This window comes from Plectrocnemia conspersa, unplaced genomic scaffold, assembly GCF_051122295.1.
Source record: "Plectrocnemia conspersa isolate PC_06_02 unplaced genomic scaffold, ASM5112229v1 ptg000007l, whole genome shotgun sequence".
In the NCBI taxonomy this organism is placed as follows: domain Eukaryota; kingdom Metazoa; phylum Arthropoda; class Insecta; order Trichoptera; family Polycentropodidae; genus Plectrocnemia; species Plectrocnemia conspersa.
The window spans coordinates 3713028-3857206 of record NW_028277171.1 but is presented as its reverse complement, the minus strand read 5'-3'; the positions used below and the strand labels follow the sequence as shown (position 1 = coordinate 3857206).

The 144179-nt window shown below is 28.6% G+C and overlaps 10 protein-coding genes across 12 annotated transcripts; 2 read left to right on the top strand and 8 right to left on the bottom strand.

The window, feature by feature from the left end:
• The first annotated feature begins 35922 nt into the window (after positions 1–35922).
• Positions 35923–128818, top strand: Fur2 (furin-like protease 2). Of its 2 annotated transcripts, none has more exons than XM_088188854.1 (16): positions 35923–36023; positions 60651–60842; positions 70276–70410; positions 119575–119734; positions 120014–120317; positions 120782–121948; positions 122216–122403; positions 122484–122640; positions 122700–122855; positions 123309–123424; positions 123481–123814; positions 123876–124018; positions 124089–124284; positions 125040–125179; positions 127402–127664; positions 128582–128818. In XM_088188854.1, the coding sequence occupies exons 3-16, from the start codon at positions 70303–70305 to the stop codon at positions 128771–128773; spliced, it is 3624 nt and encodes a 1207-aa protein (XP_088044980.1). In that variant the 5' UTR covers positions 35923–36023; positions 60651–60842; positions 70276–70302; the 3' UTR covers positions 128774–128818. The 2 variants fall into 2 exon arrangements, with proteins under 2 accessions (XP_088044980.1, XP_088044981.1); XM_088188855.1 differs by lacking the exon at positions 128582–128818 and adding an exon at positions 127752–127902.
• Positions 77411–83991, bottom strand: LOC148233695 (transmembrane protease serine 9-like). The gene is made up of 11 exons (XM_088188935.1): positions 83837–83991; positions 83622–83778; positions 83318–83561; positions 83109–83258; positions 82892–83040; positions 82056–82071; positions 80274–80364; positions 79685–79856; positions 79178–79418; positions 77975–78115; positions 77411–77782 (listed from the first exon to the last, which is right to left on the bottom strand). Exons 1-11 carry the CDS (start codon positions 83880–83882, stop codon positions 77618–77620), a joined length of 1572 nt encoding a protein of 523 aa, XP_088045061.1. The 5' UTR covers positions 83883–83991; the 3' UTR covers positions 77411–77617.
• LOC148233696 (chymotrypsin-2-like) lies at positions 80411–82313 on the bottom strand. Of its 2 annotated transcripts, XM_088188914.1 has the most exons (5): positions 81942–82283; positions 81701–81881; positions 81392–81635; positions 81178–81327; positions 80411–80603 (listed from the first exon to the last, which is right to left on the bottom strand). In XM_088188914.1, the coding sequence occupies exons 1-5, from the start codon at positions 81982–81984 to the stop codon at positions 80451–80453; spliced, it is 771 nt and encodes a 256-aa protein (XP_088045040.1). In that variant the 5' UTR covers positions 81985–82283; the 3' UTR covers positions 80411–80450. The 2 variants fall into 2 exon arrangements, 1 of the variants encoding a protein (XP_088045040.1); XR_015810277.1 differs by lacking the exon at positions 81392–81635 and having other exon boundaries at positions 81942–82313.
• Positions 86194–87453, bottom strand: LOC148233694 (chymotrypsin-2-like). Its single transcript, XM_088188863.1, has 5 exons — positions 87305–87453; positions 87068–87236; positions 86739–86997; positions 86471–86617; positions 86194–86396 (listed from the first exon to the last, which is right to left on the bottom strand). The coding sequence occupies exons 1-5, from the start codon at positions 87351–87353 to the stop codon at positions 86250–86252; spliced, it is 771 nt and encodes a 256-aa protein (XP_088044989.1). The 5' UTR covers positions 87354–87453; the 3' UTR covers positions 86194–86249.
• Positions 88291–89488, bottom strand: LOC148233693 (chymotrypsin-2-like). The gene is made up of 5 exons (XM_088188861.1): positions 89410–89488; positions 89173–89341; positions 88845–89103; positions 88568–88723; positions 88291–88493 (listed from the first exon to the last, which is right to left on the bottom strand). Exons 1-5 carry the CDS (start codon positions 89456–89458, stop codon positions 88347–88349), a joined length of 780 nt encoding a protein of 259 aa, XP_088044987.1. The 5' UTR covers positions 89459–89488; the 3' UTR covers positions 88291–88346.
• Positions 92964–111891, bottom strand: LOC148233690 (transmembrane protease serine 9-like). Its single transcript, XM_088188934.1, has 9 exons — positions 111813–111891; positions 110727–110889; positions 110407–110647; positions 110195–110341; positions 109985–110129; positions 94206–94380; positions 93776–94016; positions 93271–93414; positions 92964–93211 (listed from the first exon to the last, which is right to left on the bottom strand). The coding sequence occupies exons 1-9, from the start codon at positions 111862–111864 to the stop codon at positions 93062–93064; spliced, it is 1458 nt and encodes a 485-aa protein (XP_088045060.1). The 5' UTR covers positions 111865–111891; the 3' UTR covers positions 92964–93061.
• On the bottom strand, positions 102273–104365 carry LOC148233692 (chymotrypsin-2-like). The gene is made up of 5 exons (XM_088188862.1): positions 104221–104365; positions 103985–104153; positions 103665–103923; positions 102730–102882; positions 102273–102668 (listed from the first exon to the last, which is right to left on the bottom strand). Exons 1-5 carry the CDS (start codon positions 104267–104269, stop codon positions 102519–102521), a joined length of 780 nt encoding a protein of 259 aa, XP_088044988.1. The 5' UTR covers positions 104270–104365; the 3' UTR covers positions 102273–102518.
• Positions 106549–108309, bottom strand: LOC148233691 (chymotrypsin-2-like). Its single transcript, XM_088188864.1, has 5 exons — positions 108178–108309; positions 107943–108117; positions 107492–107732; positions 106940–107083; positions 106549–106880 (listed from the first exon to the last, which is right to left on the bottom strand). Exons 1-5 carry the CDS (start codon positions 108224–108226, stop codon positions 106731–106733), a joined length of 759 nt encoding a protein of 252 aa, XP_088044990.1. The 5' UTR covers positions 108227–108309; the 3' UTR covers positions 106549–106730.
• Positions 113330–116489, bottom strand: LOC148233689 (chymotrypsin-2-like). Its single transcript, XM_088188865.1, has 5 exons — positions 116404–116489; positions 114270–114432; positions 113954–114194; positions 113747–113893; positions 113330–113681 (listed from the first exon to the last, which is right to left on the bottom strand). The coding sequence occupies exons 1-5, from the start codon at positions 116453–116455 to the stop codon at positions 113535–113537; spliced, it is 750 nt and encodes a 249-aa protein (XP_088044991.1). The 5' UTR covers positions 116456–116489; the 3' UTR covers positions 113330–113534.
• A 10650-nt stretch (positions 128819–139468) lies between the features above and the next one.
• On the top strand, positions 139469–140645 carry LOC148233687 (chymotrypsin-2-like). The gene is made up of 4 exons (XM_088188950.1): positions 139469–139517; positions 139576–139735; positions 139974–140361; positions 140437–140645. Exons 1-4 carry the CDS (start codon positions 139469–139471, stop codon positions 140590–140592), a joined length of 753 nt encoding a protein of 250 aa, XP_088045076.1. The 3' UTR covers positions 140593–140645.
• The last annotated feature ends 3534 nt before the right edge of the window (positions 140646–144179 follow it).

The window sequence follows — 144179 nt, the reverse complement described above, 5'->3', positions numbered from 1 at the left end:
TGAGCGCAAAGCCGCGACGTTATGGAAACGGGCATTAAAATCAGTTTTGCAGCCTGGAGACGAACCAATTACCGGGAGTGCCGATGGTCTAAAAAGGAACAAGGATTATGCCAATTGCTGCAGCAGCCAGTGGCGGCGCTTCGCTTGGGCAACCCTCTATGAAATTGGCTTGTTTGCATTTTCAGACGAAATTTCTTTGTTTGCCCGTCGTAACGCGAGATGTGTTTTGTGCTTTGCTCTGAACGGGAGTTTCGCCCTCGTCCCTTTATCTCTGGAGTTTTGAATAGCGAAGTTATATTCGGAATCATTTATTTTTTTGGTTCCAAAAGCTCAAGAGAGTCTGGACTGTCACTAGAAAGTAATTCTGTTTTTGACTGTAAATTTCCGCTTTTTAAATTACAATTTTAGGTTAATTTTTTTTGTACAAAAGTGCTATATTATAATTAGCGAAACAACATAGTTTTGATTCTTTAGGTAAGACCGTAACATGTGGATAATATATTAGGGAATTCCGTATTTTAAAAGTTTATATTATAAATTAATCCGTCATGCCATACTGTATCAAAAGCCTTTTCTATATCTAGTAATAAAAAACCAGAACATTTTTTTATAATAAAATCGGCAGATATATGCTCTTTTAGTCTATTAAGTTGATGGTTGCGGAAAAAGGTCGGAATGGCGTAGTCCTTATGACCTAGATTGGTAATCCAGAGGCCATGGGTTCGGCCCTCCGCAGCAGATATTTATTGAGACCATTCGCTATTAATAAAAACCGTTATCAGCTGCACAAGTGACATGTATTGATTGTAAATTAAAATACAGATAATAAATTATATATATCTCACCGATTCTCAGAATTTGAGTCTGGTGGTTAATACTTACTTTTAGATATTTATTCATATTTTTTTATATGACCGTATATATTTTTTTAATATGATCTTATTGCGCTTGTATAAGAAAATACTATGTCATTTTTGATAGACATAAAATAAGCGATTATATGCATTATTTTATATTTCAATGTTTTTTTTAAGTATTTTGGTTTAAAATTTGGCAGTGATCTTTTTAAAAAATAATAAAAATAAATATTACACTAAATCGATTCACCGTTACATTTTATAATTAGACTAAAATTGTGGTTAATGATCATACATATTAAATTAGCAATCAATTTTTTTTTCATATACTCAACGAATCAACACACGTTCATGTATGAAAGTGAATAAGTATGTAAATAACTGTATGTTTAAATATATATTTGTTATATATTATTATATATAGAATTAGTAGAAATTGAGTGAATCTTTTTATGTTATTTTTTGTATTTTTATAATTTTAAATGTAAACGTAACCAAAGGTTAACTGTGCGGTTATAGATCTTTAGCTAATTTGCACCTAATATATTATTTATTTTTTTCCACTGAGTGATTTTTTTTTTGTTTAAATTGTGAACATTAATGAATTTTGTGTATGTAAAATTTACAAGTATTGTTTATAATATATTTTTATTATATATATAGTAAAACTAAACGTTTTATGAATATGTGTCATCTGCACATGCCTATTAAAAAGCAAAGCAAAATTCTTAAACTTAGTAAACATTTCTCGTATATACTTAATTTAAATTTATTGTTTTAATGTTAAGGACGCCTTGCCGTTCTGTTGTTAGACCATGCACATATATTTCTAAACTAAACAAATATAATTAACTAACTATATTAAAGTCGTGACAATGCCCGTCACATTTGCTGTAAAATAAAGGACTCATTTCTTTTGTTAAACAAAAAATAAAATTTACGTCTGTTAGTATTTCTTGGAACAGCCATATATACATACATAGTATATCTATGTAAATATACGTGTATATCATATATGATATATCATATATAATTAACGAGCGCCCCTTGTGCTTACACCGTTTTTCGTTACACCCAGCGAGCGGAGGCCGCATTGTACGTACGCCAAAAAACCAACTGAGTAATTTCTCGTGCAATTGTGAATTCCCTTGCCAGTGACGGCGCGAATTAAAATTATAGTGTCAACGTCTGGTTTGGAGTGTCACATAAATAAATGTCTTCCTCGTTCCTTTTGTTGCAAGCGTTATTTTGCCTGCCTCCCTGGGACCGGGACAAAGATGGGACTGGGACCGGGATGGTGGCGTCCTCGTGTAATATGTATGCCGTGTTCAATTTTCCTCATCAACGCTTCCGACATTAATATCGTCGTGTTTCGCTTTAATTGAATTTTCAAAAAAATACCAACCCCACCCTTTACATGTTTTTCTTTTGGTGGCTGTGTAAAAAAATCGCATACGGGATAAGCATTGCCGCTAAGTTTAAAAAGAAACACCGTGATGCTTGTATAAGCTTTCAGACTGTAACGGTACCTCCTTTTTAATAAAGTTTTAAATTAACTTTATGCTTAGTTTTTTTATTAATATGTAGGATATCAGTAACGCAATTACATCTATTTCTATTTGCATTTTGATTATTGAATTATTAAATAAATATATTCATATATAAAATTGGATCAATTAATAACTATAGTTTAGTTACCAAAAGATGATTTAAATAACTGAATGTTATTTTTTTTTTTTAGAAGTTTAGGATATATATTGAATTATTAGTATGTTTTATATAGAATAGCTTATTTATAATGTAAATTTTTTAACTTGTAATGTTTTGTTAATGCTTTTTATTTTGGTAAATATAGATATAAATAGGAGTTATTAATTTTTAAAAATTAATAATGTGTATAAACTTTAAAAATATTATTCTATAAAAGGACGCAAATTATTAAAATTGGAATAAAAATATGCAATACAACCAAATGTAAATATGTCATTATTAGTAGCTACATCATAAAATATCTCATCTCATCTCACGGTAGAAATGTTTGCCACTCCATTACAAAGTACTATGGTGCAGTTTCTGCGAGAAAAATGTTGAGCGAAATTGAGCTTTGAAAAATTTTCACCCCCACTCGGAAAACACTTTTCCGAGATATTTGCGCAGTCATCGTCGATATCGGGTTAAACCGGTTTTATTTATTGGCCACCTCTGAAATGAATTTTCCGATGCATTTTCTCGCGAGGCTTTAAAACCCACCCCGGCAATATTTCATTTCGTCGATGGGCATTAAAACATTTTCGCCATGGCAAGCGTTTATTCCACCGATTGAAAAATTTTCACACCGATTTTCTCTATTGTTTTTTAAGTATCGACATAATTTAGTACATCTTATTTATAATAATAATATGCGGCGGATAAATGATTTTTTACTTAAATAATAACTTTAATCTATTATGTAGTTATTGATGATATTTATTTATAAAATAAAAAGTACAGTACAATTGACTTATATAATTAAATAATTTATTATTTTTTTAGTTAAATCCTTTATATAATACAATATTTAACTTTAATTTCATTGTGTTATTAATTAAAATTAAAAATATTGATAAGGGATCTCCTTACTTCAGTCTTTTAAAATCATTTAGATATGCGCCATGAAATCTAACTTATATAATAATATTTCAACACAAAACATACTTTGCAACGCATAAATATACTAAAGAGGTTAACCTAAGTTAACACAGCATAACGGTATGAGCTCGAAAAATATTAAAAGACAAACGCAAAATACCTTTTTTTGCCTCGGGGCCGGGAAAAAAGGACTGCAGAAAAGACGGGTCCCTTGCGTACCAGTTTCTTTTATCTTCTATCTACATTTTGCCCTCTTGGCTATCTGTTCGTGCTCTTGGCTCTTGTTTCTTGATCTCTTTCGTTTTGTCATTATTTTTTTTAAATTGACGCCATCCGATCCTTTTTAGACGCTCGAGATGTACATATAATATAACCGGTTATTTGTAGGGTGACATTTTTAATTTATCTAATTATCACTTTTTCCGAAAGTCTAAAATATACTTTTAATTTAAATCATAATGAAAAACGTAATTAAACATGTAAACAGTGTTACAATATTGTTGAAAGCTTAAATATATAAATTTTCGATCAAGAAAATCGGAAAATATGTCAAAACTTTTAGAAGATGTGAAGTATCAGACTAATACGTAAATTGCAGTTAATGTCTCATTTTTCAATCGCTATTTTGATGTATATCTAACAGTCTCAGATATTATATTTTCGGATTTTAAAAAAAGTGTAATTTTGCGGCCAAAAATAAAAAAGTCTGTTTATAAACATATATGAATTACCGCATATACAAAGAAAATTCGGATTCGGCGTTATGTGTTCTCGTGATATTATCTAAATGATTCGCTGATGTTTCTTATGTCAATGCAGTTTCTAAGCTTGTCTCTGTGGTTGTGTTTGTCTCTGAAGTCACTCACCCCATCTTGTTTCATGTGATCAAGTGTTACATCTTTTATAATTCTGATTCAAGACAGCTCTAGCGAATCGCAGATGAGGATGTTTGCGAGCTTATTTCATCGCTTCTTGGAAAGCTCCACAAAATGTGTTACGCATTTATATGGTCACACAGGCGATCGGTAACCTATTTGACAAAAAAACAATAGTAATTTGCGCTATTTAGCACCAAGTTTTTTGAACGTATTTATGTGCTATACTGGTTCATTAATTTAAGGTAAATACCAAGCGTTTTTCTTAGTTTAATTTTGTTTTCAATTTAATTTAAAAGCGTTGCGAAGCCAGTCTAGTTTTTCCTCTAAGACATATTTTTACTTTGATTTTCATGGCGTAATCTTTTTCTAATCTTTGAAAATGCAAAAAGTCATTGAGAGGGTAACAAATTGTTCATAAAGACCGGTCGTTTTTAGCTCCTACTAAATTTCTCAAAATTATTATTAAATACGACTTTTATCACTTCCGGTAAGTTATTTTAGATTAAAAGCATGGGTTTGTCTCGGGCGTTTCACTGTTACAAACTTTTTGCCTTTCTACAAAACGGTGACAAAATCATTTGATTCGGATATTTAAGTCGTATATACAAAGACCTTCAACAAGGTTTTTCATGGGTTATATAAATATGATCAAACCTTGGTTTCTCGGATGATTTAACTCGGTTAATCTTAAGCTTTTTGGGCGATCGAAGACCGTTTGTAACCTATGGCGGGCGATCGTCAAAAAAATATTTTACCACTTTGATGATAAATATACTTGATTTTCTATAGTTTTTTAAGCGGTTTATGTTATGTGTGTATAAATGATATGTGTAAAAAGATAACCAGTGCCAGAAAATATGATAGGAATCATAATAATATTTTTTTTATATGACATTATAAACAAACGCAAAAAATTAGTGAAAATATATTTTTGTGTAAATGTATAGAATAATTAAAAAATAAAAACCGGTGTCTTATTATAAATATTTGTTTAACAAAAAAAAATACCTCAATGGAAATTTAAAATAACACCTAATTTGTATTTATATTTAGTCACAACAGAAAGTATAGCAATCATACTTATAAAATACTAGAAGCTGTTAAAATTAAAATTTGTTATCATATAAATATAATAATATATTTTGTGTCACACAAAATATGTAATATTTTAATGATTTTTCGAATAATCTCATTAAAAAAATTGTTAACTTGACGTCAAAAAATTAAAATAAACCTTGACCTAAACTTGACCTGAAACGATATTGAAGAAATTAATAATTTAAATATAAAGTTACTTTTAATAATCAGAAAAATTCTGACAATACAATTTTCAATACAAGTAAAAAAGGTTTAGACAAATTAATAATTAATGGTATAGATTGTAATAATGGATGATAAATCTTTGAAAAAACCAAAAAAATGATTAAAAAATCACCAACAAAATTGAAAAATTTGCTTAAAACTGACAACAAAAAACTCACCAGAGGAATAAGCTTTATTACACTTGAACATTCAAAATACTGAGATTTTTTTTATTGATAGCAAAAAAAATACTTATTAAAATAATGATTTATATTTTATTACTTAAACCTATTTTTTTAAATTTTAATATCATTTGTATCAATTTAAAATATTTATTATCGCATATTTTTTTGTCAAAGTAAAGTTTTAGACTGGTATTCTCATTTTTTATGGCAAAAATATCACTTTATATTGTAATAATATACAGTAGCGTTTCACATAATAATATACAGTAGTTTTTATAAATTAAAACTAGTGGTTCTGTGAAAACATATTCAAGAAGTTATGTTATGCAAAATACAAAAGGGAACTCTTTGATCAAATAAAATTTAAAACGCTGGTCCTTACGAACGTATTGTGTACGATTTTATATTTATTATGTATGCTAATGTATCCAGTTCTACTTAAACATTAATTTAATCAATTATATTATTGTTATTTTTGTTTAATTTTAATATAAATAACTTTGCCACAAGTTTTACGACATTTACGGCGATATACATAATACTAAATATGTGTTTACGATTACCTCACTTAATGATGCGTATAAACGTTTTGCAAAGCATAACATAGTAATAACATTTTGGGGTCTCTTTATCTGAAATCTACTTTTTGAGCGTTTAATTTATAAAAGGGTTGCCGCTTTGCTCGGGTCTTGTCTTTTTGCGTGAGGGTCGTATTACTACTACGCCGGAGGTTCTCCTCCTGTCCTTACATTTTAATGCATTGTTAGTCTTTGAGGTCCATTCGACCAGCTTAGTTTCCTGACCGTTGCCGTTTAATTGTCCGTGAATAAAGCGGGATTTTCCAGATTAGGGTTTCGCGAATTGACCCACTGATGTTTTTATACGCAAAAGGAAATTCGTCTTGTCTAGCTCTTATGCGGTATTCTATTTTAATGGCTTAAGTAATATATATATACTTATCTATTGTAATGTATAAGTTTATAAAAGCATCTTATTTAAACATTAGTATTATTATTAGTATCGTATCTACTGAAAATTGTGCGAACATAAATAAAAGTAATTGTTTTAATCCTGAGTATATATTTATATATAATTTTTTTAATAATAGCTTGACGTAATAATGAGGCATAAAAATAGTATTATAATTTCTCTTATATTTAGACAGTATATAAAAATTAGTATTTTTACATTTTAAAACATTTTGCCGATTTTAAAACCAATTAGTAAAATATTTTTATAAATACTGGCGACTTACTGCACTTTAATTTTTTTTATAAATTATATAAATTATAGATATGACGTTAATTTTAAGTCTACAATTTTTTTCGGTGTAATAAATCAATAGTTTTTTAATTTGATTTATTTCAAATTTAGCTATCATGTCCTTAAATCAATTTTATTAAGAACTTGTTGTATACTTAAACATAAATATTTAATCTTCTATTATTAAATAAAATTATTTTTAAGAAGCCTAACTGAGAAGCTTTCGACTGAATTTCTTCATATACAATAAAATATTTATTTCCATAAAAAAACTCTTATTCAATGTCAGTAAAGATAAAATGCTAATCTTAGATCAATCTTAATTTTTTTATAAAAAAAGCCTGGTTACCAGAATATTTAATTATAATCTAGTTTCCATCCCAGAAAGCAACTCATTCTTGCGCATAATCATAATTGAAAAATCTCATGTAATTCCACTTATAAACATTTTTATGTATACTGGTTAACATTCCATTTTTCATGATGCAAATAAAAATTCAATTAAACCCACTTCCTCGACAGCATCAATCGTGATATCGTTTTTCTTTTGCCTAGATACCCATTGTGCGTGCAATAATACAAGGACGTATACAACCCTCGTCTCATTCAATTCTCTCCCCTAATCTTTTTTAATAAGGGTTCGTCCTCCTAGTTAATCTGAGACGTTTCTAAGGAGACTCTTTATCCGTCATTTTATTTGATACTTCCGGCGGCTGATTAGTTCCATTCTAATGACTAATAACATTTCACGCGCATTGTAGCATCAGTTCTTATTGCTTGTCTTCGGCGCACTTCAGATGGTATATCGGGTTTTTTTTCAACATTACGGTACTCCGGGTGGTTCTCAAACATCACGTATTGCGTCTGGAGGAGAGTTTTGAAACGTGCATGGATTATCAAATGTTCTGCCGTATTGACGATGCTCAAGAAACTAATTTTGTAGTAAGAGTTTCGGTGGTGCTTGATGTTCTAGTAACTTACACTAAGGTTAAATAATATGTTTTGATTTTCTTTAGAGAGTGTGTGAGAGAAAGAGAGAGAGAGAGAAAAGAATATATATATATAGTTATTTATATTTGATTTATATAGCTTTTAAGTGGAAATTTTGACTTCTTGAATTATTTTTTTTTAAGATAAGAAATAAATATTTGTAATTACTGTAACAGTAAAACTAAATATATACAGAAATCATAAAGATATTAACCTTGTTTGTTAAAAAACATGCTTAGTTATTCTTAAAATTTATTGAGAATGACCAAATCAGGTTTATTATTCAGAAATATTTTTAAATATTTTAAATCTTAATATATAATTTCTTATCTTTATATAGATTTTAAACAATTTTAATAGTATTGTAATAATAATTTTTGCAATCAACAAAGATGGATCTTTGCTAATAGTTTTTCAGCAGTTTCATCGATTTTGGCATTTAACCATTTGATACTTGTATTGATATTCAAACTAATACTTTTTAATAAACTAATGTCTCCAATCAGCAAAAGGAATGACTGATCAAACTTTTAGTTGTTTAGGAATTAAAATAGTATAATATGAATTGTACTTTGATAGACAATGAAACTGGGCCGAGAATTTTATTATTCAGTTTTAAATCCATTACGAATGTGGATATTCAAATTCCATTATCATTCACGCACAAAGCTCGTTTATATGAAATCACTAAAAACCGGAAGCACGTCAATTTTAACAAAATGTCAGTTGTTGAACTATTTTTAATATATATTATATCTTACACATTATACTTAAACTGTTTATAAATATAATTTTATATATTTAAAAGCATGCTCTCTACTTGATTGCGGTATTTATTCGTTTAATTAGATGAATAATAAAATTAAAATTGATAAATGGAAATTTTATAATAAAAGATAATAACTTTAATGCAGTTATTGAACCAAGAAAAAATTATAACTCTCATAGGTTCATCAGTTATTAAGTCTCTTTGATTCAAACATATTTTTAATTTATGATATTTAACAAAAATGTTAATTTTATATTTAAAATAAATATTTACGGTTTACTGTATTTAAAATCAATCTTAATTTTTTTATTAAAAAAGCCTGGTTATCAGCATATTTATTTATAATCTAGTTTCCATCTCAGAAAGCAACTCATTCTTGCGCATAATCATAATTGAATGAACACTATATTTTTTTAATGTTTAATTGTATACGTAATATTTGTATGACGATGGTCATCGCATTAGTGAGACTTGATGCTAGTCATGATGCTAAAATTTTAAATTATAAAAATTACACTAAATATATTTTTGGTAAAATAGCACGCTATTCTTAAATCGTCCACTTTCTATTAAAACCTAAACTTAACCTAAACAAATTAATTAAATCCAACCTAAACTAATGAAAGTTATTGATTTTGAATTTTTTATTTAGAATTATTTTGACTTATTTTAAAATTCAAAAACTATAGTTTTTGAATTTTATTTGGGTATTTTTTAAGTTTTCTTTATATTCGAACGATGTGACGTTACAATTCTGTAAAATTTTGATCACATGTAAAAACACGTACTTTATCATTCATTTGGAAATAAATATAGACTGAGCAGTGAAATTTTAAATCAATCGATGGGTGAGCTAAAAAAATTATATTTATACTAGTGAAAATATAACTTCACTGAAACATTTTTTTAAATATTTTCAAAACCACATTTTTTTTGTTTCACCTATATTGGTTTGTGACATAAAATAGTGCAGTTTATATATATGTATATATATATTTTATTTCACATTTTTATTGCCTAAATATTATTTTTTAAATAAATCTTAGTCTTTATAATACAATTGCTTTTGGCAGGGGTTAAAAATTGACGAATTTACACTATTAGGAATTTTTTAATGTAATTGTTTACAGGTTTAAAGTACAATCTATATAGTAGAACACAATGACCTTTTTAGTGCAGTATTAATTGAAATTAATAGTCAGGTTAAATAGTATACATTACCCTTGTATTGATTTAAAATATTAATTCACAATTTTATTAATAAGTAAGTTTAATTAATTGTCTGATAAAATCGTAATATTTACTGTATATGTTTATATTTGATTATTCATACTCTTGTCTAAAATACCCTATAATACTAAAACGAAGCCATTACTACATATGAAATTATTTATTGCTACCAATCTTAAGCAATACACCACATGTGGTGCCACTACCATGTTGTACATACACGTATAACAGCCTTTATATAACACATACATCCCCGATAGACGGAAATTTGCATCCATGTCACGGATCTCCTACAAAGCCTTCCAAACTGAGCCAACTTTGGAAGCTATGTGTATTAAATTGACGTTTTGCGCCGCGAACCAGTCATTCTTCGGATATAGACAGACTCTCGGAACAAGAACAATACACAACAACTTCATTATTACGTTGGAGTACAAAAAAATAAATAACATCGTGATGTTCAGTATCGTATCGCACGTATTTTCTATATATTATATGAAACATGATATAAAGGATTCGATTTCCTTGTTTGCCGAACTTGAAAGCGTAAATAAAACGAAAGATGCGCGCCAAAAAGGGCCGCTTTAATATCCGGCGGGGTCCAAAGGACAACGATGTGGATTTTCGCATAAAACCTCTGGCATAAATAACATTCTTGGAGTGGAGATGAAAAAAAATTGTACTTCTGCGACACCCTAATCACTGTCTGAAGATGACGTAGTATTGCGTGTTTGATATTGTATTAATTTGTTAATTTCTATTAACTTTAATAGTTTTAATAATTATTATTTTTATTGGACTGGCATTTTCATTTTCTGTGAGGTGTGCATGACTTATACTTTAGGATACCTCAATTGTAGCAAGTTTTCATGATTCCTTTCTTAATTCGATTAAAGAAACTGCTGCTAAAATTTTTCAGCTTTTTTATGTGTATGGTAATAAAAAGTTATTTAGTTAAAGCAGAGGGTCTAAAATTTTTTTTCGTTTTGTACTGATCAATATTATTTTTTATTTTATTTTTAAATCATCTAATAAATCATTCATTATACAACTATTTTATGAATTTAGTGACCAGTGATAAAAATGTAACGTATCTTATTTAATATATTAATGTAAAAATAACATTGGATTTAAGAAACATATCTGTTGCAATAAATAAATAAATATTTATTTTTATAGCTATTATACGGGCCTGATCTAAGACATAAAGGACTCATATATGACCTAGATTAGGCATGGTCCACAAATCAATCATGATCGACCAGTCGATCGTGAAACAACGTATTATAATATTCACAGTTGGTGGTCGTGTTTGTTATCAATCTAAATTATTATCAAAGCATGATATAATAGCTATTTTGTCGTTGTTGAATTTGCATGACGCATATACACGTTATATGTCTAAAAATTATTAACGATTGTTTCTTAAATATTATAATTTATAATATGTTGTAAATCATAAGTAATTAAAAAAATACTATTATAGGCCCTGTTAATAGATGTCAGAACGTGTCATACGTCAAAACGACAAAAAATTCCTGATATTTTAAACTATTACTGCATTATTTATAAATTAATTGTATCTAGCAAAAGACTTGGTACAAAAAGTGTAATAAATTTATGATTTTAAATTCTTTTTAAAATCCCAAATCTAATCCTAATTTTTTTTAATGGAGTCGTCTTCAGGTTTTATTAAAAGAAAAACATATAGAATTGATTTTAAACATAGGTGTGAAGTAGTTTAGGTTAAAAAAAATGCATAGGCTTCAAAACGATTGTTTGTTTACTTGTAGCAAGAGAAGATTATCAGTGCTTGTTGGATCAAAATTCGCTGTGTGTCATTGTGTTCTTAACACCTATTATAGTAAAACTAAATGTCCCAAATTTAGTTTTACTATAATAGGTGTTAAGAAAATAAATATAAAACAATGAGTGATTTGATTAAAAGTATTGTTGCATTAAAAACAAGGGTTAGTAGTAATCCAAGACCTCAAAAATAAACTTTTGGTTGTCATGAGAATCAAATTTGCGACCACCCACAGATGGCCACATTCGTTTCTCAACTTGCGGTAATTTACTGTTAGAAAAATGATCATTCATCAACAAGAAAACTAGACAATAGCGTTAAGGATTTCAAGCACACAGCCCACGTTACTACCAGAAAAAATGCATAAATAACACGATTTTGTTCTTACAGTAAATATTCTCCGGCATTGCGAAAATATTTCTTTGTTGCGAAATGGTCATAAATATAATAAATCATCGGATACACAAAATTTTTCTTGCAGTGCAATACGACCTTGGACAATGCCCATCAAGCATATGTCGCTTTCTAAAGGCGTATATGTATTTCGCCGTTCTAAAAAGCAACTGCAGCGATTGGCTGGATAATCGCTGCATAATTGTGATTGGTCAACAAACTTTGCAGGCCTGAATACTTAGGCCTGAACTTCGATGAGGAGAAGGCAGTCACATGCAGCCACTCGAAGAGACCCCGCCTAGCAGAGGCCTCACAACTGACAGATGCAAAGATACAACCTGATACTCCCAAACACGATTATCGCAGCAAGGGGAACAGCCTCCAGACATTCCCGCTGCAAGCATCTTTGAGGAACTTCCACGGATATCATCCTTGCGCCAGCTTCTCCACCATCGTTCGTTAAAAACATCATGCCATTTATCGTCTGATGCAATTGAAATATGATCTAATGAAAACTCTAACTAGATTTTTACCAAGCGTCATCACCCCCTAGAGTTATCAAACCTTTATTACCGAAAAATACAAGTTAAAAATTTAAAATGTGTCACAAGATTTTTAATTTCAGATAATTGCAGTTTTGGTAGAATTTTTAAATATTGTACTTAGAATATATTAAATATTTAATCAGTCGCATACAAATTTGCAGAGCTTTTTCATTGAGACAATTCAGCTTTTGAAATCAAATTAATACTTTGCTATGTGATATTTCTTTTAATGCCAGATCTATCAACAATGATTTTTTTAAGTATGTTAGCAATGATAAATAATAAAATTTTAGTAGACGCTTTAAATATTTGGGTTCAGGTATTGGCGTGAGTCAACATTCTCTTATATAAATACAATAAAAAATAAAATTTGAGTTTGACAAATAATCACCTTTGCCATAACTATAAATAGTGTTATACGCTAATTCTAAAATAACTTGCTTTGGAAATATTCTCTAGATTATCTGAATATCTTTCGTATAAACCCATTTTTTTCTATGGCTTTTTTATAGCATAATACAGAAAATATCGATTTATTTTCCTAATTTGGTAGGTTTATATTTTAGGGGACCACCCTCTCTTTCGTAGCTTTCCCCTAAAAGACAGCATCTTCTAAAGCGTTTACGAAACTGATTTGGACATTTCTCAAGTCATCTGAATTACATACATCGCTTGTAACCGCCGACACACTCCGCATCATTGCATAACTCTATCTCTCGGGATGGTTTTGAAGATTAATAGTCTGAGAACAGACACACACACACATAACTTAGCGGTCGTATTATAAATTATTTTTCATGCGAATCGATCGGTTTATAAATTAGTGTGCGTTTTCCGAGTGGCAGACGGTAATTTGTTACTCTGTCCAAATAGACTCACTAGATTGTGTCTACTCGATTTCAATCGAGTCCGCCTTTGCTTGTTTTTCCCACGGGAATCGGATCGCATCAATCGCGCTGACGTACGCCCCTTTGTCTTCGACATTAAATTGAACGAATTCAAATGTCTACGGACGGACGCTTGGGTGGAAAAGTAGTCATAACTAAATGCGGTGGTGGAGCGAACCACTCATGCGTATTGGCAAATAATCCAAAGAGAGTTATGGAGCACGTATGAATTGGAACTGTGGAGCTTAATATTTGTTTGAAGAGGCACTCATAATTTTTATTTTATTTTGTGGTATCCCACCAGCTAAAAAATAGCGAAGAGTACATTGAAGTAATATTTTTTATGTATATATTAACTATTCATTAAAAATATTTTGTCCATAGTTGTTTCTAAGCCATCGCCCCGGGCGCGCATATTTCAAAATGATACATTCTTTGTTTAATTTTCTATTATTTAAATCGTATCGCTTTGTATGAACGGTGTATATAATAATACACATAAACAAAGGAAATATATTTAATTATATTAAAATATTAAAAATTAAAATAAAATATGCTCTACTGATTTTCGATCGCCGGTAATACATTCTGTTGTTTCACTAATGAAAAATTAGCATTTAAATATAAAACAAGATGGCTGACAGTAACGTGGCAACAGTTGTAAATAATTATTAGTTATAAATAAAATTTTGCTACGCGACAATAATTTTCATTAATTCGTCATGAGCATTGTTCGATTTCACTGAAAATAAATAATCGGATTGAAAATTAACTAGGTATGTTATAACTATGAAAATAAAATATATACAAAATGTGTGTAAAGATAATAAATATACATTGATAAACAATCTTCGTTATGAAATCTTCATATTTTGAATTCCCATCGATGGGCTCGGAGGCCGAAAAGTGAGTTTTTCCTTTTACAATACATAAAAATCATCATTGCTTCTGATTTAATGCACATATTCGGTAGATTTGGCTAAATATAAAAACTCAAATTGCAAATAAACCAGGAACGTCTTAAACGTTAATGTATGAGAATTGAAAGTTAATGTCGATCAAATCGTCGCTGTCGCAGTAGGAACGCTATATATATTAGCCAACGGACAGCTTATAAATGTGTAGTTTCTTGAATGTTATTTGATTGACAACATTTTACAATGATTATAAATACGTTATTGCATACCTAGAATAATTGATAGCCAAATATCTGAGAGCGAGTTATTTTTAATTCAGATGGCGAAATATGTACGTCATGGTTTTTATTATTTTTTTTCTGAGCAATTATTTCTCTTTCGAAACAATCAAATTTAGCATATTTAGTTACATCAAACTTATGTAGTATGTTCTTTATAATAAGATAATATTTACTAACAGTGACTGAACGATAACACGTGCAATCTCATTTTAAAACTCAAGTGAAAAATAAAAAACGATAAAGTTTTTTTACGGCAAAAACTACCTGCTCAAATATTTTGGTCAGACTAACAACTTGTAAAGAGTTTAACCTTAATGTAAGAAATGCTCTATTATAAAATCAAAGAACCCAGGCTCCATATTATAAAAGGGGTGGCAATTTTTATTAAAAAAAACTAACATATTTACCAAGCAAAAATTTATAATTTTTTTAAAAAAAATTCAAGATAATAGAAGCTGCGACAATGATCGTGTTTAAAATAAAATAATGACGAAAAGTAAAAAAATAAATATTTTTCAATGTTATTTTGCTTTTATTTTTATTATAATAAATTTTTACTGTCTTTAGTATTTTCTCTAAAATGTTTTAACAAAAATTTTTTTTTTTTTTGAATAGCCACTATTTTGAAACCAAACAATGAATATAACTGGCTAACAAATTTATATAAGATGTTGACAAGGTCTAATTTTTGGCAAAAAAATTGCGATGATATAATAAAAACCGCAAAAGGTAACGTGTCCTTAACGTGAATTTTCATATATAAACTTATTATTTTTAGGCAAAATATGTTTTTATAAGGAATAAAGTTAGGCTGAGTTAGGGTATGCTACGATTTATCGTAGCCTAACCTCACTATCGTAGCCTAACCTAACAAAGCCTAACTCAAAAGATTATTGATTAAGGGAAAATATAAATTTATGTACACGTGTTCTCAATTTATTACTTTCAGGTACACAAAGAGACGATCACAGTGCAGTGTAACGGGTGCAAGGTCTCCAGGCTGCATATTATAAAAAGGTCGAATAAAAAAAAAATTTTCACCGTTTTTAAACAATAATTAAATATTTTTTTTTCTTAAATTGAAAATTTTTATAAATTTATCTACATATAGGAGGCAGTCACAAGGGCAGTACAACAAGGTGCAAGGTATCAAGGTCCCACAGTATAGGAAGTTGCAATTTAAAAAAAAAATGTATTGATTTTTTAAAAAAAGTGTAAAAAAAATATTTCATATAATAAAATTAAGTTTTTTTTTTTAAATTTATAATTTTATTATTGATTTTTTTTACAAAATTTTAAAAAAATTTAAATTTTTTCTCTAATTTCAAATTTTTTTTATAAAAAAAAATTTTTGTTTTTTTTATATTTAATTTTTTTTATTGCAACTTTATATACCATGGATCTTGGGTACCTTGCACTTATTGCAACGCCCTTGCAACTGCCCCTATATGTAGATAAATTCTTAAAAAAGAGTTGCAATTAAAAAAACAATTAAAATTTCTTAACTTTTATAAAATGTTAAAAAAAAATATTTAAAAAAAAATTATATATCATTATAATATGCATCCTATGTACCCTGCACCCGTTGCACCCCCTTGGTAATCGTCTCTTTGTGTAGGTATAAAATTGGGAACACGCGAAAATCAATTTTTATTTTCCTTTAGCAAAAATCTTATAACTTAGGCTTTGTTAGGTTATGCTACGATAGTTAGGTTATGCTACGATAAATCGTAGCATACCCCAACTCAACCTAACTTAATTTCTTATAAAAATATATTTTGCCTATAAGTAATAAGTTTATGTATGGAAATTACTCAAAATTAAGGACACGATAACTTCTGCTGCTTTTATGTTATCAGCATAATCTTTTTGCTAAAAAATAGAGCTTGTCAACATCTTTAATATATTTGTTAGCCTTCTGTATCAACTATTTTGTTTCAAAATGGGGGCTACTCAAAAATTTAAAAAATCGTTTTTTTTTAAAAAAACATTTTACAGAAAAAACTATGGAAAGTAAAAATGTATTATAATTAACTTAAAGTTAAATAAAATAATAAAAAAATCTTTTTTTACATTTTTGTTAATTATTTGTTTTAAGGACACGATCGCTGCAGTAGTTTCAAACGTTTAAATTTTTTTCTAAAAAAATATAAAAAAAATATAATTTTTTTCTAAAAAAAAATAATACTTATATACTAGACAGCTAGTATATAAGTATTATTTTTATTTTTATTTTGATCAACTAATATTCAAAATAGTGTTTTTTTTAAAACATAAAAGGGTGTAAATTCACTTAATAGATTAATGTATGGGACATATGAAACTCAGTGTCAAATAAATATTCACCATTACGTGCTGCTAGAATATTAAATTAAATAGTTCGCTTCTTTTTTTTATGAAAACAAATAATACAAATTCATTCATTATTTATAATATTAAACCATTTATACGTTTTATCTATAATGAGAATTTAAAAAGATTGAAGAAATCTTTTAGATTTGCAAAGTACCGCCCAGTTTGTTGCTAAATAAATCGGCCCCTCATAAGTAGCAGACTTGTTGAACAACTGGATGGCGTTAGATAGGAGTCAGACACTAGTACGACTCTCTATGATACATGATAGCTCATTTTGTCTAATATAGCTGAATATTGAGATGTATTATATGATACCTAATACATTTTCATCCATATAACCAAATCCAATGATTACGTACACACTTTGTCTATTTATATGGCAATGTTACAATTTGAAGGCGAGACGTAATAATTTTACCATTTTTTATGCCAAACGATTCATCTATCAAGTACCCACATTACACACGTTGCCGGTAACACGAACTACATACATATTACCCCCTACTTCAAGCGCAACATCGCTTTCGCGCTTTGCGAATTCGTTTCATCCGCGCGATATATTATCGACGCCGTGTAAGAGAGTGCTTTTCGACTACTTTCGCAAAACCACTAATCCAACATCCGACCCACCCCATTCCGACGCCCCTATTTACAGTTGCTCTTTGCTCTCTTTTTGCCCACTGTTTTAATCCGTAACCGATCCCACCTTCGCCTTCACCTCTTATGCGCTCGACCTCCGTGAAACCGCACATCCTGTATGAGTCCTTTCAAGTCCTTTTGCCCCTTCAACGCACGCGTCCCTAATTGCATCCCTGTGTATATGAAGCGTTTATTTATTTAGTTATGGTAAAGCACCATATTCGTGTGACGCCTTATCCTATTCTGTAATATTCCTAGGTTATATATAAACATACATTGTATAAAGATTTTATTATTATTTGTTATTCAATATGCTAAATAATACCTTTGGCTTGTATAAAAATTCATATTTTTTCGACTTTATCAAGGCTTATTCTTTTCGCCGAAATTTATATGCTAGGTAATACATAAATGCGCAAAATACTCTTTACTTATTTTTTCTTACCTTATAGAGTCTTATTCTTTTGCACATGAAAATTGACTGCTCTTGAGTATTTTATAAGTAGCAAATAATTCCCTTTTCTAAATCAAGCTCTATTTATATATGTATATTTATTAGGAGCATAAATTTCGGTAATATTTGTAGAATTTTTATTGCTCGTGAGCTACTCTTTGAAATTTAATTTTATCATTAAATAATTTTAATATATTTATACAATATTTCAAAAAACATATGTAAATATTAAATTTTAAATTAACTGTACTTCTGCAGATCTTGTTTTATATTATGTTACTGGTTGACAAAAAAATTAATAATAAGAAAAAATAATACAGTTGGTACATTTTTATAATTAATGATATATTTTGGCAGACAAATTAATCCGTTGCAGTAGGATTTATTATATTATATACAGTTTAATTACATGTTAAAACGATGTGAAAAAAATGTGCTGCCTTACGCCGCCATTAATTCTGTGTTACTAGATTGCGCACTAGTTATGGCTATTATAATAAATAAATAAATAAAAAGGCCCCCACAATTTAATATTATTAGTGGTAAGAAGATTATAAGACTATGGTTAAACTATTTTGTATAACTTTGGGCTGTTGTAATTAAAATTTAAATTTAAAACAGTCTGATATTTAATTAAGTAATTTGTTTTATTATTTGTTTAGATGTTGGAAAATTTGAAGCTAAAAAAGCTGGTAATTGTTTATTTTATTAGGGATATATAGAATTCGCTGTTAATTAATAAAATAGTAAGATAAATATTATGAGGTTGTAGAGTCTAATTAGCTGGTCTTGAAAGTCGAAGAGTCTTAGTTGGAGTGTCGGCGAAATGTTCTTGTTATGATACTGAACTCTCTATTGTTGTGTTTATACTTAGACTCCACGGGTGTCTCTTCTTTCTTCTGTCAAATGTGTCTTAGTACAGCTTTAACTTTGCTGATTTAAAACAGCTTTGGCAAATTGCAAATAATCGTTTCTTGAGCAAACGCACGAAATATGTTTACGCCTTTCAAGTAAAACTGTCATATAGATAAGTTTCAGTGATCGTTAACAAAGGGTAAAAATAACAATAGTACATTTGCGCTGGGTGGAACGAATTATAATAAAACCTAGAAAAATTAAAAATATATTTTTTGCGATATTGTCAAATAAAGCATATAAATACAATAAGATATATTTTTAGGCATATATAGATTCTTAGTTTTGAAAAAAAGTTAATTTTTTGAACAAGTTTTTTTAATGCACAATGATAGTTATTATATTATTAATTTTACAATTTATCAATAAAAATTAAAAACATTATGGTGCACATCAAAAATAAATGAGCATTATCTTACATAATTTATCACCGAAAAATTCATTGTGTTTGGCAAGTTGATTGAGAAGCTTGATGGCTCGTACAAGAGAAGCATTCTCAAACGCTGACGTCCTGGCCATGACGTTTATGAACAGGGGACGCAATCGCGATTCAATAAGGCATTCTAAAGTTCACAGTCTAAATTAACAACCATACTTTATCTTAAAAAAAATATTGTCTCACAGATTAATTTTATTATTATATATTAAATATTAAAAATACTAGATTGTATCTGTCTACAAAATGTAAAAGAGGCTTAGGGTTTGGTAGTTTATAATAGCATTTGAATGTTTTCAAAGTATTTAATATAATATACAAGCTATGTAGCTGAATATGCTTTCGATCCTTCTTCATCTGACCATATTAGCTAAATACACATGTTTGTACATCGAAGGCACATGTCGCGCTGTAGCAAAGTTGCGTTCGTAGTAAAAGTCGTAGCATGCGGGTCGTAGACGTGATTCCCAACAGGATATCATAAACTACACAAACCGCCCAACACCCATATTGACTACCTACCATTCTGAAGTATTTGCCGGGGACGTGCTTCGAATTTGCAGACTTTAACTCGCCCACTCTCTCATCTCCTATGTGAGATTTTCGTACACAGCAAACAAGATCGAAAATTGATCGAAGTTTGTGTAACGTATGCGAATCGTTTACTTTTATGGATCGGATGAGTCAAATGTGACTTATACGCAGAATTTTATATTACAAAAGTTTGTATGAGTACATGTTGAAGCGTGTTTTTTAGGTTATTTAATATAGCTATTTACAATATAGCTATAACATTGAACTTTTTGCTATAAATATACAATAAACTGTTTAATATGAAAAATACTGAAGTATCTATAAGTCGATTTTATTTTTTTAAATAAATAAAATATATTTAAATACATAATTTTTAACATAATCGTTTTAATAATTGTATATAATAAACTTGCAATATTTTTTCTGGTATATGCAATAAAAAATGGGTATTTATCACTTACGCCCTATTAACAACGACATAATAACTTTGTAAAGCTTGTTTATTTGTTTTGCTTAGCTGTATTAAAATTATACAGTATTCCAAGAACGGAGGTTATAAAACAAATATGCAATTTCAACCTAATTTTATGGATTTAATAAGCATAATATTGTTAATATTTATATTCAAAGGATAGTGATCCTCATTTATGTATATATGTAAAGTGTATAATAATATAAATAAGGTTTTTGTACCCCTCTGTTTTTTCAAAAAACAGTTTTGGCAAGCTGTAATCTAAGATTTGAATCAATCAAAATATTGAATGTCAAATGACTACAAGCAACAAAAACACAGCCATAAAGTACGAATTGTATTTTGAGATTAAAACATGCCTAATAATTTTAAATGCATTAAAACGATCGTAAAAGAGTTTACTAATATTTATTATTTTTAACTATGCGAATTTCGAAAGTAAAATTAGTATATTAGCCATTAATTAGTAATTTATTGTATTTATTTAGTTATAACACAATAGGCTAAAATCTGCCATATTGAAATATTTTACAATAAATAAATTTAAGCCTTGGAGCTCTTGCAAATATTAAAAAAGAATTGATCATAATTTATTATAGTCAATACTTATAATTTCTCCTGATATTTTGTATTTTTATTAACCTCCCACTTTTTGCCACTTTATTCTAAATTATGCAAGACTTTCTCTATTTAATTATACTTTAAATAAGTTATTATATCTAATAATATTTTTTCCTGAGCAAATTTATAAAAAAAAACAATTCAATATTTTTTTGCGCGAATTAGGATAGATTTGTATGTAAAATCAAATAAAAAATATTATATTTAGTAGGAAAAATTTTGGTGCTTTCCATATAAATTAATCTGAAGTTTGTTATTAAGAATAAAAGGTTAATAGCTATATCTTAAATAAAAGTATTCATAATATATATTACACATAACATTTATTTTTCTACACAAACGTTCGAAAAATTATATTTTTGCCATAACGAAAGAGGAGTTCATTACTTAATTATACAATTATATTTAAAACCAATAAACTGGGAATTAATCTAAATTTTGTAGGAAGCACATACTTATTTTATAAAATTAACAATATGGTAATATTATAGCATATGTATATATCTTAATTTTAGAAGCATTATTCGCTTTTTTTACAACATATAAAATCATTTACACATATTCTTGATTAACATAACCACAATAAAAAAATAGCAATAACAAATTTGAACGCCTTTGCTTCTTTAGTTAGAGCTTAAAGCTCACATAAAGCGACGGCGTCCCATGACACCGTTCGTGATCCTGCATGAGGATGTCGGAAATTGCAGGATTCGTACTGCGGTTTGGACAATTCTCATTTACCACTACTTTCTCTAGAAATTTTCAAGTAAATTAGTGAACGGAGATGCTGTGTCATACCGAGCGAGCGACTTGAAACCACTGTAGATGGTAAAATTATACTTTTACTACGTATACAATTTACATTGTTATTTATGATTGTTTTCGGTAAAAATAAATCTATGGAATATTCTCAAGCACACACTTATTTTAAGTAGATTATGATAATAAATATGTTCTAATACAGAATATATTTTCTATCAATTTTTGATAGAGAATATATTCTGGATTCATAGATTTTTTTTAAATAATTTAATATTTTTTCTGTGATGGCAAATTACAAACTTTTATTTGTATGATAGTTTAGCCTTTGCAACTTTGCATCTCTAACTTATTTTATTTACTCATATAAAATAACTAATTACCCAAAATTCCAACACAGTACATTCAAGACTTAATAAAAATTAATAATTTAAATTATACACAAACCAGCTAAAATATATTTATATGGTTATATAATAACAAGCATAACTAATTTTGGTAACAATATAAAATAATATATATGTTAATATTGCCTTTAAATTATTTTTAAAGTTCTCGAATCTAGGCTTTAAATAGGATTTTTGTAATAGTTATAGTTGCAATTTTTGACTCGCACACTATTGGTGTTTATTAGTTTGTTATCGTCAAAAAAATATGTGTTTTAATTTTCAGTTAATAATATTTTGTTAAAATAAATATTGAATTATTAAATCTAAATAGGCAATGAGACGTATTGTCCACCATATTTTATTTAGTGTTTGAGGAGAGACTTAGTAATAGTAATATTCAATGATAGATCTAGCATTTATATGTGTATTTTAAAGCTATAAATTATCATACAAGACTGATTTATTGCTATTGAAATCTCTTCTTTGTATAATTTTATTTACACATAGATTAAAAAAAATAGATAGGTTCATAGTGAGCGTGCAGTTGTTATGTGCGCGTAGCTTCAAAAAGTTTTCGCATTTTTCTCATTCCCTGTTAAACTCAATTCAGGGAATACCGATAGACAGGGTCCCAATGCAATCTATACACATCGAAAATATTCAAAAAAGTTTAGCAGTTCATCCCGAAATCGTCGGTGTCCATTGAAAACGATAGCGTGCATTCGAACGAACGGAAAGCAAATTCCCTTCGGGGTTCTACGAAACTTTTCCCGTATTGTAATGCCTCGGAGCGTACAATTGCTTTCAATTAAGATAGAGAATTTTCTCAGCGAACAGACTTTAAAATTAAAAGACCACTTTGCTCTGGATCTAGATCATTACAATAGAAAAAATGTCTATCTTTCTCAGTGTATTTTTTTACTATTTAATGATTACTTTTATGTCAAAGTATGTTTTTATTTTGTATACCTCCCCTCGTTGACCTACTTGCGAATGCCTCGGATATAACTCAATCTCAAGAGAAATCTCACCTGTAGTGTGTTGCAACTGTTTTTGTATTTAGCTATGAATTATGAAAGAGAGCGTGGGTGAAAATATACCGAAACGAAAAAAAAAATAAGTATGAAAAAAATTGTACGCGATACACCGAAGCAATTGCTGCAAAAATCATGTACAGTATTTTTTCATTATCAATTTTCTTAAAATAGCTATCGTAAAATAATACACAAAAAAAATCTCAGTGAAATATTTATGATCCAATTATATTTTTAATTTAAAAACTATTATTTAGATTGCGTCACGTCACGTTCTAAACATGTATAAATGTTTCGTATATGATCTTTTGCGTGAATAAATAAAAAAATAAGTACATAACCACAATAAATAAACATGAAGCAATAGCTGAAAATTCATGTATATACCGGGTCTACCCTAAAACGTAAAAGCCTATAAAGTCAACATGAACAAATTGCGGACATTACCATAAGGGCAAATAACAAAAAACTGTAATGGTTTCAATCACTTGCTCAATTTGTTATAATTTGAAGGTCATGCTTACGAATATTTTAAACAAATAAAAAAAGAGATCAAAGGCTTCGAAATGTGGGCCCACATACAAAATTTTCACAACAATGGAAAATATATCGTGACCAAACAATTGCGTTATTAGTTAAAAATATTTGGTATGACCACCCAATCCGTACTGACACGATAATCACTTAAAAGTACTGCTAAATAAATATTCTTTGTTCGAAAAATATGCTAGCTAGATAATACATTATACTCTGCGCATACTATTGTTCTTCTAGCTTTAGGTTACCAATCGCCGGATTTTGCAACTCAGCTTTTTAAACGAATAATTAAAATATTGTTTCATTTTTTAAACGTATATGCCATCTTGCACATGCTTAAATTTATAATGGGTATTGCAAAAACATATTTATTATAGTTATAACAGGAACTGTAGAGAGACTATCATATTAAAATAGTAGCTTTTAAGATGAAAAAAGTAATTCTAATGGATATTACATTGAAAGCATGGAAAGAAAAATATTCTGTAAATAAAATAAATTCAAGAAAACAGTGTTCGTGTGTAAGGCATTAATAAATTTTATGATATTTTATTTTACACACGGCCTTCCATTATTCACAATTTAATAGCTTTATTTTATCAAATAGATTATTAAATGTACATTTTAGTCATAAAAAAACAAATTGCAATGATGTGATGATTTATTAAAAATACAATACTTTATAATTACAGGATTTTAAAGTTTGCTTGCTTGCTTACTTACTTTAACATGATATAAAAAAAATATTCGCATCGATAATACAATTTTTTTTCAATGCAGTGATTTTAGTTAAAAATCCCTTGATTTTTTTTCTGTTGAAAGAAAAAAATCCACAACTGACCTTAATCTATTTAAACGCGAAATAGATAGACCATAACTCACGTTCTTTGTTTTGCTCTGCTCTACGCTAACCAAACCGATTATTTTCAACAATAAATATCTGGATATTCATCGTCATACTTACGCCGAGATAAGTCCGACTTTCGGACAGTGACAGTCTTTACGTATGGAGATATTACAGTATGTATATATACGTATCTCGAATTTGCGCTATTTGCTTAACGTAATCCGCTGCGGCTTGGTTTGTTTGCCCCGGGCGAAACTTTACGCCGGTGCCGTAAGTTTGTTAACAAATGTGTCCAAAGTCAAGTTTTTCACTTGACTGAAGCGAGTTTGGACTTGTTTTATGGGCCTTGTTTGAACCGAGTATTTGTAACAGTCATAACGCGGCCACTGATTCTGTATAAGCTTTAAAAAATGTTTTAGAAAATACCCTTCGCTTTAAAAACGCACGGTTAAGTACTGACTGTTTTCTTATATCGTACATATATAATTTTTATTTTTTGTGATATTCGCTTATAATTTGCAGCAGAAAAATGTATTAATTCACAAGTTTTAAATGAGGCAGATAAACGTAGTGCAATATTTGATATTTATATAAGTTTAATGCCCGTTAAAAAATATACTATAGTTTTGACAAAAAAATGTAATTTATGAAAGAAATCTTTTAGGGATAAATTTATTTAGATCCTTTTGCTGTAACTAGTGAAAATATATTTTTCTATATATTTTGTATTTAGCGTAAAGCTTTGCTAATTGCCAATCGAACGAGACTAATGGTGTCTACGTTGGAAAGATAATTATGTTTAAAACTAGTCGCGTCCGTTCGACAAAAATCCTTTGTCAGAGGTCAAATTGCATTTAAGTTAATTAATTCATGTAAATGTATGTGCCTACTTTGGTTCGTTTTATTAACGAGCTTCCCTTGCAAGAACAACACTGTGAGTACACTCATATAATGAATTAATTATTTTAAAACCAACTAGTTGTAAATTAATTAAATATATATAACATATCTATAAAGTTCGGCTTAAAGATCTGAAATAGCTACGGACAGATTGTTTTGCTTTATATATTGTTTAAATCTGCAAAATTGATTAGTTATGCATATTTTTTATTATATCAAAGTATTTTTTGAAAAGATAAAAAACTGTTTTTTGCTTGATATTTATTTTTTTATAAACACTAGGTGTAGTAATTTCAAAAAGGCATTAATTCCATTTTAGGGTCACTAAAAACTGCCTATTAGATTTATTTTAACTCATTAAAAAATGTAATGGATACATTTAATACTATTCATTAAATCTACCTTTGTCACACAAGCAAGTATCTATCGAATTTATTTTCGGAGCTTTGTCCATTTTCATTATCGTGCTGGATTAAAAAATACCATTAAAAGCTCAGAGACGATCAATGCGCGTGAGCCTTTACGCCGTAGATTTGCGAAATTAACGTATTTTATTTCAAATATGTATACCTATACATATAAGAGCTCTTTTCTGATAATGGTTATTGAAAATATAATGAAAAATAATATCACGCGAGCAATTGTATTATGCAGATTCAAGCATTATTCAATATGAGATAACTTTTTATTATCAATATTAAACGAAAGACATTTTAATAACTTTTTTCGCACACTATGCGCTAGTTTATTACGCCCCGTACCAAATAAAGTTTCATCAAAAGCTTACTGTCACAATGTGTTCGTTTGCTTATTAATTGGTCGCAGCAAAAGCTTTCGGTGAAATTCGGCGCTACAACGTGATTTTTGCGTACTGTAGTTTTTACATTGTTAATTGAACACCGGTATGTTGAAACTCGATGCATTGATGTACATACTATTTGTTTTAAAAATAAAACTTACAAGCGTCAGCTATTTAATTTTACCGAATTATTTTCTAATAAACTGAGTAACGAAAAACCGTGAAAATATTTCTATTCAGAGCTTCTTAAATTAACTAGGAAATATTTATTTTAATATTTGTAGTATATCATTGAATCCACTATAAGTAACAAATGTGTACAAGAGCTTCCAAAAATGTGTTATACTGTAATTTTATTGCACTAAGGAAGAATAAATGTTAAATAATCAGGTTATAAAATATATGTTTAGCGGATTTCAAAGATATTAATTATACTTGGAATAATATTTATAATGCAATAATATATTAGTATTAAAATAAATATAGTACTATCGTTAAACAAAAAGCTAAAAAATGCAATATTTGAAATAGGTAAACATAAAGAAATATTTAAATTTTAAAATATATATAAATATGGTTAATATATAGAATGAACTTAAGATTTAAGAAATATAAAAAAGAGTAACGTAGAATGAAAATATAATTGACAAAATCAATAATAAAGTAAAAAAATTGTGGAAAACTATAAAGGAATTATTATTAATTCTAAAATAAATAGCTAATAAATAAATTTGTTTAATTATAAAATCCTTAAAATAAATGGTTAAGAAAGTAATATAAATAATTTATGATACGAATTATGAATTTTATTATGATACAGAAATCAAAAAATAATATTTAACATTCTTAAAAATAACTAATACTGATTAGGTACATAAAAATATTTTGAATAAAATTTTAAATTAAATAAGAGAAAAAAATTAAATATTTTTTAATCGCATTATAGCAGTTCTAATTACCAACATTTAAGAACCATTTTGATAAAATTAAAAGAAATATTAACTTGTCTTTAAAAATACTAAAAGTTTGCAGTACAAGAGTTTATAGCTAAAAACGTTCAACACAAAAATAAAGTACTAATAATTGTTTGTTATTATTTTGGCTCGTATATTTTGGGGTCTCAATAGACCCCTAATCGTGTTATTGAGCTTGTAATGGTAAATTAAATGAGCTTAATTTAATTCCTTTTGAAGCATTGCATAAATATATCTTAGGTTTCTTTTGACATGTTATTCATATTGAACCTTCTAAATGACGGTCTTAATTATTCATTAATTTTGTGTTTTTAATTTTAACATTAGTTCAGGAAGGATTTTTAGAGTAGTACTTTACGAAAACAATATCAGAAAATAGTTAATGAAAGTTAAATAATTGTTTTTCTAGAGTTACAAAAGCATGTTTTTTTATTTTTTTTATTTATTAAAGTATGCAATTTTTTTTAGAAAACGTTTAAGTATTACTATTTTCGGTTTATTAAATTTATAAGTAGGAAATAATATATGAAATATAGATCAAATTTATTTAAATAGAATTTATTTTTGCAGTACAATTTTTTCGATAGCTATGCAAATTATTAATTTAGATTTTGCTACAGGCGGAAATTAAACCAAGTAAATTTTGTTGAAATACAGCATGTACTGTTTATCAATTGCGCTATCGCCGGTCCTTTATATTTGTAACTTAAATTAATCTTCAATTTATTTCTAGCAATTTGTCAAATGAAAAAAAATACGACTGTCATAAAACTTCACCGTCTTTCATCTGCATAATGGTATTAAAGTTTAACGACGGGCTCGCGTCTAATTCGCTTATTGCTTCCGCTCGTAAATTTTTACTCGATTAACACCTAATCCCTACACTTCTCCGGCGAAAAGCCGCAGGTTTTTAGCGTTGAATTAATTGGTCGAAAAAAAACTTTACTGTGAAGGACACGAGGATAATCCCAGAAATTATGGCGACTCCCCTCAGGATCGTCACAGTTTTATTACGGCATTATACGCATATTTATCATGTCCTGTGCCAAAACCGCCGAGCGATAATCCGACGTGTGCTACGAATAAATTTCCACGCAGTGTTTGCGCAGCTGTAAACGCGAAAAATCGGATTAAAAGTAACAACAAAAAATCGACCAAACGTGTATGTACACCGTGGCTAAAAAAGGCCATGCGAAATTGATGCGGACAACACTTTCGTTACGGTGGAAGCGGTCAGGTACAAAGCACAATGGGATTTCTATTTATGTCAAAAAATACATGCAATCAAACGCGGCCGCGGCGAAAAACAAAGGGAACTGGTCAAAGGGCACGGAAAGGGTTAGAGAAGCGAAGCTTTTGTGACCGCAGACACAAGAGCAAAAACCTTTGACAAACGGTAAACTGCTAACACTCTGATGTCCGCTGATAAACGATGCGCTAAAAACGAGAATGCATTCAGACATATTGCAGCCACTGAAAAGTGTTAACAAATTACATTGATGTGCATCAAAGAGCAACGATTCTTTATATGAAACATGTTTTGGTTTAGGCTGTCATTTAATATTATCTTTAGCTTATTGTATAAAGATTGAAATCGCATATAAATAATATTCTTATGTAAATATTATAGTTAAATACTGTAGCGATGCGATTGTACATGCAATTTCTTTAACAATTTAAAGCATCATTTTTTAATTAGTAAAATTAATAATAAAGACCGTCTTTTAATTAAGGTTCAACTTATTAAGGTTGCATATTTATTCTTTATATTAAATTAATTATATAAGTTGTATAGTCTTGTCAGTTTATTTCGATAAATATGACTAATAATAATAATCTGATAAGGTATGCATGTTAAATGTCATATCATATTATATTTTCTTAACGCACTAAAATTAAATCAATATATATGTTAGTTTGAACTTTTTTCTTGTTTCAGATTTTAATTATATTTCATTATTGCAGTCATCCCATCTGCAGGATATATATAAAATTATTTCACCTACATCTAATAAATTGGTAGAATTGATGTTTATATATTTTTAATATATTTTTGGGCTTGTTGTGTAAAACTAGGGTAGCAGTTTTTTTGTTTGTAGGTAGAGAAAACTTTTTTTTTATTTTTATAATTTCTATATTTTAACTGAAATTATTATCTAAATTGTCGGTCTCTCACTGTCGTGAGGTACCGCAGCTAGCGAGGTGTAAGTACCGAATGCTCAACTTTTTTGTTTTAAATTTTATTTTTCTGATTTTTTTTAATATGCTAATAATAAAATATCTTGTTTATTAAATAATATATTTAAATAATTGTATAGATATTCCTTAATTTGTGATAAAAAAATGAGATCAAAAGCGTTTTAACATTTATTATGGATGTTTATCAGATTGATTAGGTAAACTAAAAATTTACTGGCATTGCAACATTAAAATTTTCACGATCAAAACCATAATTGTATAACGCGAATGACCATTCCCGCACTTCTGTTTTTTAATATGTGTCAAAATACCGGCGTTTTCTAAGAAACTACATAGTATTTTTGTGTCCTAACATTTAAAAGTAGTTTTACAACCAAGCTAAATAATAATTATTATTTTAAAAAATATAATGTAATTTTTTACGTGACTAAAATCTTTTTACTTTTTTACTTTTTGAGTGCCTATTTTCTTAGTTATGTACTTAAGTAATAAATTATATCAATTATATTTTAACTAAAATAGTATTTCTTTATTGGCAATACTCTGATGATTTATTTATTCGGTAGTACACTTGGCATTGCAATATTCTAATTTTGTGTGAAGGCACCAAATAACTGTTGTATATATCGGTAGTTTGGGGATTCAATCATTCGGAATTTTCAATCGCAATGTTTGTCAGTAAGTCTTTAAACTATTTATCACAATAAATTAAATTCAATATTAAAAATTTAATTCGAAACTAATTTTGCGTAATTTTTAGATCAGAAGTGTAGAAACAGATGGATTTGTCTGACTGTTTATAAACACAATACATATGATGTCTAAAAGTAAAGATTAAAACAGCTTGTATTTTATACACATTAAGTTATTTTATCTTATAGGCAAATATTATGTTTTGATGTGTATTTCTTTAGCTCTTGTTATTGTAGAATTATGAATTAAAAAGAAAAGTTCAAGGAAAAACAAAATTTAAGATTAGAATACTTTCGGCCAACGCCTTGTTCGTCCGCTAATTCAAGATAATGTAAGCAATCATTATTTCTGTCGTGAAAATTTTCTGAATCTTTTCCTCTTGTCGTAAGCAAAAAAACATGTTTTTTATCGCGCCGTCTTCTTAGCTGGATGAAATTTGTGAACGGCGGCGCCTGGCAAATATGCAAATTGGCGGCACTGCTCGCGGCCCTTTCGCAACTTTCAACACAGAGAGGGACTGGTACTTTGTCGACGAATTGGCAACAGGATGCAGACGCCCTCTGTAAGAAAACCCAAGGCAGATGGGCGGCTGCCACGGGGCTAAATGGTCGTAATTAAGTTAACATCGCCGAGCTCGACCGCGGCTCTGTTTTTGGAACGAAACGAAATTAGTTTAAATTATGATTCATCACAACGACTCGACTCGACTCGACGGATAAAACGGATTAAGAGTTTCGTTATTCCCCGAGATCCGGCGTAGTAGTAATAATAATAATAGGAGAAGGACGCTGGAGAGCGTTGTGAGAGACTCTGTTAAAACGTATAGTAATAACTGCAAAACAACGCAGGGAAAATATCTTAATTCTGCTAAAGCCACCTGAATCCCTTAAAAACAAATTTCTTTAAAAGAAATATTAGAGTTCAATTTGATTTGAACCCATTTAATACGTGCCACGACAATATGACGGGAAAATATTTTGTTAAGTCGTATAATAAGGATGCGTATGGGTAAAGTTATGTGAGGGTAATATAATTATTAATTTTCACTTTTTTCTTCTTTTTGTGTCATGTCCGATTCCAGATGTCATTCTTGTTTATACGTGTATTTTTTGCAATTAATACATCTTTTTTCGTATGATCCATTTTTTTTAAAACTGTTGAGATATAAATAAGCTCATATTTCGGACCTTTGATTATGTGTCTGGTGTAAGCCTCTGTTTTCAATCAAGTTTCATCAATAAAATGCAGTTTCAAGTTAACTACAAAATAGAAACTCTTTTTTGATAGCATCTGAATAAATCTATTTCACTAATACAAGCAACATTAAACACGAGCCTCTGTTGGTTCATTAAATTGTAAAGAAAAGAAAGGCAGCTTTAATTTCATTAAAAATCTGATGTATGGACATGTATTATATACGCCGTTGAATATTATTATAGGACAGATATCATTTGCATCTTTACTTTGCTGTAATCCTTAGGAACTAACTTCGCCATCTTCAACATGCAGGGTTGCAATATTGTGTTAGTATATATTTTTTAGTTTACTATTTTGAGTGGCGACCCCATTTGGGGTCGTGACCCTTAGGTTGGGAGCCCATGCTCTATAAAACGATCGTGTTTTATGCAATAGAATGCTTTTTCAGTAACTATAAAGCAGATTTAAACACTTTCTATCTAAATTAATATAAATATTGAAAATTATTTTTCTTAAGAAAATCATTAATCTTAAACAATAAGTATGAATCTAGCTAAATTATGTATTTATTTTTATAATATTTCACTTCATTAATAATGTTTCACATAGCACAAAATAATTATTTACGTAGTCTGAAGTGCCATAATGATCAAAACAATTAATCAATTGTATATATTGTTGATGACTAATTTATTTATATTTATTTATTTCTGTTTGAGGGATAGTAATTAGTAATTAATTTAAAATTATATATTCAATTGAAATTATTCATTACAGATCAGGTTTTCATATATTTTCATTATCTCACTGATTAATACTGTAAAGAATAATTAAAATAAAATCGTGCACTTTTTATTTTATTAGTCTATAATGATTTTATAATACTTTTGCAGCCGGTTAGATGCAGAAAAAATATGACAGTACAAAGTATATAGATACTAAATATGTATAAAAAAACGTAGATTTTAGTATTGGGCAGCGGAGCCAAATTGGCACATCTTGAGAGTCTTCATTGTAGTCGTCAATGATACGATTGGTGACAAGCGACTGCTTTCTACATGTTTTTAATTATAAATTAAGCCTTTTACAAATTTACTTATAGATTTTTTATATTAAATTTAATCTTCTGCATTTAAAATTTAATATAATGCCCCAGAAAATTGACAATAAATAACTTTCATTGACGAATCTGGATTTAATTTTAATTTTAATTTCAGATCATCTTCTTTAGTGAAAGCGATTTTTAAGGCCCTAGTTTTTTCTCTTCTGTGAATAAAAAAAATAATTAAAACAATGTTTATAAGTGATTATTAGCCAATTTTTGATAAATGTAGAGAAAAGCGTTTTAAAATTTATTGTGGTACAATTAATTGATGAACTGCGAAAGTTTGTGTGGCTATTGAGAATTTATGTGTTTTCTGTTTAACTAAGCTATTTTTTATTGCTAATATTAAAACCTTTAGAAAATAAAAAATATATAAATTATTATTAATCACGGAACTACATGAATAATATTTAAAAATTCACCTTGAATTGTCTGAAGTTGTAAATGTAAAACAAGTTTAAATTTACTTTATTTTAATTTTGTCGGAATGCATTTTCAAGAACAAGGAATGCAATATCCATTTGCAAATTGAACTGAAATATAATATATTACAATACCCTTTAGGAATTGTATTAACGATAAACTTTTTTATCAGATATAAAATTAAAATACCATCTTGATGTCATATTTGAGTTTATTGACTATTGAGTTCTTATCTACTATATTGACTTCTAAAAGTATTTGTATAGAATGATTGCTAGCGCATCGCCAAAACGATAATAATTAGTAGTTTGATACTTCTTGTTTGGAACAAAAAAAATTAAGCGCGCAAAAATAAAAAAAAATTGAACTTAATTACACATAAAATAAACATTATCAATAAAAAATAAAATCTTTACATAATATTTTTTTAAACATACCAACGACAAATGGTATGATTTACTTAATTATTCATGTGTATGATTTCAGTTTATATGTATGCTGTGGTCAACTAGATAAACTTGTGTTATATTCTCTAGTTTTGAGCTGCATCCTGAGGGATATCTTCATAAATAATAATTATTTATTGTTACCCTAATGGGACATACTTGACAAACATGGTCCGAAAATCCGTTCAAAGACCTATTTCTTGAGCCTGTGCAGACACTGCTTAGTACCCATGCTCACATCCATATATAGATTTATTGTAGAGATATGCACATCTAATTAAAATTTTGCATAATCTTCTTTTATTTTTTTCTAGTACTTCTTTAAGTAACTCATTTAGGTAGACTGCTAAGTTAGAGGTACATGGTGTGATATGACAGCTATTTATTTCATACTAGTTTTAATGTATGATAAAGTATTATTTTATAAGTAGTATTTCATAATAAAAAATTAAAAAGTACTGTACATTTAAAGCAAATACGACACATATGTATATGAATATGTCGGGCTCGAGTTACAATTGTACTTTTCCACGGTGCACGCGCATATCGTTGATTTCGCGCATCGCAGCATCCAATCGTTACCACTTCCAATTACTGAATTTTTAACATAACATAATGGGGTAAAAAATTTTCGCTGCTTCACTGCACTGCAACCGTTGGCTTATTAACCGATGAGCTCGAACGCAACAGTGATACGCTTGCATATAAAAACGCAAGTTCTGATTGAAAAAATCATCCATCCGTGATACAGTCTGGTAGAACATACATATCTGCTAGGTATCTATTTTATGAATGCTTTCGTGTTCATACGTTCAGTCTTTTAACGCTCAATGGTTCATACATGTAACAGTAATTAAAGTTTACGGGGTAATCGAACGTTTCTTCAGTGATGTTTTTTATATACTCAAATATTAAAATAATATTTCTTAAAAACAAACTTTTTGAAAGAAAAGTTATTTTTATATAATATAAGTATTTTCAATTGTTTGGTTACAAGATCTCTCTACCGTTGAAAATTAATGTGTGTAAACTTACAAGGCGCGTTTTTGTTTGTTTGAAACGGTCGTTAGAATGACCTCTAAATTTGAACAAATTATGCAGGTTGTTGAAAACTTCACACTACAAACATATTTAATAAATATGTCATAACCTTTAATGTTTTTACCTTATTTGCTTATTTTTGCAATAAATTTATAAAAACATATATTACTACATGACCTCTGTTACTGTTGTATCAGTCTCAGATTTAGTTACAAATTACAATTTAAAACCTAATATTTGATCATCGCCATTTAAAAATAAAATATATAGTTCTATATTTTACTTTTAATTACCTATTATTTTATAATAATAAATACACTATCTTTTATATAATTGTTTCAAGTCGTCACTTCCGCTTCCGGATGCGCACGTTTTAAAATGAAACATTAGGTATATGCTCAAATTCTACTCTGTAAATCGTATTGCTTTGTATGAACGGTGTATTATAATACACATAAACAAAAGAAATATATTTAATTATAATAAATAAAAATAGTGTTGCCACGTTGATTTTCAAACCTCCGCTAATGTATTCTTTTGTTGTCGACCAATAAAAAATAAGCATATAAAACAAAATGGCCGACAGTAACGTGACAACAGTTCTAAATAATTATAAAATTTTGCTACGCGACAATACTTTTCATTGATTCGTCATCTGCGTGGTTTGATTTGACAGATCATAAATAATTGGATTGCAAATTAACTAGTGTGTTATAACTATGAAAATTAAATATAAACACAATGTGTTGAGGATCAGAAGAATACATTGATTAAATCTTCAAATTTTGAATTCGCTTCGACGGGCTCCATGGCCGAAAAGTAAGTTGATACATAAACATTATCATTCCGATGTAATGCACATATACGTTAGATTTACGCCTTAACTAGTGAGTGTGTGAATCTTTGACGTGAATTAGTTACATCGTCAACGAATAAGATTTGACAGACTAGCGTGTTTGACAACCAACCTAATCGCGAACGACTTATCGTAGAGACAATAATAAAAATATCATATAAATTAAACCATTTTCTTGCATAAATGGTTTAGGATATCTAATTATTTAATAAATACAGTGAAATCAAAACACTGTTCATAAATTATTTTTTGTATACTGTAACTAGAGTGATTTGATAGTGCATACATTGCCTAGGTAATGTATGTATTTTCTTAATTTACATTTTACCTGTAACTTATGTATTTTTTTATTTTTTCACAGATTGGTTCTTTGAAAGAATACTACTTGTTCGACCATCACCACATACACAAAAGATCATTGAATGCCAGCGTAGACCACCATAAGAAATTACACGCTGAACCGGAAGTAAGTACAATTGCATTATAATAACACGTTCGCCGTCATCCGTTAATAAATTACTATATAGCATCGTAAAATTTCGTTTAATGACATATGATAAAGCCAAAAACACCACTTAAATTTGATAATAAAATGAATAACAATATGCTTTATTGTTCAGGAATAATAACCAATTTGGGTGTTCTATTTCAAAATGATTCCATCAGCATATAGAAAACATTTGCAATTTAACCTCAAATATTTTTTATTAGAAATGGTTAAAAAAAAAGATACCTGTACATTAAGAATTATAAATATTTTATGCCCCAAACATGTGTTTAAATAAATATATATTATATTATAAGAATCAGTAGCAAAAATGTTAATTTTTTTTAATAAAAAATTGTCTATTTTTTTATTTTCATAATTCTTAGACTTGAGTACAGCATTCAAAGCAAAATAGTGGAATATTTTGATTTGACTTAGTCGTTTTATATTTGGGTCAGCTTATTTTCCCTTTAGGTCAATCAAAACTCACTTATCTAGAGATTTTTAATAATATAATATATACAATAATGGGGCACCTTAATAAATGTGTTATATCTTAAAAAAAAATCGTGAAAATATTATTAGAATCTGACTATGGACAATTTAATTTTTTTTTTTTATATTTAGTAGACCAACCCTTGGCTATATTTACAGCCGCAACCCTTTTTGGCATATTTTCAACTAATGACTGCCGGTGGACGGAGACAATTTTTTTCATTCCATCTGCAATTTTTCTCGCAGCTTTATTTTGGGCAACACTTTGAGCAATATTTTTTTTAATTTCAACGGTAGAAAAAGGGCAAATTAGATTTTTTTTCATATCAGTCAAGATAGAACTTCAGTCACTTAGGTTTTGACATTGAGTTTGCTATTAGCTGTCATTACAATGACAATTTATTCTTTAAAATTTGTTCAGCTGAGATAATAATTTGTAATCATTTAATAATTAGTTAATAAAAACATATTTAATTTGTAAATTAAATAAACGTGTATCGTGTAAAACATAAGCTTAATTTTTCGTGAGTCATGGTTTATATATTCAACCCAAACCAATAGTCAGATTTAGTCTTAAAAATGATATTTATTTTTAAGCTAAATACTAGTAATAAATATTTTTAAGATAAATACTAATTTTACTTACTAGATATATGTGAGTCGTGTGTTAAATAATTTTCATTTAATCGCAAATCCTCCTTTCTAGCTATTTGGTGATTTCCTCACTATATATAGGTGATACTAATTGGGTCTTAATCATATGCGGGGAATCTAAGAGGGTTTCACATTCTCAAGGGGCCACAAATTTACATTAGACGTTAATTTGCTTACAGTAACAAACACAGAAATATCGTAGAATGGCAGTTTTGGTAGAATATTTTTTATTTATACTTATATAAACAGGTCACGCCACTTGTAGTTCCCTTTTATTAAATTTGCTTTAAAAAGCTCGAGCTAATATACACTAAAAATTTACTTAAAATCTGTCAGTTAAAAATATATAAATGAGGAATCTGTATCTTTTTCCCAGTATCACGCAACCTCTTTTTATTTTGAAGCTTCATAATTTTTCTGTTGTATGTAACAATAAAATCTATCATAAAACCAGTTAGCTATTTAATCTTACACTGAGAATATAATAAATATAATTTCCATATATGTACGTCTCATTATTAATTCAATTAATATTTATGAACCAAGTCACACTAAATCTTTGTGAAAAAAAACTGGTCATACGATGGGCATAGAATTTATATCTTCATATTCATTTTTCCGGAAGGAATGTCAAAATGTAGGATTTATAAATATTTTAAAACAAACGACACCACAGTTTCAGCGTCTCTAAAGCATTATACGTTTTCACCTCCCATATCTTGACTTTATTGCGTATTATATAAACATGGCGAGCGCATGCTCATGACAGGCTGGACGTGTCTTCTTATTCAAAACTTTCACGTTCGCGTTCAAACTCTTCACGTCACCTGATGTGATCCCGCGGGATCATGGCTTTTATTCCGAGTCTCGTGTAATTCTGTTTTCCCTTGCGTATGCACATTTTGTGCACACCTTTCCGAACCAACCTCCTGGGCAGCTTAGAATTGTGATCAAATTTTTCGAAATAGTACCTAAAAATATATATTTGGTAAGACCAAACAAAACCCAAATTGACTAGCAATTTGTAAACATTGGTGCGCATACTTTATTTTAATATATGTGCATACGTATAATATTTTTAATAATTTAAGCTGCAAGGTTTTTTGTAATTTCAAACAATTGTTTTTGAAAAAAATACTTTACATGCATCGTAGACAAGCCTTCGGTGCTAAATGTGGGCTTCAGAAGGTGGTTATAGTTCTCGGTCGCGTCCACTGTTCTTGCCTGTAAAGTTTACAACTGGAGCACTTGCCAACTCTTCTCTGGCGTAGAGATATTGACATTTTCTTGTGCACATGTAAGGTTTTGGTTCAATTCGTATGGGACAATGCACACGTGTTGAGATGATTTGTGTCTGTTATTTTATCTTGTTTTCGTGTTTTTACATAAATGTGTATGTGTGTGTGTGTTTATGAATTTATATGTATGCATAGGAATATATGTATATATTTGTGTGTATTTTAAAATTGTAATATAATTTATAATGTTATTAATCGTGGCGCATTAGGTTAACCTGTCACTATAGTCATAATTTTATTAAATCAATAAATGTGATAGATTATATGAATTAAATATTTTATTACTTTCAAAAAATGTAAGAAAATTTATTCTTATAAAAGTCTTTACTGGAGTATTGGCGAAATACTGTCAGTTTGATTTGCTGTGATGTGATCTTGTGAATCATACATTTTTTCAATTGCTTAATCGATACAGCTCTAGAGATTCGAAGATGAGAATGTTGGTGGGCCAATTTCATCGCTTTTTTAAAAACACTTTTTTAAAAGTCAAACTTCTAGATTGCTACTTTCGGCGATTGTTTACATAGGGTTGAAAATAGCAATAGTCATCTTGCGCAGAATAAAATGCATTGTCGATTGCGCATCCTTTTCACACAAAAGGGTAGTTTTTCTAGTATTTACGATTAACGTTTTTAAACGGATAAGTGGTCCGTAAAATATTAAGAGTTATTATCGTAAAAGTCTCCAGCTCTCTCTTGCATTATTAGGCCTTACATTCAAAACGAGTTGGTATTTCTTTACATTTGTATGAAACAATTGTTAGAATAAACTGTAAATTAATTGTGCAGGTAGTTTGAACACCCACAGTTAATTCTTCTAATAATTAATAGTTCTATATATTCAATACATCAGCTCCAGTTTCATAGTTTGTTTTATTTTGATTAAGTTGTAGCAAAATAACTTCAAACTTGTCATTTTTCGTTTATATATTATAATTTCGTTTATATATAGCCTCTAAAATTTATATTTAATTTAATTTTGAGATCCTCTTGTTTTCCAGAATTGTGGAAATGTTCAAAAGTGACTCCGATTCATAAAAAGGGTCCCAAATCTCAGATTGACAATTACAGGCCAATAGCTTTGATCTCATCACCTGCAAAATTATTTGAAATTGTTTTGCATAAATACATTTTTAATCATTGCAGGTGTATGATTCTCGACCAACAACATGGTTTCCGTAAATCTCGATCCACTGTCACTAATCTAATGGTTTTGTCTAACTATGTTTCAAAATCATTGGACTCTGGTGTACAAGTGGACGTCGTATACACAGATTTTGAAAAAGCATTTGATAAAGTTAACCATGCTTTACTTGTAAAAAAGTTATCTAATTTCGGGTTTTCTGAAGATCTCATAAATCTATTCTCAAATTACTTGACCAATAGATATCAATTCGTCAAGTATAATAACTCTTTTTCAGAACGATATAAGACCCCTACTGGAGTACCTCAAGGATCTAATTTGGGTCCATTGTTGTTTTTATTGTTCATTAATGACATAGAAACAGCATTAGAGCATTCAGATTTTTTTATATATATGCAGATGACTTGAAAATTTACAAGAAAATGCATTCGATTTCTGATTCACTCGACCTACAGGAGGATCTCAACTCTATATGGAAATGGGCTTGATATAACCAATTGCCTTTCAGTGTAAAGAAATGTCACACAATTTCATTTTCAAGGTCCTTAACGCCGGCAAAATATTCATACCATTTAGGCGGATATTTTCTGGAAAGGTGTTCTTCAACTAAGGATTTAGGAGTGACTTTCAAATAACATTGGAAATTTAGCCAGCACATTGCAGAGACTCATAGTAAATCCTTAAAAATGCTCGGTTTTATCTTTAGAAATGCGCGTTACTTCAGGAATACTTTAGTATTGCGCACTCTTTATGATACTCTAGTCCGCAGCATACTAGAAACTAGCTCCATCATTTGGATCCCAGGCGTAATGAATCAATGTAATGAATTGAAGCTGGAAAAAGTACAACGTAAATTTCTTCGATATTTATACTTGAAGGAATACAGGTATTATCCGTTCTTGTTTCCCAGTGCTTTTATTTTGAAAGCCCTGGGATACGTTTCTTTGTCGACTCGCAGAAGTGTTTATGTAATTAAACACTTCTGGAAATTGCTCAAGGGCATCGTAGACAATCCTTCAGTGCTCGAGCAGCTTCAAATGTGGGCTCCTGAAGGTGGATATAGTTCTCGGTCGCGTCCACTATTCTTGTCTGTTAAGTGTAGAACTGGAGCACTTGCCAACTTTTCTCTGGCCAAGGCTATTTATCTGCTCAATTCTGTCCATAGTAATATTGACATTTTCTCTTGCACTTAGGGAGTTTTGGTTCAGTTCGTATGGGACAATGCACACCTGTTGAGGTGATTTGTGTCTGTTGTTTTGTCTTGTTTATATTTGTATGTATTATGATGTATTAGTACTTTTGACTATCGTGACGCATTAGGTTTGCCTGTCAGGTCACGATGGCTATAATTTTAATAAATAAATAAATAATAATAAATAATATGAAACACAATAAAAATTGAAAAGAAAACATTTCCACTTCAAAATAAACGCAAACATAGCTTAGAATAACTTGAGAAATAAACGGTCCTTTAATGGTAAATTGTATATCGAAATTTCACAAGCAAAGCAATAAAATATTGTATATATGCTATCAGATGAAAAAAGTTCACCCAACAAAATCATCTATGATCGTTGTCATACGTTCAAGTTTTATACACTTTACCCTCATAATTCTTCTCTTTATATTACGTTCTTCGTTAGAAAGTTACAAAATTTGGGAAATAATTCATATATCTAATAATACGGCCGATTAATACAATATAAACATGGAGCTGTTTTAACACGAATACTTCAAAATTGCAAATAGCGGTTGTGGCTCGTTAAACGAATCCCTTATAACATTTTAAAAACCAGTTGCATGCGCAAATACAAATTGTGGTTTAATACCACGGAATACCTGACAATTCCACTACTTTGGTGTGCAATGAAAGCGTTCAAATATTGATACAGTTTTACGCTTTGATAATGGATTACGCGAAAATATTATTTTGGCACGTGTTTAAAATATATATATTTATTTAAATGATTGAATTTAATATATAAGCAAATTTCTTCTTCTACTCATTTATTAATATAATCATAGTGGTAATGAAAACTAAATAGTTAACCAATTAATAATTTTTATACATAAATTTTCAATGTCATATTTGGAAATTATATATAGAAAACTGCAATAACTCAGACATTAAATCTCTGACATCAATAAATGTCAAGCAATATGGCTGCAATACAGAATCTATTGGAGCCAATTATAGGTAAAGGGTTTATCTGAGATCGCCTTCGTGGGTTTTGTGGTCTGACACTTTCGGTACGTGACGTTGTTGGTTTCATGATTAACCAGAAATATCCATTCCGGATACATGTCCAGACAATTTACCGGATGACCGATTCGCTAATACCGGATTCGAATCGGAAATGAATCACTTATGAGGACTCCTCTAAAAGCAATTAATCATTTATGTTTTAGGCATATCGTAAAACTACGTCACACATTTTGTCGGATGTACTCATTATATGTATTTAATACTTTAAGTTTAATGACAGTCTAAAGGGTTTTTAAAAAGTTATAGATTTTGTTTTATTATATAAATATATGATTTTTAAATAGAAGTAGCTTGAGAATCATTGTCTTTTCACTTATTTGAAGAAGGATCTTGTACAAATATTGATATACTAAATTAGGAGGAAGGCGGTTTATATTATATAATGCTCAGGGTGGTTCTTAAATTAATGTTTCCTTCCGGTTATTATCAACATCTGGACTCTTTGCGAGTTAACGTAGGACCTTCTTCGTCACTCTGGTATATAAATAATTTTAGTCAAGATAAGAAATTACAAAATATATTATAAAACACAAAAAGGGTCTGCTTTTCTTGGCATCGTCATATTTCATTAAGTTTTTAAATTATTGTGGCAATGTAAAGGACTTCTCACAATGTTTTGCATAAATAGAACTCTTATATATATATTTTCTTATGTAGTTTGTGTCATTGTTAAATTCTGTTTATTGAACAAATATTATACAAAAAACATATAAAAATATTTTTAGACCAGACTTGATTAATTAAATATAATATTTTTGGGGTATAATTCAGAAAAAGCAAACAAAAATTTATAAAAAGATGGTTAAATCGTTGATTGAAATTATACTTTTCCGGCTTTTGGCAGTATTTGTGTCCAAAGGGGGTGCACTAAAATACTATGATTGTATATTTTAATTTTGGTATTTATTGCAAGTTTTTTATTATTTTTTTAATCATACTTTTATAAGTTAATAGAATAAAATATGATGATTGCAAAAATGCGTTTCTTTAAGATACTGTATGTACATATTATAAATTATTAGTATTGCAATAATCACCTTGACTTACAAATACTATTAATAAATCCATTTACTATATTTTAATATACTGTCTTACAAATTCATTAAATATAAAATATAAAAAGTAAGATATAGCATATATGTATATTTGGAGACGTTTAGGAAAAACAATAATGCACTGCAGCATTTTTAGACGTTTCTCAGGCATTAGTTAAATAAGGGCATGAGTAATTAATAATTGAAATAAAAAAACACATTCCCCATATCTTTTTTATAATATTAATTATAAATAATTTGTCACCAACCACCATTTTTTAGTTTAGTTTGGAAGGATGAAATTTTTTTTCTCCATTAATTCTGGTGTTACTCAGATATACTACAGATCTCACAAAGATGGGACATACCATGGTGGCTAAGTTTGCTAATGACCTCTGTAGAATTTACTTGGCTAAAGAAATGTAAGGCAAAAAGCAAATGAAACAAAGTATATGCATCTCTACTAGAACAAAATTGTCTTATTATTATTTTCAATTTTAAAGACATACAATTTTTTTCCACAAAAATACCATATATATTTTTATTTATTTATTAAATGAAGTATTTGATGTATTTGCAATAGATTAGTTCTAGAGGAATTAATTTAATTTCTGGTTTAACTTGTATCTAAATAAAACTTTATTAGCTAGGAAAAATCTATGTGAAACGGATCAAAAGAAAAACAATTACTTGCCCAAATTTAAAATTGTTTAAAATAGTTTCCAATATAAAGTTTCAGTTTTATTTTATTTAAAAAAAATTATCAGAAAAACATGTAAATTTTTCACAATAATACAATAAGGAAATAGTCATGCGATAATTTATTAGTGGACTTATTTCACATTTTGTATAAATATTTATAAGTTACATTTCTATTTTATTTTACAAACAACAAATATTTTAATCGCCTTATAACAAATATTTTAATCGCCTACTAAAGAAATATGTTCACTCACTACGAATCGTCCAATTTCCAACATAAATAATATGGCTTAAAATGATCTTAGTATAACAACACCATGTGGTAACCGCATCATTAATTGTATTACTAATACAATTTTCTTCTATTCGCCCCAGCTAACTTCATTAAAACGAGTCGAGCTTATTGTGTGTACTTGAGCTTTCATATTTACGTGACTTAAACTTGTCCCGTGAGTTGTTTGGTTTCGTGACCTTAGGGGCTTCAAACGTAATAAGACGAAATCCGGCACAAAGGGCCGAGACACAAACTTGCACCCGAGGAGGTCTCTTGCATTCGTGACCCGAGACATTTATATTCGCTTGCGAATATAAGTCACCGCGGGGGGCGGGAAGAGGGGAAATCAACCCCCGTGAATTTAGGGGTATATGTGTGTACCGAACCGTGAATTGAACGCAGATATTGTGTTATTGACGTTAATTGACGTTATGAAAATAATTATTAATATGGTTGCATGTTGTTTGTATTCTGACATTTAATGAAATGGTAAATGATTCGTTTGTAATTTTAATTTACATTTTTGCACAATAGATTCGTTCAAGCGTATGTTTGTTATTTTAATTTGTAGCAATAATAAATATGAATATAATTTGTGTACATGATTAGTATAGTTTATATATGTAAATAATTATTTTTTCAACTTTAGGAAAATATTAAATTTAAATATTTTCTCATGAAATGTTTAAATTCTATATTATTTAAGTAATGTATTAAAACTTAAGGTATTCTCTTTTCCACCCCACGTTTTTCATGTCAGCGACATACAAACGTTTCAATATTATAAAGAAGTCTGCAAGAGACGTTTTTAAGTTATTACATTATATCATATGCCATTTTTACACATGACGTCGTAACTTAAATAACCTATTTAATATTTCGCATTTTTATAATATTTTTCGATCAATATTTTTTCATATAAATTATAATGTTATTGTGCTTTTTTGTTTGATAATATTGATACTAAATATAAGCTAATACTTCGAACAATAAGACATAGTGTTAATCACTAATAATAGTCAAATTAAAAATAATATAAAAAACTAAATTTATTTCATAGGTATTCTTGGTTTAGAATCAGTACTTAACATTTGATCTTAATAATCAATAATTTTGGAGACAAATTTTTATTCTCTTTCTTTATTTTATTTTAAATATTTTTTGGGAATAGTGCGTACTTTATAGCTCAAGCTGTAAAAATGTATTTTAAGGTGGTGTCTCATTTTAGCAAAGAAACTTATTAAACTACGATTAAAATACTTAATCATAATTCAAACCAACCTTTTTATAATTTAATAAGGCAAGTAAATTCTTTAAATTTGGAATATAAGATTGGTTTAATAAGTGAACTCGACAGTTTATTAATATAAAATTTAATAAACTATAATTAATTTTCAATCAAACTCAGTTGATCAGTTAAAAATTGATTGTGGGTCACGCAGTTATAATTTTCTTACAAAGGATCAAAATAATTTGAATGCAAAACAAGCTCTATTATTTTTCGAGTTAACAAACAAACTTGACCTTTTTACATCCATAAATTATATTTTAAGAAGTAATATAATTTAATAATCAAATTTTCTTATTCCGCCTCTCCTACGTAAAAAGCCGCCCTTCTGTTACACAACCATCGACGAACCAAACATCCCTTTTTCGCAACCTCCTCATATTTTATTAAACGTTCGTTTTTCGGGCCTCGGGTAATTCGTTTTGAAACTTTTCGCCTTATTCATAAATATATACATACACATAACATCACAACTTCCTATAATTAGTTCATTAGTTTGGCCTTTTCGTTACATTTGTAAAGTGCTTGTTAACATATTAGTATGGCAGTTGCTTTTTCAGTAACATGAGTACTAAATTATTATATCTTTATATTTATTATTGGTAAAAGGTGTTAATTAAACGCGAGACCGCTGTTTTGATAAGGGTTAGACGAATTATTGGGAAAGATAGGCAATATAAAAGATTTGTTGTGTGTCAATCGAATATGTGCATTAGGGTTTCGTTAGTTAATATTACTTATTGTGTCAGATGATTCATGAACCAAAAACGAGTCATTATTGTTGTTGGCATCCAATAGCAGACTTGTTTGATAAATATTCTGTACATGAGTATTCCTAAACATTTCTTTAAAGCTTTGTTTTATACATTTTTAGTTTTTAGTATAGATTATGCTACTACTTAGGACTATGTTACGCACATAGTTTATATTACGTAAAATGTCATAATTCGTCAAATAATGATCGTCATCAATTAGCAAGGATTGCCGTTAAATCTGGGGTGTTGAGTTAATAAAAAAAATATTTTTAATCATATATCTTTAACCAACACTTAATAAAAATAAATGACCATAGATCGGCGTGAACAAAGACCATGTTGTTGGTATACTTAAGCCTGCAAACAGTGAATAAGGATAAACATTTATTTAGCTTAACAGTAGTATAAAATACGGCAACTTGTCTAAAGTTAATGATTTATTTAACGCACTATTTAGGGATGCACCATTTACAGTCTACTAAAAATACTTGTTATTTATTTTTCTTTTTCTTTATCATGCAAATAAAATGCATGAACTTCAAAATTGTAAAGTATTAATTAGTGCGTTTGAAATGAGAACACACAACAAAATCTTCCGCTGTTCTTTTTGGTTATATCTAACGATTTCACTTGAAGCAAATGGTCTTCTGTCAAAATGCTTACTTATAAACTCTCTAAGGGATGAAGTGCCGTAGCAGCTCTGCATCCCATAACAGTATCCATTGGATTTTAGCGTTTCGCAGCGGCAAGAAGAAGCTGCGGCGGTCGACTGAGTAATGTTGTCTAAAGGTCTTGCAGAGATTACTTTGGGCACTTTGTAGCCGAAGGACTGTTGCGGTTAACGAGCACACGAATGTGCCAGGTGAATAATGAGGTAGTAACTGTTTAAAACCTCGGCATTGGATGACTTTAACTTTGCACTAAAACCGACCAAATTGCGGCTACGTGTTGTTACTATGCAAATAAAAAAATATATTTTAAAGCGAAAGTTTTAGAAACTTCTGTTAACTTTGATTATACACGTGTATATTTTATTATATATAAGGGCTTTAAATTTCGAAGGATATTGTTAATATCAATATTGCTGTAAAATTTAATGATAATGCATAGGGAGTAATATGATTTAAAATTATGCAATTTTAAAATTAAATTTATAATTTAAATAATTATATTAAACAATAAATAAGAGTACATATAAAAAAATATACTTATAAAATACGCAAAAAAATAATATTATCAAAATCATTTTAGCTAAAAATTTCTTGTTAACTAATTGGTACGTTTTTGATCGTTTTTTAACCCAATTTTTTAACCCATTCATTTCTGATTCATTTAAAATGTGTAATTAACAGTGTCAAATTTGCACTACAAAATCTCAAGATCTTTTTTAGAATCTCCCTTTTAATGTCTAGCTTTCTAGAATAGTTTACGCCTTGGCGTAAATAATTTACCATAGCTCATATTTATATCTTAATCTTCTTATAAATATTAAAAATTGTTTTATTGTCTTTTTTTAATTTTTAAAATCGTCTCTATATACAATATTTATTTATATATTATTCATTATTTATACAAAAATGAAATTGCAAGATATATATATTTATTTATTTTAAATATTAATTTAGCTTATTAGCTACTTTTTACATTTAACAAATTTTAACTATTTTTTTGCGGATTGTCAAAGGAATATTATTAAAGAAATTAATTTGCCGTACATATTTCCCCTAACTGTACCCGTTTTCTTATACTTAACTATCTTTAATTTTTTTCTATTTCTAGTAATAAATTTTTATTTATCTTGATTTCTTAATAAATACTAATTAAAATACATAATAAAAATAAATACTAATTAAAACACATAAAACATATTATTTTCTAATTTATATATAAATACTTAAACATTCATCTTAAATTTTTTTGTTATTTAAGCATTCCAATCTATCAATCATACTTCTAGAATTAGTAAATCTATTTTTATTTAAGACTACTCTCATTGCCTTATTTTGTAATTTTTGCAACATTTGTACATCTTATTTATTAGGCATTGTCGTTTAAATAAGTTTATATTTAACATATTTTTCATTCTGGATAATATTTTTCTAGTATTTTTTTAAATTATGTAATTACAAAGTTCCCTAAAATTTAATTTTGCCTCTACAATCACCCCTAAATATTTCTTAGTTTCAACTTTTTCTATAATAAAGTTATCTATAACTATTTTGATATTTTCAATTACCATATTTTTATAAAAAATAAACATACATTTAGTTTTATTCTCATTTAGTTTGGGTACAATATTTTTTAACAATTTTTTATTATACCTAATTCATTATTTAAATTATGTACAGCTTCCTTATTATTATCATCTATGTTTCGTCCGCAAACAGATGTATAACACACTTTATTACATTATTAACTATATCATTGATAATATAAATATCAATGGTCCGAATTTAGACCCCTGTGGTACACCATAATATAATAATGACTCTTTTGAATATGCATAATCTATTTAACCTTTTTTTTTTCTTTTATTTTAATAATTATTAAACCATCTTAAAACTATTTCACTTATACCGATATTCTCTAATTTCTTCAACATTATATTTCTGTCTATTGTTTCGAAAGCACTCTCGAAATCCAAGAAAACTGCTCCAATGTTATTATTAATATTAATAATAAAGGAAACTTTTTTGAGTATAAGAAATTTTATACTTTCGCTCTTTTTTCGGATAAATACCACAAAACCTCGTTAGATCAACTTGTTAAATAAAATTAAATTGTTTGCTTAATATAAACACTTACTTGATGTTTTTAATACACGCAATGTTAACAGAAAAATCTACCTAAAAGTCGGTGAGAGGTAAAAATTTTAGAGCTCTATGTTTCACATACACACATAAGAATGTCTATATTTTAACCACCCCTTGTTTTTCTTGTTTGTTTCGCACATCGCGGTTTTTGTCGATTCACGTTTTAAAATTGAACAATTGCCGAATTCGTTCGGATCACTTTGCTAAAACACATTAATCAACGTAAAAACGTTTTGTGCCATAATACCATACACAGTACGTATAATTCATACCTACACACCCACACAAATACCTTCCCTTCGCATATGAAGGATGATGTGCCAACATAACGTGGAAACTTGCATGCTCTATAAATCAAGTGTCTATTCTGCGGTTTTCCAATGTTTCATATACACCATTTCGAACATCCTCATCTTCCAACATCCTATCTCGCTCTTTCGCTCCGGGAAAACGTATTGTTTGGCGCATAAATTCACCGATATTGCTATGTATAGAATATGAAGCGGTGGGACTCCGACATGAATTTTTACCGACGATTTTTTAGCACAGATATCTCTAATATATTGTATAAATCGTGTACGGAAGTTCCGGATACGTAATTCGTTACGTAACACATTTTTATCGGGTGCTCTCTGTGTTTGAGTGTGGCCTAGTTCAATATGTAAAATAAATCAAAGCGGTTTGTTGTGCTGTCAATGCGAATACGGATGTATTTTATTTTTGGGTATAACTTGCAGGCCTCCAAATTTTCAATAATGTTAGTACTGCTGCATTTAATATCACTCATTTTAGAATTGTACCTAAAGAGAAACACATATGCTTGGTTAAATCTAAAATATATAATCTACATACATACATATGTACTTCACTTGATATTTCTTATTTCATCAAATTATATTTTTCATACAACTACATCAATATATGGCTACCATATAAAAAAAATCTGATTTTGTGAATATTTTATTGAGAGCTTAAAAAATGTTTTCGAAAAAAAACTATTACTTTCTTAAAACAAAGTACCACCCTAAAAAGAACATTTTACATATAATTTTACTTATTCTAAAGTCTAAAACTAATTTCCATTCAGACAAAAAGACAATTGTGCAAAATCCTTAAGGATCAAAAAGTACATCAAGTTAGTTATTTCTTGGATTTTTTATGTATAAAAAATAAATATTCTTAAAATATGTTTTAAATTACAAAAACACTATCTATGACAATATATATTATAATAAAAAATAGGTAGTAACACCGATATTTTTTTTATAAGAAACAGACTTTTAATCAGCGCGTAATTATCAAAAATCATTTTGCTTTATTTCTTTGAAGCAATGACTTTTGGCGACCACTTTCTACCCCATGAAGGATAACGATGTTTCTTGTAATTTAATTTTAAAGAACTTTTAAAAGCTTCTCCAAACCACTTTAAAACTACCTTTTAAGAACGATGTGAAAACATGATTTTAATTTCATAAAACAACATAGAAATTGTAAGCTGTCATACGTTAGCTCTCTCATCACCAAGCGTTAGGGATAGCAAAAGTCTTGAGCCATGCCAGACAGTGGTTCTCAAGTCATTGATTAGAGCAGATAAGGCGCATTTAGACAAGAGTTTCCCAATTAAGGATACGTAATTAGTCAATATTTTCAATGCTATTCTTCTTGGCCGGCATTTTATTTTTATTGCTTTCACTAACAAGTGGTCCGAATCTGAGAATAAGACTAAAAAAAATTCTGACTAAGCAAAGGCAAACTATAGAGAAAGGTCCTCATTTGCGTATTCCGGGACTGAAATCCACGGAATAAGGCGAGGGTCAGCATCTCTTCGTTCTCTTGAAGACGATCATAACAAAATGCGCCAAACCAACAACACATTTAGATGGTGTATTTCCGTAGGTCTGCGCTCTTAGATAATGTGCTCCGTAAATTGTTTGTTTTTTGCGTTTTGAGGCCAAAGAGGCGCGACATTTTTGCTTAGCAGACGTAGGAAAATATGATAGTTGATTTAATATATACAATTTACCAATAATTATTATAGTATTGCATTAAAATGCGGCTCTTGAATGTCAATGTCTTCGCTGGTATGTCGAGTTGTAATTGTCGACTGGGCGCTGATGAAGTAACTTATCATAATGTTCTCTGGATGATCTTCTAAAGTATCCAAATCTCTATCCCAATGTCTCTCGAGAATCTGCCTCAATTTGCCCAAGTTTTATATTTATCTTCGAAACAACCAGGCAAAATTGAAATGACAAAATGAAAATCTTTGACAGAGTGTCGAGTTGTATTATTGTCGTGCTGTGATTTTAGTAGAACGGCTGATATTGTCATGATGTTTTTACGCATCTTTGAATGATCCGCTCTTATCTCTCGTGTCGATACGGTCTTTTGGCTCTTCTCTGCTTATTTGTGACTCCGTGGCGTCTCTTTCTAATTTCACACATATGCTGGTTCGAGACAGCATTGGAAAATCGCAGATAGAGATGTTTTAGAAGCAAATGCATCACTCCCTAAACACACCTGAAAACATGGTACAAATGGCTTCTTCGGCGATTGGTTACTAGTGAGTTAAAAGAACAGTAGTAATGTACGCAAGGTGTGCGTGTTTTCTTATAAAAAGAGTTTTTTATGTTTGTGCAATATATTTTTATTATTGGCGCTTGTGTTTTATGGTGCTGAGGTATATTTTCTGTTATTTGAAGTGTAATGTCTTAGTTTGTATCGGTATGATTATTTTTGAAGTGTGAGAGATTTCTCTTTTTATTGTTCAAGTAGTCGCTATGGTGATTACTAAATTGTGACCTATAGCATAAATGGTTGAAATTTCATTATTTGTTTATTAAGTGCTTTATATAATTACATAAATAACTTTTATTATTAGATTATTTTTTTTTAAATGATTTTAGCATAGTATCCACAGCAATCCATACCCATTACAAGTAAATTTAATTATTATTTCTTACGATAAATAAAATAGAAAAATACAGAACATGTGGACGTTATAATATTTAAAATAACTTCCATAGAAATCTCGAACACATATTTGATTAATTAATATAAAATGACACATTAAATAATATAATACTTAATCAGAAAGAAATTAACTAAAGCATACATTTAAATAAAATAAAAATTAAAAAAGAGGTAGTTGTTCTTTATCGTATAGCTAAAGTTAAAAATAAAGTTTTAATCAACACCTAGACACTACTATTTTTTTGCTATAATATATTAACAAAAAAAAAATTGTTTTAAGACGTAGAATATATGAGTCGATAAGATCGGTTTGGGTTTGGTTCCTTATTATTTTTAATTATTGCACAAAATTCTCAGTTTATAGTGTTAAAAATTGCCTGTTAAATTGTTTCCTGATATTTATAAAAAAAAACTCGATCGTCAAAAAAAAGCGATTTTTTTTATAAATAACTTATCAATTTATTAAAAAAAAATTTGACGTCATAGAGGTTTTTTATTATATATTATATAGAGAAATTATTATCTTTAAAAAACAAACCGCGCCGATTCCAACATATCAACCCCACAATTCATATATGCTAATGCGGTTGCAGAGCATAGCACTAAATTATATTCTTAGCTTTAACTCTCACAGTTCACCATAGATCTCCCACTAACGGTTATTAATCTCCATTCAGCCTTCACTGACCTATTATTTATTGTTAAATTACAATATCCGCAAATATTATCCTCATTATTTGAAACGTATGTTTACCGTACGCTATTTGGTTCAAACATTTTACAAGCCCATAAAAGCTTCCTGCAATTATATCCGACATTGTTTTATCTCACGGCCTCGCAATTAAAAAAAACACATAAAACGGACTAATCTACTTCCTGGACGTAACAGGTATCAAGATTAATACCGCTGGTGTGAGTTGGTACAAATTTATGGGGGTTACTATATATAGCATCTTATTTGCTTGTAAGCCGGTAGAGCTATCTCAAAATATGTGATTCCATAACCGCTATTTTTACGTGTACGTCGCGTAAAAATGTCTCGAAGACCGACGAAATGTTTTACGTGACAGATGAAACGTGTTGCTTCGCGCCATTGTCTTATGGTACGGGAGGGTGGCTTTCAGGTGCTGATGTAAGACAACTCTTGGACCGAGGCGAAGATACCTTGAACGTGAAAGACGAAACAATATGTTATATACGTGACGGATTATCCCATTAAAGTCATGCGATACGACGGAAGAAGAAACGAGACACCTTTTCTTGGATTTGAAGGGCTTATAAGGAGCATATTTTCGTAGTATGATTGCTTACTCTTTTTTTTACAAATTTGTGGCTGGATGCAAAAAAATCACTGTTAATTATTGTTAAATTAAGATAGTATAATAAACACGCATATCACATATGACGATTGTAACTAAGGGAGTTATTTTGATGTGATTTCATTTAAATCTTAGTGAAAATATATTTTTACTGGTAATAAATATAAACTATAACGTGTATTGTACATTGAAAGCATGTTTTTTTAATTAGGTTTAACTCACTTGTATACATGTTGAAGATATAAGCTATTTTAAAAAAATAATACCTATTTTATACAGGTATTTGTACAAATAAAGCAGAAAAGTAGGGCACATAAAAATATCTGTATGTTTATCTCTCAAAAGTTGGTTCTAATAGGTTTTAAAAAAATATTACTTATTGTAATATTTTGTCCTCTTTATAGTTAATTTATTAAATTTATCGAATTTTTGCTCCAAGTTAGCTCAGGTATCAAATCCCGAAGGGTTTCGCCCCTTGAATTATGTATCTTAATGAGTTATGCGGTCTATATGGCTTCGCCCTTTACAACCATATATCTTCACCCTATCTCCATCCCTATGACTTAATAAAGATGAAGAATCTGTTGTAACACATTTGGATCGAAAAATTTGGGTTGGAAATGATGTTTTTTTACAGCCAGGATGGCGTATTCTTAGTTTATGCCTTGGTATTGTATTATACTTTATTCTTGCTTATATATTTACGATGTGAGCAAATTGCTTTAACTGGACCATAAAGCAGTGTGTTAAATGTAATCTCGCCCCATCAAAAATTCTTGGGTCCAAATTTGATCACGTCTGGGATGCACTCGGCACGTTGATCTTCCTGGCGACGTCTCGCTTGTTTTATGTCCTCGATGCTGTCGTAAATAATATGAAAGTGCAGTGTGCACATAAAATACATATTTGCATATATTCGGAACGGTGCTCGTGCCAAGTTAAATGATATATTTCGGTCCGCGACCCGGAATTTTGGGACACCCCCGGTTAAAGATTTTACTTAGCGCATTGTTTTCTTTTGCTCTCGTTTGCATTTTCTGTCATTGATATTTATACTAACCGTAAGTTTTGTAATAAGTAACATAAAAAATAATAAAAACTACTGGAGATGTGCAACATGGCATTATATGCTATATTCTATAGTGGGAGTGGGAGTCGACAAACTTTTATGTAAGGAGCCAGATCATAAATATTGTTCTTATAGTTTTAAATTTAATTTGTAAAGAAATCATATGATATATGCAACAAAAAAATATTATTGAAAACATTTTTTATTTGATAATATTAGTCAAATGCGGGTATATATTGTTAAAAAATATTTTAATCGCTTCTCTGAGTTAAGAAATATCAATAAAACTCATTGACTTAGCCATCAAAAAAAAGTCAGTTTCGTGACTTTTTAGGAGCTGACGACGGTTAAGTTCACCGTTAAAAGAACTGGTTCAATTACACATAATAGATTGAGATGTTTCCTAAAAAGTACCTACTGGTAATTAATACAATAAATATTAAAAGGCTAGCATTTTCCCGGTCCTCTTTTTTTCCAACTAATTTTTTACCTGTTCCGCGTTTATTTATAGGATTAGATGTGACACATTTTAGTCGAGTAATGATTGCTAATTTTTGATTTATTCAAACATAGCATTGACTGCTCAAATAGATAAAACTATTAACTCACTTATTAGATATTTTTTTGCGGACCTAACCCTTTAATTAAACATATTATTTAAAATTTGGTTAAAATGCTTAAAAAAAATTATCAAAAAAAAAATAACCACTGGGAGAGGCTGAAAAAAAACACTCAAAAGCATTTGCTATGATATTTAATTGGCTATTGATGTTACTCGCAATGTGCTCAACCCATCTAGCAACTGTGCTCTCGGAAATACTCCTGAGCATATTTCTTCAGCTGAAAAAATCAAACATGACTTAAATTAATCACCATCGGTAAATAGCTTTTTTTAATTAATGAATAATTAAGTCAAAATTACTTCAATTGTAACCTTATTTTCCTTTTTTGTAAAATATCTGTTTTAAATCTTCCAAATTTTCTTATTGATGCTTTTTTGCGAGTGTACATATTGTGCTTAGTCTATTAATGAAGACAAATATTGCTTATTTATTTCAATTAAATTAAGACTATGTATTAAAAATGTTTAATGTATTTTTTCTTAAATTTTTCTATACTTACAAATATTTTTTATTGTATAACTTTACAAATTGTAAAAAATGGAAGTGAGTATGAATATTGTGCATTAAATGTGTCTGTATGCTATTGTACTTATGTTTATTTTTGAAGTAAATTTTATAAAAAAGATACCCTTATTTGTATCCTTGTGCTATTTTGCTGGGAGTATTTGAATACGATTAATTGTATTTTTGACGTAGCATCTACTCAATGAAACACTTTTTGAAGTTGTTAATGTAGATAATTCATAAACTGTGTGTCCTAAAGCATTGTAATCGCGTCCCTTATTCTTGACCATCACGGCCAAAACATCAGCACATAAGATCGAGATATCTTGCTTCTCATGAACTTTTTAAAGTGGCGGTGTCAACAATATGGCAATAATAAATGTATATAATTTTCACATATTATGAATTATATACAATTTACACGCATTTCTTAGAACTAATGGGTATGTTTGGTATGTAACTTTTTTATTATGGGCATGGCTTCAAATTAATATAGGCTATTTGGCTTCTCAAAATGCTCTTTAAATGGTTTATATTTAAAAATAAATGTTCACATAAGTATGGTTGACCTCTAGATATAGTAAGAATAGCAACGATAATTTTTTAACTGATCATATGAATTTGAAAGGTATTAAAAATCATTAAATCTACTTTCTATAGATTCTGTAGAGCGCTTCATTTGTGTTGTGAAATTAAATTTTATTTTTTCTTTTTCAGAAGCAAGAAAAGCAGTCCTTTAACTCTTTACTTAAACTCAGCAATTGTATTTTAAAAATGCTTGTGTCAATATCAAATGGTCTTTGATAATGAGCGGATTTAATACAAATGCTAGGGTTGGTTTACTGTTTTTTAATTATTGGTATATTTGCATTAAAATATATTTTATATTTAATATTATTGTTTTAAAATAATCAGTTTTAATGAGGGCATTGCTTTTTTAGCGATATTTATACAATTTTTCGAATTGAATTAATGACCGTTCTCTAGTAATTTATTTTCGAATGAAATTAATTTTTCGTGCATCTTAAATGTAGTGTCTCCTTTTCCTTGTGTTTTATGATTAAACAATTTATTAATAGTATGATATCTACCATGAAATGTAATTTTTGTAAGAACTAATCTTCTGTTAATTTTGAATATTATTTTTTTAATTATTATTTTTTTTTTTTCAAGAAACGCTTTAAATCATTACCTCTTGAAAGCCAACTCACTTAGTCGTGGAGGAGAAAGTCTCGATATCTATTTTACTTTAATAATTTTTTACGATGGTGGAACGCTTTTGCCACAATGCTGTTGGTAATCTTAATAACCAAATTCATACCTTTTACAACTTATTCTGGAAATATATTTGAACATACCGCTTCTTAGTGAATCGTACAATAGAACGTTAGTACTTTGTGATCTTTTCTTTTTTTTTAAATGGGACAAAACTTTTTTACACCTGTCATACTTTTGTCCCCATCGGTTGCAATTGACACAATTTTACTAAATGATCATTTTTTTTTTCATGCATTCAGACATAAACAAACAATCATACTATTTAGAATTATTTTATTTAATGTTTGAATAATAGATTTTAATAATATTAAAAAAAGTATTTAACAACCTTAGTGACCCTATAAATACTCAAATGCAACTTTGCAACTTAATGTGTTACCTACACCACCCTATACATTCAGAGTTAATAAAACACGCGCAATTTTCGCCGTATGAATATTTCATAGAGTGAACTTTTTTCGCGACGCCGTTTATGTTTTTGAGCGCGACGCGTATACATTTTCAATTAGGAACTAGAGCTTTAGGATTGCGTCATTTCCGCTCGACGAACGTATGTATATATGTATATAAAAGCAACGCGTTTACTCCATACCATATAATTACAAAAACAACAAAAAACCTATCATCCGAACGAAGCAATGTAAAAAATGTGTGAATATACACTGGCGAACTCGTACATACAAAAATCCTTTTAATCCAACATATTTTTACTGTTTGAGTGTTTTATACGTATCACTAGTCGAAACTCTAAAAGATCTAAAGGTTATTTTATGAAAAAAATAACATTTGCTATGTATAATATGTAATGATAGCTTGGCGTGAAAGTTACATATTAATATCTTACCTCTACCTTAAAAAAAATGGTTGAACAATGTAGTTTAATTAATAAGCTCCATATCATAACGACATATTGTTTACACTAAATATAAAAGTTTTTGAACAACTAATGTTTGTACGTCCAACATTTGTTGCGAGAAAAACAACTTTTTAATTACATATCTAGCCTTTTATAATATACATTTTCGTTTATTGCGTCGCTGCGAAAGAGCTTTAATATTTCGATGAAAAAAAAACAATTTTCTATTGAAGTCAACCGAAATACCGCGATATCGGTTCGATCCTTTTATTTCTCACTCAAACGCGAACAATGGACCGCGAATTCGACCTTTTTTATTATACGACATCGACTCGAGCGTGGTTTACGACCACTTGGCGGTTCATTGGAGCTTTTGACCGGCTCTCTTCTCAGCTATACATTTTTATTATAATATTTATTTATTGTTATTTACGAACATACAAAAAATATATATTCACGGAATGACGTGAAATGAATGAATGCATTCTTATCTATGTACGATATAAAAACGTATAATAATACGTATCCATTGGCCTTTACAACGGCGAAGTTTCGATTGTCGGGAAAACGACGCTGGCCTTTTGTAGTTGGGAAAAGCGTTTGATTCTCTGTCAAAAGTTTCGCGTCGGCTTCATCCTTTTGTTAACGCGATCTGACTGGCGTTTACGACTTTATCTGAACCAAGTTGGCGTCAAAGATTTTGGCAAAAACAATGCACCACGTAATACGTTATTTTATATTTTTCTTATATATTTTAATAAAGTACCGGATAAGATAATTTCATTAAATAAATAGCAAAAGCACCGCCTTTTATATCAAGTGTCATGCGGTCACATTTTCCAGAGCCACTTTCTTGGCGAAATTCCTTTATAGTTTAGGTAGAAATATTTTTAATAAAAATGCTTCTGCTAAGGACTTGAGAGTGACGTTTGAGAAAACTCACGCCAAGGTTTTACAGGAACCTGCTACTTAAAATAAAACACCTTCTATAGTAAATAAAGCTATAACTACATTTGCATATTTTTATTTTTTTTATTACAATTTAAAGGGGTTCCAAATTAGTTATAATAGGCAATATAAAATAACAAAATATGGTACACACTTTAAGATCCCACATATTTATTTTTAGATCATCAAAGCTGTCTCTAAAATTATGTTTATGTTTGGAAAGCTTGCTGACAAGCTAAATATTTTATTTAAAAAAATGCAGAAGAAAATCCAATGTAAATTAATTAAAATAATAAATTTAAAATGTTTTATTTATATTATTATTAAGTGTTTCAAATACTTGAAAAACAACTTTCGATTAATAGTATACGTACAAACGTATATTCCATTTTTTGGTTTCTCCAACAAGCAGTGTAAACGCGTTAAAAGCGCCCAATAAAAGAGTTCGCCCGCGTATTGAAATAATAGATAAATCAAGCCGGCCCTGCGCCGTTTTCGGACACGTCCGAACTGGGCGATGCTTTCGATTTTATTTTTTTCACTCTTCTCTTCTCTTCTCTCCACGCCCAAGCGAGGGGACATAACTAACGGTTGACAAACGGCCCACCGTTCCGGTGCCGAATAGTCAGTCGTTAGCGAGCGAGACAAATAGTCCAGATGAGGACTGTTCGAAGCGAGAAAGTCCCACGAATATATACGTGATTTATGGACACGGGATCGGTCGGTTGTTCCGCATAGATTTTCCTAATGGTCACACCCCGGGCGCTAAATCAGACGCGCTCGCACTTAATCACAATTACGATGTCGAAGTGCGCGATTGACGCCGGGTAAAAGGTGATAAAGATACTTGGGCAATTCATTGCTGATCGGATTTGATTATTTTATTAGGATCTTATATAGTTAAGTGTATAGACAGACTATTAAGAAACTAGAGTTAAATTTAGGAGTAGCTGTATTAAACATTTTTTTAATTTAATAAATATTAGAAACAGCTGATATCGTCTTATAATTTTAATACAAATATTGTCTTTACGGTAAATTAACATAAAATAGAATGATCGTCAGTGTGTGGTTTTAAGCATTTAAAAACCCATTTTTTAATTTATACAGTGTGATTAGCTATATGTCACATGGTCGCAATAACGGCAGGTCTTTTAGACCACGGACTAGAGTCTCCAATTCGAGTAATCGAGTACTCGATACTCGAGTATTTTTGTCTATTTTTCAAGTACTTGATAATCGAGTATTTTGAAAATTACTCGATTAATACTCGAAATTAAAAAAATTTGAAATATTTCAGAAACAAAAATAACTTTAACTCGCTCATGTAAAGGTTAACGTCTTGCTTTTATTTGGCGTTTATGCCCGAAGTCCCGAGTTAGAGCGGTTACTATCAGGTATAATTTTTTCATTGTTCCATAGTTGCATAGTTCCGGTCGTCGGCTATGTTAGTGGGTACGACGGAGAAATTTCTTTTGTGTTTTCTGTTCGACAGTCCCGACTTATCTAATTTATGGCAATGAATAATATGAAATATCAACAAAAAAAATTTAGGTTTTATCACTATGCAGTTGTAGCGTAAAGTGTTGTCAATTGTTTATACTGATCCCTCAGCTTAAAATATAAATCAAAACAATTGTGTGTTTTAAAGGCATTTAAAGTAAAGTCAGTTCTTTGCGAACCGTTTAGCTCTAGAGTGAAAGAGATTCACCCAAATACATCTTCGAAGGATATAGATTTAAATTCTTTGCATTAATCAGAAGAAGTAAAATATTGTATATTGTTAAGAAAAAAAATCTATTCAAGAAGAATTACAAAATGCTTTTTTGTCAATAGTCGAAGGAAATAAGAGAAAAGCAGAGAAGGGAATGAAAGAAGAGAACATAAAAAGAGAGTTCAAAAAATTTTATAACTATAAAAAGCGAACAGATATAAATTAGAAGTTTTATCCAACGCGTAAATGACAATAAGACTAACATCAACAGCAACGGAAAGGGTTTTTTCCATAACGGGAATAATAAAACCAAAGTTTAGCAGTAATATTAAATTCGAGACACTTTTTGCATTATTGTTTTTAAAAAGTATGTTCGTGAAGTTAAAATAATTGTAAAAATTAACATACTAAGTATTTTATTTTTTAATTTTATGTGCACGAATTTGAATAATAGATATTTTGGTACATTTGGTAAATACTCGAAAGTACTCGAGTACTCGAGTATTTTAAAATTTTAATATTCGATACTCGAGTAGTTGATGGTTCGAGTAATTGGAGACTCTACCACGGACATATAATAACTATTTTATTTTTTTTCAGGTGCAATGGGTACAACAACAGCACGAAAAGAAAAGGATAAAAAGGGATTATCAAGACCAATACAGGGGTTATCCATGGCATGCGGCTCCAGGGCCAGCAATTGTTACCGCGCCGCTGCACAGAACCCGGTACAGAGCCCTGGCGGCTCAAAACATTTTTCCGGACCCGTTATTCAAGGAGCAATGGTACCTGGTGAGTATTCTAAACTTTTTTTTTAAGAGTATCTAGAGTTTTTGATTTTTAATAATTTTTAATTTCGATAGTAATTTATTATTTTTTACTTTAAATTATTGAAATAATAGAACCAAAGTAAAACACAAATATTTAGCATCACACCATTAAAAGTCAATATATAAATATAAAATACCTAGTTTATTTGAAAACTGTTTTACAGGACAGGAGTGGCGAATTTATTGTTAGTATCGTCTTTTTAACACAAAAAATAGCCATAAACTACCTATTACATTTCCGAAATATTCAGCAGTTTTGACTTATTGTCGACAAGTGGGTAAAAAGGAGCTCTTAGTAAAATTAAAAGCGAAATTTTATTTTGCTAATTTTGATCCTTTTATCGATTCTGTAGTTGGTTTAACTAATAGTTCATAATTTAATTGATTTTGCAAAATAAAAAAGATCAGAAAAATAATTTGATCTTCCGTGTGATTATTTGTCATACTCATTCGATTGTCGTTTTTTTTTTTTTTAACACACAAATATATGGCTTACACACTGAATTTTAAAATTTATAGAATTTCCTTAAATTTGCATATTTATAAATAAATAATAAATAAATATAAAAGTAATAGAAAAATACTTTAAAACAGTCAATTCTGCATTAGAAAATAATTTGCATTATTTTATCGATTTAATAACTTATTCGAGAAAAAGCAATTGATACAGCCATAGATTGCTCGATCGACTTTAAAACATCTTTTATTGACTTAATTATTCTTTAATTTAGTTTTTGCAACTGTTTCTATCTTACTTTACATCAAATAGCAACATTAGATTACAATTAAACATGTAACTTGTATAAATGTCGCTCTAAATTTCGATGAAGAGTTACTAATCCAACAGCAACATTTCTCTTTAATATGGTAATTTCAATTTCTTATGGAAATTATATGTTTACTTTTTTGATAACTCATGATTTACAAAAAATAATATTGATACAAAGATCCATTTGAGAAAAAAACACTAAATACCTGAAATAATGTTTATACGCCTTGTGCGAATTTAACCGCAGCAGTCTGACACGCTCACACCACTAAGCCGCAGCGGGCAAAGCGAACTGGCAAAATACCTATAACGTGCTTTGATAATAATTAAGATTCATAACAAACACGATTACCGGTTGTGAGTATTTTGATACGTGGTTTCGCGATATTCTGCGGTTGACTGGTTGATCAAAATAGACTTGTTGGCCGGGGCTGCTAACAAATACTTTTTAAATTGAGTTTAAAATTCGAGCTCGTGTTTTAATCTTTAACAACCGAAAATTTTAAAAAGTTAAATCGTAGACAATGCTTTTCTCAGTTATTAAATTGCCAGACGTTTTTAATTCATAAATTTATTTTGTAAGAGTTAATTTATTAATTTCATTACATTTTAAAAATTGTTTTGTGCCATCTTTTATCAACTTTAAATATTCAATGAAATATTATGCCTTTTCGCGATATTTTCAAAGATGTTTTCTTAGCATAAACATACATATCTATATACTATTATTTAATATTACGTGACAAGATTTTTGTCATACAGAATGATAATAAAAACAAATACTAGTCTAAACATATGCTTTAAAAGAAATTATGCAAAAAATATTTTGTCTGTGTTTTGGATAGAATACTCTAGTTTTGCACCGGGTTTCCGAGTAGGAGGCAAATCCGAGAGTTTGGCATTTCATTAACGATGTCTAGATTGGATTGCATCGCGACATGGAAAACAATGACGCAACGTTGCACTATTGCTACGGAATCCGTTTTCGCGACATTCCGTGACACACAATACGGTCTGCTCCGCTGCTTATTGTCGACGTCAAGGAGATGCAGTACTTTTGCCGATAGACTATACCCACTTCGAAGATACTCTGGAACAGACTTAGGTGCACGTAATTGTAACTTTGAATATTCGCATGACTATATACCGTTGCCCTCTTCGTGGAATCAAACAATGAAACTAGAATTGAAATCAGGCGTGATTCTCTTTGATCGGGTCTAGGGTAGGTTGAGTTTAATTACGATAATTAAAACGATGTAGTACGTACATATGTATATTTTAATCACACCGATGTACAACACTATGGTAATTGCCAAAATAATAAAGAAAACAAAATTAACGTCCATCAAACTGTTAGAATCGGCACCATATTTTTCCAACTGCCTGATACATCTTGAATCTGCCTTTAAAAGCCGATCAATTAAATACTTTATACATAGTACATTATTGTTATTAAAAATGATACAAAAATACAACTCTTTAATATACATAGTTTTATACATTTAAGTAGAAACCGTATTTTACGTCGTGATATAATATATAATATTTTTTTTAAATAATATTAAAGTTAAAATAATTCAGAAATATAATAATTATTTTGGCAGTACATTTAGATGTTTTTAGAAACGATGGAATAAAATATCTCGTATGGATTTTGATATGTGTCATATTGGTTGCTAAAAAGGTTGCCACTGGTTGTTTTTATATTAGTAAAAATATTCCATTAATATTGACCGGCCGTGCGATGCGTCGCACTGCATTCTGAAAACTTTTCAAACTTATTTTCGCGTCACTCGCTCACGTAATATATTATTATACGAACGAGTCCTGGCAAAAGACGCCGACTCCTGCCAACTCTTTCCGCTCCTAATCTCGACCAACGTCGGAGTGTGACGTCACGGGACGCCACTGTGTTTGCCCTTTTGCAGCAGCACGTTCCTTTGTTACTCTTCGCGTAATAACATCACTATCTAGCACACAGGTGCAACGTGTGTGCTATGCCTGAAAATTTAATATTCAAATAACTGTATTTATTATTTTATTTTCAATGTCGCACAGTGGTCGATTTATAAACATAGTTAATAAACAATTTTATATTTAATAAAAAAATAAGTTACCCATTAATTAATTAATTTATTCAGTGAAACGAGTCTTTTTGACAAATTAGTGGTGTAATTGTAACTAACACAAATTAAATCCATAAAAATATTTTAATTTATACCATGAGGTTATAATCTATATTTAAAAATTTAGAAATTAAAACCACATTGTGTACTATTTGTGTTCTATTTTAAACTGTACAGATAATTTATTGACCTATATACTTCTGTTTATTTTAATTTTGAAGACCGCGCACAGAACCAACGCGTTTGTTTTTGAAGTTAGGTTCTATAATAAAAACATAAACATTCATTTTTATAAAATATTAAATATATATCTGTTTTCTTTTGACTATAAAATAATTTTAAATTTGTTTATTATTTCCTATTTTCAACATACATTTTTAATACACATACATTTAATTTTATACTAAGTTAGTTTGTAAGAACTAGTTGTAAATATGATAGTTAAGGCCAAGAAAAAAGGTTAACGGCCACAAACGTGAGGTTAGAATTGCTACTTACCTTTACCAATCCCCTGATAAATGTATAACCGACGTTTTTTTTTCTTTTCTTCGTCTTGGTGGTAATGCGGAGATGAAAATATTTTATAAATTTTTAAATCATCGCTAATACACGCTCATAATCTAATGCAAAACACACAAAATTTCGCTTTTCGCAAACTTTTCAAATACCTTAGAAGTGTATTAAAGTTAAAATATTCGCCGATATAGTTCATTGGGTTATTGCTATCGCAACGAGCTCTACAATGCCGTGTTGCGCAACGTACTCGAAAAAAACCCGTTAAGAATTGATTTATTCATTGCTTTGCAGCTATAAAGCTTGCGTATGTATATATTATATATTTTTCTTACACCCTTTTCAAATGTTGAATTGGTTTGTATTATTGACTCACTATGATACGCGTCAAACGCACGCTGTATTTGTAAACTGAAAATAAAAAATATGTATATCAATAAAACGCACATCACACAGTACATGTCAATAAAACATTTCAACCTGTGATAGTTCGAAATTGAAATTTGATACGGTTTATTTACACGAGTTTCATGTTACAGAATAAAATTAAACATTGAATGTTACAGTATTTTTTAATCAAAAATATATTCATTCGCCTGCTGCTATTTATGTATTATATATAATTGAGAAACAAATAGTTATTTTACACCATGTTTTGTGTAAGTTAAACTCTCGTTAATGAGGAAAAGTTTTCAGTTTGTTTGCAAAGTTTGACTTATGAAAGCACACAAGTCACAGTTTCTATATATAATATACAAAAAAAATTATATCTTAGTTAAAAATAAAAAATAAATATTAACAAGCAAAAGTAAAATGTATCTTAATAAATTACATATATAGGCCATTTAAAAAGTTTCCAAATTTTATTTAATACTATTTTTTAAGCGGTCATGATGCGGTGAGTTTATTGATTGATTTTCTCTTCAGTCTTTATTGACGCAACATGTACAAATTATTTTACATAAAGGGTCACTTTAGTGGATGAAATGAAAATCGTAACGAATTCTCAATAACCATCGAAGTGCCTCATGCATAAAACATTTTATGTTATTAATTCGATAATATCCTCTGCGCAAAATAGTCGGCAATAACAAGCTTTATACGGGGCGCGTATTATTATTATACGGTGGGAGCTTTTAAAATATTTCAAAAGCTCTCGGAGAGCGAACGAACGAGGGAGAAATTTAATACGGAAATGGAAATATTTGAGAAACGCGATTCGGTCGCGTATTTACCAATGATGAAAAATAAACTCCGGGCCGAGAATGGAGGCAATACATTCTTAGCCCGGTTTGTTATTCAAAACGCATAGGTTCTCTTGAAAAAATCACCAGTCCGGATAAGCATTCAGAGTGAACATAAAGACAAAGCTTTTGGGGGTGAATTAATTAAAAACGAATAGGGGTAGCGAGTTAATAAATGACACGGTGCCTTAAGGGTAAAATAGGTACACTGGGGAAAGAAACAGACGGTCATCTTGTTAGGATTTTATTTATTTAATAAAGAGACATCCTACCACGTCTTATGTTTAATATCAGTTTAGATTAAGTTACGTTAACTTACTTTTTTAAATATTTCTTATCTAGAATATAAAATTATTAAATACCCTAATAATGGATTTATGTTTAAAAAAATTATACTCTCGCTTATATGCATTTATGTTACAAAAGCTGCAGTGCCATTTTTCTGGTGATATATTGGTAATAGGCATACGATATGTTACTATTATGTAATAAATTATTATTATCATATAGTTTAATATAAACTTATTATAAACAAAAAGTTAAGCTCATGTACATTTTTTTTTAATTCTAATTTTCATTTCCGATTATTAACTTATTTATATTCGTATATAAAAAAATTAAATTTTTCTTATGAATTTTTAAATAAAGAGATATGGGTATTTTTTTTATAAAACATATATAGTAATAAAACGTTCGTTACAATTTGTAGAAACAAAACTTTTGGTTACAATTTAAATGGAAAAAAAACGATAAGCGATAAAGACAATGAATTTAGTGTTATTTTAGAAGATTTAAATAAATACCTAAAACCAGTTATATGTGGTCTTAAACCTTTAAATCAATATGTGTTTTGGCATCTTGTGCTTATATTTAAGATAAATAATCTTTAGTTTTAGTAAAATTAATACTGTAACTACTGTTATTATATAATGCCCGATTTTTTCCTATTGAATTAAAATTTTTACAAAATTATTTCTGATGCAGACTTCTAACCTACTAATCTTTAGAACCGATGACTACGACTAGATCAAACTTAAATTTCGATATGTACATGAAAAGCTTTAACATTTCTTACTTCAGAGGTGATAATTTAATTGTCAGTAGCTCCGAATCCCCAGTAAAGTAAATATATATAAATTCTGTTAAAGTAAATAATTATAATTGTTAAAAAGTGTATTCATATTAGAGTTTGTTATAGGTTTTTGTATTTTTTATAAATTATTCAATGTTTCTCAGTAACATTAGTTTTATTTATATTTTTATTTTTTAATCTTAAGCTGGAAAATATTTATAAGGTAGCAACCTGTACTGAATTTTAATGAATTTATTTTCTTGTTTTTGATATCTTTTTATAAACGTTTAGATAAAAATAAATAAAGAAAATTGTACATAAAACGAATTTGGCGGCGCAGCAAGAAATTTTACCATAATATGCCATTTTACCTACAATTAAAATTCTACAATTTAATTGCTTACTTTACTTTAAAGTTTCTCTTCAGACTTTTACGGTTTTTCATATGTTCTTGCACTATTTATCAAGGGCGCTAAAGTCTATTTGAATCTTCTTGAATTGTTATTAATAGATTTTCTTTGACTTACTGCATACCGCACTTATGGTAAAAATAATAAACCTTTCTAATATTATTAATATATAACTGATAATTGTTTCTTTATCAAACATTGATATTTCTTTATCAAACATACGTGATCAGCATGCTGTTTTGGCAAATTTTTGATGTGCATTACCAGCAAGTCCCTTTCCAACACCCAGAAATTACTAACTAGAAAAATAAAAATATTGCGTGGCTAGTATTTTTAAAGCGATAAGCAGCCATTTACCATTTTCTTGTTACGAAAAGTAGTCGTTAATAGAATTACAGTTTTTTTACAGATAAGCTCCTAGAACATTGTTTAAAGGTATATATTATTATTTTATCATATTAAACTAAAAATAATTGTATATTCATTAAACGTAATGGTTTAGTATTACAATCAATAGCTGTTTAGATATTCTGATGGCATTTGGAGCTCTTTGTATACCCATGCTTAAGCATATTCTCGTATATTTTAATAATGCACAATTTCAGCTATACCAACACAATGCAATATGTGCATTTCTACAAATTTATGATATAGCAAAGTAGCAAAGCAATTTACAATAACAACAAAAACAAAGAGCGGCGCGTACTGAATTCATAAAATGTAGGTGTTTCGGACTCAGCATTAAAATCGGTGGTACAAAGTTGAATAAATCTGAGCGGTAGCCACTGGTAGGTAACTGTAATGGCGCACACAGCCAGGAAAGGAGATGCATTTAGATGCAAATGAAGCATCCGCAGTGGCCGACGACCATAATTCACATGGGTGGACGTGGCGACCACCTGAACTCTCACCCCGTTCACCCACCGCCACTGGCGCCGTTCGACGTCGGGACGCTTGTTTGGCACTCATTGTTCAATCAGACGCACTTTGCATACATCAGGCCGCCATGCAAATTTTGCACTCAGGCACCGACGCGCTTTCGACGCTCGCTTTGGTCAAAGTTAATGGGCAGGCCTTTTAGAGACTCACTCTGGACTTAAAAAGTACACAGGTACAAATAAAATATAATTCTGCTCTCGCCTTTAAAACTACTTTAATGAATAAAAAAAACATTAAAACCTAGTCCATTATTTTAACTAAATAAAAACCAAGATTATCATCATGCATAAATTAAAGATATTGTAAAATCCAAATACGTATATTGGATCTTGGACCTTGAAATCAATTGAACAAAACATATACTCATATAGGTGTCGGAAAAGCTAGTAACAGTTTATATTTATACATATATAAAATACCGCATATATGTATATATATATAAATGTAATACCACTATATGGCGAGATCGGAGACTCTTTTCTGGCGTGTCGAGTTGTATTATTGTCGGCTGTGTTTACGCTAGAACCAATTAGATGGTCATTATGTGTTCTCGCGATGCTCTCATTACGATCCATAAATGTCTCAAATAGTCCAAATAGTAACTTTAGTGATCGGTAACTAAAGGGTATAAAAACAATAGTTTTATGCGCTGGGTCAAATGTATTGTCCAACTAGCATTCTTTAGAAACTAAAATTAGTTTTTTCGGCACTGCTTATGGGTGATTAACGTCTAGAAACGGAATGTGCTGCTATGTCCGTGAAATATTTTCAATTATTACCGAATTTTTTGGTCACGAGATCTCTCTTTCATAGTTGTATCCAATTTCGGGATTTTTGACCTCTATTTCGTTAATTCGAAATGGTTTTAAAAATAGGTTGAAGTGGTTGAAATATACATAATATTTAAGGGAAGAAGAAATATTTTTTTAAATTCCATAGAAAGCTTGTTTACGATTTAATAGAAAGAACGCGCTTACACAATTTTTTTCATAACTATTTAAACATATGCTTGTCCGGTGTTTCCCGACTTTCCTTTACTAAATTGTAAAAAGATTTAATTATTTTTTCTTAATAAAGCACTACCATTTGATTTTATATTTTTATTAAATTGTAGCTAATAACAACATGGTAAACATAAAACATGTTTAAAAATAATAATTGAATTAAAATAAATATATAAATCTATTGACAGCTTTAATTTTATAAAGTATATAAATCTAATTAAATACATATAATAATAGATTATAATTGTATTTAATGATCAAGGAATTCTCGAAATGCTGCCACGTAATCTTCATAATTTATACGCTATCTCATATAGGTGTACAATAGAGGCAACTAAATAGTAACAAATGGTACTTAGCTGGACCCTATTGGTACACGAGTAAGATTTATGAGGCACTCCTCCAGATTGGATTGGAATAGATCTATCATTTACGTCACAGATATTGTTGAAACAGCTTTAATGTACAAGATCAAGTGTGAAATATAGGTATTGCTCGGGACACGTGCTTATGGTAGTCAATTTTGTAGAATTTTATTCAACAAGGAAAATATGTTCAACGTGGGTCAAAGTTACATTATCAACAGGTAGAAGCAAAGGTTGCCGTAAAGCTCCCAGCTTAGGGGATTTTTCTAAAACTTCCTTGTACGTATCCGCTGTAAATTTCACTAGGATGTTTTATTTCATGGCGCGCTATGGAATATTGAATTTAACATTTACATGTTTATTTTATAAATGTATAATCTTCAAAAAATGACATGTATTTTAAATTTAATACAGTTAAGAGACTAAAAAGTTTTTTTTAGACTAAGCATTTATGATGTTTATTGAATATTTTTTTATTTCGCCTTTATTTAATATATTAATGACAATTTTAAAATTTATAGTTGAATCTGTTTGTAATAAATTTTAAAATATGGAGAAAATACTTGAATTCCGATTTGTCGTATTAATTTGTCGGTAGTTTCTTGCGTGCAAAATTGCTGGATTAAAACAAGGGCTTAATTGAAACGAAGGCCATCTACATATCTCTCTCTCACTCTCAATCCTAACGAGGGTCAACTTCAGATTAATTCGGTTTTAGTTGTGCGGATGCCCTTATAAATTTATCAGTCCCTGGATTATTTTAACATAACATGTCATGTTACCGAAAGGTTAAGTGCGGCTTAAAGGTTTTGCTCCCCAGTCAGATTTTGAGGCTCTTCGATTAACTGAAGGCTTAAGCCTTCTGAAGTAAAAGACGACCCTTCCAGCAATGCAAACTAGCGTCGAGCTCGCTCGAATTTAACTGGTGTTTTATATTTGATTTGTCTTTACAGAACGGAGGCGCAAAGGATGGACTGGACATGAACATTGGACCTGCTTGGCAGAAAGGATATACTGGAAAAAACGTCGTCGTTTCTATCCTCGATGATGGAATCCAGACCAACCATCCTGATTTAGCACAGAACTATGTGAGTTTAATTTATTTAATACCTATTTTATTGCCGTTATGTTTACTTTACTGCGGATCAGAAACGAGGTGTGGCACGGCGCGTTGTCGTGTTGAAGGAGAAACCCAATTACACATTTTCTGGTCTTTTTAAATAGCACATCGTTTTGTAAACGTTGTAGTACGCCCTTGTAATATTCAGAGTTTACAGTGGGTTTTCTTGAATTGAACTCTGCCCATACTATCAAAAAAACAATTATCATGATGTTGCGATTCAACTTTGACTAACGTACCTTCTTAGAGCGAGGAGAGCCACTTATTTTCCATAGAGAACCCTGCATCTTTGTCTCAAGGACATCTCAATTATAATTTAACCATGAAGTCCAGATCTGTATCAAGACGATCCTTCAATTCCGTGCAAACTGACAAACGATTTTCCTTCTGTTCGCCTGAGAGCAAATTCCGCACTCACTTGTCTCATTTGCAAATTATCGGTCAAAATGCTTTGCACCTCTTTGGACCTGTAGAAGATGCTTAGTTATTTGATAAGCTCTGTTGTTTGAAACAACTTTTTTGAACGTTTTCGTTTAGTTTTTAAGGCTCCCGACCCTTGCTTGTCTTCAACCGACTAATTTCCGCTTTTAAATCTTTCATATAGCTTGTAAACAGTCTTCAGAGTCATCGCAATATTGCCATACAATGATTTTATTATTTCAAATTTAAAACAAAACTTAGTGTTAACGCGTTGTTCGAAATTCATTGACACCGTAAACACGACCTCACTCTTCCGGCTCTGGAAGCCGGGTAACTATTCACAACATATTCGTACTTGACACTGACTATCTCAACGGATCAGGCTATCGGATTTTTTACTTTAAATGGATGTAGCGTTAGCAGTTGCTGTAATAAAAATTCATTCACCGTATTCTTGATCACATCTCATAAACATAAAAAAATATAATTTTCAACATATTTTATTAAAAATCAAAGTACTTCTTAAATATGTTTTTGACATTAGTTATTCTTGTAAATCAACGTTATAGCGATGAATTGTGTTTTCTCGGCAAGACCCAAATTTTGTTTACCGGCCCTTAATTATTTGAGCGATTTATTTTAAAACTCAAAATGCTAATTTTGAACGGCACAGTTTCAGGTTTATTGAATTTTACAATGGGAACGTTTTAATGAAATATTTACATAATAAATGTAATTAAAGCAAATAAATAAAATCATTGCTAGCAATTGAATGTCCTGGCTGTTTTTAAAATAAATTCTATTGTACATAAATACAATTATAAAGCACGAAAACGAAGCAAATAGTAGCAGGTGGTTTGTGGAAACGAACGAGCTTATATAAACATCGGCGGTTGCTTTCAGCGAAAGGGTCCACGAACTGATTTAAGGAGGAGAGTGCTCAATTCCAAAACAAGCAAATAATAATGGTTTTTGACTTTAGATGAAGTGCTAATAAAGTGGGTGCCTGATTTAATTGTTTGCTGTTAAACTACTGAAATATGTACATAACTATTTAAAACAAGTACGAGAGAATGTATGCATATTTATCGTACGGAAAGTTATCTTTACATTTAAACGAATAATTTTTTTATTGAATTTAAAACATATAATATAGTTCCTGTACTTTATTGTTAAATAAAGTAGCTTATAGCTAAAACTGGGGTTTTTAAGATTTTATTTAACTAGCCATATTTAAAAATCGTTGAGCAAATTATTTACAAACATGCAACTTGTAAATAAAACGAGTCTTTTTAAGACACACTAATATACTTTTTTTTACTACTGAGAAAACCATTGTGACGCTTAACTAGCCGTGTTTTGTATTCGATCCAATACAATCGCTCGCAGTAAAATATTTAAAGGGAACATCCCACAAAACAATTAACAAAATTCTCGGTCATAACTCAAAATAATCACTAGCGATCCTTGGAAGGTGTCGCCTTTGTCTCGGCTCAAAAATGTGTCGCTCTCGCCTAATTGCCGGCGCAATTGTGTTCAACACAAAAGATAACGTGTTCGAAGCGAAGACGACGATAATAATAGGAGGAGGACTTGTAATACATATTCCTCGGCTCAACTGTTGTTTTTTTTCGCGTCTGCAAAAGCGCCATTGTTGGGTCCCTCCGACGCCCCTCTTGGTCCCATCTTGGCGCTTTGGCCTCCGTTTTGTTGGCTGCATACAAAAGAAAATGAATTATATCCATCCCCGCTGTCAGTTTCAGCTGCCGGCGCCCGTTCGTTATTAGCGGTCGTCGGCTGGGCGTTGTTTGTCGCCGTTGTTCTCTGAGGAACTCCATTACGTGCCGAGGAGAGGAGCTATAAGACCGAGAACTATAAGTGGGCCACTTGAGCGATCAAGAAACAATTTTCAAAGTGAACGGATAGAGTTGCGTCAGACGCTGTAGTCTTGCGATGAATATTCACGTTCTGCTATATGCACCTATTTTGCTAAAAATATAAAGTTTGTTTAATAATGAATAATTCTAAATGAACATATTCTTAACTCTTCCTAAGTGTGATGGAAGCGTAAGTCCATCAATGGAAGTAGTAGTCCGAGGTACGGCGTACTTTCCAAAGGCTGATAGGTCCGCGGGCACTACTTCTATGACTTCAGACGCGCGTGTGCCGTGTCTCTTAACTAGTGATATATATAAATCGCTACAGTTTTACGATACTTTTGCAAGCTCAAGTAACATTATTTTATACCCTAGAAAATAAAAAGTATTCTGTATTTCATACATCATTATAACAAACAATAAGATGGTTTATTACTGAACCTTCATGCATATAAAATATAACGTAAACCTAAGCAAAATATAAAAATATATTTAAAATTAAAATTTATTTCTTAATACACAAAGGTGTTTTTTTATATTTAATTAAAGTAACTTACTACATTTTTATTTTTTCGGATGGTCCTCGGAATATTAATATTTAAATTCACTTCTTTGTATACTTTTCCTCTGGCCGTACTCATTTTCTTTTATCAATCTTTCCTTCAATTATCTCTTTTTATTTATGTACATCTTTATTTCTTATCAAATATTTAAGTATATTATTATTCTCAAACTTAAATATCAATATAGCTTGAATATCCAATTATTACAATTTTTCCATCATACTTCAACAACTAGTAAGCCTATTTTATTTAAAAATCTCTCATTTCCCTATTTTATATTTTTTGCAACATCGTTTTATCTAATTTGTTTGATATATATGTTGTATAATACAATCATTGAAATTCGGCAATATATTACTATTGTAGATTTTTTTTTGTATTTATAAAGCCTGTTTTTTACTACGTCAGCGACAGTCAATTTTTAAGTTGATATCTGATTTGTGCTCAGTTTGGTTTACCATTTCACCATAAATAGACTTAGGCCAAAACAATGCTTGCAAATTGTGCAAATTTATTTCAAAAATCGTTCGCGAAACTTACTGTGCGCTATAAACGTCCATCAGAGCAAGTTATTCGCATAACCATGGATCGTTTTCGCACCACACGCATCCGCAGAGACATCGTACAGTGCGCACCGAAGAAATTGTTTCTGCTGTGGAGCGTAGTATTAAGGAGGACCCGAATGAGTCCTTAACTAGCTTAAAAGATCTAGCTTATGTAATAAATAAAGCCGATTGACCATCGTGTGCGTCGTTCGCCGGTGAATGAGCTGAAAACGAGATCCTTATATACACAAAAAAAAATATTCAGCGATGAGGCTCATTTTTGCTTGAATGACTACGTTAATAACCAAAATCGCCACATTTGGAGTGAAAAAAATCCACATGCCTTTCTTAAGATGCCGTTACTTTCACAAAAAGTCACTTTTTGTGAAAGTAACGGCATTTCACACAGCGCGCACCACAATCAATTTATTGAAGGAAATATTTGATGAGCACAAAATTTCGCGTAATGGAATTGTGAATTGCCTTCCAAGATCATATGATTTAACACCTTTGGATTATTTTCTGGGGGGTTATGTAAAGTCGCTATTTTACACCGATAAACCAGAGACGATGAACGGCTTGAAAGCCAACATTCACCGCGTTATTGTCGATATACGGCCCCAGATTTGACTTTAATTAAATTTCTATACCTCTAAGAAAATTCCCTTTTCTCATTCTTAATAATATTTATATGTTTTACTCATTGCCGCACTATATAATATATAATAATATTCCACAACAAATTATCAAAAAATTAACTAAAATTGACACGTATATTTTATTTTATGTTGTACATTTACTCCCGAAATTGTAGCGAAACGAATATCTAATTTATTTTGTTTCAGCACGATGCTCAAAGACGGTCACGACACATCGCATGTCTTTGGTATAATTGGTTATTTTTGCAAGTAAAAACATTATATTATATGTTACACGTTATGAAATACAATTCCATTTATTTTGGATACATCCTTTGTTAAAAATATACTGGTATAATAAAGTAAAGCTGTTTAACTCGATTCCATTCGACGACGCCCTCTTCAATGAGGTGTAATGTGAAGGATATGTCGACAACACGTCGATTGTTATCCGTTTGTTGGTCACGTCCTTCTTCACAAATCTGGTGGACGTGAGGCGAATGGTTTTTGTGTAAAAAGACGACCGTCATCTTGGGACCAAATCCCTGCAGTCGACTTTTCGGATCAATTTGACGACGGATATCACGCCGACTATAAGTCATATACTCTATATAATGCGAATCATGCATATATCAGTATATTGCTTTTTTCTAGCAAAACGATTTATTTATATCTAGTTAATTATAGGACTAATCTTAAATATGCATTTTTATTTTATGTATCCAAAAACTCAATAGTACATAAAGAAAGCACTTCAAGTTTCTTTTCAATGAATACATAATTAAATATAATTTAATCTTGTTTTGGTCGATTGCAAAGTCTGACCCTGAATTTCCTTTCAAGCAGCAACGAAGCGTTAAAAGTGTTTCATTATTATTGTTATGTAAAAAACGCCAGTGATAGAAAATTTTGCGCTCAAATTTTTCTTATGCTCTTTCGGCTCTACAAAGAAATTTTCCACCCGCGGGTTAAAAGTGGATAATTCCGGAAAATTATCAGCCAAAAAGTCGATAAATATTTAATACATGCACAAAAAAAGATAATCAGATATCACTTAAATGGAACAAGGTTTATTTATAATAACCATTGAGTTTCTTTAAAGTAAAGCTTTCTATCTATCCTATGTCAGTGTTAGATACTTGAAATTGATTAATATAGTTTAATTTTTTCAAGTCACTTGAAAATATTGTGAATTACAAAAGTTTTTCGTCTAAAGATTTTATGATTCAAACACAAGTATAATTATTTAACTTTAGTTACTAAAACATTTAATTTAATTATTCTAAACATTCTTCTATCAAAGTGCTGGAAGATAAGTTTTACAACTTGAAGTAGTTGGTTAATATATTTTTCAGTTTCTCTTATTATTTCGCAGTTAATTCTTATGAAAAGAATAAAAAAATATCGTAAATAAATCTCTGGAGGATATTTACAGGCGCTAGATTTAAATAAAAAATGGTTATGGTTTAAGACAATCTCTTAAAACGTTAACGGGACAACTATAAGTTATTAAAAGGAATTCCTTTTATCGTATATTGCATTACTGAACGGTTGCGGTGTAGCGTTACTAGCGGAAAAATTGTTTTCTTTTTTTGTTGCTGTTGCCTTGTAACTCGGCTTGTCCGAGCGCACAAAGAACATCTGCGCTTTTGCGATTCTCAACATTTTCCTCGTGGCATCCTTGTTCTCCCCTTGGGGATGGAATTATTCCAGACATTTATTAGAGAAAGCGGGTCCGACATTTGTCAAGAAAAAATGTGACAAACAAGATGACAAATTGAATATTACATAGAAAACGTGACTTTTTTAGTTGATCAAGCAAATTTTTATTTATTATAGTAAGTTACTACTCACTATAATAACGATAATAAAATAAAATAATAGGTATTTAATATTAATATATAAAAAATCGTTTGATTTAATTTGATAGTTTTCAATGAATTAATGCTATCTTTATTTACGTTTATCTTTTTGTAAATCATTATTAAGGAACATGACTTATACATACTTTTTGCATAGCTTTTTACATTTCCAGTATATGAATTTAATATCTACTTTAGCCGCTTCATTGCAAAGCTAATAATTTTTTTACATATATTTAATATATGTAAAAGCATTATTGAAATGTATTTATATTTAGCATTATTTTTTAATTTCACAAAAATTTAATATTTAAATTAACAAAATCACTTTTGATAACACATGTAATACCTAAGAGAATCTCTAAACTTTTAACAAATTATTTCGAGACCTTTTCTACCTACAAATTTATTTAAGAACTGAATTAAATTGGCATTAAAAGACTCGACTAAGTTGAAATAATAAATAAAACGAATAATTCGCTCGCGGATTTTGCGAATAAGCTTTTGAAAAGTTTCTCCTGGCGCCCACACAAACCTCCGGGACCTTCGAGGGGGTTGATGGTTAAGGGTTTAGGTTTATAATTATCATTTAAATCGTTTCTTGCGAGAAGCAATTAAATTGTGCCAGCGAAAGAAATACCCGACGCAAGGAGCTTTTTGTTTTATGGAAATATCTACAGGCATTTTATAAGGATGGCTTTTAGACAGTATGGATACGTGGAATATGAATTTAATTAAAATTCTCTTTTAAAATTTCGACAAGAATTACAACTTATGGTTTTTAATATATTTTTATATATAAATATATTTTTTTAACAGCTCGCAAGTATTTATAATATAAAAATTCCGGGATTCATCCCGATGAAAGTCATAGTCACAAGTTACTGAAAATTCGTGAGTTTTCAACATGATAAATACCGGAATTTAAATAAACTATACATATTATACATCCATATAATTATTAAAAAAATGGCATTTAAGATATTAATTAATATCATAAATAAGTATTATATTTCATAAACTACTTCCACATAATTATAAGGAATTAAAAACATTAAAACTAAATTTCAAAGTAATATTTTTTTATCAGGAAACATGCAGATGCAAATTATTATATTTTAATACTGTCAATGGGTTCACTTACTGTGACTATTTGTACTATTTTTATTAAACTATGAATTATAAATATTGCTGTTTACATTTTTTATTTTAAACAATTGTTTAATTATAAATGCTTTTACAAAAATTTAACGGACTATTGTACTCTTCATTAGTTTATCCATCTATAAATTAATTTAATCGACAATATCCACATTCTATAGTAATACATTCGCGTGCTGACGTCAGGATAGGCTTTGTTGCACATTTCGTCTCCCCACGACACAATAGCTTGTAATTGCTTGTTATCGTCCACCAACGGTCCTCCAGAATCACCCTAAATCATCCAAAAATAAAATACAGTATATTTTAATAGATTAAAATAAAAAAAAGTTGAATATTAGCTCATAAATGATAATATAATATTTGACAAAAAAACTAAAAAAAGTTTTCATCATAAATAAAATTCGATACTAAGGCTAGAGATATTTTAATGGGTGCATGATATGTTTTTAAAATATTTACATACATAGCAAAGTCCTCGTCCTTTAATAAAAGTGCAAACGTTTGTATAGAAAATTTTTTCTGGCGCTGATGCTTTGGTGCACTCTGAATTTGTCATGGTATTCATTCTGAGCGTTTGTAGTACTTCAGTGGCGTTTCCTGGAAACTATTGAAAATGGATTTAATTATATCGGTTCATGCTAGACTCTAATATCCCACGCGCTAACGTCGGTGCGCAAAATTCCCGCGCGCTAAAGTTGGGGTGCTCATTAAATATATGTTGCAAATCTAACTTTGAACATTTTAAATGTTATCTTTTGGAAATATTTAGCTGAGCTATTTTCCAATGAATTAAAAATATTGAGTTGTTTTTTTAGGATTGAATTATTTTGATAACAATCGAAAATCCTAAATATTTGTCAAAGTAGTGCTCAAATTTACGCAGTAACGCGGTAACAGTCAAAAATGCACTAGGATTACATGTATATCTCTCAGACACGCACGTGCGATCTCTTGCAATTTATATTGGTAATTACACAGTTACAGCTACTGTCTTATTTTAATCACTGAATTAAAAAATAGATTTAATAAAAATCAGAATAAAGCAAAAATAATATTTAAAACACAAAAAGTTAAGGGTCCGGTATTCACACACTCGCTAGCTTCGGTACCTCACGACAGTGAGGTACTGACAGCTGTTGTTACATAAATTAAAATAAACAATTATTTATAATATGGCGTATTTGCGAAGGCAGACATAAAAGACTAGTTAGTTTAGAATAAATAATCAGCAAAATTGCATACTTGAATGAAAAGTTATAGTAAAGTTGTAGTAAATTCCACCGGCCGATATGACCACTAACTGAAATTTTGACGTGGAACAACAACGCATTTTTATCTGATGTTTTAACATTTTCGTTGAACGACGGATACGATATTGCTCAACTGTAAAGCATTATATAGCATACAATATTTATATTAGGGCCTCATAAGGATAACTTACAAGTAAAGCACTACAATAACACATTTTATATAATTATCAAGGAAATCTAATTTGATCGACAAACTATTTTAATTTTTTGTTACTTCTTAGCAATTTAATACTTTCTGGATTATCATATATCTGGAGTAATAAAACTACATAATAATTATAAATATCACAAGAAACTTTTGACAAAATATTATATTTTATCAACTGTATTTACCTTACAGACTGTATGTTACGTACCACTCTCAAGCCCCATCCTGTGGCAGTTAATACGGAAAACTCTGGAATATTCCTAGTCGGCAATGCGATCGGTTGTATCAATTCATTGTATACGATTTGATTTTTCGTTTTTATCAGGCAGACGTCGTTACGATTGTTCTTCGAGTCGTACCAAGGATGGATAACAGCCCTTGAAACGTTGTAACGTATACCGCCAGATGAAATAAAATCCGTTCCCGCAATTGCACAGACGATTCTCCCACTGAATTGAATTTATGGTTATTTGTATTGCATCAATAGAAATAATAATATAAATATAGAATTGCCTTTGTAGAACATTAAAATATAAAAATTAATTTCCCTTCATAAAACTATTAATTTTATAACCACAATTACGTAATTTTCACATATTCAAAGAGACGGTAAATTAGGATTTTTGTACTGGAATTTCGCTGAACAAATTTTTTAAAGTATGTAAAATATTTTATAGTTAGATCAAACATTTTTTTATGACCAATTAGTAGTAACCTTGTCATGCAATGAGCAGCTGTTACAATCCATCTAGTGTCTATGATAGCACCGCCACATAAGTGATGCAATTTTTTATTCCTCAGAGAAACTTGATAAGGAGCGTTTCTTATCGTCGTGTCTTGTCCACCAATTATCAATTTAGATTGCCTGATTTTCAATATTTCGCCATCTAAACACCGTAATATTATATAAATTTTGCACGTTTCTTGCCACATGGTTTAATAATTTATTACAAGTTTTTCTTCGTAAAATATTTTTTTTTATGTATTGTCAATTTTATTTTTCTTATAATCGCTTGTGATAAAATATGATATAATTTACACCCAAATATGGGTTCTAAGTTAAGTAGAAAAAGTAAAAATTTCGCAAAACTTAGCCTTAAATGATATTAAAATATAAAACACATCATGATTTAATGAAATAAATTATAAAAACGCAATTAAATTTTATATAAGCTATAATGAAATAGTTTTTAACAGTATATAAAAACATATTAGAAACAACAATATTTGATTGAGATTAGGCGTTTAGTGCAAGTGTTAAGTTATCTTATCTTAATGGCATTTTTTATATTTATTAACAATACCTGAGCTAACCAAAGTGGTTATGTATAATAAAATGAAGAGCAAAATATTCTTCATGGCGAATTCGAGATGACTGACGTCAAACGTGTTTTGCTGAAAGATTCAGATAACGATCAGTTTGTTTAAGATAAAACCAAAATTCAATGCTAGATAACATTTATTTTTTGAGTTACATACATTTAAGAATTCAATATTTGAGTCATGGAGATCCAAAATTTATAATAGGTAACTCTCGTGTTGATGTCTGGATAACCTTTTGCGCAAGCAATGGAAAACGACACGAATGCTTGTAAGTTTCCGTATATATCAACTATTGGTCCACCTGAATCGCCCTATAATAAAAAAGAAGTGGGATTATATTGCTTTATAAATATGTTTGTGTAATAAACTACCGCGATTATATAGATAGCTTCATTCAGGATAAAGAAACCTCGTATTTTATAAATAGTTAATTTACTCAAATGATCTAATTATCTGATTAAGTAATATGTATTGTGTGCTTAATTTAAATACAACGTTTATTTAAATCTGTTATTTACCAACACTACTATTAATGTATATAAATACTATTGTTAAGTTAACTCAAGGTATTTTATTTATTTGCTTGCAATTCAATTAAAAAATAGCCATTTATTGTGACATTTATTTTTGATCATTATAATTGTCTAGCTTTTAAGTTTACTGCATAACTATCACGCTTTTTTAAAATGTAGATAGAGTCATCAATATTGACTGAATAGTTGACTATATTATTTGAAACTGAAACCACGTCATTGTATTGATGCTATTAAAAAGCAGATAAACTTAAAACTGTTTTAAAATATTTAATATACTAATTAATACGTTAGATAAAATTCTAAGTTTTACATTTTATAATAGCTTAAAATATTAAAAATGAACACTCACAATACATGCCCCCTCTCCAGGTTTTGTATATGTACAAACCAACATACTGTGCGCTATTTCTGTTTTATTTTTCCAGTATGAAGAACAGAGAGACTCTTCTAATATTATTGTGGTAGCCATTTGCAGATTATTAGGTAGTTGAGTATTGCTCTAAAAAAAATATGATTTAAACTTAATTTTGAATATATATATATATATAACCAGAAAAAAATACCGTTGCTGTTCGTCCCCATCCTGACATAACCAATAAAGAATTTTTTGGTGCTGAAGAATATGGTACATATATTGGTTGGACAAACTTATTAAAAGCAATTTCTTTGCTAGTTTTAATTAGAGCTATGTCATTTTCGAACTTTTCTTTGTTGAATAACCGATGAAAATGTATTGATTCATGAATATACAATATACCTCCAGCGTCTAAATATATCGTACCTACTACGATATGTGATAAAGAAACTCTGTGAGATAAAATGATTGTAAATATTTGAAAAAAATATGTTTGATATTAACGTATAATATTTACCCAACAACACAATGAGCTGCTGTTAAAATCCATCGTTTTCCAATTATCGAACCACAACAATAATGTTGTCCATTTGAATACCTCAGCGATGCTTGATAAGGTATTTGTCCTGGAAAAGCATCTCTTCCACCAACTATGAGAGGACTTATAGATCCGATTGGTGAAAAATCTTCAGCTTTAACTAAAAATATATGTAGTAATAAAAAATCATATATTTGATTATTTTTATTTAAAAAAATACCTGAAGCATAGAATAAAAAGAAGGTGAAGAATAATATTTTCATTTTAACTAGTTCTTAGGGCTGTATGTGATACAGTATATAAATAAGAACAAGTTTATTAATGTATATGTTACATGTAGATGGTTATTGCTATTTGACAATGAATTAGTCGTTTTGTTTAAATGAATTTTATGATTTTTTAAGACCTGTTTGTGATAAAAATTCCATGTATAAAAGTAGGTGTTCAAATTTTATCTAGAGATTTATTTCTATTTTAAGTCTTATTTTTTTCGTAACTTTGATAAGCTATTTTTATTAGCAACGTATTTAAATGATTAAATATTCTTTAAAATATATATACATAGTAATTTTAATATTATAGGAAAATTTATATAAATTTAAATTAATAAGAACATACACATATTTAAATGAAACAAATAAGATTGTGATAAAATAATAAGTATAAAATCAGGTAGAGCATTAAAAATTAATATTTATAGGATAATTGTGTGAATGGCCAACATATTTACACATAACTATATATGTGTATAACTATATTGCAGATCTTTCTCCACAAATGTTAACTTTTGCCTATTTTTATTATAAAAAATATTTTTTGAATAACATTGAGGTTAAAATAATTTTTTTAATTACAGGTAATTTTAATCATTTGTAAGGTTTATATCTATAATAAATAGTGTCATATTCAATACTTATTTTAAATTATAAATACCTCCCCCTTACGTCACTCACAATATATTATTGTATGTATAATTTAAACTATTTTTATGTATAACTACAACTACTATGTATCAGTGAGAAAACACGAATAACAAATTATTCTTCACAACGACTTTCAGATGACTGTTTTCATAATGTGATAGTATTCAGATAACGCAGTTTGCTAATGGAAAAACGCAGATTTGTGTTGAGATAGCGTTTATTTACACTTTATAATACATGCATTTACGTATTCAAGATTTGAGTCATTATTATCCAGAATTTATAATTTGACACTCTTGTGTTAATATCTGGGTAACCAGCAGCACAGGGTATGGCAAAGGATACAAGTGCCTGTAAATTTCCATTTACGTCAACCAAAGGTCCGCCAGAATCTCCCTGAAATGTTTATTTTTTAAAAACTGTTCTATAATATTACTTAAAAAATAATAATATTAAGCACTTACATTACATAACCCTTCCCCAAGCTTTGTGAAAGTGCAAACCATCATATTATGTGATATTTCTTTAAAATTACTCCATTTCGAAGAACATAGAGACTTTTCCATTATCATAGTATTGATCACTTGTAGAGTATTAGGTAGCATTGTATCATTCTATAAAATAACATATAAAATTAAAAAATAGTATATGCAAATAATATATCTGCGCTTACTTTTGATAATTTACCCCATCCAGAAGCAAGTAGTACAGAGTTTTCTGGAGCTGATGTGAATGGCACATAAATTGGTTTTACCATATCATTGAACGTAATATCTGAGATGGTTTTAATTAAAGCAATGTCGTTCTCAAAACTTTTTTTGTTAAATAAACTATGAGGATGTATTGATTGAAAAGCATATCGATCACCTCCAAAGTTTAAATTTATAGTTCCCACAACGATAAACGATAAAGGAGCACTGTAAATTAAACATATATTGGTCAATATTTTTTTTTTATTACTGTAATATTATAATTACCTGACAACACAATGAGCTGCGGTTAAGACCCATCTCTTTCCTATTATCGCACCACCACAAAAATGCTGTCCATTTGCAACTCTAAGAGATGCTTGATAGGGTACTTGACCAGGTAAAGCATTACTACCACTAACTATTCGTGGACTTATGAAATTTGCTAAAAAGTAAACTTGTTAATATATGTAAAAGTAATTAAATTTTATAGAAAAGTTTACCTGAAACATATGCCAATTGAAAGAATATATAAAATATTTTCATCATGACCTTACCCTTAGAACTTTCTAATATTAATGATTGTTTAATTACTGCATGTTATGTTTATATGTATGTGAATATATACTCTAAATATACTTAGAACAACTTGATACTGATAATTATCAATGTTTGATTATGAGTTATATCGCGTTTTATTTGCGAAATTATATGATTTTTTAAGACTTGTTTGTCGTTAGAATTCTGTTTAAAACATAAAACGACCATATAAATGTTTAAGTTTGTTACTGAGTATTTTAAGCAAAACGTTTGTGTATTTTGTGACGTCATCTATATACATATATATGTATGTATATACAGGCTTGGTCATAATAATTGTGCACCGCAATAAATATAAATAGAAAACCGACTAAGGTTATTTAAAATGTTTATATTTAGTAGGCTCACCCTTAGCTTTAATTAAAATTGCAACTCTTCTTGACATACTGTCAAATAATAAAATGCGGGTGGACGGAGACAATTTTCTCCATTCCATCAGCATTTTTTCTCGCAGCTTAATTTTGAGTTTGCAATTATGCTGGGTAACCTTTTATTTTAATTTTGCCTATACATGCTCTATATGACTTTTGTCTGGTAACTGTGTAGGCCATCCTAAAAGCATCAAACCTTTTAATGCAAAATAACTCTTGCTTTTTAGCGAAGTATGGCATGTAGCGTTTTCTTGCCGGAATCTGATAGTAGTGTGGTCTGTGCTTGGAAATATTTTCCAGTTTGATTCCATTAGAGGGGACTCCAAAATATAAATATAAATGTCAGTATTCATAATACCATCACAAATGTATAGATTTCGTACTCCTGCTGCTGCCATGCGATCCCAAACCATACCGCTTCCGCCATTATATTTGACTTTTGGTACTACGAAATCAGGTAGATTTTCTTCTTCAACTTATGAACGCACGTGTACTACGCTAGGGATTCCAAAAGCTTAAAAACAATAATAAAAAAGTATAATTATTTTATAAATATTAGTTTTAAATTATCTTCAAGAAGGTTTCATCAAACCAAATGACTTTTGCCTAATCTTCACAGGTCCCATCTCGGTGTTTTCGGGCCCATTCTCTAACATTAGAGTTTTATTTCTTTCTGAAAGCCACGGTTTGCGTCGGGCTTTACAACCTCTGAGTTTCACATTTTTGAGCTTTTTTATCAACGTCCAGAACAAAATGGTTCACCTTCCGCTTGCAGAGACTTCAGCAGCCAACTTTAAATGTGTTTTTCGACGATTTTTAAGGGACTCGCAAATATTCCATCTTCCTGAGCAGTTGTCTCTCGTTTTATTACAGTTCTTGGCTTTGATTTGTAAGAACCACATTCGGTGAACCATTTCAAAGCATTTAGGACAGCATGTCGTAAACAATTAATGTGTTTACTAATTTTCGATATATTCAGTCAATAATATACAATATAATAATGCAATTAAATTTTATTTTCACTTTTAGCTTTACATCTTATTTTATTTATTTATCGTTCGTAAAAATAGTTATCTAAATTCAGTCAACAGAAAAAATTTATTATACAAACAGAGTGAGATTTTGGAAATAAAAAGATCGTATCAAAGATTTATATTGTAAATCAAAGCAGTATGTTATACTCCTAAAAAATAAATAAGATATCATTCTTTAGATTTTTATTATAAATAACCTACTCAATTTATTTTTAAATAAATATTTGCTGAAAATTTAAACTTTAGTTTATTACAAAAATTTTATTAAATTTCATTACAATGAAAATAACAGCAAACATCTTGAAGAATCTATACTAGGCATTTTATTGTAATTTCGATAAACTATTATATGATATATTTGTATTATTATGTATTATAATATATAACGTAAAATAGTTTTAATATTACGATTATTTTGCTTCTTAAGAAAAATATTAGATCGAGAATTCTTATTTCTCGAGAAATTTTCTGATTTACCATTTATTCATAAATTAAGAAGATCAACGCTGGTGTACCTCAGAGAAGCGTAATGAGCCCACTCCTTTACCTTTTCTATATCAATGATCAGTGTTTCTTATCGAGAAAAAATTTAAAAAGTATTTTTAATTTTATAATAAGAATCATGTAACAAATATTGATTTAGTAAATCAAAGTGTAATAGTATTTTTTAAATATTAGAAATATTATTTATTAAATGTATTTCTGAGAATCCATTCCCGGGTCGACCCGGGTTATAAACCCTAATTGTAAGTGTACATTTTAAAATAGCAATAATATACCCCAACCGTTTTTTAAATATTTTCACCCATTGGTAAAAATATAATATTATAAATTAGATATGTAAATAAAACATGGTTTACTAATACAATATAATGATTTATTATATGTTTTATATAATCTACATTTTAAAATTATTCGATTGCTTGAATAAATTTGATCCAAGGGATAAAACTGCTAACTCGAGTCGACACAATTGGATAGTTATCACCGCAGCCTCTTGAAAATGACATTATTCCATACAAATACCCAGAATCTACTAATGGACCTCCTAAATCGCCCTAAATATGTAACAAATTTAATATTTTATGACGTCTATTAAAATATTTAATTCATTAGAATATAATATACTAACCTCGCAAATTCCTTGCCCATTTTTCGTTTTAGTGCACAACATCGAATATTCTATTCTTCCATTAAAGTATATATTATAGCACGAGTTCTGGCTATATATTCTCATAGGTAGAGTTTGCAATTTATTTACTAGTGTAGCTTGATTATCCTATAACAACGCAAGTTTTATACATTATTAATAAGTTAAATAAAATTTAAAATAATTATCAGTGTACTTTTTGTACAAAAAATGTTTAGTTAACAAAATGTAATTTTTCATTAAAACTTACATATGTTTTGTATCCCCATCCAGTTGCCAGCAAAAAAGATTCATCAGGGAGATTTACAGTAGCAAGTTTAATGGCCTGTATGTTGCTTTTAAATACTATAGCCAATTCGGTTTGAATCATTCCAATATCATTAGCTTTAGTGTAAGGGTTATATCTATCATGTTTTACTACTAATTTAGTTTCGAATGATTCCCCAAAAAGAAATTCACTATTTATGCCTAATAAATTGGTTCCAACTTGTACAGTATATGGATGATCACTAAAAAATAATAACCGATTTAAAAAACTACTATACATATTTTTAATACATTTTTTAAAATAAAACTTACATAGTCAAGCAGTAGGCTGATGTCAAAATCCACCTGTTGCTAATTATTGCGCCTGCACAAAAATGAGTAACATATATGTTTCTTAAAGAAACTTGATATGGAACAGATCCTGCTGCTGCACCACCGGCTACGCGGTCATTTACTTCGGTTGTAACATCTTGGTTTTGTGCTATAAAATAATATATTTATTGATTATTAATAAATAAAAAGGTTGAAGCAGACGTTGGTTATAGTTACCTAGAGAACAGCTCAAAAAAAGCGTTATAAACAGCACTTCGAAATTCATTTTGAATCGTCAGCTACTACTTTGTTAACTGAATATACTTACTTTTTCTCTTGCGCTTTTATATGCTCCAAGTTGTTATAAATATAACATGATTATTTACCCTTTTGGTTCGTAAAAATAGTTATCTAAATTCAGTCAACAGAAAAAATGTATTATACAAACAGAGTGAGATTTTGGAAATAAAAATATTGTATCAAAGATTTATATTGTAAATCAAAGCGGTATTTTATACTTCTAAAAATAAATAAGATATCATTTCTCAGATTTTCATTATAAATAACTTACTTAAATTATTTTTAAATAAATATTTGCTATAAATTCAAACATTATTATAATATTAACTTTTTATTCAAATGTATTACAATGATATTAGCAGCAAACATCTAGAATAATGTTACTAGATATTTGATTGTATATTGTATAAATTAATATATCATATATTTATAGCAAATATATTTTAAATTATAACGTCAAATAATTTTCATTATTACGATACTTTCGCTTCATATATTAATTATTAAATCGAGCATCATATTTCTAGAAAAAATTTCTGATTTGACATTTATTCATAAATAAATAAGATAAACGATGGTGTACCTTAGGAAAGCGTAATGGGCCCACTCCTTTACCTTTTATATATCAATGATCAGTGTTTTGTATTGAGAAAAAATTTAAAAAGTATTTTTATAAAATAATAAGAATCATGTATCAAATATTGATTTAGTAAATCTAAGTGTAATAGTATAAAAAAATATTTTAAATAGTATTTATTAAATGTATTCCCGAGAATCCATTCCCGGGTCGACCCGGGTTAGAAGCCCTAATTGTAAGTGAAGATTTTAAAATAGCATTATTATATACCCCAACCGTTTTTTAAATCTTTTCACTCAATGGTAAAAATATAATATTATAATTAAGGGATGTCAATAAAACATGCTTTACTAATACAATATAATGATTTATTATATGTTTTAAATAATCTACATTTTAAAACTATTCGATTGCTTGAATAAATTTGATCCAAGGGATAAAACTGCTAACTCGAGTCGAGACACTTGGATAGTTATCACCGCAGCCTCTTGAAAATGACATTATTCCATACAAATACCCAGAATCTACTAATGGACCTCCAAAATCGCCCTAAATATGTAACAAATTAAATATATTATTACGTCTATTAAAAAATTTAAATCATTAGAATATAATATACCAACCTCGCAAATTCCTTGCCCAGGTTTAGTTTTAGTGCACAACATCGAATATTCTATTCTTACATTAAAGTTTATATTATAACAACTATAGCACGAGTTCTGGTTATATATTCTCATGGGTATAGTTTGCAATTTATTCACTAGTGTAGCTTGATTATCCTATAACAACGCAAGTTATATACATTATTAATAAGTAAAATACAATTTAAATTAATCATCAGTGTACTTTTTGTACAAAAAGTGTTTGGTTAACAAAATGTAATTTGTCATTTAAACTTACATATGTTTTGTATCCCCATCCAGTTGCCAGCAAAAAAGATTCATCAGGCAGATTTACAGTAGCAAGTTTAATGGCCTGTATGTTGCTTTTAAATACTATAGCCAATTCGGTTTGAATCATTCCAATATCATTAGCTTTAGTGTAAGGGTTATATTTATCATGTTTTACTACTAATTTAGTTTCGAATGATTCCCCAAAAAGAAATTCACTATTTATGCCTAATAAATTGGTTCCAACTTGTACAGTATATGGATGATCACTAAAAAATAATTAGTTATTTAAAAACTACTATACATATTTTTAATACATTTTTAAAAATAAAACTTACATAGTTAAGCAGTAGGCTGATGTCAAAATCCACCTGTCGCTAATTATTGCGCCAGCACAAAAATGAGTAACATATATGTTTCTTAAAGAAACTTGATATGGAACAGATCCTGCCGCTGCACCACCGGCTACGCGGTCATTTGCTTCGGTTGTTACATCTTGGTTTTGGGCTAGAAAATAATAAATTTATTAATTATTAATAAATAAAAAGGTTTAAGCAGACGTTGGTTATAGTTACCTAGAGAACAGCTCAAAAATAGCGTTATAAACAGCACTCGAAAATTCATTTTGAATCGTCAGCTACTACTTTGTTAACTGAATAATCTTACTTTTTCTCTTGCGCTTTTATATGCTTTAAGTTGTTATAATTATAACAAGATTATTTACTCTTGTGGTTCGTAGAAATAGTTATCTAAATTAAGTCAACAAAAAAAAATGTATTATACAAACAGAGTGAGATTTTGGGAATAAAAGTATTGTATCAAAGATTTATATTGTAAATCAAAGCGGTATTTTGTACTTCTAAGAATAAATAAAATATCATTTCTCAGATTTCTATTATAAATAACTTACTTAAATTATTTTTAAATAAATACTGGCTAAAAATTCAAACTTTATTTTAATATAAAGTTTTTATACAAATTTATTACATATAAAATAACACCAAACATCTATAATAATGTATACTAGACATTTTATTGTATATTGTATAAACTAATATATAATATATTTCTACCTAATATATTTTAAATTATAACTTAAAATAATTTTAATTACTACGATTATTTCGTTTCTTAAGAAAAATATTAAATCGAGCATTATTATTTTTCGAAAAATTTTCCGATTTGACATTTATTCATAAATAAAGAAGATAAACGCTGGTGTACCTCCGGGAAGTGTAATGTGCCCACTTCTCTTCCTTTTTTATACCAATGCTCAATGTTTCTTATGGAGAAAATCTCAAATCGAAAATTTATATTTCTCGAGAGATTTTATAAAGTATTTTTTCTTTTTTTAAATATTTTTAAAAGGGTTACAACCACTGTCATTTTCATAACGCTGTATAATTAAAGGTGGTTTCGTGCCTAATATTAGAATGACAAAAATAGCTTTCAAATTTTTACCACTCGAATTTGCCTTATTTGTTCTTCAGTAATAATGAAAGACACTTAGATTAAAAAACCTTTCCGAAGGTGTTTGTGCCAGATGTTTGAAAATAAGATCGAAAGTATTTTTATCACCAACTTTTATGCATTGCATTTTTTTGCAATTTTTTATTAATCTAACCGGCCGGCTGCTTTATCTTTGCTTTGGTGATTTAAGAACCCGCTTTGATAAGAATAAATTACACATGGAAATCGGCAAATACAAAATGACTTAAGTCTATTGTTCTTTTTCGATAATCCAAAAAGTTTATTTTTATTGTTTTAGAATTTTTTGTTATAAAAAAGTTCTAGATTTGAACTGCCAATTAAAAAGAAATTGTATAAAATAAATAACCAGTCTTTTTTCGAAATCCATAATCTTTTACTAGTCAAAAAAAATACTTCTTCAGCTATTTTTTAAAAGCAGAAATAAGTCCAATGGGAAAGAAATAATTCGCAGATTATTTAATTGCTCCACGAATTCTATGGGCCTTTGCTGCTCTATTAAATTATTAGAAAATTTATCATTTGCGCAACAGATAGAGAATAAATCTTTTAGCCATACATAAAGTAGTGTAAGAAATCTAGCAATATGCGGAATAATGAAGAAAGAATTAAAAATATTTTAATCAAATAATTTACAGCACCAATATTATCGTGTGCCCCAAGGCAGCGTTTTTAGACTGATACTTTTTTTGATATTCACGATATATCTTTATAATGATGTCTAAAACTTAGATTTATAAAAAGATAATTTTCCTTGTAACGCAAGGGTTTTGTGGACAATTTGTATTATTTTTTTCTCTTTGACAGCTTTCAACTCATTTTATGGTACAAAAAATACGCCTGTTTTAATAAAATTGTATGTTAGTTCAATTCTGCAAACAGTTTTATGTTTTCTATAAACAGTATTTTTGACAAAATTGTTTTATTAAATAAGATATATTTGTATGTAAAAAATATCTAGAATAATTAGATTTTATTAAAAGAGTTATTTAATGATAAAAAAATATTAGCTAATAAATATTTGTTATTAATTTATTCTTTATTATGATATAATAAAGATGTTACCTAAATTTATTTTAATAAAAATAATAGTCATTTTACATTTTATATGGTTAAAAATTACCACTATATAACTACGATCGTGGTAACAAACTATAATAAAACAGCTGCTGAAGTCTACTAAATTATTAATGTAAGATAGTGGGACTATCTGGTAAATTTTAATTTTTCGTGAAAATATAAACATATTTTTCTACTCTTCGAGATCCGCGCTCGCGACCACTGAAGCGTGCTATTGCTCGCGTTTTCGCACGTGATATAAAAAATGTATTAGGGAGAAAACACTTTTGACTGTACGATCTAATTAATTAGTATATTCAATATATGCTTATACTATTATTAAAATTATTATAAAAAGAAAATATTAAAATAAGTGATGCATTTACAGCCACCATACTCCTAATGGTAGTGTTTCTCAAGCTTGTTGTATAAAATATATTACTTTAATAGGTATTATATTGGCTAAGCTAGTTATTCGATAATTAATTAAATCATAAAACTTAGTATAATTGTGTAGAGGGCGAAGTATTAAATTTAATTTTATGAATATTGTAAATTAATTATATTTCTTAACATGGATTTCCGATCCTAATGTACGTTCACTATAGTTATACAATTTATATTCAAATCTTAACAAATTTATAGTGGTGTTAAAAATATTATTATACAAATATTTGGGATCTGACTATATTTCTGCATTGCTTATTTTTACAATAAAATAATAATTGACAAAAGTTATTTCCTTCTATTTTATTTGATTACATTAAATAAAACTAATATTTTTTTAATAATTTATTATATTATTTTATTATCACACTTTAGTATTATTATATGTACTAAATCTGTTGTCTTACTAATGATTTAGTGATCAGAATAGTGATAATAAAACTTGGTTTTTATATGCACCTCTTTAAACGGGAAAACTTTTTTTTTAATAAAATAGGTGAAATATATAAAAGTAAAAGATATGTATGCCAAGATAAACTAGCTCAACAATTGTATTTAACTACTTTCAAACTTAATGAAAGGTTTCTTAAATTATATTTTTACAAAACCAGTAGGATAACTAGACGATAGTGCCTCCTACAGACTAATAAGTATATTACCATTTATGTCAAAAATTAAAAAAAATTGCATTTATACAAAAATCAAACCGGTGATAAAAAAAAATGTATTAGCTAATATTTCAAGGTCTTTAAAAATAAAAAAAATATATTGATTTTTTTCAATATCCAGTATTAAACTTTAATAAAATTTCATAAAAAAGTTTTAATTTTAAAAATTTGCATGGTACTTGAGCGAATAGTATAAATAAAGTAGTTTATTTTAACAAGTCTATATATTTCTAAATTGACAGTTAAACCTATATGTTAGATTATTATTTAAAATTAAAGATAGTTTATTTTGGCTGCAGAGCTTTATTTTAAAGTACATTTTTGACCTTGTTCTTTAAACACTTATTAAATATATAAGTATTTCAGTAAAGCATTAGTTAACTTTTGTGTTTGTTTTTATTGTTACTTTTACTAAAATAACTGTGTTTAAAACGTTTAAAATATTAATTAAAAATTAATAAATACACTTTGTTCGTCAAATACATTCATATATTATTTATTTACTATTGCTATTTTTGATAATTTTAACTTTACATAAATATTGTAGGAATCATTTAACAACAACTTAGGGATAAGCTGCTTGTACTGCTAATATCCAAGTTCTATAACTAGAAACTCTGGTTACGACATCAGGAAAACCAACGGCACAAGGTTTTCCAAAAGAGACAATTCCATGTAATACTCCAGAGTATACTAATGGACCTCCAGAATCACCCTAAAAACACACATTAAAATAAACAGCTTATAAATAATTTAATACAATATAATACTAACTTGACAAAGCCCTTGTCCAACTCTTGTGAACACGCACATCATCGTAGTTGTTATACCTCTTCCCCACTTTTGGATACACAAGTTTTGGTTATATACTTTCGGGTAGAACACTTGAAGGGTGTTGGGTAGGGATGATCCACCAGCCTGTAATATTTATTAATTTATAAGTCATTGGCATTCGATAAATATAAAGTAATACGTTTTAGTTTTTGTGGTTGTGGTTATATTAATTATTTATTTATTATATTTTAAATCAATATTTTTCTTTAGTTCTAATATATTATATCTATTCAATTCATATAATTAAATATATAATTATTTTAAATAAAATATCAAATTAGATTTTTTATTAAATTCATTAAAAAATTTAACCAAAATGATTTACGGTTTATTTTTTCTGTAATATTATCTTTCATACCTGTATGTATTAATATGAACGTAATATTAATACAATCAAATTTTAAAATATTTTAGTGTATATTTAAAAAATTCTAGATATACTTACAACTGTCAATCCCCATCCAGTAGCAGTTAGGACTGTGTTATCTGGAGGAGAAGTGGTTGGAATACCGACAACTCGTATGTAGCTATTGAAAACGATACTATCTTTTGTTTGAATCATTCCAATATCGTTAATGATTGTTGTTGGGTTATAAGCACCATGAATGAATGCTCTGAGCGTAATGTATTTTGTACCACCGCTATTCAAGAAGATGGATCCAGCCACCGAATAAGCTGGAACGGCACTGAAAAAAATATTGATATAATTATGCAATTGGTTTGATTGTATATTATAGTACAGTAATGCAGACTTATACATATTTTTAAATGGACATTTATCTGGAGCATTTTTATAATAAAGTACATGTCAATTTAATTACACAGACACAAATTATACAAGCAATGTCTGTAAATATATATAAAAAAAATCTTACGCCTTTAGACAATGAGCAGCAGTCACTATCCATCTATTGCTGATAATTGAACCACCGCAGAAATGATTATTATTTACGGTTCTCAACGAAACTTGGTACGGTGCTAATCCAAGATAAGCATTGGAGCCACCAACAATTCTATCAGTTATTTCTATGATTCCATCTTCGTCTTGGGCTATATCAATGTTAAATTTTTTAATGTTATGCTAATAATTTAGCAAGTAAAATAGTCTTACCTAAAACGCAGCCCAAAAACAGAGTTATTGTCAGCACTAATATCTTCATATTTATTCACAAGTTTTTGCTTACTGATTGTCACGTTTATTTTTTTACTCCTTTATATACTCTTGTAATATATTTTTATTTAAAAATATTTTTCCCGTGTTATGCCAAAACAATGTTCGCAATACAAACAGCTTATCATTGTTCTGAAGCAATTCTTAGAATTATTTCATGAGCAAATATGTTACTTAACAATTGTATTTTAAACCTTAAACTAATAAGATGCGGTGAAAAAATGATAAAAAGTGTAAATAAATTTCACATACTACTTTTTTTATTGTAGGTAAATTTCAAATAATTAGTGACTTGTTATTTTAATATGAAAGAGGCCAATTTTTTCAGCAAATAAATAATCGCTATCTAGCTGATAAATTTAATTTTACTATTCATTACATGCTTCTGTACAGAAATGGTATTTTTGCTAACAATTTAACAATGAATAAATAGTTCATAAAAATATTGATTTTTAGAGTTTATAAAGTCGTTAAAAACTTTTATAACATTACTCTTATTATCAAAATCTGTATTTTGATTCAATAGGTTTAAATATTTAAAATGTGAAAATCTTGGGTAAAAATGATAAGATTTATTTTCTGAATTAATAATAAAGTCTGTGCACCAATATCAGATGTTTGCTAATTAATTTTCTTTGCAGATTTTAATTCCCTCTTAATGTTATTTCGTTTTATCGGTCACCTGATTTAAGAAACGATCAATAAATAGTTTTTTCTGAATACCATATTTTTTTGGTTGTTTTGGAGCATGTTTTATTGCTTCTTTGCTGTCTATTAATTTTCTTGATTTCTTCTGGTTTACATAAAGAATCTATTTTTTTATTTCAGGTAATGATCTTGGTGGCCAATTCTGATCCGCATTTCTTGAAATTACACAACCAATAAATTTGTATTCACTTGCTGATATTCAATCAACCAATTAACAAATCTCTTAGCATAAAATGGTGTACTGGTTTGAGTTTTTGTGTCAATTGCATCGTGTAGGTTTAGGTCTTTCACGAGAATTCCCTGTAAGGTGCTTCTTGAAATGTTTAAATTTTAAGAAAGACGGCGAATTGATGTCCTTGGGTTTTCAGTAGAGTCTCCAATTACTCGAACCATCTACTACTCGAGTATCGAATATTAAAATTTTAAAATACTCGAGTACTCGAGTACTTTCGAGTATTTACCAAATGTACCAAAATAGCTATTATTCAAATTCGTGCACATATAAATAAATAAATAAAATACTTAGTATGTTTATTTTTACAATTATTTTAACTTCACGAACATACTTTTTAAAAACAATAATGCAAAAAGTGTCTCGAATTTAATATTACTGCTAACCTTTGGTTTTATTATTTCCGTTAGGGAAAAAACCCTTTCCGTTGCTGTTGATGTTGGTCTTATTGTCATTAACGCGTTGGATAAGGCTTCTAATTTATATCTGTTCGCTTTTTATAGATATAAAATTTTTTGAACTCTCTTTTTATGTTCTCTTCTTTCATTCCTTTCTCTGCTTTTCTCTTATTTCCTTCGACTATTGACAAAATAGTATTTTGTAATTCTTCTTGAATAGATTTTTTTTCTTAACAATATACAATATTCTACTCCTTCTGATTATTGCGAAGAATTTAAATCTATATCCTTCGAAGATGTATTTGGATGAATCCCTTTCACTCTAAAGCTAAACGGTTCGCAAAGAACTGACTTCTTTAAATGCCTTTAAAACTCACAATTGTTTTGATTTATATTTTAAGCTGAGGGATCAGTATAAACAATTGACAACACTTTACGCTACAACTGCATAGTCATAAAACCTAAAAAAAATTTTTGTTGATATTTCATATTGTTCATTGCCATAAATTAGATAAGTCGGGACTGTCGAACAGAAAACACAAAAGAAATTTCTCCGTCGTACCCACTAACATAGCCGACGACCGGAACTATGCAACTATGGAACTATGAAAAAATATACCTGATAGTAACCGCTCTAACTCGGGACTTCGGGCATAAACGCCAAATAAAAGCAAGACGTTAACCTTTATCGGACCGAGTTAAAGTTATTTTTGTTTCTGAAATATTTAAAAAAAAATTAATTTCGAGTATTAATCGAGTAATTTTCAAAATACTCGATTATCAAGTACTTGAAAAATAGTCAAAAATACTCGAGTATCGAGTACTCGATTACTCGAATTGGTGACTCTAGTTTTCAGTAACACTTGTTATGTTTCTATGTAAATGTTTACGAGAGAAAGAATGGGTGACTAATTGTCCATAATCAAATCAGTGCCCTCAAAGTTTTCAAATAATCTCATAAATGAAAATATCATAAAGCTAACGGAATGTTTTAATAAAACTTTCTCCATATTCGTAATAAGTTTTAGCAATAATATCGCATTTTTTTTGTGTATCGATATGATATTTGAATGCTCTACTTTGTAAAAAAAATTTGGAAAAGGCAAAGGTGATTCTATTGGGACATCTTAATAATATGATAAGTAAATAATTTAGTATTTTACTTAAAACACCATATCTAATAAAAAATATGAACAATATTATTAGTATTGTGTTCTAATTTACTATAGTTGAATATTTATATATACTTGTTTTTAAAAGGTGTCTAAATTTATTTTATTCTACAGAAATGTTCAAACATTTACTATTTTTATGATAATTTAACATTTTATTACTTGATAGAAATGGACGAGAAATAAATATCTTTGTTATTATTATGTGGTCTAAAATTTGAAATCATTTATTTATATGAGAAACGAAAGTAATATTTTATATAAATATGTTCATTCAATTTTGTAAGTAATATAAGTATTTATGATTTGTTCTACAATAGAAATAATATCCAAAATATTATAATTTTTAACTTTTACGAATTTACGGATATTTAACGTGAAAATTATATTATACATATTTGACAGTATTTAGGATTGTCAGTTTGTTCTTGTGTGCAATGTGCATTAAAAATTAAAATATAATGATTTAATGAAGCAGCATCAATTACTGCTAAATATAAAATACATATTATATTATTGTATATATTTATTACGAATATATTATTTTTACATTATACTATTATAAAATCAATTGTTTTTTTGATTATACCAAATCCAGTATTTAAATGTTTGCACTCTTACGTGTCCGTCGGGATAACCGATTGCACAAGGAAAAGCCCAAGAAACGACGCCATGGATTACTCCGCCGCTTACCAAAGGTCCTCCAGAATCACCCTGATAATGAAATATAAAATATAGTTTTACTTTGTATAAAAATAATACGGTACAAATGTTATTATACATACAAAACATGTTCCACGTCCGGTTGCAACGAATGTGCAGATATTTCCTGAAGAAACTATTTCGTTCGAACCCTTTACAATCGCAGCACAATCCGTGTTGCTAATAGATTTTACTGTCAAAACTTGCAAATTGTCAGGCACCCTTCCTGATACCTACATCACAAATCGCTATTTAGAATTATACCATATTTTTAAAATGTAAATGGTTATCCAACTTGAGTTTCCGATCTTTTTAAAAAAAAAACAATAATTAAACAATTTTAACGCGTTGAGTTGTAGTTGCAAACTAATATTTGACACTTGAAACACGCGTGATTATTGACAGTATTCTGATTTATAGTGCTGCTAACGTAGGAAACTCAATTGGATCAACCTGTATTTAGTGACTTACAGAAGTTAATCCCCATCCAGATACTAGCAAAAAGCTATTGTCCTCAAGTGGAAATGATGGTGTTGGTATTGGCTGCACAAAATCACTGTATACTATATCAATTTTTGTTTTAATTAATGCTATGTCATTTTCAAGACTTGTCTTGTTGAAGCTCTCGTGAACTATAATATTTGCTACTGAGTAAACTGCTCCACCCGAACTCAAAAGTATAGAACCAACGACAATGGTTGATAAGCGAATTCTAAAAAAAATATTTTTATATTACTATTTATTTTAATATTTATTATTTATATTTTTTATTTACATCAAATTGCAATGAGCTGCTGTCATGACCCATTTAGTTGCTATTATACTTCCTCCACAAAAGTGTTGATTTCTGTAATTTCTCAATGAAACTTGATATGGAACTTGACCACTGTAGGCATTTGTACCGCCAACAATAAAATCATTGACCTGTCCGTTACTGCCTTAATTTGGACATCAAAACATTAAGTTTATGGATAATAAATACAATTTCTCAAGTAAATCATCTGAGTGCATCTAGATAAAAAATCCATTGATCTGTCTTTGTTAATGTATGGCGTAAAAAATATTAAGGACCATTTTAAAAAATTCATAATCAACTTAAAGTTTTAAAAAAAAGTATTTTTAAACAAAATAAGTATTAGAAAATTGATTCTTTTTTATATTAAAATTTAAAATAATTTTATTCTGCTTAAATATTAAAAGATCAATATAAATGTGCATTCTATCCTACTTATTAGTAAAACTAACATTTTTAAACATTGTGTTTTGTATTCTTTAAGAAAATATTTAGTGACATTAATTTTCTTATTTAACAACAATTGTTCTTAAAAAAAGCCACCTCTGTTTAAGTATATTAATATGAATAAACCTTTCACTCCTTATTTTGTTGCTCTTAATATGAGTATGTTCATATCTAATTTTAATTAAATATTTTTTTAAATATATATTGGTAAGAAATTACCATTGTGTATCGCTATTTTTGCTTTTTTCTATAAAAGACTAGTTTTCTACTTTAAAATTAAAAAATTGTCATAATAGGCTATACAAATCCTGTAATAATTTTTTAGAATATGTATATAGCTCTATATGCGTTAACAGCTATCCATTTCATCATTATTTATAATTGAGAAAGATATGGAAAGTTTGAGTTTACGCCTCTACTATTAGCTCACATGATACGAATATACGTTCGATATATATTATTTATTTTTAATTAAAATTTAAAGGACAATTTTTTTCTATAAATATGTTATGAATATAATGAACGTATATCCATATCGTGTGCTTTAGAGCTACTAGTAGGGGCGTAAGCCCAGGCTTGCCATCTCCTTCTCTCTGATGAAATAGATAGCTCTCGAACTGCCTGTGCTAACGCAAATGGGGTTCAAGAGAACCAAATAAAAATTATATTTCTTTCTTTACATATTTGAAATATCGTTTAATAAACGACCTTAAACAGAGAATAAGAACCCAACATTCTCTAGTGGAAGACTGCTTTTATGAAACAGTCGAAAAACGGCTAATTAAAGATACTGAATAGATAACACAAAGAAAACGGAAAGCATCAACTCCACCAGAAACACTAACTCAAATCACAAGTGACACTCAAAAAACCCACTACAATGTGCAATCAACAAAAATTACCATAAATATTTTTGGAAAAGTCACAATGGAATTCAGAAATATATTACCGAGCACAGCGATTGTGCTTCGAATTTGTTTATTTTTGACTTAAAGTATAGCAAAGGGTTTAAGATCAAATGGTGTTCTAAAAATAATTAAAAACTGTCTACGATCGACAAGGAGCGACTGAATGAACTGGCAACATTAAACATTAGCTACATTATTCAGACTATTCTAAAATAAAACCCGAATTTGCTAATTAAAAATTACACTTCTGTGAAACAATTAAATGTTACAATTAAATAAATAGCATTGCTTATCTAAAATACATTTTATTTTATTTTTAATGTCCACTAAAATATAAGTTTCTGTAGACTTCTACATTATAAAACTAATGTATAAATAATAAATTACAATGTATCTATTGCTGTTTATTTTGTGTTATATAATATATATTCAATTATATACATTATTTTTTTTCTTAAATCTGAAAGTATTTATATTAAATGAAAGGATTGCTTATAAATAAACTAACCTGCTATCACTGTTATAAAATAAACAATAATACAATATTTTAAAATAGCCATTTTGAGTGACGTTGTTATTGGTACTGCATTGTCTTCGGTTAATAAAAATCAATTTACGGATTAATATATAGATAAAAAAAATAATGAATTTTTCCTCAAATTTTAATAATATTTTTTAGTTATTGGTGCTTATATTAAAAAACGTTTATTTTAAAATTATTTCCTGCAGATGATATTTTTTTATATTGTTTAAAACTGTCGTGGACGATATATAAAGGTTATCTATATGTAATATATTTGGGTTTTAGTATATATATTAAGCATTTAAATAAACAAAATATACCGTTGTATACGTCAATGTTTTAATCGATTAGAAAACTCATTTGCAAAATTTACTTTTTAAGAGCCAAAATTTATGCACACTTGTTTATCTAAAATAATTCATTTTTTACCTTTTTATAAAAATGGATGCTGTCTTTAATTTTGCTCAATTGCACTCTTGAATTCTTAATAATGTATGTACCTTATTTGATTATATACACAAAGGCATCGGTATCTATCGTGTAATAATTACCAAAATATCTTTGGTTATATGTTGTAGTATGTTTTAAAAAACAAACCAATTGTATAAGTTAAAATAAATTAAGATATACTTTTTTATGTTTTGATAAATAACAAAGTCAATGGCATATATTATATAATTTTTCTACAATATGTAATAATTTTTCACATAATATACATATTTTGCATATTAAAATAAATACTTTAATCTTATAATGCTTTATTAGATCACATTTGATTTAAGTTTAGAGAAATATAGACTTTTAAATAATAATTAATAAATTTATGTACATATTTGTATCGATATTTGTTTATCATAACAGTGTTTTTTTATTTTTTTATTTCAAATTTTTTTTTAGTTTCCTGTTGATATAAAGATATTTTTTGTCATTATGAAGTTTATGCAATGTATTAGTCTTTTCAATTATTTACTTGCCAATTTAATGTATGTATATACTTTTTATACTATGTTCATGGTGCAAAGGAAAAATAATGACACGACAATTTATCAATTATTAATTTTATTATTTAGACTCGATCTTTATTTTATTTGAATGTATTGTTATTTACAGTATTTAACTATTTAATTATTGACAGTATGTTTGGGTGTTAAAGTATTCATCATAATAAATATAAATATTTTGTTGAATTTATTTTATTGTAGAAACATTGATTTTGATTACATGCTATATTCGCAAACTAAATCACAAATCTTTGGTCATCTACATGGTAACTTACAGAAGTAAATTCTTATTTAGATAAGAGCAAAGCAGTACAATCCAATTTACAGAATCTGTATTTATATAGTCTGCACAGAAGTACTCAATATTGTTTTTATTAAAGCTATGTTGTGTGGGTCCTTGTGGGGTATTTATTTTTTTACTAACACCAACAGTAAAATATTTTACAATTAAAATCGACATGATATTTATCTTGCTTAATAGATTTATCTCAATGTCATATGATTACAGATAACACATGATAATATTACAGTTATATTAGTTAATATGGGTTTTATATAAAATCATAATAACCTTCTTATTTTATAATATATATTTGATTAATTTTATTTAAATTACACCACGATATTTAACTAAAACATTAACTTTTTTATTTACCTTTTGGTTTCCATTGCTTTTATCGACATCTTTGACGTTGGAATCATTATCAATGATGATGTCTAAATTTTATTTATACTGTCGCAGATTTTCTAACAGCATAGTTTTTGATTCATGGGTTTTGAAACTTTTTTGTAAATAACAAATGTATAATCTTCAATATAATTAATAGGTGTTCGTTTGAGTATTTTAAAATATGCTTAAATTATATTTAATAAGGATTGCAAATGACTTTTTAATTGATATATCTACCTTTTATTTTCTCCGTAGTAACTTAAAATATTTATTAAATTTTAACACAGAATTTATATAAAATAAATTATGTGCGTCTTGTTAAGATTTTTTTACTTGACAAAATATAATGTGTGATATTGCTTAAAATAATATGTTTTATTATATTTATTGTGCCAGTAATGGTTTACCAATATTAACATGCTAGTATTATAATACAATCATTACTATAATATTAACATTTAGATCAAATATTCCTTGCTTGAATATCTAATATCCACGGTTTGACACTAAAAACTCTAGTAACAACATCAGGATAGCCTGGGCCACATGCATCTGTATATCCAATTATTCCATGTACAAAACCATCATCAACCAATGGACCACCAAGAAAGCCCTGTTTTAAAAAAAAGTATTATTTTTTATTATTCTAATTCTCTTTAGTAAAATATACTCACTTCACAAAATCCTTGCCCAAATCTTGTATAAGTGCACATCATCGATGGATATAGTATCTTGTCAAAATTTAACCAAAAATGATAGCAGAAATGTTGCTTAACTGATATTGTAGTCAAAATCTGAAGATTGTCTACTGGCTCTTGTTTATTATCCTGTAACATGTTATTGCGTGAAATATATGTATACATTTTACTTTGACAGTTATTGTTTTTTTTATTGTGAAGTTTGATTACCACTCATTAAAACGTACGTTTCTAATTACTACTTTCAAATAATTTAATAATGTTTAAGGCAATGAGTTATGTCTTTAAACAATAGCAAATGGCAACAACATATTTGGTGAATATGTGACTATAATTGTATAATTATTAATTGTGATATAAAAGCTGTAGTAAAAATCAAAGATGATCTTAAAGTTATAATCATCTTAAATCTGCACGTAAATAAGCATCACAAATTAATTATACTATTTGATTAATATTGAAACTATTTTAAACTAATTGGAAATCATTAATTTACTTTTATTTTTTTTTTATTTCACAATAAATTCGAACCATCTTTACATCGTTTCGTTACATGTAATCAAACTAATATTTTCTTAGCAATGAACCATAGTCCAAATTTACACTATAAAAGCAAGTGACATCTCTGTGGTGTTCGAGCACTGAAATTATTATCAACAGTTTCATGAGATCTGGTTAATAGATTACAGCGGATCTCTAGTACAAGTAATTGTATGATATAATTGCGAAGTTTATTATTTAGCAGTTGAGATTAGTCAATAGAAACAAGACAATATAAAGAGCTAGACTTTTCTGTTATCCACTGTTTTCAACAGACCTTTAATAACATAATAATATGTAATTATTAAGTAGAGTTGTTTTCTAAGAAAACTTAATCTACATATAGACAATACATAGTAATTTACACTTACATATGTCTTGAATCCCCATCCAGTTGCTATCAAACTATACTTTTCAGGGATATGTGCAATTGGAAGATTAATTGGCTTTATGTTTGCATTGAATACCATAGCTTGCTGGGTTTGAACCAATCCAATGTCGTTAGCCAAAGTTGTTGAATTGTAATTATCGTGCTTAAATATACTACGAGTATAGAATGATTCTCCAGATTTATAATTATTGTATCTGTCCAGGTAGTTGCTTCCAACCCGCGTAAAATTCGGATAATCTCTGAAAATTGCTTTACCTATTTACAAAAAGCTCATATTTATAATATTTAAAAATACTATACTTTTCCAAGCAGTAAGCAGAAGTTAAAATCCACGTGTCGCTAATGATTGCGCCTCCACAATAATGAGTTCCATTTACATTTCTTAAAGAAGCTTGATAAGGAATAGTTACTGCCACTACACCACCAGCTTCACGACCACTTTCTTCTGTCGTAACATTTATTTCTTGCGCTATAAAATAATATATACAAATATAATATTGTATGGAGAAGTTAAGGTACATGTTAATATTACTTACCTAATGCGCAACTCAGAAAATATGTAACAATCAGCACTTTAAAATTCATTTCTAGTTGCAAGCATCCACTTTGTTTACTGAATATATTTATATTCTTCTTGTGCTTTTATATGCTCAAAATTTTCACAAATTATTATATTATTTTTACTTGCCGGTAAATGCGAAAAAGTACATATTTAACTATCTGAATTTAGCAAACAGTTCTAAAGAAATCGTATTATGCAAACACAGGAATATTTTTGATAAACATATATCATAAATTAAACACAGTTTAAATAACTAAAAAATCATAGCTATATAGTAGTAGAGTTATCTTAGCATTATTTTTTATTTTATTAAGAACAGTTGGTGCCTATATCTCTCTCAGTGTAGTTGTGTTGAGGGCAAAGAATTAAATAAAGTTTTACGAGCATTCTAAATTAATTATATTTTTTTACATGGAAGTTCACTATAGTTATATATTTTTTAATTTAAATCTCAATAAATTTATAAAGGTATTACACTTAATATAATATAAATGTATAAGATAAACTATATTTAAAATTATAATTAAAAAAAAACTACCTAATATTTTATTTTGCTACAGCATTACATACATCTATTTTAATTTGAAAAAAATGTTTGCTTAATTTAATTATTAAAAAGTCTTTAAAAAAATTTTATTATAGTAAAATATCAAAGCCTGTAGAAAAGAAGAAAAACATATATTTTCTTTTTTACTTAAATGTCGTAAGTTATGTTGCAAATAACGTTGTATTATACATAATAAAACCAATATTTTCTTTGCGATTTATTGAATTACTTTATTATCACACTTGAGAATTTTGTACTAAATCTCTGGTCAAACACCATAGTAACGTAAAAACATTTTTTATATAACTATGAGAAATATTTAATTGCTGAATTAATAACTTGTAAAATCCAATATAAACAAACATATTATATATGTTTTATATAAAATAATGGCCAGAATCAAACAATGATTCATAACTGTACGGTTACCTTAAAATTATTTGTTTCATTTATATATAAAAGCCTAACTGCTGCATACTTTAAACTTGCTTTAGGAAAAAAAGATACTTAGAAACCCGCAAAAATTCCCTTCCCCAATTACACTTAACACCAAAAAAATGAGTCAGAGACGATAGAGAAAAAATGTAAGCTTTCGGTTATCACTTAGTTAATTTTTGTAATCGTTTCCCAATGAAGACATTTGTGGAAATGATTGAAAGAGTGACAATATGAGGATTTTTATTGCTGTTCTTCAAACGGGAAAACAATTTTAAAAATCCATTTAGTACAAAAATACACCAGGATACGACTTTATTAACAAAAAAGTGTTAAAGGAATTGCCGGTGAGAGTCATAAAATTATTTACCATCGTATTTGACCATTTAATTAGATTTAATAACTTTCTAACTCAACTCAGAAAATAACCAGAAGATATTGCCGTTTAAAGACCGATAAGTATCTTACCAGAAATGTCAAAAATCTTGTTGGAAACGAGGCAGAATTAGATAGACAAAATTAATCTAAATGTTATATTTTTGTGAAAATTTTATTTTAATCATGTTGTTTATTAATTTAAGAAATTGTATTAAAAAGTTCAGAAAAATTGTTTTTTTATAATGTTTGGTTATTATTATGGTTCAACAAAATGTAATCTTATCGTATTGTCTTATTGTAAAATATTAAAATACGTTAAGTAACAGTATTTTAGCCAGTTCTAAAACAATTTAGCCACACTCTAATAATAAATTTTAATATTAATTTCAGAAAAAATGTATACATAAAATTATTAGGGGCTTAAGAAAATTCGTAAATTAATAAAAAATAAGCGCAATATCGAAGAATATCTAAGCTTATTTATATTATATATATATATTCATATCGCATATTAAAAATTAACTTAATTTTTTAACCGACTTTTTAAAATATTTTAGCACGAACTACTATATTTTATTGTACAAATTAAAAAAAATATTTTTTAAGTATATTAAAAAAATGCAACAATAATATTTTAATTTTGTATTTATGAAATTCATAATTGCAATTAAATAAACTTAAAAATATTTTTACACAAATCTTAAATTGTTATTGCTGCTTTTAAATTAATATTGATTTTTTATTATATGGTATAAAACTTTGATAATATTTCTTACAAAATTTTTTGTTTAAAAAAAATTTGACGCACTCAAATAAATATTATAAATTAAGTAGTTTTATTTACAATTGACGACTTATCCGATAAGTTAAATCCAGAGTTACATATTTTTCCTGGTTCTTTAGAATACTAATTAAATATTAAGTGTTGAAATAAAGCATCAGTCAATTATAATATGTTTTTAATATTATTTTTATCAAAACAGTTGTGTTAAAAACGTTTAAAATAATAATTAAAAATAAATAAATACACTTGGCTTGGCAAACACATTCATATATTATTTAATTACTACCAATATTTTTTTGTAGTTTTTACTTTATATAAATATTGTATCATGCGTAAATATTTAAGGATAAGCTGCTTGTACTGCTAATATCCAAATTTTATAACTAGAAACTCTAGTTACGACATCAGGAAAACCAACGGCACAAGGTTTTCCGAAAGAGACAATTCCATGTAAAAATCCAGCGTAAACCAACGGACCTCCAGAATCACCCTAAAAAAACGCATTAAAATATACAGTTCATAAATAATTTAGTACAGTATAATACTAACTTGGCAAAGTCCTTGTCCAACTCTTGAAAACGTGCACATCATCGAAGGTTTTATATTTGCTCCCCACTTTTGGATACACAAGTTTTGGTTATATACTTTCGGGTAAAACACTTGAAGGGTGTTGGGTAGTGATGATCCACCAGCCTGTAATATTTATTAATTTATAAGTCATTGATATTTGATAAATATTTAAAACGCTTTTCGTTTTAGTTTTCTTTATTAATTGTGGGTATATTAATTATTTGTTTATAATATTTTTCTGTAGTTCTAATATATAACTATTTAATTTATATATTTTTTTAATAAAAAAAATTTTAATAAAAAATAAATATATAGAAACTTAAAATTTAGATTTAAATAATATATGTAATTAGATTTTTGCCTTAATTCAAAATGATTTACGATTTATTTTTTCTGTTATTTGTTCTTGTATTAAGTAAATATGTTATGAAAATATCTATCTGACCTGCGTGTATGTATATAAACGTAATATTAGTACAATCAAGTAATAAAATATTCTAGTGTATATTTAAAAAATGCAACTTTACTTACAACTGTTAATCCCCATCCAGTTGCAGTCATCACTGTGTTATCTGGAAGAGAGATTATTGGAATACCGACTGGTCGTATGTAGCTATTAAAAACAATCCTATCTCTTGTTTTGATCATTCCAATATCGTTTAATACTGTGGTTGGATTATAAGCACCGTGAACTAATGCTCTGAGCGTAATGTATTTTGTACCACCGCTATTCAAGAAGATGGATCCAGCCACTGAATAAGCTGGAAAGGCACTGAAAAAATATTTATTTGATAAAGCAATAAATTGAAGTATTAATTTATGTATTTTATGTACAATATTGCAGACTAATAAATATAATGCATGCATAATTTGAAATACGTTTTAATTGAAGTTATATTCTGAAACCTAATAATGTTTTTCATTATGTATGTGAACAAATTATGCATGCATTCTTTGTAAATATATATGAAAAGAGTCTTACGCCCTTAGACAATGAGCAGCAGTCACTATCCATCTATTGTTGATAATTGAACCACCGCAATAATGATTATTATTTACGGTTCTCAACGAAACTTGGTACGGTGCTAATCCAAGTCTAGCATTGGAGCCACCAACAATTCTATCAGTTATTTCTATGGCTCCATCTTCGTCTTGGGCTAAATCAATGTTAAATTTTATAATGTTATGCCAATAATATTGCAAGTAAATAGTCTTACCTAAGACGCAGCTCAAGAACAGCGTTATTGTCAGCACTAATATCTTCATATTCAATCGCTAGTTTTTACTTACTGATTGGTACATTCTTTTTTTTGCTTCTTTATATACTCTTGTAATATATTTTTATTTAGTTATCATTTTCCTGTATTATGCCAAAAATAAGTAAGTAAAGCAAACAGCTTATTGTTGTTCTGAAGCAATTCTTAGAATTATTTCTGAGCAAATATGTTACTTAAGAATAATATTATAAACCTTAAACAAATAAGATGCGGTGCAAAAATGATAAAAAGTTTAAATAAATCAAAAGAAAAGTTTCTAAAATACATATGATTTTTATTTATTATTATTAAAGTTAATTATTAAATACTAGGTTATTTCATATTAAATATTTTTGGTCAATAACAAACGTTATTTATACGTTAAATTTTAATTAAAGATTTATGATATGCTTAATTTACAAAAATAGTATTTTTGCCAATAATTTAACAATGAATAAATTCAATGTTTATAAATTTATGATTTTTAGAGTTTACGAAATCCCTTAAGACTTTTACACCATCACTCTGAACGTTTTGTATTTTGCATAAATAAGTTTAAATATTTTAAAATGTGAAATTTTGAAGAAAAAAGGTCAAAGAAATATAAGTGATTATATTAAAAATTAGTAGTTGTGCCGTTTTTAGTCCGTTTACTAATATTAGATGGTTTAAAATTTTGCTTTCCCTCAAATGTATTTCGCTTTATTAAGGAAACAAGCAATAAATAATTTACCCAAAATACTAGTATAGTGTTACCATAGTTTTTCTGATGGTTTTGAAACATGTTTTGGAGCTTCTTTGATGTCTATTCATTGTCGTAATATTTGTTGGTTAACATTGAAAATCTTTTTATTATTTCAAGTATTGATTATATTTAAGAATGGTTTTTAATTATTTCTAAACAGTAGCCTCTACCTTAAAAAAATATATAAAAAGTTAACCTTTTTTATAACAACCAGATGTCTGAACAGAGATATGGGTCACTTTAAATCTCGGGATTCATTGCGATTAAAATTTTTTTTCGATATTTCGGCTGCGATGCTACAGTCATGGTCATGAGTTTTCTACCACAAATAAACAATCTTTGTGTGTTTGTGTATTTACGGATAGCTTTATAAGATCCCATGTCGTCTGGACGAAGTACCGTTACACGAAATAGCATACTTTATCTCTTTCTTCGTTGCGTGCGACACCCCTCCTACTTTTATTTCTAGGGGATCAGCGTCAGTTCTGGATTGTTAAATAAATAAATTTGATTAACCTACAATACCATTAACTTCATTCCATAATTTTGCTACTTATGTATCTGATTTTTTCAATTTTGCGCAAAATTTCAAAGTTTTTTTAAATAAATATAATTATTATAGTCTTTATTAAATGTGTTCCTACTATTTTTGTTTCAAAAAGCAATAAAATATTTTTATTTATTATAAGAAAAGAGCATTATTATATAATAAAAATAAAATGGTAATATTTCTTTAGAAGCGCAGGGTAACACCCCCACGGTGTATGGCTGAGAGGAAAATAGTAGTGGATTCTAATTAGAATGTAACGGTAAACAATCGAGCTCGAACGCGTACGATACATATTTATAAAATGTATAACTGTAGGTTTGTCGTCCCGTGCATTAAAATAAAAATCTGCGTTAAAATAAAAAAAATCAATAATTCATCATATACTGCTCAATGAAAAATACACATAATTTATTTTTTTATATTTGTGTCAACGTTACGAATAAATTATTTTGACATATTATTATCATTAAATCAATTTAAAAGTTGATTCCACCAAATCCAGTATTTATATGATTGCACTCTTGTGTTTCCGTCGGGATAGCCGATTGCACAAGGCAAAACCCAAGAAACAATGCCATGGACTTTTCCACCGTTTACCAAAGGTCCTCCAGAATCACCCTGATGCAACGTAAAGTAAAGTTTTATTAGGTATAAAAATAATTCGGTACAAATGCTATACATACTTGACATAGTCCACGTCCGGTTGAAGTGAAAGTGCAGAGATTTGTTGGGTGAACCGTTCCTCTCCAAGCTATAATCGCCGCACAATCCGTATTGCTAATACTTTTTGTTGTTAAAACTTGCAAATTGTTAGGTAAAGTTCCTGGTGACTACATCACAAAATAATAGTCAAAATCATACTATATTTGTTAATGTATTATATATGGTGACTCACAGAAGTTAATCCCCATCCAGATGCTAACATAGTGCTACCGTCAGCCAGTGGTAACCATGGTATTTGTATTGGCTGTACGAAAGCACTGTATGCTATATCATTATTCGTTTTTATCAGTGCTATGTCGTTTTCAATAGTTTGAGTGTTGTATCTCTCGTGAACTATAGTTTTTGCTACTGAGTAAACTGCTCCACCCGAACTCAAAAGTATAGTACCGACGACTATGGTTGATAGGTAGCCACTAAGATAATTTTCATTTTTATATTAATATTTACAATCTTAATTAATATATATATATATATATATATATATTTCTTTACTCTACAATGCAATGAGCTGCTGTCAGGACCCATTTGGTTGCTATTATACTTCCTCCGCAGAAGTGATTATTATTTGACGCTCTCAATGAAACTTGATATGGAACTTGACCATCGTATGCATTTGTACCGCCAACAATAAAATCTTCGACTTGTCCGTTACTGCCTTAATTTAAACAATACAACATAAAATATATTGGTAATAATTTTAATTGCTCACTTTAATCCCTAATAGATCTCTTGTTATAGATATAATCCGTTAACAATATTAAGGACCAACTCAACAAGTATTTTGATATAATCAACTTAAAGTTTAGAAAAATATGAATTGGGATCAACTTAAAAATAGTGTTAGCTACATGCATTATTCATAAATAAAAGTAATTTAAGCAATGTTAGTAGTAAATATTTGATTATTTTTACAATGAAATTTAAAACGTAACACGTACTTTAGACAATTCTAAAATAATAATCAAATGTCTAATAAATATTCAATGCCATTGATTTCATTTTTTGTGCACGTTTTAATTTTAATTTAAATAAATATTAGTAGACCTGGGTTTTGAATTTTCTCTCAAAGGCCCTGCATACATACCTAAATACAAAATGTCAATAACTCTATAAATTTGTATTGTTCATAATAACATTTATAGTATAATATTCTGTACACTTATTGTTTACAATCTTTTTATAACTTTTATTACACAATAGTATAATCAGCACAACGATACACTGCTTTTTTATTATAGGCATAAATTGACATACAATATAAAACTATTGTGCATTGATTTCTATTTGTTATCTAATTTATATATTTTTCTTAGTGTTACTTAAATAGATTTAAACCATTATATAAATAATATATAATATTTTTAATCTATAATAATAATTTTACAATCTGTATGCTTTAATTTCTACAAATAAAAATGTATACAGTTTTGTATTAAATTGGAAACATATTAAATTTACAATAAAATTACTATGGATCTATTTTATTTATTGTATAATATGTATAATCAACCGTATACAAACTTTTTTTTTCCTAAATTAATTATAATCATTAAGATAATTGCTTAATAATAAACTTACCTATTATCACTGTTAATAAACTAACAATAGTGCAATATTTAAAAATGGCCATCTCGAGTAAAGTTGTGATTGATACTGCATTACTGCATTAATAATAAAATCAATTTATATATTTTTACAAACGGTTTTTATTCACAAGAAAAATAATCATTTTTTTAGTTTTAATACAATTTGCATTAATTTAAATAATTTAAAATATACGAAATAATATGTTTCCCCAAATATAATATTTATTATTTTTTCATTGTACTGAGACTAGAATTATAATAAAATCAGAAATATAAATAATAAAAACCTACAATTAATGTATAATATAGAATATGAGTTACTTATATACAATACATATGTTTTATTTTAAGAAAAAAAACGTGCAAATGTTTTCATTTAAATGGAAAAGATTTCTTGCAGTTGATGCTGTCGTGAATTAAATTATTTTTTAGATGAAATTATTCTTGGTAGCAGTATACATATTTAATAACTTTTATATGTACATTTATGTATACAAGCAGCTGTACGTTCAATATAATAAAAAAAAGGTCTTAAGAGTAACTTTTAAGTTCTTGCCTTTCTTAAATCATTTAATTCTTAAAAAAGACAATTTTTTTTAATATTTATTTTACTCTAAGTTTGTAAGGGTTTATTGTGTGAAATGTTCAAAATAAATATCTTCAACTTACATCGTGTCTAAAAAAGATTCTTTGGACATTGAACATAAAAAACTAAGTAACTAAACTGCTTTAAATAAAAGTACAAGAAATATAGTATTTTTGACAAAGATTTAAGTAAGCCAATTCACACAAGGGCATCGAATATGTAAATATAATACCAAATAGCATTAAATATGATATTCTATCGTGTAATATTTACTAAAATAACTTGGATTATATGCTGTAGTATATTTTAAAAACGAAACAGTTGTTATTAAGAATTTTGTATAAGTTAAAATCGACATATATTATGTTGTAAATAATAAAGTCAAACACATAAGGTATATGTATTTTATTTAAATTCACAATAAAAACACCAATCTTTATAAGTAAAAATAAAATATGATTCGAGTTAAGACAAATATAGACTTTTAAATATTAATCAATAAATTTATGCACATTTGTAGTAGATGTAGCTATATTTGTTTTTCATGACATGTTTTCATGTTTTTACTTAATTAAAAAAAATTGTTTCCTGTTGACATAGAAATATTTTATTGTAATTATAAAAAAATATTTTGCAATTTATTACGCAAATTCTTATGTACTTGCTGGTTTAATGTATGTATATAATTATTTATGTTTTATACTATTTTTATGACGTAAAAGTAAAATAATAAAAAAGATAATTTTAAAATTGTGTAATTTATTATTTGGACTATTTAGTCAGTCTTTATTTTGATTAAATTATTTATTATATGTATTGTTTTCATACACTGTGTCTAAATAATATAATTTTTTTATTGTATTTTGCTATATATTTACATACTAATAATTAACATTTAATTCGCGTGTGTAAATAAACAAAACACATCATAATATCAATATTTTTTGGAATTTATGATTGTAGAAACATTGATTTTGATTACGTGCTTAATATTTACAATCTACATCATTGCCAATGTGCATTAAAAAAATCAATACCTTTGGCGCAGCAATAGCAAATAATGATTATAAAAAGTACATTTGATAATCACGTCACAAATGAATTATTTTACATTACATTATCAATAAATCAATTGAAAAATATATTCCACATAATCCAAAATTTATAAGACTGTACTCTCGTGTTTCCGTCGGGTAAACCAATTGCACAGGGCATAACCCAAGAAACAATTCCATGAACTTTTCCGCCGCTCACCAAAGGTCCTCCAGAATCACCCTAATAATTCAATGTATTATGTATTTTTATTAATCAAGACATTTTCATGCAAATTGTATACAAACCTGACACAATCCTTTTCCGGTTGCGTTGAAGGTGCAAACATTTGTTTTAAACACTGATCCTCCCGTACCTATAGCTGTCGCACAATCTGCGTTGCTAATAGTAGTTGTTGTCAATACTTGCAAATTATCCGGTGAAGTTCCAGGCGACTAAATTACAAATCTATGTATAGAATCATACTGTATTTGATCATCTACATGGTAGCTTACAGAAGTAAATCCCCATCCAGATGCGAGCAAAGCGATACCATCTCCAATTGGCAACATCGGTATTTGTATAGTCTGAACAAAAGTACCCAATACTATATCATTATTGGTTTTTATCAAAGCTATATCGTTTTGGTAGGTGTTTGAGTCATAGTTCTTGTGGGATATAGATTTTTCTACTGAGTAAATTGTTCCACCTGAACTCAAAAGCACACTACCTACGACTACGGTTGATAGAGTACCTCTGATGAAATTAAAAAAATATTAATATCAATTTTAATAATTTAATATAGTTTTATTTTATTGATTATTGATTTACGGTGTGATACAATGAGCTGCTGTCAATATCCATCTGGTTTTAATTATACTTCCACCGCAAAAATGCCGATTGTTCGAATTTCTTAGAGAAACTTGATATGGAACTTGACCAGCATAAGCATTTGCTCCTCCAACAATGAAATCTTCATTTTGTCCGTTAATGCCTTAATTTGGATATAAAAATTATGTAAAAATCATAGGAAATAAATCTCATATATAAAACATAATCATAAATCTGTTTTTATTAATTAAATGCAGCATTAATATTATTTTAGGATCAACTTAAAAAAATGCTTTTTTAAATATTTTGAGAATAAAAATTGACATAAAAAATATAATCTATTATTTTTCTGCAAAAGCCGCAATTTATAATTACTAAAATAAAAATATCATTGACTTTCATATCTCTTGGTTTTTTTAAATTGCCGTTAAATAACAAGTTTTAAAGAACATTTTAAGATTATTTCAACTTTCCAAGATATTTATCTAACTTGCTAAATTAATCTTAACGTCATATGATAACAGAATCTATCATAATAATATATGATAATGGTTAATATGTATAATCATATAAATCTTATATAATATTTATCTTGAAAGTTTTATATAGAAATGCAAATTTCCTTTTTTGACATTTCGACCTTATTTTACTTATACTGAAGCAGGTTTTATGACTACATGGTTGATTGTCTGACTATTTTGATGGTTTTTGTACTTTATTATTTTTAAATAATAAATAAATGTAAACTGACTGTTTTTTATTATATTAAAAAAAAATAAAAAAATGTTTTTTATTATATTTTTCAATTTTTATTTTACTTTTTTTTTTTCGATAGTTACTAAAATTGTTGTCATGATCTTAATATTTAATATATATTTCAACACAGAAGCTATAGAAAATTTAATTTATAATTTGAAACCTTTTTATTATTTTCTTACTTTCCATTGTAAATAACTGTTACTAATTTAAAAATATTTTAATTAGATTTATAAAAAATTTTTTTTTCTAACGCACAATTTAACTAAAAATTTTACATGTTTCATATACAACTTATTTTGATTTTGTAATTTTTGATCAACTTACTAAAAATAAGTGCTCAACAAGTGATCAACTTATTAAAAATAAGTTGTTTTAGTTGCTTACAAATATTATATATTGCCTAAATAACAAAAAAAAATAATGCGACTATTTTTACTTCTTCACAAATAGTTATGTCACAAACTTACTTGTTTATTTTATATTCCAGAACGACAGACTAATGGTATAATCAATGACTAATACTTAATAAGATCTGATTTAAGTCCCAGATTAAGTATTTTAAAATGTATATATCATCTGAAAAATCTCAATTAAATTATAATTTCGACCAATTATTACAGATTAGATTTTCTTAGATTTTCATAATCTCACAGATGAATATATGATTGTGAGCTATAATAATAATTTTCACTTATTTACAGTCTGTAAATCAGTACAATTTAATTGTGTAATGTTATTAGAAAATATATACAATAAATAATTACATATTACATATATATTATTAGGGCATTATTTCATAAGATATTTTTTATTATTTTTACATATCTTCAAAAACGTAAACTGAGATTGACTTTTATGCGATAAGATTTAATCAAAAAGATAAATTCAAAACTTTTCACTAGATAATGACACTTACATATTAAGTCAAATTTTAGTTATGTACATAATGCATTTCCTGGTTTAACTCCATAAATTATATATTATAACTATCTGTCATATGGAAATTTTATTACACATTTTTGTGATCAAAAATAAAATATAATTAAGATTGCAAATTCAGTAAACTATTAATATAATAAAAATCACCAAGTACCTATGACGAATTCATTATATATTAAATTATATTCAGCCATTTTTTACAACAGCATAAATTGCTATTTTGAAAAATATATACATACCTGCTTTAGATACATAATTTACATGTTATATTATTTTAAAACTACACAAATTTATCAATATTAAAAAGTTTATTTTCTATTTATTAGATTAACATAGTCTGGTTAATTAATCTAGAGATATTTTTTATTATTTATATACATAATATGACAAAAAACATTGATTGTGTAAATATAAATAATAAATCTAAATAATGTACCAGATATCACAGCAATCAAATTTAAAATAGTGCTATATTTAAAATTAGCCATCTCAAGTCAAGTTTTGATAGATACTGCATTAATCTAACCAATAGGAATTAATTTATAGTAATGTTTTTGTCATAAGAAAATAATTAAATGTTTTTTATGTATTTTTTTTCTTTGTAGAATACAATTAATGGCGTTCGTTAAATTCCATCATTGAATTAATATATTCCCTCAAGAAAAATGTTCGTAACTTTGTACTCAGTGTAGTACAAAGTACTCATCAAGCAAAAAATACTTTAGAAACAAGAGCGTGAAGCTCTTTCTGAGACACCATAATAACGAAAAATACATATCTTCTAATCTCCATTCAACTCCTTTCTTTGTTGAGTTTACCTTTTTAACCCCGAGAAAAATATAGTTAAAAAACTTCATCTTAGTTAACCACTGCTTGTACAAAAATGTTGATCTTGGTGACTCTATAAGATGATGGAGATAAGACTAGTAAGTAAAAATATAGCTTGTTTGCTTTTTTAAACATAATGTTAATGCTTATATTAAACTGTAAAAAATCTCAAATCAAAATGTTTTATTCATAATTTTATAAGCACCAATGTCACTCTCATGATAATTAAATCAATGAATTAAAATTCAATTCAAATTGTATATGCTGTAGGCATATTTTTACTCATAAAAAAATTTAGTTCCAAAGACCCCAGTAAAGCTGGTTTAATATAAAAATTGTAATGACGCACACATGATTTTTTTTTATTGAGGCGTTGAGAAGCTAGATGATATGAATCAGATTTTTTTTTAGTAATAGAACATCGATAAATTGTGAACATCGCTTCAGAAAGTATCATACGAAATAGACGCTACTCTACGTATGTTACCTTTGAGTCGTAGTTTTAACAGCTGGAGATGTAGCAAAACTGATATAGTCTTGGGTCGTTCATTTTAATAGTCTTGTCAATACGATTTAGCATTTCTCTGAATTTGTAAATATTTTATTTATGTGTAGTCACGTGCGTAGGCGTTACGAATATACTTGTTTGACAAGTTGCAACTACTAGGCTATTTTTTAAGTTGTCTAGAAATATGTGCATATATGTAGATGTAGTTTTTGGCAAAACAGCTTCTACAATAAAAACTACTAATTTATATATTTACGTAATTAATTAAATTTTTGGCTCAAATAATTCATTCTTAAAATCAACTTATAAATATGTTTTTTTAATAAATATTGATTTTGAAGTTGATGTGAAGCTTGGTTCTTTACTTATTCGAATAAAAATAAGATCAAACTTTTTTTATAATTGATGTATTAAAAATTCATAGTTGCTCTTTGATGTAATTTAACTTGAACGTTGATGTTAGTATAATATACATAACAATATAAAGTACTAACTACTTCTGTTTATACAAACAGTGTGAATAATTTAATGGTATTCGTTAATAATCTACTTAAATAAAGTACATTAAAAGCAATAATTTTAACACAACAGTTTGAATTAAATAAATTATATATTCATAAAAGCTATATAATTTATTCAAAAATATATATTTACGTATTATTAGTTGCTAACGAAGATGCTTTAATGTTATAAATATTTGTCGTTGTTTAATTTTTACTTAAATAAAATTATTCGAGACTTTCTGTATTGTACGCGTAATATATAAGTGAATATTATTTTGCAGATAACTATAGTATATATAATAGTTTGCTTTTTATAAAATGTATTAATTATAAAAAAATCTAATTTAAAAAATGCTTACAAAAAAAATATTTTTTATATACATATTGTATATACATAGTATATATAAATGAATAAACAGAAAATTTTCCTCAAGTTTTTATACATAATATTTTTCATTTCATATACAGCTAATAAGGATATGTTAATATACACTTATGTATATGTAAGATTTTTTTATATTTTATTACAAAAATTATTTCGTTAGGCAAACGTTGTATTTTGCTACAACAGAACATGTCTTTTTAATGTATCAAAAAATCACTTTAAAATATTTGCTTTAATTTTAATAATTTAAAAAATATTTTTTTCTATAGATTTATTTTTCTACGCAATCTCAGTATTTTTTTTAATTTTCGGAGCTTAAATTTAAAATATTTTGATAGCCCTCTTTTTACATCGTCTGTATTTTGATATTATTTCCGTCGTGGAAATATCGCATCGATTGAAATAATTGGCAAACTCTAAAGAATTAGATGAATGAGAAAAAATCTTTCTTAATATTATCAAAAGTTAATTTCACCACAAGTTAACACGCATTGTCAAGTCATGAAAAGTGAAAGCTTTCTTTTACTTCCTTGTGCTTACAATATAACCTTGTTGTTATTCTTTGGCAATGTTTTCGTAATACACAATCCCTTTGCAATCCTACCATACACACAAAATAACTTTTTTCAGTGAGCCTAAGCTTTGAGCTAGACTTTGCTACTCGACTTTTAATAACTACTATCAACGATTGTTGTCATACAACAATTATTTTTCATCTTCGGCTATAAAATGATAAATAAAAGCGACTCAGAAGCTCTTGGTGTATGCGAATACGCATTTTCTTTCCCAATTCATGTGGAACACATACTTACTTCAAAGCATCTCCAATCTTTAGAATGTGACTATGCACTGTTGAATTAAACTGGTTAAGTCTCTCGGTCAGATAATGGTTAGTTTAACATTTACGGATATCTAATAAATCACATACACTTTACAAAAAAAAATTGTGGCTGTAGTTGCTGATTTTTTTTTAATAAATTCATATAACATACAATTTCGTATAAATTATGCACTTGGTAAAAAGTCAACGTAAATTTTGGGTCTCAATTATATTTAAGTCAAGATGTGCACCAATACAGATATATCATAATACGGCCAAAGCACAACAAAAAAACGATATTGATTTCAGTTTTACCATAACATAATTCACAATTAATAAAAGTACATAATACATATTTTGTGATAATAAGAAGTAGCTATCTGAAAGCAATATACATTTTTTGCGACAGTACTGGACTTAACCTAAAGTATGGGATCTGATAATATGTATATATTTATTATGTAATTTAATAAACTAAATTATGTTTTACATGTTAAGTGATTATATAAACATACATTTCTGACTATTTATTAATTTACTTACAAACATTTTTTTTGTTTCAGGACCCTTTAGCTTCGACTGATATCAACGGTAACGATGAAGATCCAATGCCGCAAGACAATGGTGATAACAAACATGGAACAAGATGTGCTGGAGAAGTGGCAGCTGTTGCCTTCAATGCATATTGTGGCATTGGAGTTGCTTATAACGCCAGTATCGGAGGTAAATACTGAATTTTATATAATTTTTATACTATGGTTCACAAACTATATTAATGGGTCATCTATCTGGACTTGATCGTGTCCTCTATATTTGATACAGGCACTTTTATTAGTACCTTAAAATACTTTTGTACTTATCCCACTTTAATTATATTGTTACCTATTACTATTTACTATATTATATTTATTTTAATTACTCCCTTTTAAATGAATTTACGACGCTGATTTAAATCCGCGCATGTGTCCCTACTAAGTTTTCATTTTGTTTTTCGATTTATAGGAGTTCGCATGTTGGACGGCGTTGTAAATGATGCCGTCGAGGCCAGGGCTTTGGGTCTGAACCCGGATCACATAGATATTTATAGCGCCTCTTGGGGTCCCGAAGACGACGGAAAAACCGTCGACGGCCCCGGCCCCCTGGCGAGAAGGGCGTTTATTTATGGCGTAACAAGTGGAAGACGCGGCAAGGGCTCCATATTCGTTTGGGCCTCAGGTAATGGTGGCAGACACACGGACAGCTGTAACTGTGACGGATACACCAACAGCATTTTCACACTATCGATTTCCAGTGCCACTCAAGGAGGGTGAGTACATTGTTGAATATTAAAAAAATTACTAATAAAAAAGTCAGAATAGTAGAAGTCTTGTAATTTGACTGTCCACTCCATAATATTAAGACCTTAGTTTATGTTTTATCTTAAATTTGTGAAAACGATTATTAAAATGTTCATCTCCATAAACAACTATTTTTTTATTAGTCATTAGTCACTTTACAATTCTCACAACACTTCAGGTAAATCAGATCAAGCATAAGCTCACAGAATTGTACGCCAAAAAGTACAGATTTCACTTTTTATTAGACAAAAGTATTTCTTTAATAATATTAATAGAAAAGTAAAAATATCATTTCAATTCAGACAAACTATGATTTATTGTATAGATATCTAAAACTAAACTTGTTTATCAGCAACTTTTGGATATAAATATACAATCTTAGATTGTGCCTTATTTTAAGAATATAGATTTTATTGATGTGCTATTGTTTTAGATACAAACCTTGGTATTTGGAAGAATGCTCTTCTACACTCGCCTCCACTTATAGTTCTGGCACTCCCGGCCATGACAAAAGTGTGGCAACTGTCGATATGGATGGCAGATTACGACCTGATCATATCTGCACTGTAGAGCATACGGGTACATCAGCTTCGGCTCCATTGGCAGCTGGAATCTGTGCTTTGGCACTCGAATCTAATCCAGCTCTTACCTGGAGAGACATGCAATATCTAGTCGTCATGACTTCTCGATCGGCACCTTTGGAAAAAGAAGGAGGATGGATCACAAATGGAATCAAAAGAAAAGTTAGTCATAAATTCGGCTACGGTCTGATGGACGCAGGTGCTATGGTGAGTCTCGCGGAACAATGGTCCACAGTTCCAGCGCAGCATATTTGTAAATCTCAGGAAATAAACGAAGACAAGCAGATCGAGGCGACTTATGGATTCACCGTGTCCGTGCATATGGACGTAAACGGATGCAGTGGCACACTGAACGAGGTACGCTTCTTGGAGCATGTTCAGTGCAAAATCTCGTTAAGATTCTTCCCCAGGGGAAATCTGAAGATTTTACTCACGTCACCCATGGGAACGACTTCCACGTTGCTCTTCGAACGGCCTAGAGACGTAGTAAGCTCTAACTTCGACGACTGGCCATTCTTGAGCGTCCACTTTTGGGGCGAAAAAGCTGAGGGTAGATGGAGGCTGCAAGTGTTTAACGCTGGCAATAGGCACGTGAATCAAGCGGGTATTTTGAAGAAATGGCAGCTGATATTCTACGGAACCTCAACGAATCCGATCAGATTGAATTCTCAGAGTACTAACGTCAACGGAATACATTCGAGCATTCCGTTCGCCTTTCCCACGGCGTCGGACGGAGGCTTGCATCAGCCCTCGGGACCTGTCGACGGCCAGTATTACAACGTGGATTATAACTTTCAAAACTACCCTAACATTTATACGGCCGCCGGCTCCGAGGTGGACAAAGTTGTGACTTCGCTGGACGGCACACACAATATACCTACGGCTCAGAGAGAAAATGTAATGGCCGACGCCAATAACAAGCGGGTGTTGCACAGCTGCGATCCCGAATGTGATCAGCAAGGATGCTATGGCAAGGGACCTACGCAGTGTGTTGCCTGCAAACATTATAGATTAGACAAGTAAGTTATCTTAATAAAATTTACATATACATAGCTTGAATAACCGTTTATAATACAGATACAAAATTTTAATCTAATAATAAAAAAAAATATATAATATAATATTAAATAAAAATAAATACATTTTAATAGGAATAAATAATTTTATTTATTTTATTCAATCTACCTATTAGATTAAAATAAAAAAATGGATTTAATTTTAACTACTTTATAGATTAGGACCGGTTATACCAAACATTTGATTGCAACAAACTTCATTGTTTTCAGCACGTGCGTGAGCAGGTGTCCTCCCAGGAGCTTTCCCAACCAAGGAGGAGTATGTTGGCCATGTCATGAATCCTGTGAGACCTGCGCAGGAGCTGGACAAGACTCGTGCTTAGCTTGTGCTCCTGCTCATCTAAGAGTAACCGACTTAGCAGTTTGTCTTCAGCAGTGTCCAGATGGATACTATGAAAGTAAGTACACGAATCCTTACAAAAAAACATACAATTCCAATGTCTTTAAATAAAATAAGGTCTATTTAATGTTAACTTAGATCTAGAACAAAACACATGTGTGCCATGCTCTGCTAATTGCGGTTCGTGTCAAGATCGTCCAGACCTTTGCACTTCGTGCGATCATCATCTAGTCATGCACGAGAGCAAATGCTACGCTGCTTGTCCGCAATTTACATATGAAACTGAAGATTATAAGTGAGTTTTTTTAAATAATAATTTAACTTAGTTCATAATTAACTGTTTCATATTTATAGTTGCGCTACATGCCATTCTTCTTGCGAGACATGTAATGGGTCTTCGGAGAGTCAGTGTATTTCTTGTAAACCAGGAAAATACTCATTAGACGGCCGATGCCTTTCTACCTGTCCTGATGGATATTATGCCGATAAGAAGAGAAGAGAATGTTTACAGTAAGTATTTGTTACTATAATTCATACCAATTATGATTCGGTAAATAGGTGCTCTTTAGTGTTTAGCCAAGAGATGCATGTTTTTTTTTTGTAAATCGCAAAATTTTACTGTTTTATATTTCATTAAATACAATACATGGTAGTGGTATATAACCATTTGTATGTTCACAATTTTGTCATAAGGTACAATATAAGAACGTTAAATGTTACAATTTAAGAGAGCAAACTTAAAACGTTTTACAATTTCAGTCTAAGTAAAGTCTATGTAAAGCTTCCAACGTTTAAATTTGGGCATCTATTTACATGGCGCACGAATAGCGCAAGTTCTCAGGCGTGTAGCGGTACACGCATCAGGCTTTGGCACTATTGAGCATTGCTACAACAGCAGCATTTATAAAAATAAAAATAAATTGCTTCGTGTATTTACTAATTATATATTTGTATGATATTTAGGTGCCCTGTCGGATGTGCTACTTGTAATAGCGCACTGTGCCTTACCTGCGAAAATCAATGGACTCTCAATAAAAAAGGAAAATGTGTACCAGAAGGAAGCAATCACTGTGATCAAGGTTAGTTATTCTAGATGCATCTTTAATTTCATTTAAATAAAATAATCAATTTTTAGCTGAATACTACTCGGACGGACACTGTCGCAGCTGTCACTCTACTTGCGAGACCTGTCAGGGTGGTACTGAAAAATCCTGCCTCACATGCGCTCCTCCTTTGCTACTCCAAGACGGCGGTTGTGTTGCCGTCTGTGGTCTCGGATCTTACCAAGAAGCGGGCAGGTGTGCACTTTGCCTCCACACGTGCACTGCCTGCGTTTCAAGACTGAACTGCACCGCCTGCGCTCCTGGATTGAGACTCCAAAGCGGTGAATGCAGAGCCAGCTGTGCGCCCGGTTACTATAGTGACAGAGGCCTATGCTCAAAGTGCTATTTAAGCTGTCAGACGTGCAGGTAATATTGTTAAAACACTAATCCTATAAGTATACCAATCTAATTTTTATTTTTTCGCTAGCGGTCCTCGCCGAGACCAATGCGTCAGTTGTCCAGCCGGTTGGCAACTAGCGGCAGGAGAGTGCCACCCAGAGTGTCCAGAGGGTTTCTTTAAATCTGATTATGGCTGTCAAAAGTGTCATCACTATTGTAGAAATTGCCATGGTAACGAGTTATATTTTTGAATAGATATATAATATTAAAGTGACGTGTTTAATTATCTATTTATTTAAAGGCGAAGGACCCTTGAAATGCACGTCTTGCCCTCCTCATTTCATGCTAGACGGAGGTCTTTGCATGGAATGTCTGGGATCTCAGTACTATGACCCACCCACTCAACTATGTCGCACGTGTCACGAGTCGTGCAGATCGTGCTCTGGTCCAGGTGCCTTTAGCTGCGTAGCCTGCACGTATCCATTGAGGCTCGACAGGTATGAAAAAAGTATAGTAGCTAAAAATTACCTGTATATGTTTTTAATATCGACACATACTGCATACAGTTATGCTTCTTCTAAAAATTGTCTAAAACCCAAAATTATTTTCTCTATTTCTATAGCAGCTATGTAATCAATAGCTAGTAAATAGCACTTCCTACTTTTGTTTATTGTAAAGTTATATCAAGGGACGTTATTCTAACACTTATTTTTGTGAGATTTTTTTTAACCAATAATTTTATAATATTTTATTACATCGACATGTATTAATTATGAACTTATTGTTTAACTATTCTCTTAAACCAACTAATTTAATTTGTGTCGGCGCCGTCGCTTAGTACTTACCGATAAGTCGTCAAGGCTAGCCAATTTGTTTATTGCACTTTTAACACGTATATGCAAGTAACGAATGAATTTTTCACGATCAATGCAAAATAATTTATATATAGCCGGATAGTCGCCACACAAAGTATTAAAGTATTCTTATTCTTATTTAATTTTTTTGTAAAGTATATTTAGCAACCAAATTGCTTACCCTAAACTTTCTAAATTTTAGATATTGCTATCTTTCCCCGCAACGAGCACGAACGGCTAATTAGTGCCCATTGTCTGCCGTTTGCCGTTCCCATTCAGTCCGATTGTAGACAATTGAAATTCCTGCATAGGCAATGCCTCGTTATTTATGGACTGCTTCGTTGTTTGGTTAAATCCTAGTACAAACTCATTAATTAGTCCTGTGTTATGTCAATCAGGTTAAACAACCAGTGTGTGCCGTGCTGCGCTGAAAATGCACCTCCGCCACCAGATAACTCGACAATTTCGACGTCGAACATAGGAAATATGCCTCCTGTACCGTCGCCGACTGACTGCTGTAAATGCGACAAAGATACTGGTAAATATATATTTTATTTTTATCAAATTTAATAGTGCTAATTCAACACATCGAGTTAATAAACGACAAAGTTCGAAAATAAGGGTGAACGCATGGGTCGGGCTAATATTTTTATTTAAATTAATTTAAGAATATTCCTTATTTTGTAACCCTGAAAATGTATTTTTTGAACTCGACTACAATCTTTTTTTTGAGTCTGCATATAATATTCTTAGCACCTATTAATACTATTATTGGTTTAAATTTACCTTTGTGTATTAACATTTTTTAGGTCGGAGGATTAAAGCTTTTTTAAATTATTTTGTAACATAATCATTTTTTATTGAGCTTTATTTTTTTTATATATAATGTATTGTGTATTTTAAAACTTGTCCCGTTGACAAGCATTATTTTTAAATTTTTTTTATAGAAAAACAATTATTTTCAAATATATTGAAAATATATATATGTATATACTTTTTTTATTATTGATTACAACATATATACAATAGTAATATGTACTCTTTGTAGATCAAATATATTTTATTGATTATATTAATTTATTTATTTAGCTTAATAGCTGATTTTTACATCAAATAAACTTCAACTTAACATATATATAATATATAATATAAACAGAAAATAAAAAAAACTTAGTATTATAATTAACTTCTTAAGTCACTAAGGTGTTTTTTCCCTCCATTTAGGAAACCCGTTACAATTTTATTTTTGCGGATTGTCCTAGAAATAATATTATACAAATTAAAACCTTTAAACAAGGTTATCCACTACTTCTTCTTTACAAAGCAACGTGTTAATTGGTCTCATTATATATGCACAATTTTAATTATGTATTACAATAATCATCTGTAGAATTAAAAAATCTTAGAATACTAACTCCTAGGCATTGATAAAATTTTAAAAGCAAAATAGGTATTACATGATTCGAACGTGAGTATTTTATATATTAGTCACTGGTATATCGTTAGCTAGTTATCACTGCTACAAGTGAATCTTGAAATCTAATTTATATGTAAATTTTTGCGGTGGTATTTATAAAATTATTAAATTCCTTTGAAGACATTTTAAAAAAAGAATTTGTTGATCATGCTTATTTTTAATAACAATATTATATTTTAATATGTTTTTTCTGAAATAAACATAATAATCAATATTCTATGTAAAGTGCTAGAAAGCCATTAATAAATATTTATATAAATTTAGTCCTAAAAGTTGAATAAGACAAAAAAAACATTTGATGCGTTATCTATTTAATTGTTATTTGTTGGTAAATAATAGGAAAATATCATAATTTTTGCAAGAAAGGTGAGAATAATTAAACTTACTTTTAATTTTTAGGTATTTTTTCCTAAAAATGTTGTGTTTTTATATTAACTAAAATTAATAATAGTATCAATAAATTAGTTGATTTTTTAGTTTAGAAAATATACATCTGCATTTTCACTATAGATTCAAATACACTTAAATTACTAAATAAATTTATTGCTGAGTTTTATTTAAAATAATAAAATTTATATTTTTTTTATTTACAAAAGTATTTTTTATTTAAAAAATTTATTATTCATAAAATTTCAATTAGAGTTGTGTTTATCTTATTGATTAAATTTGTTCACATATTTATTAAGTATGTGAACCCATTCAATCTTTGTAAATTAATACTTATGTATTAATTTACAAAGATTGAATGGATATATATATAGAACTTTATAGAACTCAATTTCAATTAAATTTATAATTTGAGAAACAATTCCATAGTAAAAAAAAAAAAAAAAACAATTTAAAGGTTAAACTCTGCTTTAGAATAATTAAACAATAATTTGTTCAAACAATAATAATAATATTTTTATTAATTGTATACATAATAATTACATATAATTGATATATTTCACCTTAAATAAATATAATCTAAAGCGTCAAATAAAATTAACTATTGTATATGGCTAAAATAAAAATTAAATAAATATTATATTTATTCACCAATAGAATATATTTATTAAAAAATGTATAATTTTGGCTTTGTTTATGATAATTTATATACATAATATTAATATTACCTGATTTAATAAAACTTTGCAAGTCCTTCTTAACATCGAGTAGCATTTTTATTGTAATATGGATCTCATAATAAATTTTAAAAATATAAAATATGGGCGATCTTATGTTTAGTGGAGCACATACTTTTTTATATGAGTTCAATGTTTTGTTTTAATTTTGTTTTAAAGGTGGTTGTCAAAATTCATCTCCAGCTGGAAAAAGACGCATAGCGATCTCTGCCGAAAGAGCTGAAGCCTATCAACAGTTGGGAGCTGGTATATCTCCCCTGGAAGAGTCTTGGCCAGGCTCTGGAATTCACGATAGAACCCATGAATACAAACCCTTAAACCATGGTCTTATTTACACTTCGTTTACAACGATGGTAGCTCTAGCCATCGCAGCGTGCTTATGCATCGTGATGGCTTTTGCTATAATATTCCTCGTCTTGCAGGTGAGTGTTAGAGAATATACACATGTATAGATTAAAATAAATATAGTAATAAGTTATTCCGTTTAATGCTATTAAACTCCTTTGCAGGTAAACAATGTTTGCTCTTAATATCAACACAATAGTGCAACATATTTTTAAAGAAGCTCGGCGGTATCCTTAATAAAGTTATACCTATATTGTAAATAGAAAATGTTGATAGAAAAATATAAAAATCACAATAAAACGTTGATTGCAAGTGGTTTCAAGTTTTTTTTATTACATACTTGATAAAATACAATATAAAATATCATACGGTAACATAATCAGATATTCTAGGCACTTTTTGTATCTGAAGATTTGAAATTAGAGATTTTTTTTAATAATACAAAATAGTAATTTTCAACATGCTACTTTATTAATTTAAATTGGCATTTATATATTTTTTATATTTTTTATTATTTAGAACTAGTATTATTTTATGAAAAACAATGCCTTGAATTATTTTGATTATGTTACATTTTAATCATTGTCTAAAAAAATATGTATATGCTACAATTTATAATAGAGCTTTCAGTTAATCTTTTGGCTACCCCCTAAAAATCTTTAAAAATATTTCCTGGTATTTCAGACTCAATTTACTATACCATTTCTTTCAAAATCTTATTAAATTTATCCAAAGTATTACAATAGTAATATTTTGCTCTCCCTTGCCAAAATTGTGCTTACTATGTTTTTTCACAATCTGTGGCTGATTTTATGCCTATATGACTTTTAATCGCAATTATGAAACAGAAACGCAAAACGTGTGTTAGTTGATGCTATCTTCTATGCATAAGATCATTATTCAAAGGATGCTTAACGTCGTAAAAATACGTACAAGATAAAAATAATCCTGAAATTAGTAAAATTCTTGTTTTTAATAAAACTGAATATTATAGAAGCGATCTTATCCATCAAATGCGGGGACAAGAGGGGTTAATTACGCTCCTCTGTCTTCACAAGAAGACGGCAAAGGGACTTTGGCGCTGAAGACCAGCAGATTAGCAGTTTCTACAGAAGATTCTGGAGAACAAGAAGTCGATGGTTTCAGCGATGACGGTGAAGACTCAAGGCTTGTCACTAGGACATAGCGCTTAGTGTAAAGTTTAGCTAGCGAAATATAATTATTGAACCAATACATTGTTTTTCTTTTTGTAAATGAAATATACGATTGGATATACGGAGGGTTTTATACATTCCTTGCGGATAGGTAGGTTATATATTAATATAACTGATTTAATATATATATATATATATATATATATATATATATATATATATATATATATATATATATATATATATAAATATATATATATATATATATATATATATATATATATATATATATATATATATATATATATATATATATATATATATATATATATATATATATATATATATATATATATATATATATATATATATATATATATATATATATATATACATATATATATATATATATTTTAATACATATTATTTTCCTGAAAAAAAATTAATTTTGTAAATATGCTTTTTTATCCCAACTAAAGCATATTTGTTCGAACAAATATAGAATCTCAAAGTCAACAAAAAAAAATGTTAATAAATAGTATTTTTATTATTTTTTTGTAAATACCTTTTAAATATGGACTATATTAGACACTCAGATTAACCATGTAATCACATAGTATAACATTGAAAAGAAAATGTAAATAAATAGACATATTTGCCACATATAGGATATAACCGTAATTAAATTATGTGTCCATTGTATTTATAAAAAAAAATAACAACTAATATTCGTTACACGAAGCTTTATATAAAATTCGACCGATATCCAAACTCTATAAAGTCGAATAATCGATTATTTGTTGTTCTTTGGTTTGTGTTTACAAAAAAAAACATATGTGTATATCTATTTAAGATATATGTATACATGTATAAACATATTTAAAAGTGCCTGTGCACAATTATATAATACAATGTGCATAAACTTACCTGTATATTTTAATGTCATATGAACAGCCATGTTTTTTCGTTTGTATGTATATGTCCCAATGTCTCTTATGCCAATTACTTTTGATAGGTGTGAATTACACTTACATTTGTAAATAATGAATTCACTCTGTATAAGTGAAGTGTGTGTATTATAAATTTTTATATTATATAATATATGATCATTAAAAACAAGAACAAATTGGCTTACTGTATTTTCGTTATGAATATTTGTTTTATGTTTTAAGTATATAGTATGTGTTGTAACGTTGGATAATGAATTTTTTGTACGTGATATATAACTTAAATTTTTCGACCAACGCCATTATGTACTACGTGAAATACGCGAATAAGAGACGTTCGATCATTGTATGATAAAAATATAATATAATAATATTGAATAATAAAAAAAAACTATATTAAAAAACTTTGTGGAAAATTCAAACAGATATTTGTGTAATTTAAACGTACGAAAAAAATAATAAAAAATACTTTTTCATGTTGTTCTTGTTTTATTTATATAACATAAATTAATTGAATAGCATGCAAATAAAATATAGCATGCAATGTATTACTTATTTAATTATTATTATAATAATAATAATAATAACATTAAGTATATAAGTTACACATTACTTTATGTAAGATACACATCACTGGTAATAAGCTTGAAAGAAGACAACAAAGCGGTTGAATAAAAAACTTCAACTTTGTATCACTATAAAGTTGCATAATGTAATCACATTAGAAATTATCTTAATTTTAATAAATATATACTTTGATTAACCTCTATAAATGCTTTAAAAAAAGATTAATCAAATACAAATCCATAACAAAAAAACATACTTGAAATAAATATTAAAACAAAAAAAAAATAGTTATTTAATTTTAAAACATGATGTTTAAATTTCTTTAATTTTTTTTAAACCACTTATTAACCGTAATTTTGAGTAAAAAGAATATATTATTGCATCCCTTTATTGTTTTTTTTTATTTATATAGGGTATGATTCAAACCGTCATGACATAATGTGTCGTAAGTTTTTTCTATATCTAACATTGGACCCCCGAAGGGTGTTCCTCAAGGATCCAATCTGGGCCCTTTGTTTTTTGTATTATTTATTAATGACATAAATACAGCAATTACAAATTCAAGTTTTCTTCTGTACGCAGATGATTTAAAATTATATTGTGGACTCCTTCTCTCTACAAAGTGATTTAGACTCTCTATGGAGATCGACTTCCGTTATTCGTCTGCCTTTTAGTGTCGAAAAGTGCCATACTGTTTCATTTTCTCGATCCCATTCGCCATCGACTTATTTCTACCATCTCGGTGGTAACATTTTGACTAGAGAAACTTCCACTAAAGATCTCGGAATCACTTTTGTGAGCAAATGGATGTTCTCTCTGCACATACACGACGTCTGTGATAAATCTTTCAAGATGCTCGGCTTTGTTATGAGGAATGCCTTTCACTTTGTTGATCTGTCAGTTATTTGCATCCTCTATGACACCTTAGTTCGTAGCATTCTTGAATCGGAATCTATAATTTGGAATCCCCGAATAGCCAAATATTCCCTTTTAGTAGAAAAAATTCAAAAACGGTATTTAAGATGCCTTTACAAAAGGACATTTGGTTATTATCCGTACATATATCCCAGCGCCTTTCTTTTAGGAGCGTTGGGATACGATTCGCTGAGCTCTCGCATAAAGTTGTGTTTCGCTAAGCATTTTTTTAAATTACTAAAAGATGCAGTTGACAATCCAGCTATTCTCGAGTAATTCTAATTTTGGGTTCCGGAACATTTTCGAGAATCACGATCGCGTCCTCTTTTGATGGCTAGGACGTTTGCACTTGCCGACTCGCCTGTAGCTGTAGCCATCCGGCTCCTTAATACGCTGGCATTACATAGTGACCTGTTTAATGTTAGCTACGAGGAGCTGATCTAGTTTGTATCATTTAATTTTGATATTTTATAATTTTTGGTTATGTTTATTATTTTTAAGTATTGTTATATTTATGTCTATATACGTTTTTTTTGTTTTATAAATTTAAAATTTGTTTTCGACCATTGTGGCGCATTGGGGTAACCTGTTAGGCCACGATGGTCTTAATTTATTCTAAAAAAATAAAATAAAATAATAAAATTTAGCCCACAGAAAAACTACTACAAAATAAAAAGATAAAAAAACATATTGAACATTTAGAAAAAACCTTTCTCTTATAATGACTAAAAAAAATAGAGAACAACTTAAACTTACCTCTTCAATTTGACTTACCAATTAAGATCTTTACTCTTAAAAGGTTCAATAGGCACTAGAATTAATAATTAATTACTACTAATTATAGCCCATAAGACTTTCAACCAGTTTATATAGCGCAAAAATCAGGCTCAACTACTTCCCAAACAAGAGATGATGATTCAAATATTTCTACGGCTAAAATCTGTAAAAATCCAGATGACGTCACAGAATACAGGTAAGGTATGGTTTATAAAAACAAAATAAACATAACAAACATGACAAGACAAAAATTCAGGACACGTAATAAAAAATATAGTAGCTTAAAAATGTCAGACAATTATGAAGTAGTAGAATTGTAGAATGAAATGAGTAAAGTTTAACTGGAATTTTTTTTACTATTTTTACGTATAAGTTGGAATTAAATCCGATTATTTTAAAACGATGGCTCCTTAAATTTACTAAGTCGCTTCTGGGCGGGCGTCGAAATTCACTCCGGTAACTATACGAACGACTTTGCGTTTCGAATGTCTTTTGTACTCCAAAGTGTTGAACAATACGTCCAAATTTGCGGTGCGAAATTAACTCCATCTTTAACCTCTCTCCGCTTCAGGAGAAATACGCCCCGGTTTGTCGGCGTACAAATTTATGTACGAGCCCAAGTTTATTTCGCTGCGAACGTGTGCCCAGCACGCAACAATTCGGCGGCGGTGGATGAGGGCAATTAGTTTTCTAAAGGCCAATTTTCGCACAGCAATTGTTTCAAAAACAGACCTCGTTCGGCGAGAGACGGGCGGGAAAATTAAAGAGGGGAAATCGCGTTCTTTGTGCCAGCGAATACAATTTTCTTAGGGAACACTCAAAAAGAGTGCACGTAATGCCTGCTCGTTAACACCAAAACGAGCCTGGACCGCTCCAAATAAGGATGATGCTTAAAAATTAAATTAAAAATATGTATCCCCTAGAAGATACATATTTTTAACAACAATTTGTCTAATTTGCGCTCCCCTTCTTCCTTGTTGTTCATTAGAGACTTTTTCATTCTTGACTGAAAACACAACCGAACAGCCAAATATTGTGTTTTAGTTTCAAATAAAATCAAAATACCTTGTAAAAATTTAAAAAATCTAAATACCTCATAATATTTTTTTTTCTATTCTACCTTGATTTATAATGGCTTGGTCTCGATTTTCTCAATTTCATAAATGCTGATTAAGAATTCTTTTTAATTAAGAAACTGTACCTGGATATTCACACGTCTTAAAAATAACTAAGTACTCTGTTATTTTTTACGGGTACTTGGTTATTTTAATTTCAATATAATATTTGATTTTTCAATATCTCCCATAATTTAAAAAATGCAAAATTCTTTGGTTATTATTGTATTTCGAAACACATATTCAGTGATTAAGTAGGTAGTAAAAGCGGTGTATCAAAAAAGGTCCGAAAGTATTGTTTCACAATATAAATTTTGTAACGAATTTCGTTTCGGCATTCTCAAACATTTGGCGTTTGGCAAAAAATTAAAACGCAAGTATTTGCAAAAAATACACACGGCGTACTCGGGGGACGGTCGTACATAAAAAACGGCATTCAAGTCTATTATTTACCGTCAGTGATTTATGATCGTTAAAGACTTGCTCGCTATCTATCGGTTGATGGTTAGCACCGCTAGCAATATGTATGAACAGATTTGTTTTTAAATATTCTAATGCAGTTTTATTATCAATTATACAAAATAAATTATTTTAATAAAATATTATTATTTTTTATCTATTTAAAACTAACAAAAAATATTTATTCTTCACTTTTGCAAATATAAAAAAAAATACATATACAATTAGCTGATTCATAAAATTTTGACAGTTTCAAGTTTATAATCTGTGAGAGATGACAATGGTTTGTATTTTATACAGTTTCTGTTAATCATTTGACTAATATTAGAAACACAAGCAAATATATTGGGACGGGTGAGTCATTTCACGTGTTTCTACGATAAGAAAATTTATATTTTAAATTATCCCACGCTCGTAGACAAAAGGTGAAGCGAACTTATTTTTAAAATATTTTTTTGCAATTTTTTCTATCTAAATTTGTTTCATAACAAAATTAAATCTTGTCAGTAGACTTCAAAATTTATAAATTATGATTAAAATTAAATCTTTTACGATACAATTTTATAAAAATTACATTAGTTTTATTCAACAGATTGTTTATCCGTTTTTCTACGAATATTGATAAATTTATTAACCAATATAGTTTTGTAACATACAATATTTTTACCTGCTGCTCTAATTTATTTTAATAAAATTTTTAATTTAACGGTTGAACTTTGAGTACCCCTTTCCTTGTAAGGTTTTTTATTAAACCTCTGATTTTTGTTTTATAAATTTAATTCTAAATTTATATGTATTTTATAAATAAAATAATTTAAATCTTGAATAAAAAAATAATATAATATAATTAAACAGATTTTTTTAAATATATTTATTTTTGTTATTATATATCTATTAAATGATCTATTGTAATAGTTTTTATTTTGGGTAAACATCTATAAAATAAGACTTAACTGTCTTACAATATGTTTATTTTAGCAAAGTTTATTATATAAATATGTAGTGTAATTATTTTTTAAATATTAGAAATATAAATATCTTGTTTTATTAGTATAAAATATCACTGAATAGTATGTTGTAATTTTCATTTATTTAACTTAATCCATCAACGCTTTGTGCAAATGCTGATATAAAATGTTTTACTCTACGTGAATAGATTTATATGTACATAAGCACGTACTTTATACATACATAGAAGTCAAGCCTAACAATAACATTAAATTACATATTTATCATTATAATAGTTGATAAGGAAGAAAAATAACACTGCATTACCTCCGGAGTTCATTAGGGATTGTCAATGCACCGACCTTAATTCAAGTCGCCTGGCGTGGGTTTCCAATTAATTGATTTAATGAACCACCTTCTGGCGAGTTGATCGGCTTAGTTGTCTGAAAGTGGTCCAGGAGCATTGTTCCACCAAACCCGGCTGATGCAAAGCTACGAATCTCGCATAATAGTGGACCCATTAGCGAAAACAATGCGGCTTCGTAAAGTCATTATGAAAATGGTATTAAGACTCCTTAAGCATAGATCAAACCTTATCGCTGTGCTTGTGTGGATTATTTCAAACTTCCACCAACTTGTATGAATATGCCAAAGTTTTCCCAGCGTCATGGAAAAGTTTGTATGACATCTTTATACGTTATTATTTTATGTAATATATAGGGTGGCAATGCAAAAAGTTGTTTTAATGTTCATATCTCGTAAACTGTTATATATAGTTAAATAAGTAAAGGTTAGTTCAAGAACTTAAATATATTTACAAATTTGAGAATGTAAGATGTTAAGAACATATATACATCTGATTATCCCGTATAGAATATATAACGAAAGCAGCATCAAACAACTTAAAAACTTGTCCGTACTTAAATTTTTATATGTATACAATAATTAAGGCAATACAATCTCGTAGTCTTAAGTGATTTAATAAACATTTTATTAGTTAAGAAAAAAATAAATAAATATTAGTACATATCATTTGAAATAGTGTCATATAATTTACACTATATTGTTATATTTATATTAAATTAAAAATATTTTAGCTAGCAGTTTAAGCTAAATATTTACTTAATATTATATTATCCACTTTACTGTTTAGGTCTTGTGTGTTTTTAAAATTATTAATAAAACACATTTAGATTGCTCAAAATTGAACAGCAAGTGTTAATTTATATTTTCCAATACGCTCTATATATTCGTGCTCATTTTTTAGTTACAAAATGTGTGAAAAATATATTAAGAACATTTGGAAGTTACGTCATTGCATGTCCTACTTGTTATTTTATATTAAGTAATCTATTTTATTAGTAAGTTATGTAACGTCATATTTTTTTTAAATACTTTTAATAATTAAAAAGCAATTAATGCTCAAATTTCTATGCATGGTCTAAATTTCCCCATAATATGATTTAGCTGTGTAGTCTGTTCTTATATATTATAATTAATCATTTATGGAATTGTATTGTGATATATGTTTAAACGTAGATATTTACTTTAAAGTTAATAAGTATATATTTATGTTATATGGATGAGCAACACTTGGACCACCGTGTGTTACACCGACAATGCAATGCTACATATTCTTAAATATTTGTTGGCGGTACTCGTGGTGCAACCTTGTTGAAGATAAACTTGATGATACTAGAGTAAAAAATATCAAGAACTCTCCACCAGACGAGTGCTTGCATTTTTCAACCGAGTATCCGGACAAAGGTAGAAATTTCCTTGCCGTTTTCGTTTCTTCGCTCGCTTTTCTGTATATTATTTTTGTTAGAAATGCATCGAATTCACTTTGCAAAATATTATACCTTTGTTGTAATAATAATAAATAATACTCTATTTGTTTATTCTGTCCTGTGAGATTTATATTATATATAAAATGACACACGCAAGTATGCAAACCAAGTTGAAAACATTTTTTAATTAACAAGTATGCGAAAACTTAAATTAATTTCTTAGTTATTTGGCTCGTTTATTTAATATAAATACGATAGTATTAAATACACATTAGTACTAATAACTACTTGAGCAATAAATGAAATATATGACTTTAAGAATATTTTACTGGCAACAAGAGATAACAGCGTAGGACTTCACAATTTCACATTTTCTTTTAAGACTTTCGTGACTTGATGATAGGTTTTTCTAATGGGTCGTAATGGTTATTATACAAACATTAATTATACAATTAAATATTTAAAATATGCATTTATAGCGCACACATAAAATTGATTAGCACCATCATGCATATTTTTACCAGCTCTTCATAATTATCGCTGAAAACATCCTTGTGTTTGGCAAGCTCATTAAAAACTGTATAAAAACGCAAGAGAAGCGTTCTCAATCGCTGACGTCCTGGCCACAACGGGCAAGAATTTAGGTATGCAATCGCGAAATAAAATACATAAGACTTTTTAAACCTGCAGGGGAACAAGATATATTCAGAGATGATAGCTTAATAATGATAATATATTATTGTAGTCCTATCAGATTTTATAGTAACACTGTACTGCTTTTTATAAATCAACAAACCATTGTTTTGCTATCATGCGTTACGTATTTCAATTACAATTAGTTTTCCTGTAAATAAATATGATTGATTGAATGATTCATAATGTGTATTTTAGATATTTAAAAAATATTTTATATTAAATATTATATTATATTAAAATTTACACTATGGTAAAAATTTAAAATATGTAAGAAATATTAAAAAATAATACATAGGATGATTAAATAATAATGCATGATAAATAAGGAAAAAATATCATAAATGACATTAAATCGATAAATATGCAATGCAAGCGTATTAAGGATCTGGATGGCGACAGCCATTTAGCGAGTCGACAAGTGTAGCCGCTCTAGCTCTAACAGGCAACAGAAGAGGACGTCGTTCTGGAACTCAAGACTGAAATTCCTTAAGAATAGTTAGATTGTTAACAACACGCTCTAGTAGTTTGAATTATTGCTAAACGACAGCCTGATTCGCTAACTTGTTTTTACACTTCGAACTATTTGAAAAAATAAAAATATTGTTACACCATAGAAAAATTATTTTGTTTCTAAATTGTCTGTTTTAAACGTAAGAAAGCAAAACGTTAAAAAATAAAATTAGTATATTTTCATAAAAGGCGGTTTTTAAAACATTAAATATTCATATCCAATAAATAATTAAATAACGTTTTAAAATGAAAATAAAAAAAAATATTTTTACATTATTGGTTTATTCACATATTTTGGATTTTAAGGACACGATAACTGCGATACTAATATTAATATTGTATTAAAACTTATTCTAAAATTATATTATGAAAATATCTTGACCAAGTTTGCAGTCATCTTTTTAAAATGGTGGCTATTTAAAACGTAAAATATCGTAACATTGTTGAAAAATTTTATAAAATGGATGAAAATAAAAAAATCGTTTTAAATAAAAATTTTAAAATTGGAGAAAATGTATTTTTTAATTTTTTTATTTACATATTTAAGTTTATAATGACATAATAAGTGAGGTAGTTTTAATGATATCGTCAAAAAACTTATTTTTTAAATATATCTTATAAATATATATAGACTAAATTCGCACTATGATCCACCATATTTTTTAAAATGGCGGCTATTCAATACATAAAAAAGCGTTAAAAACTATATTATAGAATAATGTTAAAAACTTCTTAAAATCAAAATTAAATCTATATAAAAATTTAAGAATATTTTTTTTTTAAATTTATGTAGAATTTAACGAAATTTGAAAAATGATGTATTTTTTATCATATATTATATATATAAAACATGTTCCAAAATAGATTTTTAAATATATTAGCTAAATTCGTCAGTTAAAATGCGGCTTTTCAAAAATAAAAATTAAAAACATTATAATTTAAAATTAAAATAAATTAAGTAATTGGTAAAAAATCATTAGATAAAATGCATAAAAAATTGAAATAAAAAAACATTTATTTAATTGCAAAAGATTCGGTATATGAAGTTTAAATTATCATAGGTCTAATTAAAGTATCTTAAAAATCTTCGACTATCTGTATTTTAAAAATACAGATAGTCATTTTATTTTGAACAAAAATAAATTGCGGTGAGCATCCAACATTTACAATTTTTTTTTATATTTTCTGTACTCACATTTTTCTCTTTGTAGATTTTTTAGGATTATCCTACTTTTCGATTTTTTTATTTTCAAGCACAAACACAAGCATTAAAAACATCAATTATTTAACAAAAAAATTGTGCAGTACTTTGCTTTTTTATTTATGTATTATATGTGGTAAAAATAACTTATATTCACACTGCAATAAATATTAAAAAATTCAGATAATCGATACAAATTCATTTTTTTTTTCATAGATTGGCAGTAATATTAAATTGTTATAAGTTTATTTTCTTTTACAGTACCTTTTTAAAAAATCAATGTTCTTGAAATATTTTTACTTGCTTTTTAATTATAACATTACTATAAAATTGTAATAAGTTCATCGCCTTGTATGTTTTTTTCTGAGGAAATAAATACTTGAACAAACACTGATAACACTTTATGTGTAGTGTAATTAATTTATCAAGATTACTTAATTACATTCTAAAAAATAAACCTTAATACTAATTATGTATGAAATTGAGTCTCGTATAAAAAAAAGACTTTATATATTTTTAAAATTAAAATACTATTCGTTATTCACAATGATATAATATAATGGTAACATAAAAAATTACAAACATTCTTTACTATTAAAAAAATGGGCAATTAATCATAGGCATGTAACATAATAATAGAAAACTTGAGATTGCATATTTTTTCATTTAAATACTAAGATAAGATTATTGTAGTCACTGCAATTTTTACTAATAATATATATAAATACATATATATTTGCTTTAATTGATATTTATGAAGATTATTTGTTCACGTAAGCACACGTTGAGCAAAATATTCATGATGAACATCTACAACTTTGTTTTTGTATGCGTGCTAGCTTTTGCTACAGGCAAGGAAATATATATGGTATGTATGTATATATTATATTAAAATAACTTATTTTACAGCTCAAGAAAATAATCTGGTCCCAAGAATTGTTGGAGGTAGCAACGCATTGCAAGGTCAATTTACGTATCAAGTGTCTTTGAGAGACTCGAATGATAATCACAATTGTGGTGGTTCAATTATTAATAACAGATGGATAGTGACTGCTGCTCACTGTTTAGGGTACGTTGAACATTTATATATATATTTAAAAAAATGATGTACTGTTATTTCGATCTATAAAGTAGTGATATTTTGTTGGTTTAATAATCAATGTGAGGATTACTTTTTTTAAGTATGTTAACTGAAAATTTTGTGGACTATTCACAGTATGCTTATTAATGGCGCATCAGGGAAACCTGTTAAGTCATGATAGAATAAATATAGTTACATACCTAATTATTATATTAAACTTTTTCAGAACAAGTCCAGCATATATGTGGGTAGGATCAATCTATCTAACTAAAGGAGGAACTAAATATTTTCCGTTAAAAGTTATCCGTCACAGTCAATTTAATCCTTCTTCTGTTCTTAATGACATTGGAATGATCAAAACGACCGAAACTATAATGTTTGGAGAGTATGTCCAGTCACTTGTAGTACCGTTATTCGCAGTACCAGACAATTCACCGTTGAATGTTACCGGCTGGGGTCTTGAGTCTTCAGATGCAAATTGGATTCCTGATAATTTGCAGGTATTGACTACAACTTCTATGAATTTAGAGACTTGCCAATCTATATGGGGTGCTGGCCAAATTGCTTCGTCACAACTATGCACTTACACAAAGGAAGGTGAAGGATTCTGCATGGTATGTTTTTTTAAATAAATATATTGAGATATATAAAAACAATCTATTTATACATATATATTTTTTCTTACTTAGGGAGATTCTGGCGGTCCATTAGTTTTTGGTAATGAACTACATGGAATAGTTTCATGGGGAAGTCCTTGCGCAACTGGATTGCCTGATGTGTCTACCAGAGTTGCATCTTATAGCTTATGGATTTGGTGGACTCAAATAACTAACTTGTATCCATAATCAAGTTAATGCTGGTATAATTTAATAAATAAAAACAATTTTTATTACCAGTTTAAGATTATTTTCTACACCAATGCACCTTACGCTGCACATAAAAAATATGCATAAAAATATTAGCAACATTGTTTGAAACTAATTAATACTTTCTTTCTTGAGTATTGTTTGCGGTACTTCAAACAATACTCAGGAAAGGAAGAGCTGGTAATTAGATGGAGTTTTACAGAATCTTCATATTGTGTACATTTCTTACTAGCAGCTTAAAGAAGTTATTTTACAAGTACACACGTTGACGCGACTCAAAATAATCAAAGCTCAGCATACCTTGTAGGAATTTTTGGGAAATAAAACAAATCGTATTTTTATTCTCTACGCACAGGTATCTGAGAAAACTTTTTATTTTCCTTAGAAAATAAGTAAGTCAATTTTATTGTTTGATAACTACTATAAGCTCCTTAATTAAGGCACGTATCACAAGCCAAATCCCAAAATTATATTGCATATGATGGAATATGTAGTCCTCTTAAAATATGACACCTAAATCGGTTACCAAGTCTATACAATGTAACACATTATTATCCATTTTTTCAAATGAAAGTGATGTTTTTGTTTTTAAATATGTAATAGAATAAAAAATGTTGCTGTGAAATGGCTTGCGACGGGATGGTGACGGGTGGCAATTATACATAAATTGAGCCGCTACAGTTGTATTTTATTGAAGATTTATGAAATGCGCAAGCGCGTGACGGCGCACGTCCGAATGCGCCAAATTTTGCCAGTGAAGAGAAAAAACCGTCACGCCAGTGTTACCAGAGTGCCGCCAAATTTTGGCCATAATTAAAATCAATATATAAATATAAATAGGCCCCAACATGGTTATCCATTAGTGAATGACATACATTTTTAACATTAAATTTTATATAAATTATAAATTAAAATCATAATTTCAACATGGAGGACCAAAAATATTGCATCGTCATATTCGAAAAGTAAAAAGCTACATAAGACACGGAAAAACATATTTAATATATCTTATTATATTTGTGTAGTCACCTATTAAGCTCCTGTATCCTGTATGTATCCGTTGACTTTACAACTGGTTGCTACTATATTATATTGATCGATCACTCACATATAAAACAGTAAGCTCGGCCGAGTTTTCATATTTGAATATTCATCTAGGCGGCGATTTTCAAAGTTTGCTTTTGATAATTTCCGACGCCGACAATAGTGCACTGATGGGTTCGCCATTTGGGAGCCATAAACTTCTCAGCGCCGAGAAGATTCACATTTAGGTTCTAGTTGTGTCGGTCATTTCAAACTTACTATTTGCTTTTGTGGCCTACCCAAATTCTACTTCGGATCGTTTGGTTTAACGTCTAGCTTCTATGCACTGAGATAATCTACAACTATACATACAATAACACACATGCTTGTATTTACATATATGTTTTTCTCCTATTGTTTTAATTTACTATAAAAGTGACTTTTATTATATGGTTTTTAAGCTCTTGTCATCTATTGTAAATATCATTCTAAATTTGTTTACTCTGGTTAATCTTAAAATAAATCGCTTGAGATGGATATATCTTGTTCTGATTTCGCATATGAATTGCAAATTATCACAGTAAACTGACTACTTATGAGTCACTTCATATCATTGGGCTATTCATATATTGTCATATAAATAGCAAACAGGATGTAAATTATATTAAAATTTTGCCCTAAGAATAATTTTAATATAGATGCTCTCATTCTGAGCTATGTCAAGCAAAACTTGTAAAACACATCCTTGTGGCTTGAACTTAAAAAAACACAGTTTGCCATGCATTATGAAAATATATTAGATTTTCTGGTACCTCTCATTTAAATAATAAAATCATTTCTAAATCCTAGAAGCAATTTGTTAATTAAGTAGCTTGAAATTCTTAATTTTGACTTGTAGAAAATAACGCTTCGCCAGCCATAAAAAAAATCTTTTACTTATTTTGCAAAAGATTATTTACCGTACTTGTTTTTTATTTGATTTATTTAAACTTTTATGTTTTTGTTTATAATGTAATATAAATATTTAATAATATAATATTAATGTTTTAATTGTCTTTTAGTGATTTTTTGTAGTCACATAAATTCATATAAATTCAAGCTAAATGTTACATAACCATTATTGAAGCCATTATTTTAAAATCGATTGGATTGTTTTTAATTATAAATAATAAATCTGATTACTTACTATCAATATTTTTTTAATCAAAATACATTACCACCGCAGCTTGTTCTACGATAAAAATAATGATCATTCTCCATGCATCACAATTCCTATGTCGACCGCTCGAACGAACGTTCCGGCTCTCCAGTTCCACTTCAGGATTCATTTGACTAGTGCAAATATATAGGAAAAACTCATTTGAAAACGCGGCAGGAGATGGTACTTGCACCGGCAGTTGAGTATTTCTGGAAAATAATGAGATGTCATATATTATATGAAACAGCCGAGACGATTTCTAGGTGATTATAATTTTTTTTCAACTTAAAAACCGATTAGCGATAATAAATAAACTGTGATAATTTAAAGGATTTTTTAATGTTATTTATTACACTACAAAACATTTTTAATTTGCTACAAAGATAAGATAACTACATAAATTTTTATATTCCTCTTTAATATGTATTATTTTTTACCTTAATTTTTGTGTATTTTAAAAATACTGGGTATAATTTTTTTTCATAATCTTAATTTAATTTAATTTAATAAATAATTTTTGTTCAAATTTAAAAAAAATTTTCATTAAAAATGAATTAAATAAATATGCTATAAAAAATTAAATTCACCTAAAAGTGTTAATTATTTATTTTTATATAAAAAGTTTATTAATCATAGCATAATATGTCATTAGTTTTTAGTACAAAATGTTTATTATTTTATAATTATAATTATATTACTTTCAAAAAAATTCGTTAAACTCTAAATATTATTGTAATAGAGCCATGAAATATTTCTAAATGTCTTATAATCACACAAAAGAAAATTCGAGAATTGCTGAATCGATTTCAATGCGGCTTTTTTCATTTTTTTAAAAAGGTTTTAAACAATATAAAAATTATTTATTATTAGTCCCAAAACTTTTTGGTTCCCCTGGGGGTTTATGAAACTTTTTATTATGCGAAAATATGTGTGTGTGGGTTGAAAACATGTTTTCTCTCCGGCTGGATATTTCAATATTTTCGAGAAAGGTCTGACGATACGAACTAGAGGTGTTTATATGTGTAATATTTTTAGCTTAGGGCCATATGGAACGAAACAAAGATCCAAGGTAGTTGGATGAAAACCTGAGAGACCCACAATCTGCAAGGTCTGAGATGATTGTGTGCCGACGAAAAATTTAACAAAAAAAAGCAACGACAATAAGATATAAAAATATAGCCTAGTTGAGCGAATTGCTCACATTAGGAATATTTTGATCAAAAATATATTTTGATATAAATATATCAACAACGTTCCGTGCCTAATTTATCAGCGAATCTTTTAAATTATATTTTAGAAATACAATGCACGATTGCGTTTAAGATTTATGGTCAATATTTTTAGG

Excerpts from the sequence above, each read along its gene's own strand:
- LOC148233691 (XM_088188864.1), bottom strand. The coding sequence starts at position 108,226 with ATGAAGATATTAGTGCTGACAATAACGCTGTTCTTGAGCTGCGTCTTA. Across the intron at positions 108,118-108,177 it reads GTTCTTGAGCTGCGTCTTAG|CCCAAGACGAAGATGGAGCC; the intron begins GTAAGACTATTT and ends ACATTGATTTAG. Across the intron at positions 106,881-106,939 it reads TTGGACAAGGACTTTGCCAA|GGTGATTCTGGAGGTCCGTT; the intron begins GTTAGTATTATA and ends GCGTTTTTTTAG.
- LOC148233696 (XM_088188914.1), bottom strand. The coding sequence starts at position 81,984 with ATGAAAATATTATTCTTCACCTTCTTTTTATTCTATGCTTCAG. Across the intron at positions 81,636-81,700 it reads GCAGCTCATTGTGTTGTTGG|AGTTTCTTTATCACATATCG; the intron begins GTAAATATTATA and ends TTTATCTCACAG. Across the intron at positions 80,604-81,177 it reads CTGGAGAGGGGGCATGTATT|GGCGATTCAGGTGGACCAAT; the intron begins GTGAGTGTTCAT and ends TTTTTATTATAG.
- LOC148233693 (XM_088188861.1), bottom strand. The coding sequence starts at position 89,458 with ATGAATTTTCGAGTGCTGTTTATAACGCTATTTTTGAGCTGTTCTCTA. Across the intron at positions 89,104-89,172 it reads TCAGCCTACTGCTTAACTAT|TGATCATCCATATACTGTAC; the intron begins GTAAGTTTTATT and ends ATTATTTTTTAG. Across the intron at positions 88,724-88,844 it reads GATGGGGATACAAAACATAT|GATAATCAAGCTACACTAGT; the intron begins GTAAGTTTAAAT and ends GCGTTGTTATAG.
- LOC148233692 (XM_088188862.1), bottom strand. The coding sequence starts at position 104,269 with ATGAATTTTAAAGTGCTGATTGTTACATATTTTCTGAGTTGCGCATTA. Across the intron at positions 104,154-104,220 it reads TTTTCTGAGTTGCGCATTAG|CGCAAGAAATAAATGTTACG; the intron begins GTAAGTAATATT and ends ATTATTTTATAG. Across the intron at positions 102,669-102,729 it reads TTGGGCAAGGATTTTGTGAA|GGCTTTCTTGGTGGTCCATT; the intron begins GTGAGTATATTT and ends TTTTTAAAACAG.
- LOC148233689 (XM_088188865.1), bottom strand. The coding sequence starts at position 116,455 with ATGGCTAATTTTAAATATAGCACTATTTTAAATTTGATTGCTGTGATA. Across the intron at positions 114,433-116,403 it reads TTTGATTGCTGTGATATCTG|GCATTAACGGACAAAATGAA; the intron begins GTACATTATTTA and ends ATCCAAATTAAG. Across the intron at positions 113,894-113,953 it reads CTGGATGGGGATTTACTTCT|TCGCCTGGAACTTCACCGGA; the intron begins GTAAGCTACCAT and ends TTTGTAATTTAG.
- LOC148233694 (XM_088188863.1), bottom strand. The coding sequence starts at position 87,353 with ATGAATTTCGAAGTGCTGTTTATAACGCTTTTTTTGAGCTGTTCTCTA. Across the intron at positions 86,618-86,738 it reads GATGGGGATACAAAACATAT|GATAATCAAGCTACACTAGT; the intron begins GTAAGTTTTAAT and ends GCGTTGTTATAG. Across the intron at positions 86,397-86,470 it reads ATGGGCAAGGAATTTGCGAG|GGCGATTTAGGAGGTCCATT; the intron begins GTTAGTATATTA and ends TTACATATTTAG.
- Fur2 (XM_088188854.1), top strand. The coding sequence starts at position 70,303 with ATGAACATTGGACCTGCTTGGCAGAAAGGATATACTGGAAAAAACGTC. Across the intron at positions 122,856-123,308 it reads AAGAGAAGAGAATGTTTACA|GTGCCCTGTCGGATGTGCTA; the intron begins GTAAGTATTTGT and ends TATGATATTTAG. Across the intron at positions 124,285-125,039 it reads TATCCATTGAGGCTCGACAG|GTTAAACAACCAGTGTGTGC; the intron begins GTATGAAAAAAG and ends TATGTCAATCAG.
- LOC148233690 (XM_088188934.1), bottom strand. The coding sequence starts at position 111,864 with ATGGCCATTTTTAAATATTGCACTATTGTTAGTTTATTAACAGTGATA. Across the intron at positions 94,017-94,205 it reads GCTGCTCATTGTCTAAAGGC|TGCCGTTCCAGCTTATTCGG; the intron begins GTAAGATTTTTT and ends TATTTTTTTCAG. Across the intron at positions 93,212-93,270 it reads TTGGACAAGGGCTTTGTCAA|GGTGATTCTGGAGGTCCATT; the intron begins GTTAGTATTATA and ends GTGTGTTTTTAG.
- LOC148233687 (XM_088188950.1), top strand. The coding sequence starts at position 139,469 with ATGAACATCTACAACTTTGTTTTTGTATGCGTGCTAGCTTTTGCTACA. Across the intron at positions 139,518-139,575 it reads CGTGCTAGCTTTTGCTACAG|CTCAAGAAAATAATCTGGTC; the intron begins GCAAGGAAATAT and ends CTTATTTTACAG. Across the intron at positions 140,362-140,436 it reads AAGGTGAAGGATTCTGCATG|GGAGATTCTGGCGGTCCATT; the intron begins GTATGTTTTTTT and ends TTTCTTACTTAG.
- LOC148233695 (XM_088188935.1), bottom strand. The coding sequence starts at position 83,882 with ATGATGAAAATATTTTATATATTCTTTCAATTGGCATATGTTTCAG. Across the intron at positions 79,857-80,273 it reads AACCACTTTGGTTAGCTCAG|ATGGCGAAATATTGAAAATC; the intron begins GTATTGTTAATA and ends TACGGTGTTTAG. Across the intron at positions 79,419-79,684 it reads GCTGCTCATTGCATGACAAG|TGGGAGAATCGTCTGTGCAA; the intron begins GTTACTACTAAT and ends AATTCAATTCAG.